We start from the raw sequence: 144179 nt of genomic DNA on the forward strand, positions 1-144179 counted from the left end.
TATCTATAAGTTCATCTGCTCTAAGTTTGTCTTGATATGTTTGATCAGTGTTGAGTACTTTTCTGTCACTTATGTGCCCTGATAATGTGTTCTCTAGCATGTCTTTAATCCATACTCTTTCAAGTAATTGCTTAACTCTAGGCTACTTATTAGATTATGTTTTCCTTCCATGTTTAAATACTATTTGTGAGTAGGCACAACTTGTCCTTAATACTAGCATGTACATTTAGCCTAATTAGACCTTTCAGGCTTTAACTCATTAAGTACTATGCATGAAGAACTTTGCAAATCTTGCTAACTTGTTTTCTTAGATATTTCAATGTAATTCTGCCTATGTGTTCAAGTCTTGTTACCATATGTTCTGAACTTTGTTATGTTGTCTTCCTAAATTCGAGTAGGACCTTTTAATCTGCCCCTTAGCCATTGCCTCCTTTTATGTGCTGCTTATGCTATCCTGAATCCCCATTCTTAGGTCCTTTAGGCTCTGTCCCTGACCTCCCTAGTGTGAGTACTGCTCAGGGTCCATGTGATACCCTTGTGAACTCTAACACACTAGGGCTTGGTCCCTAATCACCTTTGAACTGTTTTTGAGCATTTGTTCTCTAGTGTGAGTACTGCCATGGGTTCTCGAAGCCCTTGGGAACTCTGACACACTAGAGATTTGGGGTTTTGTGTTCTATGGGTAAATCATTCACCACTGGTTATCGTGTATCTATGAAAATGAGCCTTGGAGCTGTTATGGGTTGAAAGCCTAGATTGTCCAAGTGTATTTGGGCCTATTGTAGGCTCTCTATAGTTTTATTTATTCTGAAATTCATTCATTAACCTGGTCTGTAATAATATTGTAATAGCAATTTTGGGGTATTTAGTAAAACTGGGAAGGGTTTCTTATTTTCATTTGCAAAGTCGGGTAGAAATCCTGCCTATAGGGTCTCTATTTGTGCTATGGATTCTGCCTATAAGTTCCATATTATATTGTTGTATGTTAGAAATCCTGCCTATTGGTTTTATATTGTTTTTACATGCTAGGAATCCTACTTATAGGCCTAACTATGTGATCTATTAGAAATCCTGCCTTTAGGTGTATTAATTTGTCCAGTAATTGTGTGTTAGCAACCATGCCTATAGGATGAATATTTGGCTTAATTGTTTACTGGCCCAATATGTATAAATTCCTGCTTATAGTGCTTAATGCTAGAAATCATGCCAATAGGATTAAAATCTATTCAACTTTAGAAATCATGCCTATAGGATTAAAATCAGCTCAATGTTAAAAATCGTGCCTATATGATTCAAATAAGTTTAATTCTAGAAATCGTGCCTATAGGATTAGAATTAGTTTGGTTCTAGAAATCATGCCTATAGGATTGAAATTAGTTTAATTCTAGAAATCATGCCTATAGGGTTAAAATCAATTCACTTGTAGAAATCCTGCTTCTAGGGCTAAAATCAGTTCAATTATAGAAATCATGCCCATAGGATTCAATTAAATGATTCTGAATGTACTTCTATGATTATCACTATCAATCACTTAGACAACATGCCTATAGGACTGAACAATAATTTTGGACGTATGATTGTGATTTATTGTTATTCGTTAACGCATGAAATGCCCAGATACTGTACTAAGCTAAAATTAGTAGGCAAATATATAGGTAGGTCCTAATACCTACATTCTGAAACTGATTATATGTGATTGCCTGCTCGCCTCTTCATCATATAGATATCATGCCCATAGGACTCCAAGATTAATAAAGCATGCTAAATCAGTTGCGTGCATTTACAGTTTACAAACGGAGGTTAGCGTGAGCACGTATCTATCTTTATTTGAAAAATCCTAATTATTTTGTATGTCGCCTAGTATTTTACCATTTTAAGAAACTTAGGTCAAAGTCCTGAACCATCCTAAATAGAGGTCCTAATGCCTCCAAGACCATAGGTAAGGGACGGGTAGTGCACACATAAGACATAAGTTAGAATCAACTAGAGAGCTTTAGGTAAAAACTCAAAGATAGTAATCGGGTAGTAGGAGATGATAGTCTGTGCCCACTAGATAATATGAGTAACACCCCCATCTTGGGTGAGTTACGAAATATTATTTATGTTGCACAGGATGATCCTATAGGACAAAACAAATTAGGACCCCCAATTCCTATTAAATATTTCTCTCGATTTCTTTAGGCTAATTCAGATAATTTAGGTTCGGCCGGGACCCACCATTGTAGACCTCTAGGGGTGCCTAGCACGTTCTCCTCAAGGTAATTTGAGCCCTTACCCAATCTTTGGTGATGCAAACTGGTATAATATGAGTTATTCGCTATAAGTGCCCTAACGCACCTTAATCCGTTAGGTGGTGACTCTTACAACCAATTCCTTTTCCCTACTCTCTCAAAAGGAGTTGTCAAAATGTCGAAACCCGATTTCACGAGAAAAAGGGGGCACGACAAATTCTGTCGCACTATAAAATATTAAATTATTAGGAAATTTTAGCGGAGCCTTACATTCTCCCCCGCTTAGGATCATTCATCCTCGAATGAGGGTCAAGATCTGCCATTAGCATCGAATATGACCTAACTGCTACTTCACACACTAGCAGTTCCAAATTTTTACTAATTTCTTAAATTTCCAAAACATTTGCCAGAATATCCCTTGTAATTAGGCCTATCCTCTTGCCAGAGAATCCCAAAACCAGTCCTAACAATACGTCCGCAATTCAACAAGCATCACAATATACATCAATAAACCAATCTTAACATTATGGGCATTACATTACCAACAATGGTATCTGGACATGAACTGTACATTTTTAAATCATAACATATAGAAAATATCATTTGAACCAAAACCATTTGGCTGTATAAACAAGTGAGAATATTTTCTTTCAACAACACTTTCGGCCTTCGAGGCGACCTCCTCGGCCAACAGACTTGGCCATAGTACTTGACGGAGGAAATCTTGACTTCCGGACTTATTTAAAAAAGATGACAATTCGGTACCTTTCATAAGATAATTACCCATTAACTTTACCTTCGATTACTTCCACCAGAACGATAGACAAAGGACTTCCAACTACCTTCTCGGACATAGACGCATGAAACATTGAGTGCATAGAAGACAACAACAGGAAGACATGATACTCATGGTTTGGCCCATTTCCTTCAAGATTCCATAAGGCCTAATGTGACTACACATACTTTACCTTTATTAGCAATCCCCAAAATATCTTCATGGAGAAATTATTGAGAATGACTCGTTCACTCTCTTCAACTCTAAATCTCTACGCCGAAAACCCAAACTAAACCTTTGGTGGACCTTAACTTCCTTCTCCACCTTATTCTATGACGTGCTTGAATTAATATGACCGTAAAATCTCCTACCCATTATATTTGATCATGGGATGATGCTTCTTCTTTGACATGTTTGAACCTTCAACTCCCATAGGTTTAATACAAGGAGGAACAACAGGGCTCGAGACGGTGCTGGAATTATTCAAGAATCCATCAATGTGCTGAGCAGAGTATTTCAGGAAATTATATCCTAAGAGACATGAAGGTTATTACTGATAGCACTCACATGGTTAATTATTGTGATAACATCATCGATTTGACAAATAAAGCATAAAGTTAACTGGTATATTGGCAATAGAAGTCCTTAAGGAGGAATAGCCAAGTACGTGACACTAGTTGCCTACTTGAGTGTATGGAAAAAAAGAATTCGTTTAATTTAAATGAGAAGATTCTTACACCCTGAATGTGATATGGGTTTCAAATACATGAAATTGCATTATGCTCTTACCATTAACGGACACAAGGAACCTATGCCACAAGCCCATGGGGTTGAAAAAGAAGTTGAACACTTGTGAGATTATTATCATTCTGACAACTTTATCCTTTTTGATAGTTGATCCTATATGAGAGGACTAGAGGTACGAAAAACTTTGTATTTCAAATCAATATACTAATGGTATCTTCTAGGCATGTTTCTGCAATATAGCTTTCAAGCTGGAATTCTCGGCCGCTTCATGGGCAACTACAATAATAGGAACAAATTGATCTACTTACTGTGGAATGATCTAAGTGGACATGAAAGTCATACTTAGATGGGCAACAAAAAGATCTTCCCATGACGAATTTGTGATAATCTCAAATTTCCCAGAAACTTTATGCGAAAAGTGATCCCTTTCAATTGACAAGCACACATATAATAGGTGATGAGATATGATCTCATGTTACTAAATAGTGAAAATGCTTCATGATAATATTCATAAAGAAGTAAAGTGACTATTCAAACCATAGGAGCCACATACATAGGAGAGAGAGAGAGAGAGAGAGAGAGAGAGAGAGAGTGGATCAGGAAGAATCTCAACACTAGGATGCTTTACCTTAGATATGATACCACGTAGGAAAACTTTACAAAGGTGCATGCATAAGCACCAGTGAGCAGATATTATCCATTCGATCAAACGGTTCTATAAAATATTCATCAGGTATAGTCCCTTGTTAGAAATTTAGGGAAATAAGTGGGAAATATTAGCCTAGGGTCATAAGTCAATTCAAGGAAATAGTTATAGAGCTAAATACCATAAGAAGTTGTACATAAGAGAATTTGTGATAAAGAGGCTTCATGAATGATATGTCTCGTTCAAAGAGTAGATACAAAAAATGACTCATAAGCTATTCCAGTTCTATCCCAAATTCCATAGAAACATAAGGAGTGACACATGACAAAGTGGAACCGAGATCAATAAGAGCATACACATCATGATATTGTATAGTCAATATACCTGTAACCACACATAGAGAAGCCTCCGTATTTCGGTGCATCCTCATAGCATAAAACCTATTGGGCCCTCCCGAGCTCTGAATACCACCCCTATCTGCTCCACGCCCTCTGGCTCTCTAGTACCTCGAGCTAGGGGAGGCGCTATGGATGTAGTAGCTGCAGAACTAGGTAGTTGTGCAGCACCCCTGCCCATGCTCTAGCAAGACAAACGACAATCTCTCTGAATGTGACCCCCCATATCACATGTGTAGCATACATTGGTACCTTAGTGACATACTCCTGGATGATATCTCCCATACTTCACATGACGGGGATGATGTCCTCTAAACTGACTCGCCCCATTAACATGATATTTACCCTTTTTGCATACATCATAAGCATCCCCCTTACCCTTCCTACGGTCTTTTAATGCGGGAGTAAAAATTCCAGTACTGGTTTGTTATGTGGTCCTTTGGAATAGAGCTACCACCCCTAACATGCTCCTGGGCATACTCACAACACGAAGCCAAATATTCCTTCCGGCATATTGGGTAGACCGGGATTGGTGTACCCAACCTAGGGCATTTGTTCTTCTTGTTCCCCCTATTTCCACAATCGTAACATATTTCAAGAGTCATGCAACATCTCCCCAAGTGATGCTTCTTGCAAACCAAACAATCCAGCTCATTAGCACTAACTACCCTTTTTCATTTCTCAGATACTCTCACCACACGATCCGCTGGTGCGGTGATACTGGTAGGATCAATGACACTTCCCCTAGACACATGTTCTTCCAACTCCTCAATGGCTCGACACATTCTTCCAACGAACTCTTGTGCAATCTCCCCCAGATACAATGGTAGGGTCATTCCCTCCTCGCGGCTTCGAAATTGTTGATTACTCATCTGGAAAATGAGACATGACAAGGAAGTTATCTCCCTATCTTGAGCTTTATCACACAATCTGGAGTGTCAAACAAGGGTGTTATTCCTAAATGTGCAAGTAGCTTCCTCATTATAGATGTGGTCGAAAATACACCGATAAGAAGGACTCTACTAGACACGGCTCCAAGACATCCTAGGACACTTTAAAACCTTAAGATCTGGTACCAAGTTTGTCCCGCCCAAAACTCGGGGAGCGCGACCGACGCTCAACCGAGTGAACCTGGCCGAGCAAACCTGTTATATTTCCTTCTACCCAAACTCATCCATGAATAAAGAGGAGGTGTACTTCCTTAATCGAACATTGAAAAGATTTCATTAACAACTCCAATTTCATTTCCATTAGTAGCTTCATTCTTAATCTCCAAAATATTACAAGTTCTTAGATATAATGATAAACATGTTTGCCAAATACCAACATTTCTAGTTTTGACTCCCAACATCAAACAACACCCACAACCTGTCTACGGTACTTCTAAGTACAACTGAAGAGTAATATGAAAATGCTGGCAACAAGCCCTAACTATACCTCAAACCTAATACATAAGGAACAAAAGATACATGACGCTGAAATGAAATGGGGCTCACCAAGTCAGATGGGAAGTAAGTGTACCGAAATCACTGCTCAATGCCGCCTACTGTGAAACTGCCTGCATCCATTAAAGATGCAGCGCCCCTGACAAAAAGGGACGGTAGTATCGTCGAATACCACTAGTTTGTATGGCTAAATATCCTCTTTCAAAATAGAATAGCAATGTAAGAAAAGGAGAGACACAGAAACAGCAAGTCACAATCAATAATATCCAGATGCCTAGTCAAAACATAACAATTTTTAAAATACAAAAATAATATATATTTTTGGTTGGGAGATCATTAGCAATGATATACCACCATGTTTTTATAAGAGAGTACGGTCAATCCCGATCGGCTAGGCCATCTCTCCACGAACGATGTGGTTTGACATGTAATGCGAAAGAAAGGTGTTACCAAGATCAGTACCACCATATGTGCAACATGGCGTTCGAACTCACCCGATTAGCTAGGCCGTATTCCCACATATGCTGCGTGGGTTAACTTTTCCAATTCACAGCTATTATCAGTTTCATCCCAATTAAGGGGAATAATCACAATCACACCAATATTTCAATCCCATTCCAATTAAGGAGAATAATCACAAATCTACCACTATACCGGCACGTGTAGTTTCAGGTGTGGGTTGTTACAACCCACCCTTCCTCGGTGATTAAAGATACTCCCAAAAAATATTTTATTTGGTTTGCACACAAAGATAATATAACTACAAATGTATTCACCTCAACATCTTTCACATTTTATAAATATTCATTAGTATTTTCAACCACTCACAATAACAATATTTCCTTGGCTCTTTTGGCTATTCACAAGATTCTTTATTCATTGCACGGTGGCCGTATTTCATGTTCCACACTTTCACCTCTTTTATTTTCAAGGATTACCATCAAAAATCAACATATAGAATAGTTTGAAAATCATAAACCCCAATTCATTAGTAATGGAAACGTTAAACACAAATAGATTTGTTCCTAAAGAATGGGGCACACCAATCAATAGTAGAACACACATCAAAATCATAAACAAACAATACACCATTTCTCCTTGAAATACTCTTTCCCAATTCGGCAATGTACAATTTCAACACCTACGTATTTAATAACTCGAATCACGTTGAATATATTTATAAAGCAAAGCATTAGTTAAAATAGCTACTTATGGGCATGAATTGAGTACAAAAGCTTTTAGGCAATTCTATTTCCAAAGTCATTTGAAAACAGTTGAGTCGAGGCTCATTTCATAATCTTCCTCACATCCTCTCTTTTCATTGGCACCACTAGCCCCAATTATAACGTACTTATTGGCAGGCTGGCTATAATCTATAACCCCGATTCACTTATTTTATTTTCGAACATCTTTATAGATTATCAACAATAAGACATTTATAATCATGACTTTAGGTACACATATGAGCAATTAAGAGTCTTAAGCATATTGAGTTATTCTCACACAATTTGGCATACTAGCTTTCATTTGAAACACGACTCAAAGCCATAACATTCTAATGCACAATCTATACTTTGAACATATATCTTTCGACATAAGGCTCATTCAGAATAGTCAAGCTTATAAGGGATAACCCGGAATACAGGAATTAGAAATCTTGAGCTAACCACACTTGAACTTATGGGAACATTTTAGACTTCTATTATAAGATAGAAAATTTAGCCAACATACCTGAAATTCACCCCTTAACGATACTACAACAATCCGCTAGACTAAGAAACCTGAATCTATAATACCAATATCCAATGGGACCATCATTAGTAACATATTCCATAGTTTAGAACATTTAAACACTTTATCAAACACATAGTCGGCATAAATCTCTACATCTCATAGCCACAAAATTAGTTCATCCAACTACCACTATTTACCAACAATTTATCCCACCATCATTTTTAAACGTTTTATAACTTACAACATCACATGAATGACCATCCATCCACACCCAACCAACAAAATTTCATCAAATAATTACCTTTCAATCTCTATAATGGTTATGTATTTAAATTGGGAATTATGGCTTCCAATCACTATCCCATGAGTACCAATAATTAATTCATACTCATATTCCCATAATAAATCCATGCAAGTAAGTCTAAGGGTGTAGGATTAACTTTTGGAAGGTTTCTTGCAAAACCCTCCCTTTGAGTTCTTGAAGAAATTTCTTGAAAATCTAAGTATTCCATGTGTAGATTTCATCAACACTAGTGTAAAAATGATGCAATTTCACACCAATATAATGGGGATTGGTTACCTTGAAGGAGAGAGGAGTTGGTGGCCTTGAGAGAGTGAAGAAGAACTCCAAAATCCATCCAAATAAAGTGGGAAAAAATGAACCCCTTATATAACATAATGTTTGAGCACCACAGGTAGCATGGGGAACTTAATGTTTGAAGGAGAGAGGACGTTCACAATGGGAAACCTTTCCTGACACGGAAATGGGCACAATTATGTCATACGATGTCCGAATTCAACCTTTCTTTTTGCTATGGCTCCGAAATTTCAATACAAATCTAATGCTTCAATAAGAATTGAATTTGGAAATCATTTGCTTAATGTGATATCACTTATTCTTGAAGGAATGATGTGTTAACCCCGAATACTGCTGTTGCACTTTAAAATCTTAAAACTGTAGAAAATTTTAACGGGGCCTTATAGTATAGGTATTATGAGTCCATAGTGATGTCATTTGGGTTAACAAATGTCCAAGCAACATTCATAGATTTGATGGACCAGGAGTTCAAGCCCTACTTGGATTCTTTTGTGATTTTACTCATTCATGATATCTTGATCTACTGCAGTAATCGAGAGGAGCATGAGCTACATCTTCAGATTGTACTTACTCTTAAGAGATATCCAATTATATGTCTAGTTTTCAAAGGCCTGATTTTTGGTTGGACTTACTCATCTTTTTGGGACATGTTGTATCAACAGATGATATAAGGTGTATGCTAAGAAGATTGTGGTAGTTCAGAACTCCTATACCTACTTCAGCTATAGAGATCTAGAGCTTCCTAGGTTTGGCAGGTTGTTACCGCCGATTTGTGGAGGGGTTTTCATCTATGGTAGCCTATTGACTAGATTGACCCAAAAGGGTAGCCCGTTTAGATGGTCGGATGAAGGTGGTTACATATGTGTCACGACAGTTGAAGGTTAATGAGAATAATTACCATTTTTATGACTTAGAGTTGGCAGTCGTTGTTCATGCACTATAGATTTGGAGGCACTATCTTTATGGCGTGTCATGCGAGGTATTCACGGATCATCGTAGTCTACATTATTTGTTCAAGCAAAAGGATCCCAATTTGAGGCAGATGAGGTGGTTGGAGCTGTTGAAAGAATATGATATCACCATTTTGTATCACCCCGAGAAGGCCAATATGATGGCCGATGCCTTGAGTAGAAAGGCAGTGAGTATGGGTAGCCTTGCGTATATCCTAGTTAGTGAGATACCGCTTACAGCAGATGTCCAAGCATTGGCCAATTAGTTCGTGAGGTTAGATATTGTAGAGCCCAGTCATATTGTAGCTTGCACAGTCACTCAGTATTCCTTGTATGAGCGCATCAGAGAGCGTCAGTGTGATGATCCTCATTCGCTTGTCCTTAAGGACATGGTGCGACACGGTAGTGCCAATCAGGTTACAGTTGGAGATGATGGGATTTTGAGGATGCAGGGCCGTAATTGTGTGCCCAATATGGATGGCCTTCGTGAGTTGATCCTTGAGGAGGCCCACAGTTCTCGGTATTCTATTCATCCGGGTGCTGCCAAGATGTATCATGACTTGCGGCAGCATTATTGGTGGAGGAGAATGAAGAAGTATATAGTTGCATATGTAGCTCAGTGTCTAAATTGTCAGCAAGTTAAGTACGAGCATCAAAGTCCTGGTGGTTTGCTTCAGAAGTTAGAGATTCCTGACTGGAAGTGGGAGCGTAACACTATGGATTTTTTTGTTGGACTCGCACGGACTAAAAGAAAGTTCGATGCGGTATGGGTCACTATGGACAGGCTAACCAAGTCGGCACATTTCATTCCAGTGGCAGTTACCTATTCTTCAAAGTTGTTAGCTGAGATGTACATCCACGAGATCGTCCATCTTCACGGTGCCCCCGTGTCTATCATTTTTGATTGAGGTCCGCAATTCACCTACCATTTCTGGAGGGACGTACAATGTGAGTTGGGCACGCAGGTTGAGTTGAGCATAACATTTCATCCCTAGACAGACGGACAGTTCGATCGCACTATTCAGATATTGGAGGACATGCTTCGCGCTTGTGTTATGGATTTTGGAGGTTCTTGGGACCAGTTCTTGCCACTTGTAGAGTTTGCCTATAACAAAGCTACCAATCGAGCATTCAGATGGCTCCCTATGAGGCATTATATGGGAGGTAATGTCGTTCACCAATTGGATGGTTTGAGCCAGGGGAGGCTTGGTTGTTAGGTACAGATTTGGTACAAGATGTCTTGGATAAGGTCATGATTATTTAGGATCGACTTTGCACCGCTCAGTCTAGGCAGAAGATTTATGCTGACTATATAATTAATGATGTTTAATTCATGGTCAGAGAGAGGGTGTTGTATTAGGTTTCACCAAAGAAGGGTGTGATGAGGTTCGGAAATAAGAGCAAGTTGAGCCTTAGGTATATCGGACCCTTTAATATTCTTCAGAGAGTGGCAGAGGTGGCCTACAAGCTCACATTTCCACCCAGTTTACTACTAGTCCATCCGGTGTTCCATGTGTCCATGCTCCGAAAGTATCATGGTGATCTGTCCCATGTGTTGGATTTCAGCTCAGTCCGATCGGACAAGAATTTGACTTATGAGGACGAGTCGGTGGCTATTCTAGCCCGACAGGTCCGACAATCGAGGTCTAAGTGTTATCCTTCAGTTCAAGTGCAGTGGAGAGGACAGCCGATCGAGGTAGCCACCTAGGATTCCAAGTCAAATATGCGGAGCAGATATCAACACCTTTTCACCAGTCCAGATACTTTTCTATGTCTGGTCGGGGACACAAGTTTGTTTTAGAGGTGGAGAATGTGATAACCCAATAGGTCATTTACAATTTTAACCTTTAATTCTGTGTTTTGAAACCTCGATTAGCTCTGTTTAGCCTTCCTCAATTTGCATGTGCAGCCTGTTTCTTTTTCCGAAAGGTTTTTATGTGAAAATTGATAAAAATGTGAAATCGTGCCTTAAAAGGGCATTTGAGTTGAATTCGGTCAATGTTTTGAGCAAACAGACCCGGATTAGTATTTTGACGGTACCAGTGGGTCCGTATCGTGATTTGAAACTTGGGCATATGCCCGAAATCCAATTCGGAAGTCCTTAGCTCGAATTGTTGCAATTTATTGAAAACTAGAAGCTTAAAGGTTTAAAGAATTAATAAGTTTGACTGTAGATTGACTTTATTGCTAGGGGTTCCGAATTTTGGTTCCGGAACTTGTTATAGGTTCATTACTGTATTTATGACTTGTCTGCAAAGCTTGGTGCAAAACAGTATTGATTTGACATGATTCGGGCGTCCGGTTGAAAAGTTTCATGTTCTTAAGTTTCATTGAGAATTTCATATATTTTGGTGTCTGATTCATAGTTCTAGGTGTTATTTTGGTGGTTTGATCGCGCGAGCGAGTTCGTATAATATTTTTGGACTCGAGTGCATGTTTGGTTTGTAGCCCCGAGGGCTCCGGTGAGTTTCAGATAGGCTACGGGTGTTTTGAACTTAGAAATTTCTGGTTTTTGAACTTCTGCTGCCATCTGGTGTTTTCGTCTTCGCGATCGCGAAGGTACTCCCCCGATCACGAAGAGTAGTCTGGCAAGGGGAGTTTTTCTTCATCGCAAACACGATGGTGTACACGCGAATACAAAACCTTGCGGGGGTTGCCCTTTGCAAACGCGACAGCCTTTCGCGATGCATAAGGTTGAGGACCTGGGAGGAGGACCAATGTTTTACTCTATGCGAACGTGAGCATTTGCTCGCGAACACGAAGGTTTCGGGGGAGCAGTCTTCCCGAACATGCAGGCCATTTGGGCCGCTATGTATCACGGTCGCGGTAGTCCCTTCGCGAACGAGAAGAAGGCATGACGCCCAGACCTTAGAATATTTCAAATATGGGATTTCACCCATTTCACCATCTTTCCATTAGAGCTCGGCCTAGAGGTGATTTGGAGGAGAAATCTCATCATCCTTTCATAGATTCAATTGGTTTGGAGGTAGATTCTAGAGGAAACGCACCGGTAGAGCTTTGAGTTGATTGTGGAGTGAGGTAAATGTTGGGTTTAACCTTGATTGAGGGAATTAGGAACCCTTGAGCTATGTGCTATGTGAAATTCATATGTAGCGGCGTATATGCGAGGTGACGAGTGTATATATGCCGCCAAGATACTTGTTTCCCTTCTTTTTCGTATTTCATTAATTATTTGCTACTTTTCATTTATTATTGTCGTGTTAAAAATGTTAGATTCTCCCATACTTCCATGATTTACTGCTACTTGTCTTAATTGACTTACATGTACCTTTTAGTTGTCATTTATTTGACTTGTCTTACTGCTTAGTATTAATCATAGAGAATTCTTAATTTGGGACGAGATTTCCTTTCTGGTTTTGCTTTATATCCGTTAGTCATATAGAATTCTTGTGATTCGAGTTGCTAAATTGATTGCATTTATTGAATTATTTATATTGACACAGTGGGATCGGGTTACGAGTCGCAACAAGTGAAATAAAGGTGGATTGATAAGGTGGAATAAGGGTGAATTTATATTGATACGGTGGGACTGGATTTCAAGCCACAACAGGTGAAATAAGGGTGGATTGATATGGTGAAATAAGGGTGAAATATGTCATTGATTCTGATTATATGGTGGGATCGGGTTGTGCGCCGCAACATATATATACTTATTATTATTGATATTTATATGGTAGAGTAAGGGAGGATCGTATTGTACTGTGGGATCGGGTTACGCACCGCAACTATCTATGTGTTTCTATTCCTTATTGTGTTGTGTTGGCTTTAATACTTTCATACGAGGCTATGAGGATTTTTATTTCTGGCATTTACTGGTTTTTCTTTGAGAATTGAGTTATTTTCATGTGTTAGCTGCTTTAATTCTTTCCGTATTTTCCTTTCCTGACATTATTTTATACCGCATACAGGTTATATTGTAAGTGACCCACCTTAACCTCGTCACTACTTCATCGAGGTTAGGCTCGACACTTATAGAATACATGGGGTTGGTTGTACTCATACTACACTCTGCACTTCTTGTGCAAATTTTGGAGTCGGTTCTAGCATCGTTCCGTAGATTGCTCGGGTTGGCTATCAGCACGGAGACTTGAGGTATAGCTGCTTGGCGTCCTGAAATCCCCTTCTGCTTTATTTTTGCTGTGTATTTTCATTCAGACAACTTTATTTTTATTCAGACATTTATCTATACTATTCTAGTAGCGCGCGCACTTGTGACACTAGATTCGGGGATGTATTTACATACTTCAGTTGTTATGATTTTTCGCACTTTATTTCGGTTCCATCTCAGTTATTTTAGTAATTGGCATCATTTAAATTTGACATGGCTAAAATTTAATCTAACGTTGGATTGCTGGCAAGTGAAATGTTACGCGCCATCACGATCTCGAAGGTGAGAATTCCGAGTCGTGAGATCTCATTTGCATGTTTTAGGGCACATGTGTTTATAATTGAGCCAATTATGCATCGTGTTATAATTGCTTTGGACACTTGGATAATTGTGCTTGATATGGAGTTGATTCCATAGTAGCCAGCCACTACGAAAAACACACATTTTTGAAACCTTGTGTATTAATTTCCATAGTAGCCAACTACTATTAACCCTTTACAACAAAGATAGAGCTTACATTTGGTTTTTCTCTTATGTACACAGTAAATATTTCAATTTTTATCGATCTGTATTTAGAATAATTCTGGCTGAAATTACAAAAAAGATACAGTAACACAAAAAATGTATTCTTCTATATTTGATATTAGCATGTAAATCTAATCTTGCTACGTGTTTACCCATAAAATGGTACAGTTCAATTTATACGTGGTTTATAGACAAATGATTTGATTTTATCCCAAAATGATATGTAAATTAGATAAAAATGTAAGGATTAGCCTTGAAGTTGAGATAAAATAGTAGAAATCTTGATTCCAGGAGCAAAGCTTCAGGGGACAATAGTAACAATATGAATAAGCAAGACAGTAAAATTATATTGAGCATTGAGCAGAGTATAGTATAAGTTTGTCAGAAAATTTGTGTCCTTTACAATAATTATAGATCTCACTATTTATAATTGCACCTAGGGAACAAGGTCCTAGGTCAAGACCCTATTTAATGAAAATGTCACGACCCTATTTTCTCTCCTTAGGATGTCGTGATGGCACCTAGTCTTAGGGACTAGTAAGCCTAACATTTATTGAAATAACAACAATATTTAACTAATTTCTAACAATTTCTAAAATAGAAATCTCTATACATAATTACAATCCAAAAACCGGTAGTACAAGTTATAAGCTCTTCAGAGTTTTCGCTAGAAAACCTCTAAATACAATTGTTCCGAAATAAGGATAAACACTACAAATATAAAACTAAAAGGTGACTCCGAAGCCTGCGAACTCAACAACAGGTTTACCTTGAGTCTCCATTACAACAATCCACACAACTAGCTAGCAATCAACTGACTTCGAAATACCTTGATCTATACAAAAATTGTGCAGAAGTATAGTATGAGTACACCACAGCGGTAACCAATAAGTATCAAGACTAACCTCAGTGGAGTAGTGACAAGGGACAACCAAAACGCCTACTGGACTAGATAACCTGAACAAGTATAAGTTCAAAAACAACATAGTACGATATCTATATAAAGACTACATATAATGACAAAATAACATGGTATTGTAGTAAGAAAAGGAAAGCAACAACTAACAGCAGAACACCGTAATAATGACATAGTAGAATGAGCGGAACACAGTTTAAATCCGGTTATCATAAATAAAGGATAGGCAAGTAGAAACTCAACAAAAACGACCGTTTTCACACCAGGTTAGCCAATAACCTCCATGAGGTACCGAACCTCAGAATATTCACAATTCACGGGTCCCGATTCCGGAACCCTAAACATGTGGCATCCTATGTCCTCATTACGAATTTATAATTGCACTGATGACTCACGTTCCAATAGAGCCATTCTCACATAGAAATCAAGTAAACAAGGGTATGCATAAATACTCAACAATATCAATACCCATCCTCTTAACCAATAGGAGTGATCAACTACGTGTATGCTTGTGCAAGTATTCTAACAGTTCATGCGAGCTAGTAAGTATAGGGAAAATGGACAGCACGTAAATTGTTTCTCCACAATTTTCCACAAGATAAGACTCACACAGGTAAGTGCACTACTACACAAAAATCAATAACAAGAATGACCTCAGTCCATCACAAGTCATCACAAATCAATCCTTGGCATAGACTACCTTGTCTTACAACGTGTGCAATAATAAAGTAAATGCCTGCCTTGTCTCGCCACACAAGCATAATAATACATAATAATACTCTCACCTTGTCTCACCACATGCACAAAACACACAGATATAGCCCGCCTTGTCAAGCCGCATGTGCATAGTCAATAGTAACAATAGCACAACAGAAACCTCGTACAACACAACTCAAACGCACGGCAGAATCCTCGTGCATCATAATAACAACCACACGGCAGAAACCACGTGCACCACAACACTGAGTACCATAGCCACAATGACAATAACAGAAGAGGGCGGAAAGTAAATTAATTCAAGAGCTTTCGATCACAAAGAAACAGTAGAACTAGTTCACAAGGGATAACCACAATAGAGAATACTAGTCATAATAAGAATAGTTCAACAAGTGAGAAAATAATATGTAATAACGATCCCACAAAGTATAGTTCAACAACAAGGGAGATAACACGAGACAATAATTCCAAATAAGGAGAAGTCAACTAAGATATAGGATATCTAAACTTCTTTTAAGGTTGAGCAATTATGAAAAAGATACAACAATTCAATAAAGGATAAGCAGCGAAAAGATAATCATAACCTCAATTAAGGATGAACAATTACAGAAGAGATGATTATACTTTCAATTAAGGAGAAACAGTTAGGGAGGGATAACATGGAAATAGAAGAGGTAACAACTTCAGTAAAGTCATATAAGAGTCAAATAGGTAGTAAGAGTGGATCATGAAGCAATTAATTCAAATTAAAGTAGGTAGAAGTGAAACTAGTAAATAGAAAACTTAATCATAACAAAAACAACTTCATACTCAGTGAATATAAGGACCTAAGAACCCTAAAAATGTCGACTTTCCACAATTAAGCCCGAGCACGTACTCGTCACATCGCATACACGGACTTTACATGATAAAATTAGCATATAAGACTCAAATCCTAAGGAGTAGTTCCTCCACACGAAGTTAGGCAAGATACATGCTTCAAAGAAGATAGACTGATACTCTAAAATGAACTTCTCGGGTGAAATAACCTCCAGACGGCTCAAATCTAGCCAAGATAACTTCAAAGCATAAATAAAACTCGTCAGAAATTCCGGATCATAAAGCCTCAATTTTTATCAAAAACTAAAAATCAACCCAAAAGTCGACCCCCCAGGCCCATACCTCGAAACCAGGCAAATTTTACAAAAACCGAACACTCAATCCTATACGAGTTCAACCATACCAAATTACCAAATTTCAATACCATTTCGTCCCTCAAATCATAATTTATATTTTGAAAGTTTTCTTCAAAATCCCCATTTTCCCAAAAGACTAATTAAATGATAAAAATAAAGATAAAATCATGGAATATAATAAATTCTAGGTGAAGAACACTTACCTATCAATTTGCTTGAAAACCCCACGAAATATCTCCATAAACCGAGGTCTAAAACTCACAAATATGGAGAAAAATGGCAAAACCCTCGAATATAAACTCTTTGCCCAGGCATTACCGCACCTGCGACATAATTAGCCGCTATTGCGCAACCGTAGGTGCGCATGCCCAAACCACACCTGCGCTCCCTCTCGCTTTTGCGCCCAAGAATCCGCTTTGCGCAGCCGCAAATGTGTACCAATTCTCCGTATAAACTGCCAAATCTAGCTCTTCTCTCACCTGCATCTCCATCTTCGCACCTGCGACCACCGCACCTGTGCCCAAGGTGCAATTACACCAGAACTCAGACCTATTCACAACTATGAAAACCATCCAAAGACTCATCCGAAACACACTCGGGGCCCCTGGGACCCCGTCCAAGCATACCAACAAGTTTCATAATCTAACACGGACTCGCTCAAGGTCTCAAATAACATCAAACAACGTTGAAACTAAGATCGCACCATGAATCAAACTTATGAACTTCCAAATCTTTCAACTTCCAAAATTCGAGCCGAAACATATCAAATCAACCCGAAATGACATCAAATCTTGCAGGCAAGTCCCAAATAACATAGCGGAGCTATTCCAACTCTCGAAATTGCATTTCAACCCCAATAATACCAAAGTCAACTATTTGTCAAACCTCTCAACCTTCCAAACTTCAACCTTTTCCAACTTTCGCCGAAATGCTTAAAATTACCCTACGGACATCCAAATCTAAATTCGGAAGCATGACTAAGTCCAAAATCACCATATAAAGCTGTTAAAATCATCCAAAACCCATTGTAGAGCCGTTTACACAAAGGTCAAATTCCGGTCAACTCTTACCGGTTAAGCTTCCAAAATTCGAATCCTTCTTCCAATTTGACTCCAAATCATCCAGTAACTAAACTCGACCATGCACGCAAGTTATAAAACATAATATGAAGCTGATCAAGACCTTATGCCACCGAACGAGACTTAAATTCTCAAAACGATCGGCCGGTTGTTATATCATCCCTCTCTTAAAAAAAAGTTCGTCCTCGAACGTGCCAAGAATCGCCTCAAAGCCATCAAATCACTGCACAAATCCAACATACACCGGCGAATGACCCCACATCACCCCAATCCATATAATCCGGATGAGACCATCTTAGCATTAATTTTCCCTTCCAATCAGTACCAATAAGCCTTAGAGTCAAAATTCTCACCTTCCGTTCATCTCCAAAAGACACGATTCTTAATCCACCCATGGTATCAGTCTTTACCAGCTACAACAACTTATGCCTACATCCACAAGGTACAACCACACAATGTGACACACTATACATAGGCCCATAATAACATTTCTAATCATAATAGCTGCTCGTAATCAAACCCAACACCGACCATTAGCCTCATATCCGTTAGGATCCTGTCTCAACCCTCCACAGCACTAACAATGATGCACAAAACATGAAGACCTCATAACTATACACCCGAATCAACAAGTCACAACTAACACTAGAGGGCACACACCGCGAAATCTAAACTTAGGAAGCACAAAACAAAAATGACAGAATATGTAAGGAGAAACACATAACAGAATTATCAAACAAGCCCGACAGGCACAACTCCCTATCAGTACTATTCTACGAATCAATTTACAAGGAAAATCAAAGTATATGAACAAATCACAAGGATCACTTCCTGATGAACTCCTACCGTGGCATGCAGCTCGGTTCAAACACATCAAATCACATGAAATCGTGAGGGTCCCACCCTCAACTCTGAATCACAATAGAATACACATCAAACCAACTAAAGCCTTCCACTAGTGCAATTCTGTCAACAAAATTATAACAAGTCTGGCTCCTACACCGGTGGAGCATCTAAATGACATATCATAACCAAAATACCCAGGAGTCACATCAAAACCTAATGTAATTGACAACAAGAATTCACTTCTAGTCTCACAACTCTCAATAATGAATAAAACAAGTGATACACACATGCTACCACTTATAGAATCTCCCAATAGGGGCAAACATATAAGCAGAATGCTAACTCATGAACTCACCCATAGGTGGAGCAAAAATAAGAGGACTCATCCCGATAAGCAAAACCGAAAGAAATACTCGTGACGCTCCTCTATAACAAATTGAAATCATACCTATATGACATCATCTGGAGCTGTCGCGCCCCCTTTTTTCCTCGTGAAGTATGGGTTTCGACATTTCTTTGGGACAACTCATTTCCTTTTGAGAATTGGGTATGGAATTTGAAAGTCACCACCTAACAAATTTAAGGTGCGTTAGGGCACCTAAAGCGAATAACTCATAAACCGGTTAGCATTACCAGAGATTATGTAAGGGCTCAAAATAACCTTAAGGGGAAGGTGTTAGTCACCCCTCGATGTCCACAAAGGTGGGTCACAGCCAAACTCGAATTAGGTGAATTAATCTTATAAACAAACAAAGAAATCTAGGGAAATAGATATTATGTTTATAATAAGGGGTAAAAGGGGTCCTAGGTTTTTTTAGCCCATAGGATAACTTCTGTGCAATACTTGGTAATCATCCCCAAGTTGGGGTGCTACATATAGCATTAGTGCATAGGTCATCATATCCTTTACTACCCGATTACCCTCCCCTTAATGGATATATAAGCGATTCTAACTAAACGTACTCTATGCGTGCATTACCCGTCCCTTACTTATGGTCCTAGAGGTGTTTAGGACTTCTAGTTTAGGTGATCTAGACTCTCCTATAGTTCTTAAAGGATAAAATCTATGCGTCAAGAAATACAAATAGGACTGTCTGACAAAGGAACAGTTAAAGGCTCACATTTACCTCCACAAATAAGCAGGCAATTACACGTCTCAAACAACAGTATTTCAGACGCTTTAAAAGTCCTATAGCAGGATATCTAGGTGAGCACAAAGCATAACATATGCAGCAATTCTATTAAAGCGGGGCAGCAAATACCTAATCAGTTTGCCTACTAATTTTATTACTTCCTAAATCTGGGCAGTTTCAAGCAGCAGGAAAATAACAGTTTAAAGATCCCAGAACTCAAGCAGCCTACAAGATTGCCTAAATGATGAACGAACAAGATTTTATAAACCAGGTGTCTAAGCTATAAACTGATTATTGATTTTAGCGGTTGATTTTATCTTAAACCCTGTAGGCATGATTTCTAAGTGCTGGAACATGCTGAAATTCTATAGACATGAGTTCTAAATGCAAAAACTGATTTTAAATATTATAGGCATGATATGTAAATGCAGAAACTGATTTAAACCTTATAGGCATGATATTTAGATGCAGGAACTGATTTAAACCTTATTGACATGGTATCTAAATGAAGAAACTAATTTAAACTTATAGGCATGGTATCTAAATGCAGGAATTGATTTAAACTTACAAGCATGGTTTCTAGGCGAGTAAAGCATCAATTAATTTCTAAGCGAACATCAACAAAGGAATTCTTAGAAACATCATTGCTAATGCACACATGAAGGTTTGAAGACATGATTATCAATGCAAAATAGAGTAACGACTTTAGAGCAGGTTTTCTAACTTTAGAAATTCAGGATGTAAGGAATTAGATAAGTCATATAGGCATAGTTTTTAATGCACATAAGTAAATAAACATTGCATCAACCTATAGGCATGATTTCTACCCGTTTCAAATAAAGATATATAATAATCCCTTCCCGTTTTACTAATAACCTCATTACCTGTTTTACAAGAAATTATTATTAAAAACCAAATATAAATGAATTATAGAAATGAACTACTATACTATAGGGAGACTCGATAGGCCCAAAAGTAATCCTGGAAACCAGGCCTTCAACCAATTCTGAAATATGCCACTATTCTCATAGTACACCCAATGGTTTTCTGGTGCGTCAAAGTTCCCAAGGGCCTCAAGGACCCCGGGCAATGCTCACACCAGAAAACCTTTTCAAGAGACATTTTGGGAGTAGGTTTTGGAGATCCAGCCCCAGTGTGTCAAAGTTCAGATGAGTCTCATGGACTCCTATGTAGTGCTCACACTGGAGGAGCAGGACCCTAGATGTTCTAAGAGTAGGAGATGAAAATAGGAGATAGTTTTAAGAAAATAGCTTGGATTTTCTGGGGTAAATAGGAATAAATAAAGTCATTTCAACACTTGGGATTCAAACAGAGATTCCAGCAATCAAACAGTAGACAGCAGCAGGATCACAATCACTCCAAGCAAGGTTTCACATTGCCTAGATTCAACTTAGTTTACTAGTTGTTACTAGTTGGGCATATGGACAGTTATTAAACAAATAAATGGTATGCTGGGATCAGATTACCAATCAGATAGTCATATATGAAAGGCAGTAGGGGTTGGGGCCATAGAAATCATTAATCAAAAGTCTGTTAGGGGTGAATACTTAAAACAGTACAGAAAGAACATGCTAGTTGAGAAATAAGTAGACATAGGTCTAATTTACACATAAGCAAACATGTAGACATACTGAAACAGGAAGCACCTAGGTCTAGTTAAAACAGAAGTACGGTTACCTCCTGGATGAGCAGAAACTGGAATGAATGTTGCTTATGTTTGAAGAACGGTTACCTCCTGGATTACCTACAAAACTCAAAATACGATGCATGCAAGTATATAGATTACTGCAAGATTTTAAACGTGATGAAAATTCCCTTTGGACCAGGGAAGATTGTCTTTAGACGGTGCAAATGACGTCATTTGAATATGATGTCATAGGCCATCAATTATGAGATAGGAGATTCGCAGGTCATGAAATGGTGTCCTCAGGCCATGAAAGTGGTTCCTTTGAACCATGATACCTTTGAATAATGATATGCAAGTTTGAGGGATCCTCACGTCATGGAATGGTGCCTTCAGGCTATGAGGATGATGCCTTCGGATATGTTGGCTATATGTCAACCCATGATGTGCAGAGATATGATACCGAAAGTGATAGCAAGACAAATCTTAGTCTTGTGCGGAGTTTGGGGGCAGAACTTAGCCCGATAGTACCATGTTTAGAATAGAGCAACATTTATGAAAGGAGGAAAAATGTTTAGTCTCATGAGAAGGCAGTGCTTAGCCTTATGCAAATACGGAGGCATAGCTTAGTCTCATGCAATACTTGAGACAAGTCTTAATCTCATGCAAAGAGAAGGCAGTGATTAGCCATATGCAAAAGAGACTCAGTGCTTAGCCTCATGCAAGATTAGAGACAGGGCTAAGTCTCATGCAAATAGAAGGCATTGCTTAGCCTTCTGCAAAAGGGAGGCAGGGCTTAGCCTCATATAAGATCTGAGATAGGGCTTAGCCTCATGTAAGATCTGAGATAGGGCTTAGTCTCATGTAAAGAGAAGGCAGTGCTTAGCCTTATGCAAAAGGGGGGCAGGGCTTAGCCTCATGCAAGATTTGAGACAACGCTTAGTCTCATGCAAAGAGAAGGCAGTGCTTAGCCTTATGCAAAAGGGAGGTAGAGCATAGCCTCATGCAAGACCTAAGACAGGGCTTAGTCTCATCCAAAGATAAGGCAGTGCTTAGCCTTATGCAAAAAGGAGGCAAGGCTTAGCCTCATGCAAGATTTGAGACAAGGCTTAGTCTCATGCAAAGAAAAGGCATTGCTTAGCCTTATGTCAAAGAGAGGTAGGGCTTAGCCTCATGAAAGATTTGAGATAGAGCTTAGTCTCACGCAAAAAGAAGGATGTGCTTAGACTTATGCAAAAGGGAGGCAGGGCTTAGCCTCATACAAGATCTGAGACTGGGCTTAGTCTAATGCAAAGAGAAGGCAGTGCTTAGCCTTATGTAAAAGGGAGGTAGGGCTTAGCCTCGTGCAAGATTTTAGACAGGGCTTAGTTTCATGCAAAGAGAAGGCAATGCTTAGCCTTATGCAAAAGGGAGGCAAGGCTTAACCTTATACAAGGAGAAGACAATGCTTAGCCTTATACAAATAAGGAGGTAGGGATTAGCCTCATGAAATATTTGAGATAGGGCTTAATCTCATGCAAATATGAACAGATAGTGAGTAGGAGCAAAATATTTCTTAGCTGGAGATATATTTGTGTCTTGTGGCCCGATCGATAGTGATTTTGCTGCGTGTATATTTGCGAATGCTCTTGTTATGTCCATTGTGCCTACATCCAAATAAAAGTAATGAGTTTTGTAAGGGTAGATTAGTTCGTGCCATTGTCTGTTGGCTGTGCTTTGATCCATTCTGGAAGCCCTGTTTGAGTTTCCTCGAGTAATACCTAGCTGTCACGGAAATAGAGTTTTTGAAAATATGCACTTATTGATGAAAATAGAGTTATTTTAGAAAACATAGTGAAATATCAAGTAATTTTAGATGAACTAATGACTAAAACATTTCAGAGACATTGCAGCTCTCTTGCATTAGAATTTTGAGGTTCCTCTTCAAAATTCTGCCCTAGTTTGGTAAATGATCCTTCGTCCTTTTGCGTACAACGAAACCTGCTGAACCTTCTCCGGAATTTTGAGATCCTTCTCAAAATTCTACCCCAGTTTCTCAACCAATCTCTGACTGTCTGGCATATGATGGCGTTGGCTGGACTTGCTCCAGAATTTTGAGGAATCTCCTCAAAATTCTGCCCCAGTTTCTGGTTTTAGGGGAAATGAAAATTTTATTAAGATATGACCAAACCCACAGGGCTGCCTACGCATCCCCTCTTAAATGAGAATCAGGTCAAGCGTAGTTCAGTTACATCATATGAAGGAATGTAAAATAATCTAAACATAATATATCTTGACTGCGTCTGGATTGATTAGTTTTGGCCTGACTTCTCTGCCCATTTATGCAAGTATGAGTGCTCCTCCTGTTAGCACCCGGTGAACTATGTAAGGACATTGCCAGTTGGGAAAGAATTTCTCTTTGTCTTCATCTTGATGTGGGAAGATCTTCTTCAGCACCAATTGTCCTGGTGCGAATTGTCTCGGTTTGACCATTTTGTTGAAAGCTCTGAACATTCTGTTCTGATAAAGCTGACTGTGATATTTTGCGTTCATTCTTTTCCCGTCTATAAGGGCCAGTTGCTCACCTTCTTATCTATTTTTCATCACTGAGTTTGGCTTCATGTATGATCCTTAAAGAGGGAATTTCTACCTCGGCTAGAATGACAGCTTCGGTACCATAAACCAGTAAATAGGGGGTTGCCCCAGTTGATGTGCGGACTGTAGTGCAGTACCCCAATAGGGAAAAGGGTAACTTCTCGTGCCACTGCTTATGATTTTCTACTATCTTCCTTAGTATTTTCTAGATGTTTTTATTGGCAGCTTCCACAGCTCCATTCATTTGAGGCATGTATGTTGTAGAGTTTTTGTGCTTGATTTGAAGGTTTCACACATGGCTTCCATCAGGTCGTTGTTGAGATTGGCAACATTGTCAGTGATGATGGATTCTAGAACCCCAAATCGATAAATAATCTGGTCGCGAACAAAATCCGCAACGACCTTCTTAGTCACAGCTTTGTAAGATGCAACTTCAACCCATTTGGTGAAGTAGTTGATAGCCACAAGAATAAATCAATGCCCATTTGAGGCAATGGGTTCGATCGGACCAACGACATCCATTCCCCAAGAGACAAAAGGCAAGGTGAGCTTGTTGTATTAAGTTCGTTTGGTGGTACCTTTATCATGTCTGCGTGTATCTGGCATTGGTGACATTTCTGGACGTGCCAGATGCAATCGGTTTCCATGGTCATCCAGAAATATCCAGCTCTAAGTATCTTCTTGGATAGAACAAAACCATTCATATATGGTCTGTAGGTTCCGGCATGTATCTCTTCGAGCAATCTAGAAGCCTCTTTGCGTCAACACACATCAACAATCCTAGATCAGGAATTCTTCTATACAGGTTTCCTTCGCTTTGGAAGAAATGATTAGACAGTCTCTGTAGTGTGTGTGTTTTTAGTATTGTTCACCTGTCTTGGGTATTCTCCCTTTTCCAAATATTCTCTGATGTCGTGGAACCAAGGTTTTCCAAATATTTCTTCTTCAACATGAGCACAGTAATCCAGTTGATTATGGATCCTCACCGGGATAGGATCGATGAAATTCGTGTCTGGATGTTGTATCATTGATGGTAAGGTGGCCAAGGCGTCTGCAAATTCATTTTGAACTCTAAGCATATGTTTGAATTTTATCTTTGTGAATCTCTTCATCAATTCTTGCACATTCTACAAGTACGTTAGTATCTTGGTGTTCTTCATAGCCCACTCTCCTTGAACCTGATGTACCAGAAGATTTGAATGACAAATTACCAGCAACTCTTGTATATTTGTATCGATGGACAAAGTGATCCCCATAATGCAAGCTTTGTATTCTACCATGTTTTTGGTGCATGGAAACCTCAGCTTGTGAATACCGGGTAGTGTTGACCTATTTCTGATACCAAAACTGCTCCAATACCCACTCCCTTGAAATTGGCAGCTCCATCAAAAAACATTCTCCAACCGTCGTAGGCTTCAGCAATGTCCTCTCATACGAATGATAATTCTTCATCAGGAAAATAAATTTTCAAGGGTTCGTATTCTCCTCCCACAGGATTCTCAGCAAGATGGTCTGTCAATGCTTGTCCTTTGACTGCCTTCTGAGTTACATAGACGATATCGAACTCACTTAACAATATCTACCACTTGGCTAACTTCCTGGTTGGCATGGGCTTCTGAAAAATGTACTTTAGAGGGTCCATCCTGGATATGAGGTACGTAGTATAGGCACAAAAGTAATGCCTCAATTTCTGAGCTATCCAGGTCAAAGCACAGCAAGTGCGTTCCAGCTGAGAATATCGTACTTCGTAAGGTGTGAACTTATTACTCAAGTAGTATATGGCTTGCTCCTTTTTTACTGTCTCATCATGTTGTCCCAAAATACATCCAAAAGCTCCATCTAATACAGATAGATAGAGTAGCAAAGGTCTCCCAGGTTCTGGCGGGACTAGGACTAGTGGTGTGGACATGTATTACTTGATTTTGTCAAAAGCCTTCTGACAATCTTCGGTTCAACTCGTTTCAACATCTTTCCTCAACATTTTGAAGATGGGATCACATATGACTGTAGACTGTGCTATGAAGTGGCTGATGTAGTTAAGGCATCCTAGGAAGTTCATCATGTCCATTTTGCTCTTTGGTGGTGGTTGGATAGCCTTAACTTTGGACGGGTCCAACTCGATTCCTCGGCAGCTGACAATGAATCCCAACCACTTTCCTACGGGAACCCCGAATGCACATTTAGCAAGGTTTAATTTCAGATTGTACCTCCTTAGCCTGTCAAAGAATTTTCTCAAATCTGCTATGTGATCTACGACCCTCTTGGACTTGATGATGACGTCGTCAACATATACCTCTATTTTCTTATGTATTATATCATGGAATATGGTTTTCATGGCTCTCATGTAAGTAACACCAACATTATTTAGATCGAATGGCATCATTTTGTAGCAGTATACTCCCCACGGTGTGATGAAAACTATTTTCTCTGTGCCTTGTTTGTCCATATAGATTTGGTGATAACCCGCAAAGCAATCTACAAAAGATTGGAGTTCATGCTTGGCGCAATTGTCGATTAGGATGTGTATATTTGGTAGTGGGAAATCGTCCTTGGGACTTGCTCTGTTTAAATCTCGATAGCCAACACACACCTTGACTTTCCCATATTTTTTTGGAACTGGTACAGTGTTGGCTAGCCAGGTTGGACACTCAACTACCCTCAAGACTTTGGCTTTGATCTGTTAGTGACCTCCTTCTTAATTTTTTAGGCTCATGTTTGGTTTGAATTTTCTGAGCTTCTGCTTCACTGGAGAACACATTGGATTGGTAGGCATCTTGTGATCAACTATGGATGTGCTCAGACTGGTCATGTGATCATATGACCATGCAAAGATATCCTCACATTCCTTCAGGAAACGAATGTACTCTTCCTTCTCTAACGGTGATAAGTGAATGCTTATGCGAGTCTTCTTGACGGTTTCGACGTCTCCCAAATTTATTGCTTTGGTCTCGTCCAGGTTGGACTTAGCTTTATTCTCAAAGTTCTCAACCTCCCTGACAATTTCCTCAGGTATTTCATCCTCTTCTTCTGAGTCACTATCCTTATGTTGTGTTGTCTCATTACATATCACAGCCATCGGTTTACCAGGAAAAGTAATACTAACAATGTAGAATGAAAAATGTGAAAGATAGTAATAAATAATAAATGGCAATGCATTGATTAAACATCGAAAAACATCCAAAACAAGTATGGCTATAGAAATAAATTAGGCTAAATGCCAAGCTTCCTAAGGACTTGGCGGGCCCGGGATGGTGTGGCAGTCCAATTCCTAAGAACTACTCCCTTCTCTAGAGTCTGAACGGTGAGGCCTTCTTCCTTCTTCTCCTCAATCACCGCATTGCAATCCATATCCTCATATTCTAGGAATAGGTTCCTTAGGGTAGCCAAAGCTTCTTCTTCTGCAGATCCCTATATTGTATCAGCCTGGTGAAAAGTCTAACCCAGATGTGGCACTGGTTGCTTGATAGGGTAATAAGGACCAAGCCATGGTGGCGACCAATCATCATATTCTTGCCAGGTGTATGGATATCCCAACACGAAAGTTGTGCCATGACGTTTCAATTATATCGGATTGGTAATGCCTTGGAGATTCTTCCCAAGCCCTTTGTCGGGTTCATACCCAGACCATGCCAGTATGCTCTCTATTTTGCTACTCCACCACCTATCTTTATCAATTTCATTGACATGTTCAATATGATGATAAGTTTCTCCGCCCAGCCTTCTTCTATTCTCAATAACCGTGATAGTTTGACTATTGTAAATAGGGTTGCTTCCATCTCCATGAATGATTACTTCCTGATGGTTCCATTAGAATTTCACATCCTAGTGCAGTGTGGAAGACACAGCCCCAACAGCGTGTATCCAAGGTCATCCCAATAGCAAATTGTAGGAGGCAGATAAATTTAGCACTTGAAATTCGACGTCAAACGAAGTCGAGCCCATCTGCAGGCAGAGGCTAATTTCCCCAATTGTGGCCCTTTGAGACCCATCGAATGCTTTCACATTCATGCTCCCTACTCGTATCTCGTGGAAACCTTTTCCCAACCTGTTCAGAGTGGTCAATGGACAAATGTTGAGTCTCGAACCCCCATCTATTAAGACCCTAGAAATGAATTTGTCTTCGAACTGTACTGTGATATGTAATGCCATATTGTGACTTAATCCTTCAAGTGGCAGTTTATCCTCGTAGAAGGTGATCTTGTGACTCTCCAGTATCTGCCCTACCATGTTGGTCATTTATCCACTGGTGATGTTGTTGGGTACATAAGCTACATTTAACACTTCCATTAAAGCACTCCTACACGCCTCTGAATTTTGCAATAGTGACAGGATGGATATCTGGGCGGGAGTCTTGTTCAAGTGGTCGACAACAGAGTATTCTCTCACATATACTTTCCTCCAAAGATCATCTGGACTAGTTTCAATGATAGGCTGTTTGGTAGCGGTCTCCTACCTCAAATGGAACAGGTATGGCTATTGGTGGGGTTACTTCTACCTCAAAAGGAACCTAAGCGATTACCTTAGCCTCAGCTGGCGGATGTAGTTGAACCATAATAGGATTGATTGTAACTGCAGGTTTTGGGTCGTCACCTTCTTCGATGAACCCAATTGATCCCTCGGGAATCCATTCTTTGTCAGTTTCTATCACGTGTACTCCTTCACCCCTATGATCTGGGAGGGGGTTGTTGAGGACGTTGGATACAACTTCCTTCGCCTATATGACCTTGTTATCAATCAACATCTGAATCTTATCTTTCAATGTCTGGCACTCGTCAATAGTGTGCCCCTTCATACCGAAATGATATGCACTGATTTTGTTTGGGTTGACCCATTGAGATGGATTTTTCATTACCACAAAGGGAATAGGGTTGACATAGCCAGCAGCCTTTAATCTTTCGTACAGCTGGTCAATGGGTTTAGTGATGGTGGTGTATTACGTGGGTGGTTTGCGATCAAAATTGGGACTGGGTTTCTGGTGATTTGGATGGGTTGGAGGTGAATGATAGTAAGCTGGTTGGGTGTTAAAAGTGTGATAGGCTGTGGCGGGTTGAGAATATCTGGGAGGTGAGGGTTGGTATGCTGGCTGAGGTGTTTGCTATGTGAGTAGAGATTTTGGACCTTGGGCCACCATTACTGCCCCTACGTCTTTCTTCTTTTATATACCCCCTGATTGCAATGTTTTATTCGTGGCTTGCAATGCCTTGAAATTTGTTACCATCCCGCTTTTAATGCCTTCTTCAATCCTTTCTACGAGTTTGATGATGTTGGAGAACTTATGATTCTCAATAACCATTAGCCTTTCTTAATATTGTGGGTCTTGTGCCCTGACAAAGAACTTGTTCATTTGTTCCTCGTCTAATGCTGGTCTGACCTTGGCTTCTTCCAACCTCTATCGAGTAGCATACTCGCAGAAAGTCTCAGTTGGCTTCTTCTTTAGATTCTGGATACAGAAGACATCTGGTGCATTCTCTGTATTGAACCTAAACTGATCCATAAATTATGATGCCATTCTCACCCAATTGACCCACTTCTTAGAATTTTGGCTTATGTACCAGGATAGGGCATCTTTTGTAATTCTTCTCATGAATAGCTTCATTAGAATCCTTTCATCTTTTCTGACCCCCATGAGCTTGTCGGAATAAGTTCTCAAATGAACCTTGGGATTACCCGTTCCGTCAAACATCTTGAACTTAGGAGGTTTGTAACCCTCCGGCAGTTCTACATCTAGTTGTATGCATAAGTCCTCATAGTTCAGACTTTCTATCCCTTTACCTCTTTTAACACCCTAAACTCGACTTGTCAACTTCTTCAGTTCCTCGGCCATGTTTTTGATGAGCAGGTCTTTCTCAGTAGATTCTGGTGTATAGGAGATTTGTAAAGTGGAGTAAGGTAAGGTTTCCAAGTATTTGGGGTTATTATGGTGAGTGTTAGGGATTTGGATGTAGTGGTGGTCATTGGTTGAGTTTTGAGGATCGGAAATAGGTTGTGGTGTGTTTTGAGGAGTATGATAGGTAGTGGTTTGTGGGTACTGGATTGGTTGATGATGGTGCTGTAGAGGAGTTGGTATTGGTGAAAGATTAGGATTTTGGGGAGGAGTGGCATACTGATGGGGTGCAGGAGGATTTTGTGGACGTTGGTTTGCTGTGTTTTGAGGAGGTGTCGGGTTTTGAGCATTTTGTTGGGTGACATCTGGGATGTTTAGGGTAAGGGAGAGGTTTGCCAAGTTGCGGAGCTGCTCAAGTTCTCATTGTAACTCCAGTATCTTTTGTTATAACCTTAAAACCAATTCATTTTGTGCCGGAGTTCTCCGACCATCTGAATTTTCCGCATTCTCATTTTTTTCTTGTGTCGTCCATTCTTGCCTTTCCCTTGCTTTTTGGATCGCTTGGAGGAGGAGGAGGTGGAGGGCCTCTGAATTTGGTGTGATATATTGATGATGCCAGTATGTGCGAACCAACCCTAGGGGATGGGAATAATAATAAAAATAAAGAAAAACAAAAGGTAAACAAGTCAATTAGTATTCTGAAAAGTTTGCAGTGTTTAAACACATATTGCGGGAATGTAAATTCCCGTTCTAATTACAAATTTTCTTGTTACAATTTCTAAATAACAAAAACTCAAGTTTATCATTTCAAAGAACCCCAAAAAAACACACCTTATCATCAAATATTTGGGAATAAAATTAATTTATTTTATTATTTAAATTTTGATTGATATGAAAAGAAAAATCAATACGTTAATACGATTGAAAATACTAAAAGAGTAAAAGAATATATTATTCAATTTAAACAATGAGAAAATACATCACGACTTATGTTTCAACTGACTTTTTAATCATATTTTAATAATCGATTTAAAGTTTGGTGGTGCAGAATATTTTTTAAAATAAAAAAGTATAGAATCTATGTAAAAATACTCTAAATTGTATTTGAAGTATTGTATAATCTTTGTACAATAAAGTGTCGACAAGTATTATAAAGTGATTGGCATAGCTATAATACGATTTTAGAAAAAATAAAATGTACATAAAAAAAGAAGATAAATTACATGGGAGCCTCGTTATACCCGAGGTAGGCCTAGCGACAAATAGATTTGGAGAAATTTAGTGCCAATAATTGCCTCATTTCATTAATGTAAAGATAGACGGCCCAAAATGACACTAAATAAGATAAGTCACTAATGGCACTTGGTCTTATTACATTTGAAAAGTAAGTAAACCTAATCTACTTGGTCCCGGAAGGACCTTCTCCAGGTTGGATGCTCTTATCGATCAGATCCCCAGTTCGCGCAGGTTCAGCAGTAAGAATGCCCTTGCCAAATGTCCTCCTTCGTTTCCCTCAGCGTTCTGTCAATCGGTGACTCTCTTCCTCATTTTCCCTTCCAATTCTATCAGACTGTACTCGAGATATTACAGCCTTTCGCTGGATTTAACAAACCTCTCTTTCCACTCATTTATAATTTCCATATCAGCCTTATGTTGCTCCCTATGCTCGGCTTCATACTCGTGAACTCTTTTGCGCAATTTGTTATACTTCGCCTGTGCTTCGGCAACTTCTTCTATGACCCTATTTCCTGGACCAACCCTTGGTTTGAATATTCACTCTATGTTATCATCTAACCATAAAGGGTAAAAGTACACGTGACCGGTGTGATACCAATCTGGCTCGATACGACAACTTTCAAATGCCACATATGCTGAGCTTGCATTTTTACGGGACATCGTCATCCTAAAAATCTGCCCTATAGTGACTCATCTTAGCAACCCGCGGTATGACCTGCTTCCTGCCTACTTGTCTCATAATCCTGATGGGAGCATAAGGGTATATGCCCCTCAACCCGATCAGTACCAAGTGTGGAACATCCCTAGATTTGTTGATGAACTCATCGGTAGCTAACATCTATTGAACCTGGTCCTCGATTAAATTGTTGAAAAACTGCACTCATCCTATAGCATCCTTTGGTTGAGAAAACATGTCTAGGATATAGGTCATTTTCTTGGGATGACGGAAGTCTAAATGATCATTCCACGGCCTCCGCAGAAATTCCTAACGGTATTGACCTTTTTGGAGATGTTCTAATAGCCAAACTTGCAGCATCAAAGTGCAACCCTAGAAGTATCTGTACCCCTTCTGACAACGCTCCAAGGCCCGGTACATATCTGCAATGATCATAGGGACAATGGTATATGTCTGCCCATTGATCCCATCCATTAAAGTTTCGGCCCCCATGGCCAGCTTGGTGTGGATTCTGTCTCCTTGGATTGGGAACACTAGCATACCTAGGAAACACACAATGAACACAAAGACCCTACGGTGAATCCAGCCTAAGAAGGTGATGGAGAATTCATTATCGAAAATACGGTAAGACCTGTTGTGACCGTATCATTCATAGAGGAAGTCAAAGGGTATGTAGGAGTTTTTCAGGCACTCCAAGTCATCGTTGTTCTTTAACCCCATCATCTTAAGAAATCCCCTAGTGGTGCAATTTTCAAGTACCAATAAACTAGGGCTATCCCAAGGCAACCCAACGAATCGCCCTATTTCTTCCAAGAGAGGGGTCATTTCTATGTCTCCAAAACGGAACATAGCCCTTTCTTTGTCCCAGAACATTGTAGCAACTTTGATTAACATTTTGTTCAGCTAAAGGTCCAACAAAGAAGGCAAATTTCCTAAGACCCTTTTCACATGATTTTGGTCACTTGATGGAAGATCCTTCCACCAATCTAGCAATAGTGATGGTATGTTACCGACCATGTCAAACCTGGGGACTTCGTGCCTCATTTTCTACAAAACAAAATATGGTTAGTCCCTTCCCCCCTCCAGGTTCGTCTATTTATACAACAATAATTAGCACATTGGCACTTATTTCTCCAAAATTAGTGCACACAATCGTGGTTGCGTCCATTAGGATTATGGAAAACCCTATGGACTTTTGGACGAGGCTTGTCTTAAAGGGTTATTATGTGGACAACATATTAGCCCAACTAGGTTTGACCATGATGCATGCCCAATTAATCAGAGTAAGGTTTCTATGGAGGGCTAGACTAGTACCCTCAAGCAGACAACTTGAGGGGGAAAGGCACGGAACCGTCGATTGCACCGTTGATCGACTAGTTTTACCGCAAATACGCCTTTTTGAATTTAAAGGGTGATATATAGGAAGAGCGCAAATACTCATCAAGAGTTTCTATAGGATTGATTACGCACAAGTGGAATATGATGTTGAGCATGATTTATGCAACAATAAATAGCATATTGTCACGTATTTGCACGTTAAAAATGATAAATGCGGTATTTGAATAATTGAAAGACAGTTAAGAAAGTAAACAAGGAGACAAGTCAGTTTTAGGAAATAAAGGAAATTGGAAATGCTTAAAAATAGGCAATTAAATCCAACTAAGGGATGAAGGGGAAAGGGTGCACATGAATTAACGGAAGAAAGCATGCTAAAAAAACAAGTTTATTATGGTAAGAGCCTAAAATATCCCTAGTAGAGTCGCCATGCTATTGCGCCCCCTTTTTTCTCGCAAAGTTCGAGTTTCGACATTTCTTTGGGACAACTCATTTCCTTTTGGGAATTGGATATGGAATTTGAAGAGTCGCCACCTAATGAATTTAAGGTGTGTTAGGGAACGTAAAGCAAATAATTCATAAACCGGTTTGCATTACCAGAGATTGGGTAAGGGCTCAAAATAACCTTAAGGGAAAGGTGTTAGGCACCCCTCGAGGTTTACAAAAGTGGGTCCCGGCCAAACTCGAATTAGGTGAATTAGTCTTCTAAACAAACAAAGTAATCTAGGCAAATAGATATTATATTTAATAAAAAGGGGTAAAAGGGATCCTAGGTTTTTTTAGCCTATAGGATCACTTCTGTGCAATACTTGGTAATCGCCCCCAAGTTGAGGTGCTACACATAGCATTAGCGCACATGTCATCATATCCTTTACTACCCAATTACCCTCCCCTTAATGGTTATATAAGCGATTCTAATTAAACGTACTCTATGCGTGCATTACACATCCCTTACTTATGGTCCTGGAGGTGTTTAGGACTTCTAGTTGAGGTGGATCTAGGCTCTTCTATAGTGCTTAAAAGGAGAAAATCTAAGCGACCAGCAAAACTAATAGGACTGTCAAACAAAGGAACAGTTAAAGGCTCACATTTACCTCCACAAATAAGCATGCAATTGAAGGTCTCAAACAAACAGTATTTCAGACTATTTAAAAGTCCTATAACAGGATATCTAGGTGAGCACAAAGCAGAACATACGCAACAGTTTTATTAAAGCGGGGCAGCAAATACCTAATCAGTTTGCCTACTGATTTTATTACTTCCTGAATCTTGGTAGTTTCAAGCAGTAGGAAAATAACAGTTTAATGAACCCAGGACTCAAGCAGCCTACAAAATTGCCTAAATGATGAATGGATAGGATTTTTATAAACCAGGTGTATACGCTGTAAACTGATTACTCATTTTAGCAGTTGATTTTTTCTTAAAACCTGTAGCCATGATTTCTAAGTGCTGAAACATGTTAAAATCCTATAGGCATGAGTTTTAAGTGTAGAAATTGATTTTTTAAACCTTATAGGCATGATATCTAAATGCAGAAACTGATTTAAATCTTATAGGTATGATATTTAAATGCAGGAACTAATTTAAACCTTATTGACATGGCATCTAAATACATAAATTGATTTAAACTTATAGGCATGGTATCTAAATGCAGGAACTAATTTAAACTTATAGGCATGGTTTCTAGGCGAGTAAATCATCAATCAATTGCTAAGCGGACATCAACAAAGAAATTCCTAGAAACATGATTTCTAATGCACACATGAAGGTTTGGAGACATGATTATCGATGCAAAATTGAGTAATGACTTAAGAGCAGGTTTTCTAACGATGGAAATTCAGAATTTAAGGAATTAGATGAGTCCTATAGGCATAGTTTCTAATGCATATAAGTAAACAAACATTGCAGCAACCTATATGCATGATTTCTACTCGTTCTTAACATATATATATAAGATTCCCTTCCTACTATTAACCCTAATATCTATTTTACAAGGAATTATTATTACAAACTAAATATAAATGAATTACAGAAATGAACTGCTATATTATAGGGAGCCTGGATAGGCCCAAAAGTAATATCGGAAGCCAGGCTTTCAACCAAGTCTGAAATATGACACTATTCTCATAGTACACCCAATGATTTTCTGGTGCATCAAAGTTCCCAAGGGCCTCAGTGTTACACCCCATATTTTCGTACGTGAGAGTATTCGTAAGTCAATTAATGTAATATCAAAAATGAGATCATCCTCGAAAGTAAATCATGTTACCTTGGGGGATAGAAATATTTTTGATCATGAATAACAAGTACCAAGATGGTTGGAAAGTCTTAGAAGCTAAACAAATTGAAGAAAATAAGTTTCGTCGAAAGTCGATAAGTTTGGAATGTTATAACATGCACTTTGGGTGAGACTGAGGTTCTTAAGGTGATAAGGAGTTTATGTTATATGTTATTTTAGGTTTATGATAGTCATGTGTTACGTTTTGAAGTCAAGCGAGTTGTGAAACAAAAGTTGGCAAATGTCATCACAAGTTACATTCATAAATGTGTTGAAAATTAGGTCAAATGTAGTGGAGCATTTCTCCCAAAATACTAGGAATTATGAGATGTTCCACATATCAAATTTAATATCTATGAGTCTAGTTTCTAACGCACTAAACGGATTATCGATATGATATCAGAGAGACTGCACGGACTGCATAGGTGACAAGTAGGTGTGTCACTAAAGCTTTTTGAGCAATACATTTCGTATGTTATATGAGGTATTTTTAGGACATATTATATACCAAATTGAAGTTCTTGGAATCTAGTTTCCAATGCTCTTAACCGTTCACTCATACGATACCTGAATAAAAACTTATAAGCATTGAAAAAGGAATAATGCTAGGGTGACAAGTAGAACCTTCTTGATTTTTCAACAAAATGGGATATTTACATCCCTTATCTCGTCTCTTTAATGATAGGGTGACAAGTAGCACCTTCTTGATTTTTCAACAAAATGGGATATTAACATCCCTTATCTCGTCTCTTTCCCCATTATTCTTGAGAGAACGACCAAATAACACCTCTAACCTTCCCCTCAACCTCTTCACCAGGGTTTCCAACAAGATTATCATTCGGGGCACGAAATCAAGCAGCGATAACAATAAAACAATCCCTACAACGTAAGTATCGCTATATCGGCCTCTCTTTTTTCTTTGTAGGTCGATTTTTGCAAAGTACTTCATAGTTAAGAAATGTATAATTTCTGTAATTAAGTGTTTAAATATCAAGGAAGGTTGACAAATAGGTTTCCTAATAGTTAGAACTCACGAGACATAGATTGGAAGCCGTGAGTTCGATATTTTTCACTTTTAGTGGGCTGTTTTGTAGTCCATTTATGTTGGCCTATTTTGCTGCTAATTTATGGAGTTTGGAAGGATAAAAGAGCATGGAGAAATGCCACATGTGGTAGGGTAATAGGTTGGTCACTTGTTGTTGTAATTTCAGGCTAATTGACAACTTGTTGATTGGGTGTGTTATGGTATATTTGGGGTTTTTATTGTATTGAAGGTCCCGGAGTGTAATTAGGTTGGTTTTGAGTTGCTGATTGTATTGTGTTTGTGTCTTGCCTATAGTAGGCTTGAGGGAGTAGTAAAATCAGGCGAAATACTGCCCGTTTTATTTTAGAATCGAGTTATCATTTGATATACATAATACACTAGCGCCATCTAAGTCGTACATGTATTTCTTTGTTATAGGATTGGCGCGCCAAGTTATTATAAGCTTGTTATGGAGTTGCATTGACGACTTGAGGTGTGTTGAGGCTATCTCTCCTTTATTTTTGGCATGATCCATATGATACAATGAAACGAGCAAGTAGCAACTTTCACAAATGATTCTATTCTTAGAAGTACTAGGGTTGCCTATGTTCTAGATTCCCCATATGTCCTACTATCATATCGTCTGTTCATGGGTCTCATGACGTTCCGAGAAATCTTACTAACTTACTTCATTATGTATTGCATTCGTTTATACATGTACATTGACCCATGACCAGATGGCGTTATATACGCATATATTATATGTATATGGGATATGGGAAAAGGTTATGGCGTTATATACACACCACCACCTGATCAACTGGTATACGTTGATGATTTTTCCCACAGTGGCTGAGATGATATAATGGGATGCCCTCAGAGGCTTGATAATATTATGTACGAATATACCTATGCATGATATGACATTTATATGCACATGCATGACAATATAAATGTTTCATGATTCACAGAGCTATTCATAATTACAGGTTGAGTCCTTTACTTTATGTTTCTTTCATGTCTTTTACATACTGCTTTCATGCCTTACATACCCGTTACCTTATTTGTACTGACGTCTCTTTTGCCCAGGGACGCTGAGTTTCATGCTTGCAGGTCCAGATAGATAGGTTGATAGTCCTCTTAATAGGATCAGCTCAGCGGAAGGTGTTGTTGCACTCCATTTGCTCCGAAGTTGCCTATTTGGTCAGTATGATTTGGACGCGTATTGATTGGTATGGCGTGGCCCTGTCCCGACCTTTATGACGTTTATGTACTCCTAGAGGCTTATAGACTGATGTTATGCATATGGATACTTGTTTTATCATGTCAGCTTTATAGGCCCGTATGTTGCATGCATAAGTTTCTATATCATGTCGAGTATTCTCTTACGTTTTATTCTAGTTATCTTAAGAGAGCCATTTCGTCTCATTTACCTATGATAGTATGATACGAAAGATGTGTTACGTTGGTACATGGTTGAGTAAGATACCGGGTGCCCATCGCGGCCCATCGGTTTGGATCGTGATAGAAGTGATATCAGAGCAGTTCTGTACTAGGGAGTCTATAAGCCATGTCTAGTAGAGTCTTGTTTAAGGGTGTGTTTGTGCACCACATTTATAAGCAGGAGGCTATAGGGCATTTAGGATGTCACTCTTTCTTTTTACTCTAGATTATGTGGTAGAGCTCAGTTGTAAGAATTCAAACTCCTAAATTCTATTTTGTTCCTAATACAACGATATCCACATTCAGAAAGACAGCTGGTTAGAGATTGAAGGTGGCTGCGGAAGAGTTGAGTCAGAGGAATTCAATTTTTCATCATGCTTATGATGAGTAAATTTGAGGTTTTCAGCAGATCATGTGTCTACTAAGATGTGTAAGTTTCTTGATAATGAGCCCTGAGGCAAGAATATCTATCCACTCGTATGGTAAAAGGGAATAAAAGAATTGGAAGGTAGACACAAGTTTCAGCAAGTAAAAGAAGCAAGTTGTGAAGAAGGGTACGAGGTACCTAGTTAATGAAGATTAACAATATTTACAACTAAAGTAGAGAAATATAAGCACTCTGAGTTACTTTCAACAGTAATAGAGTTATAATACAATTGACCACACCCATCTCAATTATGCCCTATGGGAGCTGACATATATAGTTTAAGAGAATGATGTAATATCAGGATCAAGCTGGGGTTAGGGTAATCAATTTTTTTGGATGGATTGTTATCATTAGCTAACCTTTCCGAAGGATAATACAAATGTGATAATAGATCTCCTTGTGAGACACCCAGATGGTGAACTCTAGAATAAAGTAATCAAATATGAATATTAGAATATTCAAAAATTTCAGAAGATAGGCAATGGAATCCTAGAAGGGATAAATATTTACCTTAGTATGACTCCAGCTCTAGAAAGAAAAAAGAGAGAATGTTAGGCATCCCAAAGAGCCAGTGAGATGAAGTAAGGGGAGCTAAAAGTGAAAAATGTTTTGTTGAAGTTTTTAGAATAATGTGATAGACAGGAAGATTAGCCGGAGAATAAGAAGAGAGTAAATGAAGCATTATGAGTAAGATGTGATAAATGAGGGATAACGACAAATCAAAATATGACAGGACGACAGAGTCTATAGTCAAGTGAAGGGAAATACAATAGGTGACAGGCCTTGATGCAATAAAAGAGTATAAACCATAAAGTCATATCCCCATTTCGAGAAATGAGTTGGTGACTCCGAAGTTATTACCAGAAGGAAAAGGTAGACCCCGGAGTAATTAGAAATAAGTATGGGTTTGTAAACAAGATAAACTGAACATGAATTGGGGATCAAATGATTTGATAATAGTCAGCATCATGAGAATTTTTAAGATTTCATTCCGGTGATAATAGAATGGACAACAGAAGAATAACCTTTAAAGGTCATTCAGGAAGATGCTTCCCTAGAGTAAGCACTGTGAGTAGAGTGAAACTTAAGAGAATAAGTATGCCAGTTATTCTAGGTATCACCCTCGTGCGTAAGGAATTTAGTTATCCCCTGTATAGAAGGGTTACCGTAAGGCGAGTAAGGGTCATTGATGATGTGAAAACACGCCAAAGACGAAGATGTAACTATGGAATGGTAAGGAAGAATGTGGTAAAAAGAAGAAAGGGATGAAGTTGTCTTTATTCAGATTCTACAGATATGTCACGACTCCAAAAAATTATGTAAGCATGACACCGGAGAAAGGCGGTAAGATCTCCCGGCCAGGATGTTATTGATAAATAAGTGCGAATGAATACTTTATACATCAGGAGCCAGTACGAGAGGTAAGTTAAGACAAAGGAACTAACCCAAGAGAGATTACAAGAAATATAGATATGAGAATGGACAAACGAGTAGTCTGTAGCTAATTCAGGAAGAGCATAGTTATGGCTAGACATGAGGATATAGACAAATCAGCAGATTGTGCAAGATAAAAATAATGAACCCCAGCATAGAGAATTCAGTATTGCAGATACGAGATCGCAATTGTTGAAAAATTTTCAGATAGGAGTTGGGGTAGTTAAATGTACAATATAAGTGTTACGAAAATAAAAGAAAGTGCCACTAGGGAGACAGTAAAAAATTTCAGTTCAGAAGCAACCTATAAGGACCAGGGCGCTGAGGTAAGTAACTAAGGATAATTATAGGCGAGTAAGAACATCAAAGATTCTTTCAGGTATACGATGTAATAAGTTCTCAATGTTACTGGAATCAAAGGGTCTCACTTAAGTACTACAAAGAAACACTAGCTGAGGAAATAAGGAAAAAAACTTCAACCTAAGCATAGTGACCTAAATAAATAATGGTCTTGTAACAACATTCTCACTACAACATTGTATGCACTCCATAGGAAAGTGGCACATATTGTCGCTAATGAATGGGAAGAAGAAAAAAAACAAAAGTTATAGTTGAGATCATATGAGTTACAAGAAATTCAAGTATTCATGGGTAATAAGATAAGCCAAGTATTCATGCAACAAGTGGCAGAACGACTAGGAAAAGACATTGCTTATAGTTAAAGATAACTGACAAGGCACGAAAGGAAATCTATAATGCTAGCAATTAAAAGGAAGATTGCGAGTAGTATAAATAGATATGTATAGAACATAAGATAAAGTATGGTAGATCAACAAGGTTTTAGGTAGATAGAAGTAAGGATAAGAAAAGGTGAGTGAGAAGGTGACAAGAATAGGTAATGCCTCCGAATAAGACCATCTAAACAAGAGAGTTGATGGTTTCCGTATGTTATAGAAACTCGGTACATCTTGAATGAACTCAGAGTAGTCTAAGACTAGGAGCAATTAAAAGAGATGAAATGTTGCCCTGGTAGTATAATAAGGGTGTAATGGTGATAGATAAGAGGATGACGTTTAGGCCTCTTATTGAGTAATGAATTTAAGAAAATGGATTTCATGAATTTCATGGGATTAGAATACCCCCATAAGATGAGTCACATTGGGATTCTATGAAATACAGTTATTGAAGTATAGTATCGTCCCTAGGTGGATCGGAAAAATAACTTCAAATGTTCCTCGATGCGATGTGAGCCTAGTGACAATGTATTACGTAAGAGGTTTCAAGTTATTAGTGGTAGATTATAGATCAGCATTAAGGTGAACCAACAATGGTTGGATAAAATTTACAAAGTATGATGTGAGATTAGGTCGTCAATATTAAGATGAATTGTAATGAGGAAGCATTAAAGGACTTGGATTTATACATATAGGATAAATAGCGAGAGAATAACCTGGAGTTGGGTAGCAAACCTCGGTAATCATAAATTGAAGTAAGAGTTATGGTACAATATGACCTACCTTGATGCACTAAAGTCATAAGGACAGATAACCAAGGCTAGTAAATAAAATATAGCAATAGTGGTACATTCAACAAAGTACCGAGCGAAGAACATCAGTATACCTATTGATTCTCGAAGGGATAACTTGTCATAGTTTTGTATATATTCGCAAAGGCCAAGAGATTGGCTAAAAGTTTGAGAAAAAAAGAGAGAAGATTCGTGCATAAAAGGACAGTCATACCGGCTGCATCACAGAAAGTAGCAACAGCTAAAATATTAGAAGGATTCAGACCACAAGTCTTGGTGTGAGAAAGAGTTCTTAAGGGGGGGAATGCCCTGTCCTTTGAATTTATTCACAGAACAGTTGCCTTGATGGAAAGTACAGTATTAAAGTACTCATAAAAGCTATAGGTTACGAAACTAATAAGCGTAACAGCTAACAATCGAGGACGAATGTTCCAAAGGGGGGTGTCACACCTCCTTTTGGCTCGTGCCCGTAGGGGCATATAGGGAGTTTTTCCAATTTAAGGACAATCGAAAACGAGATTTATTATTAAGAAATTCAGAGTCGCCACTTGGGAGATTTATGGTGTCCTAAGTCACCGGTTTAATCCCGAACCGAGGAAAAGAATGACTCTGTTTAACAGTCCGCGAACCAGAAATCCGGAAAAGGAATTCTGTTAACCCGGGAGAAGGTGTTAGGCATTCTTGAGTTCCGTGGTTCTATCACGGTCGCTTAACTGTAATGTTCGGCTTAATTTTCTGATTTTAATACATTTTTGAGCCTATGTGCAAATTTTAAATTTTTAAACCGCTTTTATAAAAATTATTAAAGAAAATTGAACGTCGTTTAAAACATGTTTTTGGATCACGTCACATGAAATGCACCCGCAATCCTGAACACATTTGGCTCGACGTTTTGGGATTTGGATTTGGGTCGCATGAAATGCACACCCGAGTTTAAGAAAGTAAATTATTAAAAGTGCGCCTAAAAGTGACTAGCGTATTATTATTTTGGGGAAGGCCGTGAAATTTGCTAGACGGCCCATCCCGAATTCTAAGTATTTTTAATATATATGCATTTATTAGAGCCCCGCGGCTTGTGCGTTTTATTTGGCGAGGCTCGTCTAGTTTATTTTAAAAGGATAATCCTAAAATGACTACATTTTTTCTATTTTTGTTCATCTCTAAAAATGAAAGAAGAAAAAGTCCTAATTAAATTACATGCTTGGCAAGTTCGGGCCTCTTATTAATTATTAGATTACAAAAGATGCTAACGGAAAATTGCACTCGAACTCGTATAAATGGAAAATTGTTTCGTGCCTTATTCTATAAGCGAATATCACTAAAGTTGAAATGATATATAAAAAAGCATACGAGATTGCAAGTTTGGTTCTAGTGACTCATAACGCCAACTACTGAAGTTACCAATGTCTGCTCTAAAATAATGAACTCAAAGGCTTATTAATTTTGACAATTGAAACCTACTCTACTGATATTTAACTATTGCATTTACTAAGGAGGCATGGACTTACTGATTTCAATCTAACATCATGCTTAAACTGTTCCTAATTTTTAACTTCAAACAGAAAAATGCTATCATACAAACAAAACTAACTACAGCTATAAATACCACCTAATAGTTCATTATAACTATAACTCCAATTAATCCAAATCAACTGAAAACTGTCCAGCTATACAAAGCAGCAGAAATCTACATAACAGTAGTATACAAAATGTTCTAACTACAATTAGTAAAAAAAAAACTGAATCAAACTTCAGACTTCCATTTTTATATATATTCATGCTTCCACATATTTCAGCTTACAATAGCAAGTGTTACAGTCGTGTACCTGGTATTGGAAACAAAAGAAGAGGAAGATGAGAAACAGCAGATCCAGTAGAAACACAGCAACATCAACAAACAGCAACAGCCCAATAACAGATTAAAACCAGCAAAATCCCAGCAATAACCAATAGAACAGTAACGAGAAACCCACAACAAACTCAGAAAAACTAGTTGACAAACCCAACAATACCAAACTGAACCAGAGAACTTCCAGAAACAAACAAAGGGAAGAAATCAACTCAGAAATGCAATGAAACAGTACTTTCCAATTCTATATTCTTTAAATCTCAAAGAAGAACACATTCAAGAAACTCTACTCTTTTAACTGATTTTCAGCAATCAAAGAAGACTAGACTTTCTTACTCTCAATATTGAATTCTTAGTATTGAAATCCAACATGTTTTCACTCTCTAACTAACTGAACTTTTGTGTTAAAATCCAGTCACTTTCACTCTCAAACTAAACTGACCTCTTCAACATTAAAAGCCAGCCTATTTTTATATATTTCTAATTCTGAATTTCTGATCTCCAAAATTCTGCCCCTTAATCAGTCCAAATGCCTTCTATTTATAGCCATTACAGGCCTACCCCCTCTTTAAAACATAACTACCCGACCACCCAGCAACCAAAATCTGCATATTTCCACTTAAAACCCACTAAGGAATGTTTTTCCTTTTTTTCAGCCACAATTCCCTCTTGTTCCCCATTAACTTATTAATTTAAAGACATTTAATACTCCACTAACAAGACACTAACATTAAAATATTATCCTAACTGTTCCATTCCCAAATCACCCCTGAAACCCCTTAATATTACTGCCCTAATACAATCTATTCATTTGCATTAAAACCTTTAACTCTAAAATATGTTCAAGCTAACAATTATCTAAAACTAATTCTGATTAACAGCTATAACCAATCCTCCTGACAACTGAATGACTAAGGTTGAATTCCAATTGAAACAAATGAACTGAATTTAAATCAAAACCAAACTAACACAACACAGAACTCAGCAGAATCATTAAAGTTGAAACTGAAACTGAATCAAAATCACATGAATGCAGGGATTAAGCTAATACAATTCTAAGTCAAACCTATACAAGAATGAAGGATCATTGACAGTATATTGACAATACCCTGAAGCTAATTGCCTAAAGATCAGTACATACAACATTCGACCTCAAACCATTTGACGAAAACTACTAATAAAACTGAATTAATCGACGATAACTAATTAACCGATTGCCTATAACAATTGACAACAATCAATCAGAAATAGATAATCAGGCAATTCAAGCGGCATTGACAAGAACAGGGATTTATAATAAGACTTAACTAATCGACGAAACTTATTCTAATCGATTATGTCACACCTCCTTTTTTTCCACGCCCGCGAGGGTGCGTAGGGAGTTTTCTCCAATTAAAGGACAGTCGAAACGGGATTTGTTTGTTTGTTTCAGAGTCGCCACCTGGGAATTTTAAGGCGTCCCAAGTCACCGGTTTTAATCCCTGAATCGAGGAGAATATGACTCTGTTTGTTATTCTGCGAACCAGAAATCCTGAGTAAGGAATTCTGTTAATTCGGGAGAAGGTGTTAGGCATTCCCAAATTCCGTGGTTCTAGCACGGTCGCTTAACCATTTTTATATTTGGCTTAATTATCTTGATTTACTAAATACCCTTTTTCTTGTTACCTGATTTTATTACTGCTTTTGTTTAGATTGTTTACAATTATATAACACGCGTACGTATATTCGTATTATATACCTTTTATAATTGTAGAGAATCGTGCCACGCATACGTGTACACAAAAAGGTTGATAATATTTTTTATATTTTTATTATAAAAAAAACCATACGTTCAAAATTAAAAATAAAATTAAGAACATCGTCGCCCTTGTATGATTAAACAATGAACTGCACATCTCGGGTTTTTAGGAAATTAATTTGCTATTCTCCGAAAAATCCCTTTTATTAAATATTCGCTCGAAGTTGCGCGAACGCATAATCCGATTACTTTTAGAAATATAATCTGGTTACGCGAACGTATCCCTAATCACAAAAATATTCTCGATGGTAGTATAAATTTGTTTACAAATTGTTTATTACATCCATATTATTTTTATGTGAAAATCATGAGAAATCCCCATTTGAGATGCCCTTAAATTCTTTGAAAAGAATTCACAATTTATTAAATGTTGACCGCTGATTATATTTTTACGTGTGAATTATATTCTTCCGAGCCATTCAAATTTTAGGAGTAAAAATAAACAAAGTGTGATTAATACTACCATTTTTCTCGTAAATCCAATATATGTATACCCAAAAAGTGAATTGCATATGAAACTAAAAAATTGATTTATGAAAGGAAGAGATGTTTTCGAAGAATTTTCATTATTTTATTTATAACGAATGCTATATTACATTCTTAAAATTGTTACAATTTATAAGCCTAATCTCCTTCCACATCACTTGTTCTTAATCCGATATGCATGATTATTTTAGTTAATTCTGCTTATGATTGAGTTTGGGATATACCTAATCGAAACGATTTTATTCTCAACCTATGCGAACTATTAGCAAACACTAACTTTACACGTAAAAAAAAATTGTTGACTTATTGTTTACATTATTTTTTAAAGAAATGAGGTGATTGCATTCAAATAACTAGGCCATTTGTTATTAAGAAAAGAACTAATCTACCTGTTGTCTTTAATAAGACGATATCATATATAACATGAATATACCCCTACACCATTCACCATATTCCAACATTGTGAACCTAACGGATTTTATCAATGCATCTTTCGACTATTGATTATAAACATAACCATTATTACGCCATATATGAACAAAATGCAACCAACATCATCTAGCCTTAAACCACAACCAAATAATTAACAAAATATACTAACAATGTATTTTCTTGACATTTCCATACTATTCTGTACCTAACTAACAATGTCACAAGACTTAATTAATGACCAACTTTATGCCATGTTCCTTATCTTGACAATTCAGATATAACTATACTAATGAGATTTCGAAATGGATAACATTATTACGAAGCTTTTATACGAATTTCAAAATAAGATAATTAACTTATAGCCATCGTGTCGAACTCACTACTAGTTAACCAACATGAAACAAAGCTGAAATTCAAACTAACGAACTTAAATGTATAGAAGACAAAATTACAATTCGAGCTTCATTTATTTGTCATGTTGAAAGCTTTGCATGACATGAGTTTACAGATATGTACCTGGAAATGAAGGTATAAGAAGTAAATTTCAGCAGTGACAACAGTAACCAAATCAGTAGAAAATGCCAGTATTTCCACAGATTTGAGCAACAATACAGAACCCGAGAATCCAGACACAACGTAGAATGACTCTTTAAGAAATTTCAGACTTTAAACTCAACAATGGGATTTGAACAAATCCAGACAGATAAAACACAGTATTTTTGATTTTTCAAGACTTAGGAGAAGGCAAACTGACAATTTCAATCTCAGAAATTCAACCTTAACACTAGCTTCTATTGTTGAAATCTGTTTTTTCCTGCTTCTGGTTTTTCTTTCTTTATTTCTGTTTTCTTTCTTTTTCTTGAATCAGATTTCTATTTCTGCTTCTGTGTGTTTTTTCCTCTCTTAATTTCTGTCCAGATTTTCTCTCTGTCTCTCTCTGTGTATATGTATTTCTGTGTGTATTAAAATCTCAGTCCTTTTTTTCAGTCCCAATCCCCTCTATCTTATACAGGTCTGCCCCTTTTCCTTTCAGTGCTGCCTGGACCCCCTTCTTCTTTTAAAAATCAGAAAATCCCATTAAAATCTGCTTTTACTACTTTAAATCCCATTAAGTAATCTTTTCCTGATTTTCAGCATTCCCATTACCCTTTGTTTCTCATTATCCTATTAGATTATAGCCATTAACAATCCACCAACATCACACTAACATTATCATATGACTTTCACTGTTTCATTCCCAAAACACCCCTGAAATCCTACTGTTATTACTGCCCTTAATACAAAAATCAGAATCTAGTACAAAAAAGATTTAAAAATCTGTTCAAACTTAATTATCAACCTGATTTAAAACAGCTATAACCAATTCTCTTAAGTTCTGGACTGAATCTTAACTGAGAATGCAATTTTCTAACACAATTGTATCTAATCAACATTTGTGAAATTGAATTTAAACCTAACATCACAACAACATCACACAGAATTCAACAGAACAATTTAAACTGAATTTGAAATATGTATGAATGCAGGGGCATTGTCAGTATATTGACACTGCCTGAAACCAACTGCTCAGAAATTAATACACAAATGTTTGATAAACTTTCTGACTTATTAAACAAGAACCAACTAATTAGCAAGAACTAATTAACTGATTACAACAACATGATAATAGTCAATCAAAACAGGTGAGCAGGTTATTACAATGTATTATCATAAACGGGAATTCATAATGTAACTAATCGACGAACTTAATCGAGTCGATTACACACATTGTAAACAAACATAACCAACAGAAACAATTCACTTATTTGATCAAATATACAGGTATGAGACAGAATCACAGAATTTAAATAAACAAAAAATGTGAAAAATAAATTACACAAGCTACTGAAACGGGCAACAATATACACATAGGATACAAAAAGAAATAAGAAAAATACTTCTGAATCTTTAAATTTACACGGACTCAAGCTGGACTTTGAATTCGGACCTTTTTGAGGCTGAACAGACTTTATTCGAAGTATTCTCAATTGAGAATACCTCGATTAAAGTCTCTTAGACCTCAATCCCTTATTTAATTCGGGCAAATTCCATGTTTTGAAATTTTTAGGGTTTCTGATTCTTGGATCTTAAATTCGAACACTTCTGGGCAGATTCGAAGGGAACCAAAGATGACATAAGGGTGAGGGAGGCCTAGGGGTCATTTGGTGTTAGTTTGGAACGAATCTGAGTGAGTTCATGTTTGGTTCGAACCTTCAAAAAGAATATTCGAAGAACTCTGAGGTGATTCGAGCCAAACAAACACCAGATCCATAGCTAGGGTAGTTAGGGGAAGCTACAGTGTTAATTTGGAAGTCATCGGAAAGGGTCGAGTTTTCAGACCAACCTTCGATTTAAGATTCGAAGAGTTGGGGCCTGATTCGAAGGAAACTAATACTAGATCTGTGAAGAGGGGGTTGTGAGGAGTCGAGGGTGTTCAGGTGGTGACCGGCGGCGTTGTTGCCGTCGGGTTTCAGACGATGGAGAGTTAAGGCGGCTAGGGTTAGGGGTGTGATTCGGAGAGGATGATGAACAGTGGAGAGGGGGGGGGTGTTTAGTTAGGGGACCGGGGTAGGGATTTGGATTTATATAGGGATGGGGTGGATTGATACTGACCGTTAGATCAGGCAGAATGGATGGCCAGGATCTATCTACTTACATGAACGGCGTCGTTTTTGTTTAGTTGGGGAATGGGTCGGCCCGGGTAATGGATCAGGTAGGGATTACGGGTAAGAGATGTAGGATCTCAGCCGTTGGATGGATATGATCCAACGGTCCTTGATGAAATGTGACCAAACGTCGTCGTTTGGATTTATTCCTGAGTTGGACCGACCTGGGTTGTTTGGATTAGGCTGTGGGGGGGGGGTAAATTTGTTTGGGCCTGGATTTCAGTCCAGGTCCGATTTTTTTAGTTTTTTTTTAAAAAAAACTTATTTTACATTTCCTAATTTTAATCCTAAGTATAAAAATCCCAAATAAAAAATTATAAAACAATTTTAACCTTAGAAAAATATTAATTACTTTTTTAACAACTATTTAACACATAGACAAAGCGTTAATCACACAGTGAAACATTAAAACTAGAACAAATGCATATTTTTGTGATTTTATTTCAATTATCTTTTAAATGCATAATTAAATCCTAGATATGCATGCAACATGTATTTTTATTTTAGTTTCGTTTAATTATAACAAAGCAAACATTTACGGACAAACACAAACAATTAATAAACGCTACATAAATTCTAAAAACTGCATACTAAGAGAAATTTGTTTTATTTTTTGATTTATTTTAGAGTATTTTTCGTGAGGCAAAAATCACGTGCTCACAGCTGCCCCTCTTTGTGCGGAAACTCGAAGAGTTTGCGTGCAAAGATAAAGTGAGCGGATACGAGCGATTTTTGCCTGTTCGAATACTCTATGAGAAGCATTTTTTGAATGATTTGACCGAACCTTTGCTTCAAAGGTTTCATACATATCCTTGGCTATAAAGGAATCAGGTCAATGTAGTTCGAGAAGTTTTGGGTAGCTGGGACTACCATGGGACTGTGATGTTACTGCTGTTTTGTGCTGCTTTTACTGCTTGCTGACCGAACCCTTGCGTTTCTTGTTGTCTTGATGTCTTGGTGACTTTTGGGCATCTTTTGCTTCTGACTTGTTCCGCATTTCCTTTCATTGTGCCTCGTATTTATATTATTTGTTTGGGACTCTTGTTGTTTCTTGCTGGGGTTTTGGTTGGACTCCTTTGCTTTATTGACTTTACGTGTGCTCCTTTCTCACATGGGCGGGCTTTTGACTTCAACCCGTAATGTCAAACTACATTGCCATTCTGTTCTTCAGGTGTGCGCCTGACTGCTGATACTTCAATTGTATTCCCTTATTCTCTAGGTGGACGCCTGATTGCCTCTTCGATTCTTCATCCTCATTTTCCAGGTGGACGCCTGATTTCTTCTTCAATTCTTCATCCTCATTCCCTAGGTGGACGCCTGTCTTCTTCATTAATTCTTCATCCTCATTCTCCGGGTGGACGCCTGATTTCTTCTTCAATTCTTCATCCTCATTCTCCAGGTGGACGCCTGACTTCTTCTTAAATTTTTCATCCTCATTCTCCAGGTGGACGCCTGATTTCTTCTTTAATTCTTGATCCTCATTCTCTAGGGGGACGCATGACTTCTTCTTAATTTTTTCATCCTCATTCTCCAGGAGGACGCCTGAATTCTTCTTAAATTCTTCATCCTTATTCTCCAGGTGGACGCCTTACTTCTTCTTAACTTCTTCATCCTCATTGTCCAGGTGGACGCCGGATTTCTTCTTCAATTCTTCATCCTCATTCTCCAGGTGGACGCCTGACTTCTTCTTCAATTCTTCATCCTCATTCTCCAGGTGGACGCCTGACTTCTTTTTAAATTTTTCATCCTCATTCTCCAGGTGGACGCCTGACTTCTTCTTAAATTTTTCATCCTCATTCTCCAGGTGGACGCCTGATTTCTTCTTTAATTCTTCATCCTCATTCTCTAGGTGGACGCCTGATTTCTTCTTCAATTTTTCATCCTCATTCTCTAGGTGGACGCCTGACTTCTTCTTAAATTCTTCATCCTCATTCTCCAGGTGGACGCCTGATTTCTTCTTCAATTCTTCATCCTCATTCCCCAGGTGGACGCCTGACTTCTTCTTAAATTTTTCATCCTCATTCTCCAGGTGGACGCCTGATTTCTTCTTTAATTCTCCATCCTCATTCTCCAGGTGGACGCTTGACTTCTTCTTAAATTCTTCATCCTCATTCTCCAGGTGGACGCCTGACTTCTTCTTAAATTTTTCATCCTCATTCTCCAGGTGGACACCTGATTTCTTCTTTAATTCTTCATCCTCATTCTCCAGGTGGACGCCTGACTTCTTCTTAAATTTTTCATCCTCATTCTCCAGGTGGACGCCTGATTTCTTCTTTAATTCTTCATCCTCATTCTCCAGGTGGACGCCTGACTTCTTCTTAAATTCTTCATCCTCATTCTCCAGGTGGACGCCTGACTTCTTCTTTAATTCTTCATCCTCATTCTCCAGGTGGACGCCTGACTTCTTATTAAATTCTTCATCCTCATTCTCCAGGTGGACGCCTGACTTCTTCTTAAATTTTTCATCCTCATTCTCCAGGTGGACACCTGATTTCTTCTTTAATTCTTCATCCTCATTCTCCAGGTGGACGCCTGACTTCTTCTTAAATTTTTCATCCTCATTCTCCAGGTGGACGCCTGATTTCTTCTTTAATTCTTCATCCTCATTCTCCAGGTGGACGCTTGACTTCTTCTTTAATTCTGCATACTCATTCTCCAGGTGGACGCCTGACTTCTTCTTTAATTCTTCATCCTCATTCTCCAGGTGGGCGCCTGATTTCTTCTTTAATTCTTCATCCTCATTCTCCAGGTGGACGCTTGACTTCTTCTTAAATTTTTCATCCTCATTCTCCAGGTGGACGCCTGACTTCTTCTTTAATTCTTCATCCTCATTCTCCAGGTGGACGCCTGACTTCTTCTTAAATTCTTCATCCTCATTCTCCAGGTGGACGCCTGATTTCTTCTTCAATTTTTCATCCTCATTCTCTAGGAGGACGCCTGACTTCTTTTTAAATTCTTCATCCTTATTCTCCAGGTGGACGCCTGATTTCTTCTTGAATTCTTCATCCTCATTCCCTAGGTGGACGCCTGATTTCTTCATTAATTCTTCATCCTCATTCTCCAGGTAGACGCCTGATTTCTTCTTCAATTCTTCATCCTCATTCTCCAGGTGGACGCCTGACTTCTTCTTAAATTTTTCATCCTCATTCTCCAGGTGGACGCCTGATTTCTTCTTTAATTCTTCATCCTCATTCTCCAGGTGGACGCCTGACTTCTTCTTAAATTTTTCATCCTCATTCTCCAGGTGGACGCCTGATTTCTTCTTTAATTCTTCATCCTCATTCTCCAGGTGGACGCCTGATTTCTTCTTTAATTCTTCATCCTCATTCTCCAGGTGGACGCCTGATTTCTTCTTTAATTCTTCATCCTCATTCTCCAGGTGGACGCCTGACTTCTTCTTAAATTCTTCATCCTCATTCTCCAGGTGGACGCCTGACTTCTTCTTAAATTTTTCATCCTCATTCTCCAGGTGGACGCCTGATTTCTTCTTTAATTCTTCATCCTCATTCTCCAGGTGGACGCCTGACTTCTTCTTAAATTTTTCATCCTCATTCTCCAGGTGGACGCCTGATTTCTTCTTTAATTCTTCATCCTCATTCTCCAGGTGGACGCTTGACTTCTTCTTTAATTCTTCATCCTCATTCTCCAGGTGGACGCCTGACTTCTTCTTAAATTCTTCATCCTCATTCTCCAGGTGGGCGCCTGATTTCTTCTTAAATTTCTTCATCCTCATTCTCTAGGTGGACGCCTGATTTCTTCTTTAATTCTTCATCCTCATTCTCCAGGTAGACGCCTGACTTCTTCTTAAATTCTTCATCCTCATTCTCCAGGTGGACGCCTGATTTCTTCTTAAAATATTCATCCTCATTCTCTAGGTGGACGTCTGACTTCTTCTTAAATTCTTCATCCTCATTCTCCAGGTGGACGCCTGACTTCTTCTTAAATTCTTCATCCTCATTCTCCAGGTGGACGCCTGATTTCTTCTTCAAATCTTCATCCTCATTCTCCAGGTGGACGCCTGATTTCTTCTTCAATTTTTCATCCTCATTCTCTAGGTGGACGCCTGACTTCTTCTTAAATTCTTCATCCTCATTCTCCAGATGGACGCCTGATTTCTTCTTCAATTCTTCATCCTCATTCCCTAGGTGGACGCCTGATTTCTTCATTAATTGTTCATCCTCATTCTCCAGGTGGACGCCTGATTTCTTCTTCAATTCTTCATCCTCATTCTCCAGGTGGACGCCTGACTTCTTTTTAAATTTTTCATCCTCATTCTCCAGGTGGACGCCCGATTTCTTCTTTAATTCTTCATACTCATTCTCCAGGTGGACGCCTGACTTCTTCTTAAATTTTTCATCCTCATTCTCCAGGTGGACGCCTGATTTCTTCATTAATTGTTCATCCTCATTCTCCAGGTGGACGCCTGATTTCTTCTTCAATTCTTCATCCTCATTCTCCAGGTGGACGCCTGACTTCTTTTTAAATTTTTCATCCTCATTATCCAGGTGGACGCCTGATTTCTTCTTTAATTCTTCATACTCATTCTCCAGGTGGACGCCTGACTTCTTCTTAAATTTTTCATCCTCATTCTCCAGGTGGACACCTGATTTCTTCATTAATTGTTCATCCTCATTCTCCAGGTGGACGCCTGATTTCTTCTTCAATTCTTCATCCTCATTCTCCAGGTGGACGCCTGACTTCTTCTTTAATTCTTCATCCTCATTCTCCAGGTGGGCGCCTGATTTCTTCTTTAATTCTTCATCCTCATTCTCCAGGTGGACGCTTGACTTCTTCTTAAATTTTTCATCCTCATTCTCCAGGTGGACGCCTGACTTCTTCTTTAATTCTTCATCCTCATTCTCCAGGTGGACGCCTGACTTCTTCTTAAATTCTTCATCCTCATTCTCCAGGTGGACGCCTGATTTCTTCTTCAATTTTTCATCCTCATTCTCTAGGTGGACGCCTGACTTCTTTTTAAATTCTTCATCCTTATTCTCCAGGTGGACGCCTGATTTCTTCTTGAATTCTTCATCCTCATTCCCTAGGTGGACGCCTGATTTCTTCATTAATTCTTCATCCTCATTCTCCAGGTAGACGCCTGATTTCTTCTTCAATTCTTCATCCTCATTCTCCAGGTGGACGCCTGACTTCTTCTTAAATTTTTCATCCTCATTCTCCAGGTGGACGCCTGATTTCTTCTTTAATTCTTCATACTCATTCTCCAGGTGGACGCCTGACTTCTTCTTAAATTTTTCATCCTCATTCTCCAGGTGGACGCCTGATTTCTACTTTAATTCTTCATCCTCATTCTCCAGGTGGACGCCTGATTTCTTCTTTAATTCTTCATCCTCATTCTCCAGGTGGACGCCTGATTTCTTCTTTAATTCTTCATCCTCATTCTCCAGGTGGACGCCTGACTTCTTCTTAAATTCTTCATCCTCATTCTCCAGGTGGACGCCTGACTTCTTCTTAAATTTTTCATCCTCATTCTCCAGGTGGACGCCTGATTTCTTCTTTAATTCTTCATCCTCATTCTCCAGGTGGACGCCTGACTTCTTCTTAAATTTTTCATCCTCATTCTCCAGGTGGACGCCTGATTTCTTCTTTAATTCTTCATCCTCATTCTCCAGGTGGACGCTTGACTTCTTCTTTAATTCTTCATCCTCATTCTCCAGGTGGACGCCTGACTTCTTCTTAAATTCTTCATCCTCATTCTCCAGGTGGGCGCCTGATTTCTTCTTAAATTTCTTCATCCTCATTCTCTAGGTGGACGCCTGATTTCTTCTTTAATTCTTCATCCTCATTCTCCAGGTAGACGCCTGACTTCTTCTTAAATTCTTCATCCTCATTCTCCAGGTGGACGCCTGATTTCTTCTTAAAATATTCATCCTCATTCTCTAGGTGGACGTCTGACTTCTTCTTAAATTCTTCATCCTCATTCTCCAGGTGGACGCCTGACTTCTTCTTAAATTCTTCATCCTCATTCTCCAGGTGGACGCCTGATTTCTTCTTCAAATCTTCATCCTCATTCTCCAGGTGGACGCCTGATTTCTTCTTCAATTTTTCATCCTCATTCTCTAGGTGGACGCCTGACTTCTTCTTAAATTCTTCATCCTCATTCTCCAGATGGACGCCTGATTTCTTCTTCAATTCTTCATCCTCATTCCCTAGGTGGACGCCTGATTTCTTCATTAATTGTTCATCCTCATTCTCCAGGTGGACGCCTGATTTCTTCTTCAATTCTTCATCCTCATTCTCCAGGTGGACGCCTGACTTCTTTTTAAATTTTTCATCCTCATTCTCCAGGTGGACGCCTGATTTCTTCTTTAATTCTTCATACTCATTCTCCAGGTGGACGCCTGACTTCTTCTTAAATTTTTCATCCTCATTCTCCAGGTGGACGCCTGATTTCTTCATTAATTGTTCATCCTCATTCTCCAGGTGGACGCCTGATTTCTTCTTCAATTCTTCATCCTCATTCTCCAGGTGGACGCCTGACTTCTTTTTAAATTTTTCATCCTCATTATCCAGGTGGACGCCTGATTTCTTCTTTAATTCTTCATACTCATTCTCCAGGTGGACGCCTGACTTCTTCTTAAATTTTTCATCCTCATTCTCCAGGTGGACACCTGATTTCTTCATTAATTGTTCATCCTCATTCTCCAGGTGGACGCCTGATTTCTTCTTCAATTCTTCATCCTCATTCTCCAGGTGGACGCCTGACTTCTTTTTAAATTTTTCATCCTCATTCTCCAGGTGGACGCCTGATTTCTTCTTTAATTCTTCATACTCATTCTCCAGGTGGACACCTGACTTCTTCTTAAATTTTTCATCCTCATTCTCCAGGTGGACGCCTGATTTCTTCTTTAATTCTTCATCCTCATTCTCTAGGTGGACGCCTGACTTCTTCTTTAATTCTTCATCCTCATTCTCCAGGTGGACGCCTGACTTCTTCTTTAATTCTTCATCCTCATTCTCCAGGTGGACGCCTGACTTCTTCTTAAATTCTTCATCCTCATTCTCCAGGTAGACGCCTGACTTCTTCTTAAATTCTTCATACTCATTCTCCAGGTAGACGCCTGACTTCTTCTTAAATTCTTTATCCTCATTCTCCAGGTGGACACCTGACTTCTTCTTAAATTCTTCATCCTCAATCTCCAGGTGGACGCCTGATTTCTTCTTAAATTATTCATCCTCATTCTCTAGGTGGACGCCTGATTTCTTCTTTAATTCTTCATCCTCATTCTCCAGGTGGACGCCTGACTTCTTCTTTAATTCTTCATCCTCATTCTCCAGGTGGACGCTTGACTTCTTCTTTAATTCTTCATCCTCATTCTCCAGGTGGACGCCTGACTTCTTCTTTAATTCTTCATCCTCAATCTCCAGGTGGACGCCTGACTACTTCTTAAATTCTTCATCCTCATTCTCCAGGTGGGCGCCTGATTTCTTCTTAAATTTCTTCATCCTCATTCTCTAGGTGGACGCCTGATTTCTTCTTTAATTCTTCATCCTCATTCTCCAGTTGGACGCCTGACTTCTTCTTTAATTCTTCATCCTCATTCTCCAGGTGGACGCCTGACTTTTTCTTAAATTTTTCATCCTCATTCTCCCGGTGGACGCCTGGTTTCTTCTTTACTTCTTCATCCTCACTCTCCAGGTGGACGCTTGACTTCTTCTTTAATTCTTCATCCTCATTCTCCAGGTGGACGCCTGACTTCTTCTTTAATTCTTCATCCTCATTCTCCAGGTGGACGCCTGACTTCTTCTTAAATTATTCATCCTCATTCTCCAGGTGGGCGTCTGATTTCTTCTTAAAATTCTTCATCCTCATTCTACAGGTGGACGCCTGACTTCTTCTTAAATTTTTCATCCTCATTCTCCAGGTGGACGCCTGACTTCTTCTTTAATTCTTCATCCTCATTCTCCAGGTGGACGCCTGACTTCTTCTTAAATTCTTCATCCTCATTCTCCAGGTGGGCGCCTGATTTCTTCATAAATTTCTTCATCCTCATTCTCTAGGTGGACGCCTGATTTCTTCTTTAATTCTTCATCCTCATTCTCCAGGTGGACGCCTGACTTCTTCTTAAATTCTTCATCCTCATTCTCCAGGTGGACGCTTGATTTCTTCTTAAATTATTCATCCTCATTCTCTAGGTGGACGCCTGACTTCTACTTAAATTCTTCATCCTCATTCTCCAGGTGGACGCCTGACTTCTTCTTAAATTCTTCATCCTCATTCTCCAGGTGGACGCCTGATTTCTTCTTCAATTCTTCATCCTCATTCTCCAGGTGGACGCCTGATTTCTTCTTCAATTCTTCATCCTCATTCTCCAGGTGGACGCCTGACTTTTTCTTAAATTCTTCATCCTCATTCTCCAGGTGGACGCCTGATTTCTTCTTCAATTCTTCATCCTCATTCCCTAGGTGGACGCCTGATTTCTTCATTAATTCTTCATCCTCATTCTCCAGGTGGACGCCTGATTTCTTCTTCAATTCTTCATCCTCATTCTCCAGGTGGACGCCTGACTTCTTTTTAAATTTTTCATCCTCATTCTCCAGGTGGACGCCTGATTTCTTCTTTAATTCTTCATACTCATTCTCCAGGTGGACGCCTGACTTCTTCTTAAATTTCTTCATCCTCATTCTCTAGGTGGACGCCTGATTTCTTCTTTAATTCTTCATCCTCATTCTCCAGGTGGACGCCTGACTTTTTCTTTAATTCTTCATCCTCATTCTCCAGGTGGACGCCTGACTTTTTCTTAAATTTTTCATCCTCATTATCCCGGTGGACGCCTGATTTCTTCTTTACTTCTTCATCCTCATTCTCCAGGTGGACGCTTGACTTCTTCTTTAATTCTTCATCCTCATTCTCCAGGTGGACGCCTGACTTCTTCTTTAATTCTTCATCCTCATTCTCCAGGTGGACGCCTGACTTCTTCTTAAATTCTTCATCCTCATTCTCCAGGTGGGCGTCTGATTTCTTCTTAAAATTCTTCATCCTCATTCTACAGGTGGACGCCTGACTTCTTCTTAAATTTTTCATCCTCATTCTCCAGGTGGACGCCTGACTTCTTCTTTAATTCTTCATCCTCATTCTCCAGGTGGACGCCTGACTTCTTCTTAAATTCTTCATCCTCATTCTCCAGGTGGGCGCCTGATTTCTTCATAAATTTCTTCATCCTCATTCTCTAGGTGGACGCCTGATTTCTTCTTTAATTCTTCATCCTCATTCTCCAGGTGGACGCCTGACTTCTTCTTAAATTCTTCATCCTCATTCTCCAGGTGGACGCCTGATTTCTTCTTAAATTCTTCATCCTCATTCTCCAGGTGGACGCCTGACTTCTTCTTAAATTCTTCATCCTCATTCTCCAGGTGGACGCCTGACTTTTTCTTAAATTTTTCATCCTCATTCTCCCGGTGGACGCCTGATTTCTTCTTTACTTCTTCATCCTCATTCTCCAGGTGGACGCTTGACTTCTTCTTTAATTCTTCATCCTCATTCTCCAGGTGGACGCCTGACTTCTTCTTTAATTCTTCATCCTCATTCTCCAGGTGGACGCCTGACTTCTTCTTAAATTCTTCATCCTCATTCTCCAGGTGGGCGTCTGATTTCTTCTTAAAATTCTTCATCCTCATTCTACAGGTGGACGCCTGACTTCTTCTTAAATTTTTCATCCTCATTCTCCAGGTGGACGCCTGACTTCTTCTTTAATTCTTCATCCTCATTCTCCAGGTGGACGCCTGACTTCTTCTTAAATACTTCATCCTCATTCTCCAGGTGGGCACCTGATTTCTTCATAAATTTCTTCATCCTCATTCTCTAGGTGGACGCCTGATTTCTTCTTTAATTCTTCATCCTCATTCTCCAGGTGGACGCCTGACTTCTTCTTAAATTCTTCATCCTCATTCTCCAGGTGGACGCCTGATTTCTTCTTAAATTATTCATCCTCATTCTCTAGGTGGACGCCTGACTTCTTCTTAAATTCTTCATCCTCATTCTCCAGGTGGACGCCTGACTTCTTCTTAAATTCTTCATCCTCATTCTCCAGGTGGACGCCTGATTTCTTCTTCAATTCTTCATCCTCATTCTCCAGGTGGACGCCTGATTTCTTCTTCAATTCTTCATCCTCATTCTCCAGGTGGACGCCTGACTTCTTCTTAAATTCTTCATCCTCATTCTCCAGGTGGACGCCTGATTTCTTCTTCAATTCTTCATCCTCATTCCCTAAATGGACGCCTGATTTCTTCATTAATTCTTCATCCTCATTCTCCAGGTGGACGCCTGATTTCTTCTTCAATTCTTCATCCTCATTCTCCAGGTGGACGCCTGACTTCTTTTTAAATTTTTCATCCTCATTCTCCAGGTGGACGCCTGATTTCTTCTTTAATTCTTCATACTCATTCTCCAGGTGGACGCATGACTTCTTCTTAAATTTTTCATCCTCATTCTCCAGGTGGACGCCTGATTTCTTCTTTAATTCTTCATCCTCATTCTCTAGGTGGACGCCTGACTTCTTCTTTAATTCTTCATCCTCATTCTCCAGGTGGACGCCTGATTTCTTCTTAAATTCTTCATCCTCATTCTCCAGGTGGACGCCTTACTTCTTCTTAACTTCTTCATCCTCATTCTCCAGGTGGACGCTTGACTTCTTCTTTAATTCTTCATCCTCATTCTCCAGGTGGACGCCTGACTTCTTCTTAAATTCTTCATCCTCATTCTCCAGGTGGACGCCTGATTTCTTCTTAAATTTCTTCATCCTCATTCTCCAGGTGGACGCCTGATTTCTTCTTTAATTCTTCATCCTCATTCTCCAGGTGGACGCCTGATTTCTTCTTCAATTCTTCATCCTCATTCTCCAGGTGGACGCCTGATTTCTTCTTCAATTCTTCATCCTCATTCTCCAGGTGGACGCCTGACTTCTTCTTAAATTCTTCATCCTCATTCTCCAGGTGGACGCCTGATTTCTTCTTCAATTCTTCATCCTCATTCTCCAGGTGGACACCTGACTTCTTCTTCAATTCTTCATCCTCATTATCCAGGTGGACACCTGACTTCTTCTTAAATTCTTCATCCTCATTCTCCAGGTGGACGCCTGACTTCTTCTTAAATTCTTCATCCTCATTCTCCAGGTGGACGCCTGATTTCTTCTTCAATTCTTCTTCCTCATTCTCCAGGTGGACGCCTGATTTCTTCTTTAATTCTTCATCCTCATTGTCCACGTGGACGCCTGATTTCTTCTTCAATTTTTCTTCCTCATTCTCCAAGTAGACGCCTGACTTCTTCTTAAATTCTTCATACTCATTTTCCAGGTAGACACCTGACTTCTTCTTAAATTCTTTATCCTCATTCTCCAGGTGGACACCTGACTTCTTCTTAAATTCTTCATCCTCAATCTCCAGGTGGACGCCTGATTTCTTCTTAAATTATTCATCCTCATTCTCTAGGTGGACGCCTGATTTCTTCTTTAATTCTTCATACTCATTCTCCAGGTGGACACCTGATTTCTTCTTCAATTCTTCATCCTCATTCTCCAAGTGGACACCTGACTTCTTCTTCAATTCTTCATCCTCATTATCCAGGTGGACGCCTGCCTTCTTCTTAAATTCTTCATCCTCATTCTCTAGGTGGACGCCTGACTTCTTCTTAAATTCTTCATCCTCATTCTCCAGGTGGACACCTGACTTCTTCTTAAATTCTTCATCCTCATTCTCCAGGTGGACGCCTGATTTCTTCTTCAATTCTTCATCCTCATTCTCCAGGTGGACGCCTGATTTCTTCTTCAATTTTTCATCCTCATTCTCTAGGTGGACGCCTGACTTCTTCTTAAATTCTTCATCCTCATTCTCCAGGTGGACGCCTGATTTCTTCTTCAATTCTTCATCCTCATTCCCTAGGTGGACGCCTGATTTCTTCATTAATTCTTCATCCTCATTCTCCAGGTGGACGCCTGATTTCTTCTTCAATTCTTCATCCTCATTCTCCAGGTGGACGCCTGACTTCTTTTTAAATTTTTCATCCTCATTCTCCAGGTGGACGCCTGATTTCTTCTTTAATTCTTCATACTCATTCTCCAGGTGGACGCCTGACTTCTTCTTAAATTTTTCATCCTCATTCTCCAGGTGGACGCCTGATTTCTTCTTTAATTCTTCATCCTCATTCTCTAGGTGGACGCCTGACTTCTTCTTTAATTCTTCATCCTCATTCTCCAGGTGGACGCCTAACTTCTTCTTTAATTCTTCATCCTCATTCTCGAGGTGGACGCCTGACTTCTTCTTAAATTTTTCATCCTCATTCTCCAGGTGGACGCCTGACTTCTTCTTAAATTTTTCATCCTCATTCTCCAGGTGGACGCCTGATTTCTTCTTTAATTCTTCATCCTCATTCTCCAGGTGGACGCCTGACTTCTTCTTAAATTCTTCATCCTCATTCTCCAGGTGGACGCCTGACTTCTTCTTAACTTCTTCATCCTCATTCTCCAGGTGGACGCTTGACTTCTTCTTTAATTCTTCATCCTCATTCTCCAGGTGGACGCCTGACTTCTTCTTAAATTCTTCATCCTCATTCTCCAGGTGGACGCCTGATTTCTTCTTAAATTTCTTCATCCTCATTCTCCAGGTGGACGCCTGATTTCTTCTTTAATTCTTCATCCTCATTCTCCAGGTGGACGCCTGATTTCTTCTTCAATTCTTCATCCTCATTCTCCAGGTGGACGCCTGATTTCTTCTTCAATTCTTCATCCTCATTCTCCAGGTGGACGCCTGACTTCTTCTTAAATTCTTCATCCTCATTCTCCAGGTGGACGCCTGATTTCTTCTTCAATTCTTCATCCTCATTCTCCAGGTGGACACCTGACTTCTTCTTCAATTCTTCATCCTCATTATCCAGGTGGACACCTGACTTCTTCTTAAATTCTTCATCCTCATTCTCCAGGTGGACGCCTGACTTCTTCTTAAATTCTTCATCCTCATTCTCCAGGTGGACGCCTGATTTCTTCTTCAATTCTTCTTCCTCATTCTCCAGGTGGACGCCTGATTTCTTCTTTAATTCTTCATCCTCATTGTCCAGGTGGACGCCTGATTTCTTCTTCAATTTTTCTTCCTCATTCTCCAGGTAGACGCCTGACTTCTTCTTAAATTCTTCATACTCATTTTCCAGGTAGACACCTGACTTCTTCTTAAATTCTTTATCCTCATTCTCCAGGTGGACACCTGACTTCTTCTTAAATTCTTCATCCTCAATCTCCAGGTGGACGCCTGATTTCTTCTTAAATTATTCATCCTCATTCTCTAGGTGGACGCCTGATTTCTTCTTTAATTCTTCATACTCATTCTCCAGGTGGACACCTGATTTCTTCTTCAATTCTTCATCCTCATTCTCCAAGTGGACACCTGACTTCTTCTTCAATTCTTCATCCTCATTATCCAGGTGGACGTCTGCCTTCTTCTTAAATTCTTCATCCTCATTCTCTAGGTGGACGCCTGACTTCTTCTTAAATTCTTCATCCTTATTCTCCAGGTGGACGCCTGACTTCTTCTTAAATTCTTCATCCTCATTCTCCAGGTGGACGCCTGATTTCTTCTTCAATTCTTCATCCTCATTCTCCAGGTGGACGCCTGATTTCTTCTTCAATTCTTCATCCTCATTCTCTAGGTGGACGCCTGACTTCTTCTTAAATTCTTCATCCTCATTCTCCAGGTGGACGCCTGATTTCTTCTTCAATTCTTCATCCTCATTCCCTAGGTGGACGCCTGATTTCTTCATTAATTCTTCATCCTCATTCTCCAGGTGGACGCCTGATTTCTTCTTCAATTCTTCATCCTCATTCTCCAGGTGGACGCCTGACTTCTTTTTAAATTTTTCATCCTCATTCTCCAGGTGGACGCCTGATTTCTTCTTTAATTCTTCATACTCATTCTCCAGGTGGACGCCTGACTTCTTCTTAAATTTTTCATCCTCATTCTCCAGGTGGACGCCTGATTTCTTCTTTAATTCTTCATCCTCATTCTCTAGGTGGACGCCTGACTTCTTCTTTAATTCTTCATCCTCATTCTCCAGGTGGACGCCTAACTTCTTCTTTAATTCTTCATCCTCATTCTCCAGGTGGACGCCTGACTTCTTCTTAAATTCTTCATCCTCATTCTCCAGGTGGACGCCTGACTTCTTCTTAAATTTTTCATCCTCATTCTCCAGGTGGACGCCTGATTTCTTCTTTAATTCTTCATCCTCATTCTCCAGGTGGACGCCTGACTTCTTCTTAAATTTTTCATCCTCATTCTCCAGGTGGACGCCTGATTTCTTCTTAAATTTCTTCATCCTCATTCTCTAGGTGGACGCCTGATTTCTTCTTTAATTCTTCATCCTCATTCTCCAGGTGGACGCCTGACTTCTTCTTAAATTCTTCATCCTCATTCTCCAGGTGGACGCCTGACTTCTTCTTAAATTTTTCATCCTCATTCTCCAGGTGGACGCCTGATTTCTTCTTAAATTTCTTCATCCTCATTATCCAGGTGGACGCCTGCCTTCTTCTTAAATTCTTCATCCTCATTCTCTAGGTGGACGCCTGACTTCTTCTTAAATTCTTCATCCTCATTCTCCAGGTGGACGCCTGACTTCTTCTTAAATTCTTCATCCTCATTCTCCAGGTGGACGCCTGATTTCTTCTTCAATTCTTCTTCCTCATTCTCCAGGTGGACGCCTGATTTCTTCTTTAATTCTTCATCCTCATTGTCCAGGTGGACGCCTGATTTCTTCTTCAATTTTTCTTCCTCATTCTCCAGGTAGACGCCTGACTTCTTCTTAAATTCTTCATACTCATTTTCCAGGTAGACACCTGACTTCTTCTTAAATTCTTTATCCTCATTCTCCAGGTGGACACCTGACTTCTTCTTAAATTCTTCATCCTCAATCTTCAGGTGGACGCCTGATTTCTTCTTAAATTATTCATCCTCATTCTCTAGGTGGACGCCTGATTTCTTCTTTAATTCTTCATACTCATTCTCCAGGTGGACACCTGATTTCTTCTTCAATTCTTCATCCTCATTCTCCAAGTGGACACCTGACTTCTTCTTCAATTCTTCATCCTCATTATCCAGGTGGACGCCTGCCTTCTTCTTAAATTCTTCATCCTCATTCTCTAGGTGGACGCCTGACTTCTTCTTAAATTCTTCATCCTCATTCTCCAGGTGGACGCCTGACTTCTTCTTAAATTCTTCATCCTCATTCTCCAGGTGGACGCCTGATTTCTTCTTCAATTCTTCATCCTCATTCTCCAGGTGGACGCCTGATTTCTTCTTCAATTTTTCATCCTCATTCTCTAGGTGGACGCCTGACTTCTTCTTAAATTCTTCATCCTCATTCTCCAGGTGGACGCCTGATTTCTTCTTCAATTCTTCATCCTCATTCCCTAGGTGGACGCCTGATTTCTTCATTAATTCTTCATCCTCATTCTCCAGGTGGACGCCTGATTTCTTCTTCAATTCTTCATCCTCATTCTCCAGGTGGACGCCTGACTTCTTTTTAAATTTTTCATCCTCATTCTCCAGGTGGACGCCTGATTTCTTCTTTAATTCTTCATACTCATTCTCCAGGTGGACGCCTGACTTCTTCTTAAATTTTTCATCCTCATTCTCCATGTGGACGCCTGATTTCTTCTTTAATTCTTCATCCTCATTCTCTAGGTGGACGCCTGACTTCTTCTTTAATTCTTCATCCTCATTCTCCAGGTGGACGCCTGACTTCTTCTTTAATTCTTCATCCTCATTCTCGAGGTGGACGCCTGACTTCTTCTTAAATTCTTCATCCTCATTCTCCAGGTGGACGCCTGACTTCTTCTTAAATTTTTCATCCTCATTCTCCAGGTGGACGCCTGATTTCTTCTTTAATTCTTCATCCTCATTCTCCAGGTGGACGCCTGACTTCTTCTTAAATTTTTCATCCTCATTCTCCAGGTGGACGCCTGATTTCTTCTTAAATTTCTTCATCCTCATTCTCTAGGTGGACGCCTGACTTCTTCTTAAATTCTTCATCCTCATTCTCCAGGTGGACGCCTGATTTCTTCTTAAATTCTTCATCCTCAATCTCCAGGTGGACGCCTGATTTCTTCTTAAATTATTCATCCTCATTCTCTAGGTGGACGCCTGACTTCTTCTTAAATTCTTTATCCTCATTCTCCAGGTGGACGCCTGACTTCTTCTTAAATTCTTCATCCTCATTCTCCAGGTGGACGCCTGATTTCTTCTTCAATTCTTCATCCTCATTCTCCAGGTGGACGCCTGATTTCTTCTTCAATTTTTCATCCTCATTCTCTAGGTGGACGCCTGACTTCTTCTTAAATTCTTCATCCTCATTCTCCAGGTGGACGCCTGATTTCTTCTTCAATTCTTCATCCTCATTCCCTAGGTGGACGCCTGATTTCTTCATTAATTCTTCATCCTCATTCTCCAGGTGGACGCCTGATTTCTTCTTCAATTCTTCATCCTCATTCTCCAGGTGGACGCCTGACTTCTTTTTAAATTTTTCATCCTCATTCTCCAGGTGGACGCCTGATTTCTTCTGTAATTCTTCATACTCATTCTCCAGGTGGACGCCTGACTTCTTCTTAAATTTTTCATCCTCATTCTCCAGGTGGACGCTTGATTTCTTCTTTAATTCTTCATCCTCATTCTCTAGGTGGACGCCTGACTTCTTCTTTAATTCTTCATCCTCATTCTCCAGGTGGACGCCTGACTTCTTCTTTAATTCTTCATCCTCATTCTCCAGGTGGACGCCTGACTTCTTCTTAAATTCTTCATCCTCATTCTCCAGGTGGACGCCTTGACTTCTTCTTAAATTTTTCATCCTCATTCTCCAGGTGGACGCCTGATTTCTTCTTTAATTCTTCATCCTCATTCTCCAGGTGGACGCCTGACTTCTTCTTAAATTTTTCATCCTCATTCTCCAGGTGGACGCCTGATTTCTTCTTTAATTCTTCATCCTCATTCTCCAGGTGGACGCCTGATTTCTTCTTTAATTCTTCATCCTCATTCTCCAGGTGGACGCCTGATTTCTTCTTTAATTCTTCATCCTCATTCTCCAGGTGGACGCCTGACATCTTCTTAAATTCTTCATCCTCATTCTCCAGGTGGACGCCTGATTTCTTCTTAAATTTCTTCATCCTCATTCTCTAGGTGGACGCCTGATTTCTTCTTTAATTCTTCATCCTCATTCTCCAGGTGGACGCCTGACTTCTTCTTAAATTCTTCATCCTCATTCTGCAGGTGGACGCCTGATTTCTTCTTAAATTCTTCATCCTCATTCTCCAGGTGGACGCCTGACTTCTTCTTTAATTCTTCATCCTCATTCTCCAGGTGGACGCCTGATTTCTTCTTAAATTCTTCATCCTCATTCTCTAGGTGGACGCCTGATTTCTTCTTTAATTCTTCATCCTCATTCTCCAGGTGGACGCCTGACTTCTTCTTAAATTCTTCATCCTCATTCTCCAGGTGGATGCCTGATTTCTTCTTAACTTCTTCATCCTCATTCTCCAGGTGGACGCCTGACTTCTTCTTTAATTCTTCATCCTCATTCTCCAGGTGGACGCCTGACTTCTTCTTAAAATCTTCATCCTCATTCTCCAGGTGGACGCCTGATTTCGTCTTAAATTTCTTCATCCTCATTCTCCAGGTGGACGCCTGATTTCTTTTTTAATTCTTCATCCTCATTCTCCAGGTGGACGCCTGACTTCTTCTTAAATTCTTCATCCTCATTCTCCAGGTGGACGCCTGATTACTTCTTTAATTCTTCATCCTCATTCTCCAGGTGGACGCCTGACTTCTTCTTAACTTCTTCATCCTCATTCTCCAGGTGGACACCTGACTTCTTCTTAAATTCTTCATCCTCATTCTCCAGGTGGACGCCTGACTTCTTCTTAAATTCTTCATCCTCATTCTCCAGGTGGACGCCTGACTTCTTCTTAAATTCTTCATCCTCATTCTCCAGGTGGACGCCTGACTTCTTCTTAAATTCTTCATCCTCATTCTCCAGGTGGACGCCTGATTTCTTCTTCAATTCTTCATCCTCATTCTCCAGGTGGACGCCTGATTTCTTCTTCAATTCTTCATCCTCATTCTCCAGGTGGACGCCTGACTTCTTCTTAAATTCTTCATCCTCATTCTCCAGGTGGACGCATGATTTCTTCTTCAATTCTTCATCCTTATTCCCTAGGTGGACGCCTGATTTCTTCATTAATTCTTCATCCTCATTCTCCAGGTGGACGCCTGATTTCTTCTTCAATTCTTCATCCTCATTCTCCAGGTGGACGCCTGACTTCTTTTTAAATTTTTCATCCTCATTCTCCAGGTGGACGCCTGATTTCTTCTTTAATTCTTCATACTCATTCTCCAGGTGGACGCCTGACTTCTTCTTAAATTTTTCATCCTCATTCTCCAGGTGGACGCCTGATTTCGTCTTAAATTCTTCATCCTCATTCTCCAGGTGGACGCCTGATTTCTTCTTTAATTCTTCATCCTCATTCTCCAGGTGGACGCCTGACTTCTTCTTAAATTCTTCATCCTCATTCTCCAGGTGGACGCCTGATTTCTTCTTTAATTCTTCATCCTCATTCTCCAGGTGGACGCCTGATTTCTTCTTTAATTCTTCATCCTCATTCTCCAGGTGGACGCCTGATTTCTTCTTCAATTTTTCTTCCTCATTCTCCAGGTAGACGCCTGAGTTCTTCTTAAATTCTTCATCCTCATTCTCCAGGTAGACACCTGACTTCTTCTTAAATTCTTCATCCTCATTCTCTAGGTGGACGCCTGACTTCTTCTTAAATTCTTCATCCTCAATCTCCAGGTGGACGCCTGATTTCTTCTTAAATTATTCATCCTCATTCTCTAGGTGGACGCCTGACTTCTTCTTAAATTCTTCATCCTCAATCTCCAGGTGGACGCCTGATTTCTTCTTAAATTATTCATCCTCATTCTCTAGGTGGACGCCTGACTTCTTCTTAAATTTTTCATCCTCATTCTCCAGGTGGACGCCTGACTTCTTCTTAAATTTTTCATCCTCATTCTCCAGGTGGACGCCTGACTTCTTCTTAAATTCTTCATCCTCATTCTCCAGGTGGACGTCTGACTTCTTCTTAAATTCTTCATCCTTATTCTCCAGGTGGACGCCTGACTTCTTCTTAAATTCTTCATCCTCATTCTCCAGGTGGACGCCTGATTTCTTCTTAAATTCTTCATCCTCATTCTCCAGGTGGACGCCTGACTTCTTCTTAAATTCCTCATCCTCATTCTCCAGGTGGACGCCTGATTTCTTCTTTAATTCTTCATCCTCATTCTTCAGGTGGATGCCTGACTTCTTCTTAAATTATCATCGTCATTCTCCAGGTAGACACCTGACTTCTTCTTAAATTCTTCATCCTCATTCTCTAGGTGGACGCCTGACTTCTTCTTAAATTCTTCATCCTCAATCTCCAGGTGGACGCCTGATTTCTTCTTAAATTATTCATCCTCATTCTCTAGGTGGACGCCTGACTTCTTCTTAAATTTTTCATCCTCATTCTCCAGGTGGACGCCTGACTTCTTCTTAAATTTTTCATCCTCATTCTCCAGGTGGACGCCTGACTTCTTCTTAAATTCTTCATCCTCAATCTCCAGGTGGACGCCTGATTTCTTCTTAAATTATTCATCCTCATTCTCTAGGTGGACGCCTGACTTCTTCTTATATTTTTCATCCTCATTCTCCAGGTGGACGCCTGACTTCTTCTTAAATTTTTCATCCTCATTCTCCAGGTGGACGCCTGACTTCTTCTTAAATTCTTCATCCTCATTCTCCAGGTGGACGCCTGACTTCTTCTTAAATTTTTCATCCTCATTCTCCAGGTGGACGCCTGATTTCGTCTTAAATTTCTTCATCCTCATTCTCCAGGTGGACGCCTGATTTCTTCTTTAATTCTTCATCCTCATTCTCCAGGTGGACGCCTGGCTTCTTCTTAAATTCTTCATCCTCATTCTCCAGGTGGACGCCTGATTTCTTCTTTAATTCTTCATCCTCATTCTCCAGGTGGACGCCTGATTTCTTCTTTTATTCTTTATCCTCATTCTCCAGGTGGACGCCTAATTTCTTCTTCAATTTTTCTTCCTCATTCTCCAGGTAGACGCCTGACTTCTTCTTAAATTCTTCATCCTCATTCTCCAGGTAGACACCTGACTTCTTCTTAAATTCTTCATCCTCATTCTCTAGGTGGACGCCTGACTTCTTCTTAAATTCTTCATCCTCAATCTCCAGGTGGACGCCTGATTTCTTCTTAAATTATTCATCCTCATTCTCTAGGTGGACGCCTGACTTCTTCTTAAATTTTTCATCCTCATTCTCCAGGTGGACGCCTGACTTCTTCTTAAATTTTTCATCCTCATTCTCCAGGTGGACGCCTGACTTCTTCTTAAATTCTTCATCCTCATTCTCCAGGTGGACGTCTGACTTCTTCTTAAATTCTTCATCCTTATTCTCCAGGTGGACGCCTGACTTCTTCTTAAATTCTTCATCCTCATTCTCCAGGTGGACGCCTGATTTCTTCTTAAATTCTTCATCCTCATTCTCCAGGTGGACGCCTGACTTCTTCTTAAATTCCTCATCCTCATTCTCCAGGTGGACGCCTGATTTCTTCTTTAATTCTTCATCCTCATTCTTCAGGTGGATGCCTGACTTCTTCTTAAATTATCATCGTCATTCTCCAGGTAGACACCTGACTTCTTCTTAAATTCTTCATCCTCATTCTCTAGGTGGACGCCTGACTTCTTCTTAAATTATTCATCCTCATTCTCTAGGTGGACGCCTGACTTCTTCTTAAATTTTTCATCCTCATTCTCCAGGTGGACGCCTGACTTCTTCTTAAATTTTTCATCCTCATTCTCCAGGTGGACGCCTGACTTCTTCTTAAATTCTTCATCCTCAATCTCCAGGTGGACGCCTGATTTCTTCTTAAATTATTCATCCTCATTCTCTAGGTGGACGCCTGACTTCTTCTTAAATTTTTCATCCTCATTCTCCAGGTGGACGCCTGACTTCTTCTTAAATTTTTCATCCTCATTCTCCAGGTGGACGCCTGACTTCTTCTTAAATTCTTCATCCTCATTCTCCAGGTGGACGTCTGACTTCTTCTTAAATTCTTCATCCTTATTCTCCAGGTGGACGCCTGACTTCTTCTTAAATTCTTCATCCTCATTCTCCAGGTGGACGCCTGATTTCTTCTTAAATTCTTCATCCTCATTCTCCAGGTGGACGCCTGACTTCTTCTTAAATTCCTCATCCTCATTCTCCAGGTGGACGCCTGATTTCTTCTTTAATTCTTCATCCTCATTCTTCAGGTGGATGCCTGACTTCTTCTTAAATTATCATCTTCATTCTCCAGGTGGACGCCTGACTTCTTCTTAAATTTTCATCCTCATTCTCCGGGTGGACGCCTGATTTCTTCTTCTATTCTTCATCCTCATTCTCCAGGTGGACGCCTGATTTCTTCTTCTATTCTTCATCCTTATTCTCCAGGTAGACGCCTGATTTCTTTTTTAATTCTTCACCGGGTGTTTCCTGACACAAATGTTGTTTTTGCCCCTGTTTCAAATTAAAGAAAACTTCATTAGTTTAAAGCAGGGTGGTTAACTGGGGCATTCTTGCCGATGGTGGGGCTTCTCTTCGTCTTGTTTTATTGCCTTGCAATGGTTGAAAAGACTGTTTTGTCCTTGTAATTGATCCTTGACTATAGGATCCTCAACTGTATGTTTTCCTTCAAACCCTTTTAACCGTAATCATATGTCTCTCCTGACATTGTTGATCCACTTTTGATTCCACTTTTCTTCCACCCATATCTTATTTTTTATCCTATTACCTCCTGCCCATCATGGTCGTATTTCTGTGCAACCCTGAATTTTGGTAGTATACCTTGACATTCCTTCTTATTTGTTTGGAATAAAACTCATCTCAAAAGCTTTAGAAGTAAGATTATTAGTGACGAAAAGATGACGATTTCGAAAATCTAGAATGAAAAGAAAAATCCAAATTTGGATGACTGTTGGAGAAAAAAAATAAAGGACTTATCTGGCACCAATGATCATGGTATGCATTTTGGATTAATCAACCCAGTCTTTTTAACCAACCTCTTTTCAATTGTTTCATTTTGTTTTCCCAAATTTTCCATAACCCAATTTTCTTTTGCCAATTTACAAACCTTATTTTGGGTCGGTGTATCTAAAAGAGTTTTCACCGGCAAACCTTCCTCATTTGTTCTTTTTTTTTAATTCCTTTTCGCCTTATGGTGCCTGCGAAGGTTTTCACCAATAAGACTCTCTCATTTTACTTTCTCTCAACTTTCGTCGTCTCATGGTGCCCGCGTGGGTTTTCACCTATAAGACTCTCTCATTTTTACTTTCTTTTCTTGTTTGGACCAGAGTGTTATGAACCATCTTCATTTGCTCGACTCGGCATTTTTCTAAGATTGGTCGAAAGGTCTTTTTGGTATAGGGTTGGAATGGAAAGGTATCAAAAGTTAAACAGTTTTGATATGGGTTTAAAATTACAACTCTTGGAATCTTTTTCTTATTTCCAATACAATTCCTACCCCAGTTTCTTGATTAGGGTCTCTTGATGTTTTTTTTTTGTGTACATTATGCATATCGTATACCCTATGACCGAGCCGTGAGGCGCCTACGTATCCTTCTTTGAGGAATCAGGTCAAACGTAGTTCATTACAATAATAGTGATTTTTTTTTATTGTTCATATTTGATTTTCATGATTCCAAGAGAGGGTAGGAAAGAAACAAATGTGGCTCAAAGGGGAAGCAATGGGTATAGTGTTTGGATAGCAGAATAAATTGCCTTTGTCATTCCAATCTTCGCAATAATGCCGAATACAAACATTTAATAATTATACCAAAAAAATCATGAATAATATCTCTTTACCGCATCAGAATTGATAGCCATGTCTATGCATTTTCCTTCGATATCTGTTAAACATAGTGCACCATTCGATAATACTCTGGTCACAATGAATGGTCCTTGCCAATTCGGGGCAAATTTGCCTTTTGCCTCAACCTGATGTGGAAGAATACGTTTCAGCACATGCTGACCCACTTCAAACTTCCGTGGACGCACCTTTTTGTTGTATGCTCTTTCTATTCTTCTTTGATATAATTGACCATGACATACTGCGGCCAATCGTTTTTCATCAATCAAGTTTAACTGTTCCAGACGGGTTTTGACCCATTCATCATCATCAATCTTTGCTTCGGCGATGATCCGAAGGGAAGGAATTTCAACTTCTGCAGGAATTACTGCTTCAGTGCCATATACCAACAAATAAGGAGTTGCTCCTACTAAAGTGCGAACAGTAGTACAATATCCCAATAATGCAAATGGTAATTTTTCGTGCCATTGCCTTGAACCTTCTACCATTTTCCGAAGTATTTTCTTTATGTTTTTGTTGGCTGCCTCGACTGCCCCATTCGCCTTGGGCCGATATGGGGTAGAGTTGCGATGTATAATCTTAAACTATTGACATACTTCCTTCATTAAGTTACTGTTAAGATTAGCACCGTTATCTATGATGATCACCTTTGGGATTCCGAATCGACATATGATATTTGAGTGGACAAATCGACCACAACTTTCTTGGTCACTGATTTGAATGTTTTGGCCTCAACCCATTTGGTAAAATAATCAATGGCTACCAGAATGAACCTGTGCCCATTGGATGCTGCCGGCTCAATTGGTCCAATCACATCCATGCCCCAGGCGACGAAGGGCCATGGTGCCGACATTGTGTGTAACTCGGATGGTGGAGAATGAATCAAATCTCCGTGTATCTGGCATTGATGACACTTGCGCACAAAACTGATACAATCTCGCTCCATGGTAAGCCAATAGTAACCAGCTCGGAGGATTTTCTTTGCCAACACATATCCGCTCATGTGGGGTCCGCAAACTCCCGCATGTACTTCAGACATGACAGCCGTAGCTTGTCGGGCATCGATGCATCTTAATAATCCAATGTCTGGTGTTCCTTTATACAAAACTCCTCCGCTTAAGAAGAATCCATTTGCCAATTGTCTAATGGTTCTCTTTTGATCCCCTGTGGCTTGTGCTGGATACATCCCTATCCTGATATACTCCTTGATGTCGTGGAACCACGGTTCACCGTCAAATTCCTCTTCAACCATATTGCAGTAAGCGTGTTGATCGTGGACTTGAATATGTAGTGGATCCACATAAGCTTTGTCCAGATGGTGCAACATTGATGCCAGGGTAGCCAATGCATCGGCAACCTCATTATGGATCCTTGGAATATGTCGGAACTCCACTGATTGAAACCGATGACAAAGATCATGTAGACATTGTCGGTATGGTATGAGCTTCAAGTCTCGGGTTTCCCATTCTCCTTGAATTTGATGTACCAGAAGATCCGAATCTCCCATGACTAAGATTTTCTGGATACCCATGTCTGCGGCTAGCCTTAACCCCAAAATACAAGCTTCATATTCAGCCATATTATTGGTGCAATAAAATCGTAGTTGAGCCGTAACAGGATAGTGATGTCCTGTTTCAGAAATGATTACAGCTCCTATCCCGACTCCTTTCATGTTAGCGGCCCCATCAAAGAAAAGTTTCCAGCCAGGTTTTTCAATTTGTTCCATCTCATTGATATTCATTGTTTCTTCATCGGGAAAATAGGTTTTCAATGGCTCGTACTCCTCATCGACCGGGTTTTCGGCTAAATGATCGGCCAGTGCTTGGGCTTTCATTGCAGTTCGAGTCACATAGATGATGTCAAATTCTGTAAGCAATTTTTGCCACTTTGCAAGTCTTCCCGTTGGCATAGGCTTTTGAAAAATATATTACAACGGATCCAGACGCGAAATGAGGTAAGTAGTGTAGGATGACAAATAGTGTTTCAATTTCTGAGCTACCTACGTTAGGGTGCAACATGTCTTCTCCAGATGAGTATACTTAACCTCATAAGCTGTGAATTTCTTGCTAAGGTAGTAGATGGCCTGTTCTTTTCTACCGGTGAGGTCATGTTGCCCCAATACACAACCAAATGAATTTTCCAAGACCGTCAAGTAAAGAATCAGAGGTCTTCCTGACTCTGGCGGGACCAACACGGGTGGGTTCGACAGGTATCCTTTTATCTTATCAAACGCTTCTTGACACTCATCGGTCCATTTGACCGCAGCATCCTTTTTCAACAATTTGAAAATAGGCTCACAGGTTGTCGTGAGCTGAGCAATAAACCTGCTGATGTAATTCAACCTCCCTAACAAACTCATTACTTCAGTTTTGTTCCTTGGAGGTGGCAATTCTTGGATGGCTTTGATTTTTGATGGGTCTAGCTCGATGCCTCGCCGACAGACTATGAATCCCAGCAACTTTCCAGATGGAACTCCAAATGCGCATTTGGCAGGGTTAAGCCTTAGGTTGTACCTGCGAAGTCTTAAGAAGAATTTCCTCAAATCCCCAACGTGGTCGGCCTGATGCTTTGATTTTATGATCACATCATCCACGTATACCGAACTTGACAAAAGACTTTGATAGATGTGGGACTGGTTTTGGAAGAACCCATGCCTTTTGTTTCAGCTTTCTGGCCTTTCTCACGTCGGTGACAGTGGGTATGAATCCCAAACCAAATGTTCCCCAGTTCTCGGGGAGAGATACTGGTTGTATAATTCCTTGCAAAGATGAGCCCAGACCTTTGCCGGGTATAAAACCATTTTTTAACATTTCATAGGCTACCATGACTGATGCAGAGGTTATCTTTGGATTCGGAAGGTACTTCCCCTCTGGAATTTTCTCTACCGACACTGTATCGGACACTTGGTATACCCATGGTCCCTGGTCATTTTCTATTCCCTCGACCGGTACAATGGCACTGCTGTGAGCATTTAAACTTTCTTCCCCATGCACAACTATTTCTTGATGATCCCATTCAAACTTGACCGCCTGGTGTAGTGTTGACGGGACTGCTTTAGCAGCATGGATCCATGGTCGACCCAACAACAAATTATAAGAAACAGTTATGTCCAGTACTTGAAACTCCATCGTGAATTCAACTGGCCCTATTGTCAGTTCCAACACTATGTCGCCAGATGAATTTCTGCTTCCACTGTCAAACCCCCGTACGCAAATGCTATTCTTCTGGATCCTCTCCTCTTTGATTTTCAATTTGCTTAAAGTGGAGAGAGGGCAGATGTTTGCACTTGACCCGTTGTCAACCAATACCCGGGTTACTACGGAGTTTTCACATTTCACGGTGAGGTAAAGAGCTCTGTTGTGCTCAGTCCCTTCCACAGGCAATTCATCATCAGAAAATGTAATTCTGTTCGCCTCAAAGATTCTGTTGGCTATTCTTCCCAAATGATTTACAGAGATTTTATCGCGAACGTGAGCCTCATTCAGGATTTTCATCAAAGCCAGACAGTGCTCCTCTGAATGGATCAGTAATGACAATAATGAAATTTGAGCGGGCGTCTTCTTCAGTTGATCCACAACAGAATAGTCATGGAGCTTCATTTTTCTTAAAAACTCTTCCGCTTCTTCCGTCACATCTCTCTTTATTGGTGTTGGATTATTTTTAGTCTTTCTTAACTCTTCGGGAGTAAAACATATTCCCGAATGAGTCAAGCCTTGCACCTCACAGACTTCTTCCTTGACTTCTTTTCCCTTGTACATTACAGTCACCCGTTCATAGTTCCATGGAATGGCCTTGTTGTTGTTCACTGGTAGCTGGGTTACAGGTTTGATAATAACCCGATCTATACGGGCTCCTTCCACGACTACAATGGATTTGCTGGCAACCCCTGGTACTATCACTTTTGACCTTTCTTGCTTTGTGACAACTTTGCTCGAAGATCCCTTCTCGACTACCACAGATGGTTCATCACCATTTCTGTTCTGCTTAGGTACCGACTTCTCCTCTGTTAACTGCTTATCCGGCTTGGCTTCATGAGACCTGATCATCATGATGGTTTGTGACGGCTTCTTTGTCTCGCCATCAACCTGTACTATTTCTATCATATTAGCCTCCTGATGGACTGGCATTGGATTTCTATTGATATTGGGAGCTTCGGGGGTTTGAACCTCGATTTTATTAGTATCAATCAACTCTTGTATTGCATTTTTTTAATACCAGCATTTTTCTGTATCATGGCCTGGTGTACCGGAACAATACTCACAGCTAATGGTGTAGTCCAGATTCTTTGGAGGAGGATTGGGTAGCTTGGATTGTATTGGTCTTAGCATGTCCAACTGTCTCAGCCTGTGGAACAGACTAGTGTAGGACTCTCCCACTGGAGTATAGGTTTTCTTTTTCTGTTCCCTTTCTCCCCTGAATGCTGGCCTAGGCCTGAAACCTGGTCCGGGATAGGCTCGTGGGTAAGTACCTGGTATGACAGGAGCACGCCAGTTAGCGTGTGCCGGTGGATGATTGTATGCTTGTGTATGGTTGATGGAAAAATGAGGTTCCGAAGGGTGATAGTAGTGTTGAGGTGAATTGTGGTGGTGAGTTGATTGGTGAGGTCGATGTTGATTATAGTAAGGAGGTGATCCTCTGGATCCCGACCAAGTTCCTGAATCAACTACCGCTGCTTTCTCCCTCTTCTTTCTTCTGATTCCTCCTACCCCGCCTTGAATAGCTTGAGTAGTCGCCTTAATAGCCGAATAGCTCATGATTTTATTTGTCTTGAGGCCTTCTTCCACCATACCTCCCATCTTCACTACTTCGTTGAATGATTTTCCTACCGCTGAAACCAAATGGGCATAGTAAGTTGGTTCCAAGGCTTGAAGGAAGTAGTCTACCATTTCACTCTCCTTCATAGGAGGATCCACTCTTGCTGCCTGTTCTCTCCACCGGAAGCCATACTCTCTGAAACTTTCATTGTGTTTTTTCTCAAATTTTGTCAAAGATAGTCGATCTGGGATGATTTCCAGATTGTATTGGAAATGGTATGCAAATGCCTGTGCCAGGTCATCCCAGGTGTACCATCTCCCATGGTCCTGGCGTGTATACCACTCCAAAGCTGATCCGCTTAAACTTTGACTGAAGTAAGCCATCAATAATTCGTCCTTTCCCCCAGCTCCTCGCATCTTGCTGCAGAAACCCCTTAAGTGGGCTACTGGGTCGCCGTGCCCATTGTATAGGTCAAATTTAGGCATCTTGAAGCCAACTGGTAATTGTACATTTGGGAACAAGCACAAATCCTTGTATGCTACACTGACTTGCCCACCTAACCCTCGCATGTCTCGGAACGATTGTTCTAGGCTTTTAACTATCCTGAACATCTCTTCTTGTTCAGCATTTTTGGCTGGCTTGTCAATTTCGGTTGGGAGGTCAAAACGAGGAATAGTTGAATGGATTTCGGAAGCTTTGAGGGTGGGTTCCGGGGGGTAATATTGGTTGTCCTGGGCCTGGAATGTAGGCTCACTAGGAGATTTATGGAGTGTAGCTGTGGGAGGTGTCACAAAGACAGGAGTTACAGGTGGAGGAAAGTATGGAACTGGTTTAGGAGGGGGAGACTGCGGTGTCTGAGAGGTGGTGCCTCGGTAGTGTTGGTAGATGGGGAAATTTGGGGATAATTCAGTGGTAAGATTATCCTGAGTTTGGGCCATTGATGGACAGGGTTAGTTGGGTAAGATGGGGGTGACTGCCCTGTAGACCAGGCCTGGTACATCTCAGCCATTTGCTACTTGAGTTTAAACATCTCTTCTTTCATTTTCCCGACATCCATCTCCTCTATCTCAATACCTGTGTCAACATCTGGGATAGACATACATTCGGGTATTGGTCCTTTTGATCTCGTATGATAATGATAATATGCCAGTATACTCTTTAGAGAAACTAACTGCTTGAATTCTTGAAATGAGCAAATTTGTTAGTTTTGAGAGTTTAACACATATATAATTACACGTTGAGATGCAATGCTCCTAGACAAATAACCCATTTCTATTATGCATTTGCTTGGCTTCTTGTGTCATCCCAGCTTTTATTGGTCTTTTATTGTTGTTCACTCTTATTTTATTTTATTTTCTTATATATATTTTTTTTATTGTGGTCGAATCTTATAGAGATTGCCTACGTATCATGCCCCCGCACGAATCAGACCTTGCGTAGTTCGGACATAAGGCAATTGTCAATACTTTTATTTATTTTACAAAGATGGAACAGTCATTACATTTGAAAAACATTATAAAAATGGTTTAAAACTCGACACAAACCCAAATCAAACAAAAGACACAATCAGGACTCATTTTGAAAAATGACACTCATAAATAAAAAGATCATTTTTTTTATTTATTTAACACTTCTTTTTTTTCAAGATTTAAAAATATTTTTTGGGAATTTTCTAAAACAACCCATTTTATTCCTCGGCTCTCACAATGATTCAATTAAGCTGGTCAACAAGCAAATCTGAGGCAAATGAATGCATAGGTAGCAAGTAGGATGCATCAGGATAGTCTTTTTATCTTGGGTTCACCTGTCCTAGACAGACCCAACCCCTGTGTTGAGTCTCCAAGGCCAAATGTACATGATGCAAATAGACGTTCCTACTAGGGATCCGGTACATGGCTGAGTTATTCTAGGTGAAAAACCTGAGGTTGATTGTTCTAAACCTGGCTTACCCAAACGGACAGTTTGAGCCGAAGCGGGGGCAACGTACCGGGAGCACGAAAGTCTACCCGGCCTAGTTACTTGTCCCAACTTCGTCTTATTTGGTATGACTTTAACAGAAAGGTGGGCCACGCGCACGTGTGCACCATAAATTTAGAAGACTCAGAAAGAAGGGGGTTTCGTAGCAGTTGTATATATTCATAATTCAAATAATATTAAAGCGGTAAAAGTGTCATTTAGCACATTGGGCATATATCATGTAAAAAAAATCAGATAATAAATAAAGCCAACTATAACAATTATTTTAAGCTCGAATTCTTAAACCCTGAACCAGTGGTTCTGGGTTACAGCTTTTACATTTGTCCCCAGCAGAGTCGCCAGAGCTGTCACACCTCCTTTTTTACGCGCCCGCGGGGGCGCGTAGGGAGTTTTCTCCAATTAAAGGACAGTCGAAAGGGGATTTGTTTATTTGTTTCAGAGTCGCCACCTGGGAATTTTAAGGCGTCCCAAGTCACCGGTTTTAATCCCTGAATCGAGGAGAATATGACTCTGTTTGTTATTCTGCGAACCAGAAATCCTGAGTAAGGAATTCTGTTAATTCGGGAGAAGGTGTTAGGCATTCCCAAATTCCGTGGTTCTAGCACGGTCGCTTAACCATTTTTATATTTGGCTTAATTATCTTGATTTACTAAATACCCTTTTTCTTGTTACCTGATTTTATTACTGCTTTTGTTTAGATTGTTTACAATTATATAAACGAATCACGCGTACGTATATTCGTATTATATACCTTTTATAATTGTAGAGAATCGTGCCACGCATACGTGTACACAAAAAGGTTGATAATATTTTTTATATTTTTATTATTAAAAAAAACCATACGTTCAACAATGAACTGCACATCTCGGGTTTTTAGGAAATTAATTTGCTATTCTCCGAAAAATCCCTTTTATTAAATATTCACTCGAAGTTGCGCGAACACATAATCCGAATTGCTTTTAGAAATATAATCAGGTTACGCGAACGTATCCCTAATCACAAAAATATTCTCGATGGTAGTATAAATTTGTTTACAAATTGTTTATTACATCCATATTATTTTTATGTGAAAATCATGAGAAATCCCCATTTGAGATGCCCTTAAATTCTTTGAAAAGAATTCACAATTTATTAAATGTTGACCGCTGATTATATTTTTACGTGTGAATTATATTCTTCCGAGCCATTCAAATTTTAGGAGTAAAAATAAACAAAGTGTGATTAATACTACCATTTTTCTCGTAAATCCAATATATGTATACCCAAAAAGTGAATTGCATATGAAACTAAAAAATTGATTTATGAAAGGAAGAGATGTTTTCGAAGAATTTTCATTATTTTATTTATAACGAATGCTATATTACATTCTTAAAATTGTTACAATTTATAAGCCTAATCTCCTTCCACATCACTTGTTCTTAATCCGATATGCATGATTATTTTAGTTAATTCTGCTTATGATTGAGTTTGGGATATACCTAATCGAAACGATTTTATTCTCAACCTATGCGAACTATTAGCAAACACAAACTTTACACGTAAAAAAAATTGTTGGCTTATTGTTTACATTATTTTTTAAAGAAATGAGGTGATTGCATTCAAATAACTAGGCCATTTGTTATTAAGAAAAGAACTAATCTACCTGTTGTCTTTAATAAGACGATATCATATATAACATGAATATACCCCTACACCATTCACCATATTCCAACATTGTGAACCTAACGGATTTTATCAATGCATCTTTCGACTATTGATTATAAACATAACCATTATTACGCCATATATGAACAAAATGCAACCAACATCATCTAGCCTTAAACCACAACCAAATAATTAACAAAATATGCTAACAATGTATTTTCTTGACATTTCCATACTATTCTGTACCTAACTAACAATGTCACAAGACTTAATTAATGGCCAACTTTATGCCATGTTCCCTATCTTGACAATTCAGATATAACTATACTAATGAGATTTCGAAATGGATAACATTATTACAAAGCTTTTATACGAATTTCAAAATAAGATAATTAACTTATAGCCATCGTGTCGAACTCACTACTAGTTAACCAACATGAAACAAAGCTGAAATTTAAACTAACGAACTTAAATGTATAGAAGACAGAATTACAATTCGAGCTTCATTTATTTGTCATGTTGAAAGCTTTGCATGACATGAGTTTACAGATATGTACCTGGAAATGAAGGTAGAAGAAGTAAATTTCAGCAGTGACAGCAGTAACAAAATCAGCAGAAAATGCCAGTATTTCCACAGATTTGAGCAACAATACAGAACCCGAGAACCCAGACACAACGTAGAATGACTCTTTAAGAAATTTCAAACTTTAAACTCAACAATGGGATTTGAACAAATCCAGACAGATAAAACACAGTATTTCTGATTTTTCAAGACTTAGGAGAAGGCAAACTGACAATTTCAATCTCAGAAATTCAACCTTAACACTAGCTTCTATTGTAGAAATCTGTTTTTTCCTGCTTCTGATTTTTCTTTCTTTATTTCTGTTTTCTTTCTTTTTCTTGAATCAGATTTCTATTTATGCTTCTGTGTGTTTTTTCCTCTCTTAATTTCTGTCCAGATTTTCTCTCTGTCTCTCTCTGTGTATATGTATTTCTGTGTGTATTAAAATCTCAGTCCTTTTTTTCAGTCCCAATCCCCTCTATCTTATACAGGTCTGCCCCTTTTCCTTTCAGTGCTGCCTGGACCCCCTTCTTCTTTTAAAAATCAGAAAATCCCATTAAAATCTGCTTTTACTACTTTAAATCCCATTAAGTGATCTTTTCCTGATTTTCAGCATTCCCATTACCCTTTGTTTCTCATTATCCTATTAGATTATAGCCATTAACAATCCACCAACATCACACTAACATTATCATATGACTTTCACTGTTTCATTCCCAAAACACCCCTGAAATCCTACTGTTATTACTGCCCTTAATACAAAAATCAGAATCTAGTACAAAAAAGATTTAAAAATCTGTTCAAACTTAATTATCAACCTGATTTAAAACAGCTATAACCAATTCTCTTAAGTTCTGGACTGAATCTTAACTGAGAATGCAATTTTCTAACACAATTGTATCTAATCAACATTTGTGAAATTGAATTTAAACCTAACATCACAACAACATCACACAGAATTCAACAGAACAATTTAAACTGAATTTGAAATATGTATGAATGCAGGGGCATTGTCAGTATATTGACACTGCCTGAAACCAACTGCTCAGAAATTAATACACAAATGTTTGATAAACTTTCTGACTTATTAAACAAGAATCAACTAATTAGCAAGAACTAATTAACTGATTACAACAACATGATACTAGTCAATCAAAACAGGTGAGCAGGTTATTACAATGTATTATCATAAACGGGAATTCATAATGTAACTAATCGACGAACTTAATCGAGTCGATTACACACATTGTAAACAAACATAACCAACAGAAACAATTCACTTATTTGATCAAATATACGGGTATGAGACAGAAACACAGAATTTAAATAAACAAAAAATGTGAAAATAAATTACACAAGCTACTGAAACAGGCAACAATATACACATAGGATACAAAAAGAAATAAGAATAATACCTCTGAATCTTTAAATTTACACGGACTCAAGCTTGACTTTGAATTCGGACCTTTTTGAGGCTGAACAGACTTTATTCGAAGTATTCTCAATTGAGAATACCTCGATTAAAGTCTCTTAGACCTCAATCCCTTATTTAATTCGGGCAAATTCCATGTTTTGAAATTTTTAGGGTTTCTGATTCTTGGATCTTAAATTCGAACACTTCTGGGCAGATTCGAAGGGAACCAAAGATGACACAAGGGTGAGGGAGGCCTAGGGGTCATTTGGTGTTAGTTTGGAACGAATCTGAGTGAGTTCATGTTTGGTTCGAACCTTCAAAAAGAAGATTCGAAGAACTCTGAGGTGATTCGAGCCAAACAAGCACCAGATCCATAGCTAGGGTTGTTAGGGGAAGCTACGGTGTTAATTTGGAAGTCATCGGAAAGGGTCGAGTTTTCAGACCAACCTTCGATTTAAGATTCAAAGAGTTGGGGCCTGATTCGAAGGAAATTAATACTAGATCTGTGAAGAGGGGGTTGTGAGGAGTCGAGGGTGTTCAGGTGGTGACCGGCGGCGTTGTTGCCGCTAGGTTTCAGGCGATGGAGAGTTAAGGCGGCTAGGGTTAGGGGTGTGATTCGGAGAGGATGATGAATAGTGGAGAAGGGGGGTGTTTAGTTAGGGGGCCGGGGTAGGGATTTGGATTTATAAAGGGATGGGGTGGATTGATACTGACCGTTATATCAGGCAGAATGGATGGCCAGGATCTATCTACTTACATGAACGGCGTCGTTTTGGTTTAGTTGGGGAATGGGTCGGCCCGGGTAATGGATCGGGTAGGGATTACAGGTAAGGGATGTGGGATCTCAGCCGTTGGATGGATATGATCCAACGGTCCTTGGTGAAATGTGACCAAACGTCGTCGTTTGGATTTATTCCTGAGTTGGACCGACCTGGGTTGTTTGGATTGGGCTGTGGGGGGGGGGGTAAATTTGTTTAGGCCTGGATTTCAGTCCAGGTCCGATTTTTTTAGTTTTTTTTTTTAAACTTATTTTACATTTCCTAATTTTAATCCTAAGTATAAAAATCCTAATAAAAATTATAAAACAATTTTAACCTTACAAAAATATTAATTACTTTTTTAACAACTATTTAACACATAGACAAAGCGTTAATCACATAGTGAAACATTAAAACTAGAACAAATGCATATTTTTGTGATTTTATTTCAATTATCTTTTAAATGCATAATTAAATCCTAGATATGCATGCAACATGTATTTTTATTTTAGTTTCGTTTAATTATAACAAAGCAAACATTTACAGACAAACACAAATAATTAATAAATGCCGCATAAATTCTAAAAATTGCATACTAAGAGAATTTTGTTTTATGTTTTGATTTATTTTAGAGTATTTTTCGTGAGGCAAAAATCACGTGCTCACAGATTACACAGCATATAATTATACACAACAGCGAGCAGAAACAAATTCAACCAAATAAAAGGTCTGAGGGAGAAGAACAAAACAATCGACAAAAAATTGAAATATTAATATAACAATACTAAACAAAATAAATAGACATTAATATCAAAAATAGAATAGAAGTGAAAAAAGAAAAAATACCTTAAAAAAAGAACAGAAAACAGACGGGCTTGACCAACTCGGACTCGAACTTTTTTTGAGGTCAACCGGACCTTAATCGAGTGTTCTCGATTGAGAACACTGGACTAAGGTTAGTTAGAAACCCCAAATTCCTGTTAATTTCGGAGAAATCCCAATTTGGTCTTCGTTTAGGATTCCTGGTTCGATTTGGGATTCAAACCGTTCTAGCACAATTCGAACCAAACCAATGGTGGTTTATAGGTAAGGGAGGTCAGGTGGATATCTGGTGTGAGTTTGGGGTGGATTGGGTTTGGTTCATGGTTTGCTCGAATCTTCAATTGAAGATTCGAGAAGTTGGGGGATGATTCTAAGCAAATGGTTAACGGATTCGGGTTGGGGGTGTTTAGGTGCTCTAGGGGTGTTAGTTTGGTGACCGGCGGCGTTGTTGCCGCCGGGTTTCAGGCGAAGGTGTGCGAGGGCGGCTAGGGTTTGGGCTATGGTGAGGCTCTGTCTCTGAGAGAGACGATGAACAGGGGGGTCTGGTTTGGGGGGGCTGGGTAGAGATTAAGGTTATATAGGGAGGGGGTGGTTTAATCTTGGTCGTTGGATCAAGCACGATCAACGGCCCGGATCAATTAACTTAAAGGAAATGGTGACGTTTGGTCATGCATCGAGACTGGGTCAACCCGGGTTGAAATGGACCGAGTTATGGGGGAAGGCTGGCACCGTTAGATCACTGGGAACGGACGGCTCGTATCAACTTGCCTAAAACGGCGTCGTTTAAAATAATGCTGGGTTGAACTAAGTCGTCTAATGGAAACAAATCAACGGCTTAGATCTGAGGCGCCGAAACGGCATCGTTTGGACAATCTGGGAGACCAGGCTTATTGGATTGGATCGTTTGATATGATTTGGGCCTGATTTTGCATTGAAATTGACCCAGTTCCGATTTGGTCCATTTTTCACTCCTTTCTTTTTTCCTTTCATTCTTTTTTAATTCCTAAAAACAAAAATTCCTAAATTAAATTGTAAAACCAAGATTATTTTAAAAAAGATATTAATTAACCCTTAACAATAATTAACACGCAAGATCAAATATTGATTAAAATAAAATCACACAATTAAACAATAAAAATGACAAAGCTACCAAAATTCATATTTTTGTGATTTTCATTCTTTTAAAATAGGACATGATTTAATTAATTCAAAAATGCACAATTAAATCCTAAATATGCATGCAACATGTATTTTGGTATTTTTCAATTAATTAAAACAAGATAAACATTCACAGACAAAAATAATTATCCAAAATGTCACGCAAAATTCTCAAAATTGTACCCAAAGGCAATTTGTTTTATTTTTCGATTTCTTTTGGAGTAGTGTTCGGGAAGCAAAAATCACGTGCTCACAGTTGCTCCTCTTTGTCCGAAAACACAAAGAGTTTTTGTGCAAAGATAAAGTGAGCGGATAGGAGCGATTTTTGCCCGTTGGAATACTCCGTGTGAAGAATTTTTGAAAAGATTTAACCGAAGCTTTGCTTCAAAGGTTTCCTACATATCCCTGTCTAAAAGGGAATCAGGTTAATGTAGTTCGGGAAGTTTTGGTAGTTGGGACTACCATGGGACTACATTTTTGTTGTTACTGCCGCTGCATGTTGTTGCTACTGCTTTTCGATCTCCTTATTACACCGTGCCAAAACAAAACAAGAAGCTAGACTTAAACTAGGAATTACAAAATATTATCTATCTCCGACTTGTTCTTGTAGTTTTCTTTTTGATTTCTACGATGGGATTCATGCAGGGGATATTTTTTTGTAACCCTCCTCATTACTGACCTCTGATTTGATCTTGAAATGTATTCCTCTGTTCTGCAGGCGGGCTCCTGAATTTAACAACTTAAAAAGTTATGCCTCCGTTCTACGGGTGGGCTCCCGAATGCAACAACCTAAAAGTAACACCTCCGTTCTACAGACAGGCTCCCGACTGGAACAACTTTAAAAAAAGTAACGCCTCCGTTCTACAGGCGGGCTCCCGACTTCATCAACTTAAAATTTAACAACCTCCATTCTACAGGCGGGCTCCTGACTTCTTCGACTTAAAATTTAACAACCTCCATTCTACAGGCGGGCTCCTGACTTCTTCGACTTAAAATTATAACAACCTCCATTCTACAGGCGAGCTCCTGACTTTATCAACTTAAAATTTAACAACCTCCATTCTACAGGCGGGCTCCTGACTTCATCAACTTAAAATTTAACAACCCCCAATCTACATGCGGGCTCTTGACTTCTTCGACTTAAAATTATAACAAACTCCGTTCTACAGGCGGGCTCAGGACATTATCAACTTAAAATTTAACAAGCTCCATTCTACAGGTGGGCTCCTGACTTCATCAACTTTAAATTTAACAACCTCCATTCTACAGGCGGGCTCCTGACTTCATCAACTTAAAATTTAACAACCTCCATTCTACAGGCGGGCTCCTGACTTCTTCGACTTAAAATTATAACAACCTCCGTTCTACAGGCGGGCTCCTGACTTCTCCAACTTAAAATATAACAACCTCCGTTCTACAGGAGGGCTCCTGACTTCTTCAACTTAAATCATAAAAACCTTTGTTCTACAGGCGGGCTCCTGACTTCTTCAGCTTTTAAAATAAACAACCTCCGTTCTACAGGCGGGCTCCTGACTCCATCAACTTAAAATTTAACAACTTCCATTCTACAGGCGGGCTCCTGAATTCTTCGACTTAAAATTATAACAACATCCGTTCTACAGGCGGGCTCCTGACTTCTCCAACTTAAAATATAACAACCCCCATGCTACAGGCGGGCTCCTAACTTCTTCAACTTAAAACATAACAACCTCCGTTCTATAGGCGGGCTCCTGACTTCTTCAACTTTTAAAATAAACAACCTCCATTCTACAGGCGGGCTCCTGACTCCAACTTAAAATTTAACAACCTCCATTCTCCAGGCGGGCTCCTGACTCTAACTTAAAATTTAACAACCTCCATTCTACAGGCGGGCTCCTGACTTCTTCAACTTTTTTTTTAAAATAAACAACCTCTATTCTACAGGTGGGCTGCTGACTTCTTCAACTTCAAATATAACAACCTCTGTTCTACAGGCGGGCTCCTGACTTCATCAACTTTTAAAATAAACAACCTCTGTTCTACAGGCGGGCTCCTGACTCCAACTTAAAATTTAACAACCTCCATTCTCCAGGAGGGCTCCTGACTCCAACTTAAAATTTAACAACCTCCATTCTCCAGGCGGGCTCCTGACTTCATCAACTTAAAATTTAACAACCTCCATTCTACAGGCGGGCTCCTGACTTCTTCAACTTAAAATTTAACAAACTCCATTCTACAGGCGGGCTCCTGACTTCATCAACTTAAAATTTAGCAACCTTCATTCTACAGGCGGGCTCCTGACTTCATCAACTTAAAATTTAACAACCTCCATTCTACAGGCGGGCTCTTGACTTCTTCGACTTAAAATTATAACAACCTCCGTTCTACAGGCGGGCTCCTGACTTCTCCAACTTAAAATATAACAACCTCAGTTCTACAGGCGGGCTCTTGACTTCTTCAACTTAAAACATAACAACCTCCATTCTACAGGCGGGCTCCTGACTTCTTCAGCAATTACTTCCCTCAAACTGGTGTTTTCACTTCTCTGAAACCTGCCGGGGATAACACTGCTGGGGAATTCTTCCTTCTTTATGACTAGTTACTTTCCTCCTTTTAACAATGGTGGGGATGATACTGATTCAAAGACCACTACCCTTAAAACTTGGGTTATCTTGCTTCTTCCAAGATTGGTTTCTTTAAAACTTGTATTGCCTTCTCCCGTAAACTTCTAGGGATTCCACTTCCTTCAAAACTTGTGTTATCTTCCATCTTCCCCAAGTGGGTATCTGATTTCAAGAAAATGTTCGTAATGAGAGAAAATTTTCTGCCCCATTTTGATAATCTTCTTTGTGGCCATGTCTTCCCGCTGTCAATAACATTTCCTTTCCCTGCTTCAAATCAAAGAAAAATTTGTTAGTTTAAAATGTGGTGAGTGGTCATGCCACTCTTGCTGGGGATGGTTTTTCCCTTTTTCCTTTCCTTGCTTTGCGTTTTATTACAAAACTTGTTGGGGATGATATTCCTGCTGGGGATGGTTTTTCTTTTCTGTTCCTTCCCCGCTCTGTGTTGTCCGACAATCGCGAAACTTGGTCAATAATCTGTCGGAGTTGTTCCTGCATATCGCAAATCTGCTGGGGATCCTCTTGGAATTTGATCCATAACTTTTCAACTGTTGTTTTTTCTGTTTTTCTCCAACTTCCCCTGGAAATTTGGTCCTCTTGGAATCTTGACCCATTCATCATTTGGTCTTGCGACAAACTTCTTTTCGCTTTATCGCCTTATCTTTGGCCTGTCCTATTCACATTTTGCTTTGCACCGTTTTGGCAACTGGTAGAAAGCTCTGAAAAATCTTTCTCAAAACAAACTACTGGAGGAAAAATTCTTAAAACAAAAGAAATGAAAAGTGATGATTTCAAAATATGGAAAAAGAAGAAGTCTTTCCGAACGCATGCTGTGGAGAAGAAAAGGAAAAGGACTTATCTGAATGATATAATCGATCCCAACGATCATGTCGTGCATTCCGAATTAATCAACTCAGTCTATTTGTATCAACCAATCTTTCTGGTGGCCTTATTTCGCTGGGGGATATGCAGGCGCCCAACTATTTTTGCCAAATCAACACTTTTGCATTGCTTGACGCCTCGACGGATCCTTTCCGCCAATCTTATCTTGTCGCCTCATAGTGCCCTTCGAGGGGTTTTCACTAATAAGACTCTCTCATTTCTCTCAACTCCCGTCGCCTTCTAGTGCCTATTAAGGTTTTCACCATAAGACTCTCTCATTTTGTTTCTCTCAGCTTTCGTCGCCTTACGGTGCCTATGAAGGTTTTCACCATAAGACTCTCTCATTTTAGTTTCCCTTTCTCAGCTGGGGATTGGAGTGTTGCCGATAAAATTCTCTCTACTAGGGATTCCTTTGGCTATCAATTCTTTCGGCTCATAATCCTCTTTCAGTCGGGGATCAGTGTGTTATTCTCGGCTTTCATTTGCCTGCTCGGCATCTCTCGGATACTGATCGGGAGGTCTTTTTGGACATCAAATATGGGTTTTTTTGTGGGGCTAAAAGTAAAAGGATATCAAAAGATTCAAAATAACTTTAATGGGTAAAACATTACAACTCTCGGAATCAAACCTTTTTCCACAATTTAAAACGTAACTTCTGCCCTAGTTTTCTTGTTTGGGGGATCTTTTGATTTTTGTTATACTATGACCGAGCCGTGAGGCGCCTACGTATCCTCTTTGAGGAATCAGGTCGAACGTAGTTCATTCGATTCCTTTGTATTTCTTTTTCTTGTGGCTTTTCTTTTTGTTTTGTTATTATTTTTTCTTCCTTTTCTTTTTTTTTTTTTGTTTTTCATTTTCATTAGTGATTCCAAGAGAGGGGTATGAAAGAATAAATAAGGCTCAAAGGGGGAAGCAAAGGTTAAAATGTTTGGATAGAAGAAAGAATTGCCTCCGTCATTTCATTCTCCGATAAATGCCAAGTACAAACAGACAAACATCAATTGCAATCAAAGGAATTACACATAATATCTCTTGAATGCGTCAGAATTGATAGCCATGTCGATGCATCTTCCCTCGACATCTGTCAGACATATGGCATCGTTGGATAACACTCTAGTCACAATAAACGGCCCTTGCCAATTCGGGGCGAACTTGCCCTTTGCTTCAGCCTGGTGTGGCAAGATTCGTTTTAACACCTGCTGTCCTACTTCAAATTTCCTGGGACGCACCTTCTTATTATATGCTCTTGCCATCCTCTTTTGATACAATTGGCCATGACATGCTGCTGCAAATCTCATTTCATCAATCAAGCTCAACTGCTCCAATCGGGCTTTGACCCATTCATCATCATCAATCCCAGCCTCAGCGATAATCCGGAGGAACGGAATTTCTACTTCTGTCGGTATCACTGCTTCAGTTTCGTATACCAACAAATAAGGAGTTGCACCTTGTGAAGTGCGGACAGTAGTGCAATATCCCAACAATGCAATTGGCAACTTTTCATGCCATTTCCTGGACCCTTCTACCATCTTCCTCAATATCTTCTTTATGTTCTTGTTGGCTGCCTCAACCGCGCCATTCGCCTTGGGACGATACGGGGTGTAATTACGGTGTGTAATCTTGAACTGTTGACATACTTCTTTCATTAAATTGCTGTTAAGATTAGTGCCATTGTCCGTGATGATCACTTTGGGGATCCCAAATCTACAGATGATATGGGAATGAACGAAATCCACCACTGCCTTCTTGGTTACCGACTTGAAAGTTTTAGCCTCAACCCACTTGGTAAAATAATCGATGGTGACCAGAATGAACCTATGACTATTGGAAGCTGCCGGCTCAATCGGTCCAATGACATCCATGCCCCATGCAACAAATGGCCATGGTGCTGACATTGTATGCAATTCTGTTGGCGGAGAATGAATCAAATCTCCGTGTATCTGACACTGATCGCATTTTCGCACAAAATTGATACAATCACGCTCCATAGTGAGCCAATAATACCCTTCTCGAAGAATCTTCTTCGCCAATACATATCCGCTCATATGTGGCCCACAAACTCCCGCATGTACCTCTATCATCACTATCATGCCTTGACCAACATCTATGCATCTCAGCACTCCTCCACTAAGGAAAAATCCATTTGCCAATCGCCGAATGGCTCTGTTTTGATCTCTGGTGGCCTACTCTTGGTATATCCCCATCTTGAGGTATTCCTTGACATCATAAAACCATGGCTCGCCATTCATTTCTTCCTCTATCATGTTGCAATAAGCATGCTGGTCATGAACCTGGATATGCAACGGGTCAACATGAATTTTGTCTGGGTGGTGCAACATCGATGCTAAAGTGGCCAAAGCATCGGCAACCTCATTGTGAACTATTGGTATGTGTCTGAACTCCACTGATCGAAATCGCTTGCTCAGATCGTGCAAACATTGTCGATATGGTATAAACTTCAAATCCCGTATTTCCCATTCACCCTGGATTTGATGCACCAGGAGGTTCAAGTCTCCCAAGACTAAGACGTCCTGGACATCCATGTCTGCAGCTAACCGTAAGCCCAAAATTCATGCCTCATATTCAGCCATATTATTAGTACAATAGAAACGTAGTTGTGCCGTAACAGGATAATAATGTCCTGTTTCAGAAATAAGTACCGCTCTTATTCCAACTCCTTTCGCATTTGTGGCTCCAACAAAGAAGAGCTTCCAACCTGGTTCCTCAGATAATTCCAACTCATCTACATACATCACTTCTTCTTCAGGAAAATACGTCCTCAATGGCTCGTATTCTTCATCAACAGGAATCTCAGCCAAGTGATCGGCCAATGCTTCGGCTTTCATGGCCGTCCTTGTCACATAGACGATGTCGAACTCCGTAAGTAATATTTGCCATTTCGCTAACCTCCCTGTAGGCATAGGCTTCTGGAAAATATACTTCAGTGGATCCAAGCGTGAAATGAGATAAGTAGTATATGATGACAGATAATGTTTAAACTTCTGTGCCACCCAAGTTAGGGTGCAACACGTCTTCTCATGTTGAGTGTACTTAACCTCATAGACCGTAAACTTCTTACTGAGATAATAGATGGCTTGCTCCTTCCTTCCTGTGATATTATTTTGTTGCCCCAGTACGCAACCAAATGAATTCTCCAGTACCGTTAGATAGAGAATCAACGGTCTTCCCGGTTCAGGTGGGACCAATACAGGTGGGTTTGATAGATACCCCTTGATTTGGTCGAAGGCTTCCTGACATTCTGCCATCCATTCTACTGCAGCATCTTTCTTCAGTAGCCGAAAAATAGGTTCACAAGTCGTCGTGAGTTGAGCGATGAACCTGCTGATATAATTCAACCTTCCCAACAGACTCATTACTTTTATTTTGTTCTTCGGCGGTGGCAATTCTTGGATGGATTTGATTTTTGATGGGTCCAACTCAATGCCTCACTGACTAACGATGAATCCCAACAACTTTCCAGATGGAACACCAAATTCACATTTGGCCGGGTTGAGCTTAATGTCGTACCTTCGAAGTCTTTGGAAAAACTTCCTTAGGTCTGCTATGTGGTCTTCCTGACGCTTAGATTTTATGATCACATCATCTACGTACACCTCAATCTCTTTGTGTATTATGTCATGAAACACCGTAGTCATTGCTCTCATGTACGTTTCCCCAGCGTTCTTCAAGCCAAAAGGCATTACCCGGTAGCAATAAGTCCCCCACGGCGTAATGAATGCCGTATTTTCCGCATCTTCTTCATCCATCAGAATCTGATGATACCCAGCATAGCAATCTACAAAAGACCCGATCTCACGTCCGACACAATTATCGATCAAGATATGGATATTGGGTAATGGAAAGTTGTCCTTGGGGCTTGCCCTATTCAAATTGCGGTAATCGACACACACTCTGATCTTCCCATCATTCTTCGGTACTGGCACCACATTAGCCAACCAATTAGGATATCGAGTGACCCGAATAACTTTTGCCTGCAGCTGTTTGGTTACTTCTTCTTTAATCTTCACACTCATATTTGTCTTGAAATTCCTCAATTTCTGCTTGGCGGGAGGGCACGCCGGGTCAGTGGGCAATTTGTGAACCACTAGATCGGTGCTTAAGCTCGTCATGTCATCGTACGACCATGCAAAAACATCTTTGAATTCAATGAGTGGTTTGATTAGTTCCTCCCTGATGTTTGGCTTAATGTGGATGCTTATTTTGGTTTCCTTGACATCGTCTGCATCCCCTAAATTGACAGCTTCAGTGTCGTTCGAATTGGTCTTGGGTTTCTCTTCGAACTGGCTTAATTCTCTGTTTATCACTTCAAAGGCTTCATCCTCATCGTATCCCGATTCATCATCATAATCGACCTCTTGTACAATTAGTTCAGAATCAGATTAATTTTTTAGACTAAGTTGAAGATCTGTTATGCATGCCATGTCATTAGAACCAATATAAAGAGAACTGTTCAGAAAGAGAAAAGAAGAATACAAAATTAAAACAAAATAAAGAGAGAGAAATTTCACTTTATTAAAATGCGGGATAACAGAGTTTCACGCTTTTGTCGAATACAAAAATAAAACAAAACTTGATTACAACTCTGGAATAATCTAGAAAACAAGAAAGAAAATCCAGAGCCTACTACCAAGACTTCCTCCGGGTAGGAAAATGAGTAGCTGTCCAATTGTTGATATTGGCCCTAGGTCCCACAAACTGTATATCTGCCCTACTGGAACCTTCTCCAGCTTCTATCACGTTGACGTCGGCGAGCAACCTTTCAAAACCCGGATTCAAATCTCCATCTGACCCAATCAGAGGTCCGAGAATTTTGGGGACTGACAATCTTCTGATACCTGCTCTGATAAAGGATCTGGAAAGACGTGGAACTACCTTGGGAAGAACCCAAACTTTCTTCTTCAACTTTCGGGCCCGCCTTAAATCTGTTGCCGTAGGCTTGAATCCTAGCCCAAAAGTGTCTGAGTTCTCGGGAAAAGAAATTGGCTGGACCATACCTTGCAGTTCAACCCCCAAACCTTTTCCAGGTACAAACCCGCTATTTAGCATTTCCGAGGCTACCATGAAGGTCGCAGCTGCGATCCTGGGAAGTGGAAGGTCATCGCCTTCAGAAATTTTATCCACTGAAACTGCGTCGAAAACCTGGTACACCCATGGACCTTTGTCGTCATCAGTTTTTATGAATGGCACAATGGCATCACTCACAATGCCTGTACCGTCATCCCCGTGCACCACTATCTCCTGCCTATCCCATTCAAATTTCACCATCTGGTGCAATGTAGAAGGCACTGCTTTGGCGGCATGGATCCAGGGTCGCCCCAATAGAAGATTGTATGATACTTCCACGTCTACCACTTGGAATTCCATGGTGAATTCCACTGGACCAATGATCAATCCCAGTATGATATCACCCACCGTGTCGGTACCACCTCCATCGAAACCTCGGACGCAGACGTTGTTCCTGTGAATTCGATCATGATCAACTTTCAGCTTGTTTAGATTAGTCAAAGTACAGATATTGGCGCTTGATCCATTATCAATCAATACTCGGGTGACCACCGAGTCTTCGCATTTCATGGTCAAGTATAGGGCTTTGTTGTGTTCTGTACCCTCTGTTGGCAATTCATCATCAGAAAATGTCACTCGGTTTACCTCGAAGATTTTGTGCACTATCATTTCCAAGTGATTTACAGAGATTTTATCCGGAACATGGGCCTCGTTCAGGATTTTCATCAGTGCCTGGCAATTATCGTTGGAATGGATCAGCAGTGATAGTAACAAAATCTGTGCTGGGGTCTTTCTTAACTGCTCCACAATGGAGTAGTCTTGTGCCTTCATTTTCTTCAAAAACTCCTCAGCCTCTTCCTCCGTCACTATCTTGTTTACCACCGCTGGGTTGGACCTTCTTAACTCTATGGGAGCAAAACACCTTCCCGAACGAGCTAAGCCCTAGGCCTCACATACTTCTTCCACAACCTACTTCCCTTCGTACATTACCATCGCTTTACTGTAGCTCCATGGCACGGCTTTCTCGCTGGTTATCGGCATCTACATTACTAGCCTGATGACAACTGGCCCTTTGTATGTTGGCTTTCTTGGTACCCCTCACACCGTGACTTTAACCGGCTCTGGATTCTTTGCAACAACAGGCAAACTCTTCCCCATCACCACTACTGGCTTGACGTCTACCTTTTTCCACTGTACCACCTCTTCTCCACCTGCCGACTTTTCTTTTAGACTGGCACTGATCCTCATCACCGTCTGTGAGGGTTTCTTTAGCTCCCCTCTTTCGTGCACAAGCTCGATCATGTGGGTTTTGTGGTGTGTTGGCAACGGGTTCTGATTGATGTTGGGTGCCTCCGGTGTCTGAACCTCGATCTTGTTGGTGTCAATAAGATCTTGCACTGCACGTTTCAACTTCCAGCACTTCTCGGTATTATGTTCGGGAGCCCCTGAACAATACTCATAGCTTACCGAGTGGTCCATATTTTGGGGAAGGGGATTCGGCAATCTGGGCTTAACAGGACTCAACAAACCTAACGGCATTAATTTGTGGAACAAAGCAGTATAGGTTTCTCCCAACTCAGTGAATGTTCTTTGTCTCTGTACCCTTTCATTTCTGAAAGCCTGATTCTCCCGGAAACCTGGCCTTGCGGGATTCCTGTAGGCCCTTGGTGGTGGATATGTGTTTTGTGGAGGTGGATATGTATTCTGTGGAGGTGGATAGGTATTTTGGGGAGCCGGCGCGCGCCACTTTAGGCGAGCCGGAGGCTGTGTATATGTCTGGGCTTGATGGATGGAGAAATGTGGTTCTTGTTGTGGGTAGTAGGGCTGTGGAGGGTAATTTGGAGTGTGTGGGTAATTTGGGTGATGGGGTCTGGCTTGGTAGCGGGGGAAAGGACCTCTCGATCTGGACCAATTACCTGCCTCTATTGTTGCGACCTCTTCTCTTTTCTTCTTCCTGAGCGCACCTCCCGTGCCGCTCTGAATGACCTGAGTTGTTGCTTTGATTGCTGAATAGCTCAGGATTTTGTTGGACTTAAGTCCCTCTTCAATCATACCACCCATTTTCACCACCTCGTTGAAAGATTTGCCAACTGACGTCACCAAGTGACCAAAGTAAGTTGGCTCTAGAGTCTGCAGAAAGTAGTCCACCATTTCCCCCTCTCTCATTGGAGGATCAACTCTTGCTTCCTGTTCTCTCCACCGGAACCCAAATTTTCTAAAGCTCTCTCCCAGCTTCTTCTCAAGTTTCAGCAATGTGAGACTGTCAGGGACGATCTCAAGGTTGTACTAGAAGTGACCTGCAAATGCTTGTGCTAGATCGTCCCAGGTGTACCACCTGCTCGGATCCTGTCTTGTGTACCATTCCAGTGCAGACCCACTTAGACTTTGACCAAAGTAAGCTATTAACAGCTCATCTTTACCACCTGCTCCTCTCATCTTGCTGTAAAACCCTCGCAGATGTGCCATTGGATCACCGTGCCCCTCGTATAGATCAAACTTTGGAATCTTGAACCCTGCTGGTAATTGAACATCAGGGAAAGGACATAGATCTTTGTAAGCTACACTAACCTAATTGCCTAACCCATGTATATTCCTGAAGGACTGCTCCAGGCTTTTAAATTTTCGAAGCACTTCGTCCTGCTCCGGGCCCTTAGCCGTCTTTTCAGTCTCCACCGGGATTTCAAAGTGAGAATTATAAGTATATGGCTCGGGTGCTTTTAGGGTAGGTTCAGGGGGGTAATATTGGTTATCGTGAGCCTGAAACAACGGCCCACTGCATGATATTTGTAACATACCTGGTGGGGGTGACACGAAAATAGGAACATTTGGTGGGGGAAGGTTCTGATTGGGTGGTGGATCTTGGGGATCATAGGGATTTCTTCCCTGATAGTAGTGGTGACTTGGGAAGCTTGTCGAAGGGCCGGGTGAAGGGTATTCCGGTGTGTGTCCTGGTGGGAGAGTAGGAGTAACGGGTGGTTCGGGCCCCTTTTGTACCCTAGCTAAGGCTAGCTGCATTTCATTCATCTTCAGTCTCATTTTTTCCATTTTTTCCATTGCCTCTTTCAGCATCTGACTTTCCGTCCTTTCCTCTTCAACACTATTTTCTGAGTTAGTCATGCTTTTCGGTATGAGCCCTTTGGATCTTGTTTGGTAATGGTAATCTGCCAGAACGTTCTAACAAACTAACTGGTTTGATATCTCTGAAAAACAACAAACTTGTTAGTGTTAGAGTTTAACACATATTTCAATTGCACGCTGGGGGATGCAATGTTCCTAGGCAGTTTACCCATTTCTAATATGTCTTTGCTCCATATGCATCATCCCGGCTTATTTTACTTGTGCCTTTTAGGTGTTTCTGAAACATTCCTTTATTTGCTTTCTCTTTCTCTCCTTTTCTTTCTTTCTTTTCCTTTCTTTTATTCACTTTTTCTTTTAGCGGTGGTCGAATCTTATGTGGATTGCCTATGTATCATGTCCCCGCATGAATCAGACCATGCGTAGTTCTACCAAAAATAAAGACACCAATTTTTGGAAAATTTATTTCATTACTAAAACTTCTATTACAAGCTACCCATTTGGAAAAGGAAAACAAAATACAGACTCCGAAGTACTAACATAATTTGATGCCAAAGGAAACACACGGACAGACAACAGACTTTTGAAAATAAAAAAATACAGATTTGAACTAGGAGTACATTAACGCTTTGAATTTTGGTGCCCGCGGGGCATCGTTTGGCCTTTCCGCGGGCTTTGGTGCAAGGCCCATTTGCAAGTTTTTCAATTCTTCAATGATTCGGTGGACGTAACCCATGACTGAAGCAAAAAGGGTATCACAGGGTATTTCCTCACATGCTAGGTACCTTATGGTGATGTAATGCCCAATCTCCTCAATTCTACCCCTGATTCTATCCCTTTCCATGAACAGTTGCTCTATTCGTTGATTCTTTGCTCCCAGTACTTGAGCGTTGTCAGCGAATTGATCTTGGTACCTATCCATGTGTTCTTCCATTCGGGCCATTAAATCATAGCAGCGCTTCCTATCCGTTTTGGCATCTCGGGCTTGTTTAAAGACCCGATATTTGAGAGTGGAATTTGTTTCTCTTAATATTTCAATGCTCGCTTAATAATCCCTTCTCACTTGCCGTAAGTGCTTTTCTCGTGCTTTTGTACCTTTGGCCCATCTGGCCTGAATTCTTGTTATGCAGGCCTCTGATCTTCCCAAACCCTCTCAGCTTTCAATGACTTGGTTTCTCAACCCAATTATCAGACCTTCGTCGGACCGACTCCTTTGTTGGTTGTCGGCATCCATTATGACTCGTTGGATTTGGGCTTTCAAGGCCTTATTTGCTTGAGTCAATCTGTTCTTTTTTCCTTTGTTAACATCGACTTGCACGCTATTTTCATATTTCAGATCCTCAATTTGTTGTTCCAGCTTGCCAATTTCAACCCGATAGCCTTCTTCTCTTGCCAGCCAGCCCCATTGTTCTTGCGAGTCATTCGTGAATTGCTGGACATAGGTTCTTTTAGCAGGCCTTTGACGAATCCGGAACCTTTTCCCAAACCATGCATCATACTTAGGGTCCACCTCGCCTTTGGCTAAATCTCGCACCATAGTTTTGGGCTCAAGGAATCTGCATTCATGCCACAATTTGCGAATTGTATCTTCCGGGACTGTGGCATTCGGTCTTAGCTCGATGGTATGCTTGCTCAAATCTTCATCATGAGGGATAATCTGGAACCTTCCCAATTGACGCAATACCCGATGGGGAGTGTATGGTTGGATACTACGGACACCGATAAGAAGAACATAACATTCTTTGGCCGATATGTATATTGCTTCAGTAGCGGGCAACCACCCAAATGCCCATTCAATTTGGTCCGCCGTTAGTGATCTCAGTCGTATAAACCAATCTCCAGTACCCTCGGGGAACGCAACACCCGTTACCTGCTTCTCAAACTTTTCAATGCAGTTTAAACCAGTCAGCCCGAAGTTCATATACCCCACTCGATGGCAGAGATGTTCCTGTATCCACAACTGAATTAATAGATTGCAACCTTGGAAAAAACTTCCTCCCTCCTTACACACGGTCAATGCTCGGTATATTTCTGATAAGATCAGGGGAACTATAGTGCTGTCAGCCCTTTTCATTGCGACATCAACCATCCCCATGAGACATATCTATATTTTTTTGTCGTCTCGTGGGCAAACCATGATTCCCAAGAATGCCGTTATGAATGCCAAGGTTTGTCTTGCTTCCCATTTACCTCTATTTCCGGTGTGAGTCAGTCCCAAAATTGGCTCATCAAAACCCCACGGATTACCATAACGCTGATATAAGAACTGAAGAGCGCATCATCCTTTTGATAAATCATTATTTTGCATAGTCCGATTGATATTTAACAAGTCCAGAAATCGGCGTGGCGAAACCGGCCTTGTTGACAACAGATACTGACTTCTCAGATTCCCATTCATACCCGCATAACCTGCTACTTCCTCCAGTGTGGGTGTAAGCTCAAAATCCGCAAAGCGAAATATATTTCGTGTCGGGTCCCAAAATAGTATCAAAGCCTCGATGACATCCGTCCTTGACATGACATTTAGTAGACTGATGACACCCCCCAAGACTCTGACCACTATTTCTTTGCTGATTTTTCCCAAATCGTCCCACCACATATGGAGCTGGAGAGGGACCTCGCTTGACATTTAGTAGACTGAAGGGTTTGTTTTCACTTGTGCTCATCCTGCACATTTATTAAGGTGATTTAAACAAAAGCAAAAAATTATTTGACTCAAAAAATGATTTGACTATATTTCAGAAAGAAAGATCTGATTTTCTGAACACGGCCTTTCAGCACTTCGGGGATGAAGATTTTAAGGCTGTGAGGGTCAACCGATCAAAACTCTAAAGGATGATCAAAAGTGGTCGTTTATGCAAAGTCAGCCTTCCGGCGTCCCTTTCGGGAACATTTGGCTATTTTTGACAAAAACAGCATCACTTGATTTATTTAAAACTCTTTTCTTGTTTTTCCAAAATAGTAACCCGACATTGAGAACACGGCCTTACAGAGCCTCGGGGACGAGGATTCTAAGGTTGGGTGGGCTAATTGGTCAAAATTCAAAAACAAAATGACCAAAAGTGGCCGTTTATGCAAAGTCAGCCCTCCGGCGTCCCTTTCAGGAACATTTGGCTATTTTTGACAACAACGGCACCGCCCGACTTATAATAAATTTTTTGACATTTTCTGGGTATTTTTGCAAAAAGGGGAAGTTGGACCCGATGAGGGTTGCCTACGTATCTCACATCCGGTGAGAATCAAACCGACGTAGTTCGGGCAAGGAAATAAAACTAGAAAAAACAAGACTCCTTTCTTTTCAAAAATACACTCTCTTTTTTTTCAAAATTTCGGCAGAGTTTCGACACTACTTGGACATTGGTTTTTTCTGAAAATACGTAGTTATCTCTCTACACTGTTATTTTCTCTTTTTCACGATTTTCTAGTATTCCCTAATTTTCGTAAGCTGGTCGTATGTAAATCTTGAACAAACAAATGCATAAATCAAACAAGATGTAGTAGGATGGTATTTTCACTTCAGGTTGCTTGTCCTAGACGGACTCAACCCCTGTGTTGAGTCCCCTAAGTCAAAATGTACATGATGCAAATAAACGTTCCTACTAGGAATCTGGCACGAGGTTGAGTTATTCTAGGTTCAAAACCTAGGTGTTTATTCTAGACCTGGCTTACCCGAGCAGACAGCTAGAGCCGAGGGGGAGGCAGCATACCGGGAATACAGAAGCTTCGCCAGCTTTGCAACTTATCCAAACCTCGTTCTAAATTAGGAATTAGATACTATACAGAAAAGAAGTCACACGAAGTGAACCCTTCTTCATGATTTAGAAGACTCATAGAGGAGATGGGTTTCGACACAGTTTATATATAGTTCACATAATATCAAAGCGGTAAAAGCAATCAATTAGCACATTAGGCACAGATCATGTAACAAAATCAGATAAAGCCAAACACAACAATTATCTAAGCTCGAATTCTGAACCCTGAACAAAACGTTCTGGGTTCTTTTCCCCAGTAGAGTCGCCAGAGCTGTCACACCTCCTTTTGGCCCGCACCCGCAGGGGCATATAGGGAGTTTTTCCAATTTAAGGACAATCAAAAACGGGATTTATTAATAAGAAATTTAGAGTCGCCACTTTGGAGATTTATGATGTCTCAAGTCACCGGTTTAATCCCGAACTGAGGAAAAGAATGACTCTGTTTAACAGTCCGCGGACCAGAAAACTGGATAAGAAATTCTGTTAACCCGGGAGAAGGTGTTAGGCATTCCAGAGTTCCGTGGTTCTATCACGGTCGCTCAACTGTTATGTTCGGCTTAATTATCTGATTTTAATACATTTTTGAACCTATGTGCAAATTTTAAATTTTTAAACCGCTTTTATAAAAATTATTAAAGAAAATTGAACGTCGTTTAAAATATGTTTTTGGATCACATCACATGAAATGCACCCGCAATCCTGAACACATTTGACTCGACGTTTTGGGATTTGGATTTGGGTCTCATGAAATGCACACCCGAGTTTAAGAAAGAAAATTATTAAAAGCGCACCTAAAAGTGACTAGTGTATTATTATTTTGGGGAAGGTCATGAAATTTGCTAGACGGCCCATCCCGAATTCTAAGTATTTTTAATATATATGCATTTATGAGGTCCCCGCGACTTGTGCGTTTTATTTGGCGAGGCTCGTCTCGTTTATTTTAAAAGGATAATCCTAAAATGACTACATTTTTTTTTATTTTTGTTCGTCTCTAAAAATAAAAGAAGAAAAAGTCCTAATTAAATTACATGCTTGGCAAGTTCGGGCCACTTATTTATTATTAGATTACAAAAGATGCTAACGGAAAATTGCACTCGAACTCGTAAAAATGGAAAATTATTTCGTGCCTTATTCTATAAGCAAATATTACTAAAGTTGAAATTATATATAAAAAAGCATACGAGATTGCAAGTTTGGTTCTAGTGGCTCGTAACGCCAACTACTGAAGTTACCAATGTCTGCTCTAAAATAATGAACTCAAAGGCATATTAATTTTGACAATTCAAACCTACTCTACTGATATTTAACTATTGCATTTACTAAGGAGGCATGGACTTACTGATTTCAATCTAACAGCATGCTTAAACTGTTCTTAATTTTTAACTTCAAATAGAAAAATGCTATCATACAAACAAAACTAACTACAGCTATAAATACCACCTAATAGTTCATTATAACTATAACTTCAATTAATCCAAATCAACTGAAAACAGTCCAGCTATACAAAGCAGCAGAAATCTACATAACAGTAGTATACACAATGTTCTAACTACAATCAGTAAAAAAAAGCTGAATCAAACTTCAGACTTCCATTTTTATATATATTCATGCTTCCACATATTTCAGCTTACAATAGCCAGTGTTACAGTCGTGTACCTGGTATTGGAAACAAAAGAAGAGGAAGATGAGAAACAGCAGATGCAGTAGCAACACAGCAACATCAACAAACAACAACAGCCCAATAACTGATTAAAACCATAAAATCTCAGCAATAACCAATGGAACAGTAACGAGAAACCCACAACAAACTCAGAAAAACCAGTTGACAACCCCAACAATACCAAACTGAACCAGAGAACTCCCAGAAACAAACAGAGGGAAGAAATCAACTCAGAAATGCAATGAAATAGTACTTTCTGATTCTCTATTCTTTAACTCTCAAAGAAGAACACTTTCAAGAAACTCTACTCTTTTAACTGATTTTCAGCAATCAAAGAAGACTAGACTTTCTTACTCTCAATATTGAATTCTTAGTATTGAAATCCAGCATGTTTTCACTCTCTAACTAACTGAACTTTTGTGTTAAAATCCAGTCACTTTCACTCTCAAACTAAACTGACCTCTTCAACATTAAAAGCCAGCCTACTTTTATATATTTCTAATTCTGAATTTCTGATCTCCAAAATTCCGCCCCTTAATCAGTCCAAATGCCTTCTATTTATAGCCATTACAGGCCTACCCCCTCTTTAAAACATAACTACCCGACCACCCAGCAACCAAAATCTGCATATTTCCACTTAAAACCCACTAAGGAATGCTTTTCCTTATTTTTAGCCCCAATTCCCTCTTGTTCCACATTAACTTATTAATTAAAGATATTTAATACCCCACTAACAAGACACTAACATTAAAATATTATCCTAACTGTTCCATTCCCAAATCACCCCTGAAACCCCTTAATATTACTGCGCTAATACAATCTATTCATCTGCATTAAAACATTTAACTCTAAAATCTATTCAGGTTAACAATTATCTAAAACTAATTCTGATTAACAGCTATAACCAATCCTCCTAACAACTGAATGACTAAGGTTGAATTCCAATTTAAACAAATGAACTGAATTTAAATCAAAACCAAACTAACACAACATAGAACTCAACAGAATCATTAAAGTTGAAGCTGAAACTGAATCAAAATCACATGAATGCAGGGATTAAGCTAACACAATTCTAGGTCAAACTTATACAAGAATGCAGGATCATTGTCAGTATATTGACAATGCCCTGAAGCTAATTGCCTAAAGATCAGTACATACAACATTCGACCTCAAACCATTTGACGAAAACTACTAATAAAACTGAATTAATCGACGATAACTAATTAACCGATTGCCTATAACAATTGACAACAATCAATCAGAAATAGATAATCAGGCAATTCAAGCGGCATTGACAAGAATAGGGATTTATAATAAGGCTTAACTAATCGACTAAACTTATTCGAATCGATTACACATCCTATAATTATACACAACAACGAGCATAAACAAATTCGACCAAATAAAAGGTCTGAGGGAGAAGAACAGAACAATCGACAAAAAATTGAAAAATTAATATAACAATACTAAACAAAATAAACAGACATTAATATCAAAAATAGAATAGAAGGGAAAAAAGAAAAAATACCTTAAAAAAATAGAAAACAGACGGGCTTGACCAACTCGGACTCGAACTTTTTTGAGGTCAAACGGACCTTAATCGAGTGTTCTCGATTGAGAACACTGGACTAAGGTTAGTTAGAAACCCCAAATTCCCGTTAATTTCGGAGAAATCCCAATTTGGTCTTCGTTTAGGGTTCCTGGTTCGATTTAAGATTCGAACCATTCTATCACGATTCGAACCAAACTAATGGTGGTTTATAGGTAAGGGAGGTCAGGTGGATATCTGGTGGGAGTATGGGGTGGATTGGTTTTGGTTATGGTTTGCTCGAATCTTTAATTGAAGATTCGAGAAGCTGGGGGATGATTCAAAGAAAATGGTTAAAGGATTCGGGTTGGGGGTGTTTAGGTGCTCCAGGGGTGTTAGTTTGGTGACCGGCGGCATTGTTGCCATCGGGTTTCAGGCGAAGGTGTGAGAGGGCGGCTAGGGTTTGGGCTATGGTGAGGCTCTGTATCTGAGAGAGATGATGAACAGGGGGGTTTGGTTTGGGAGGGGGCTGGGTAGAGATTAAGGTTATATAGGGAGGGGGTGGTTTAATCTTGTCCGTTGGATCGAGCACGATCAACGGCCAGGATCAATTCACTTAAAGGAAATGGTGACGTTTGGTCATGCATCGAGACTGGGTCGACCCGGGTTGAAATGGACCGGGTTATGGGGGAAGGCTGTGACCGTTAGATCACTGGGAACGGACGGCTCGGATCAACTCGCCTAAAACGACGTCGTTTCAAATAATGCTGGGTTGAACTGAGCCGTCTAGTGGAAACAAATCAACGGCTTAGATCTGAGGCGCCGAAACGGCGTTGTTTGGACTGTTTGAGAGACCAGGCTTATTGGATTGGATCGTTTGATATGATTTGGGCCTGATTTTGCATTGAAATTGGCCCGGTTCCGATTTGGTCCAATTTTTCACTCCTTTCTTTTTTCCTTTCATTTTCTTTTAATTCCTAAAAACCAAAATTCCTAAATTAAATTGTAAAACCAAGATTATTTTAAAAAGATATTAATTAACCCTTAACCATAATTAACACACAAGATCAAATATTGATTAAAATAAAATCACACAATTAAAAAATAAAAATGACAAAACTACCAAAATTCATATTTTTTTGATTTTCATTCTTTTAAAATAGGAAATGGTTTAATTAATTCAAAAATGCACAATTAAATCCTAAATATGCATGCAACATGTATTTTGGTATTTTTCAATTAATTAAAACAATATAAACATTCACAGACAAAAATAATTATCCAAAATGTCACGCAAAATTCTCAAAATTGTACACAAAGGCAATTTGTTTTATTTTTCGATTTATTTTGGAGTAGTTTTCGTGAAGCAAAAATCACGTGCTCACAGGGGAAATGATGTTACACCCCATTTTTTCGTACGTGAGAGTATTCGTAAGTCATTGATGTAAGCTCAAAAATGTGATCATCCTCAAAAATACATAATATAAGTTAATCATGTTACCTTGGCGGTTACGAATATTTATGATCATGAATAACAAGTACCAAGATTGTTGGAAAGGCTTAGAAGCTAAAGAAATTGAAGAAAATAAGCTTCGTCGAAAGTCAATAAGTTTGGATTGTTATAACATGCACATTGGGGTGAGACTAGGGTTCTTAAGGTGATAAGGAGGTTATGCTATAAGTTATTTTAGGTTTTATGATAGTCGTGTGTTACGTTTTGAAGTCAAGCGAGTTGTGGAACAAAAGTTGGCAAAGGTCATCACAAGTTACATTCATAAATGTGCTAAAAATTAGGTCAAATGTAGTGGAGCTTTTCTCCAAATATACTTGGAATTACAAGATGTTCCACATATAAAATTCAATATCTATGAGTCTAGTTTATAACTCATTAAATATTTTATGAATATGACATCGGGGTAGATAGATATTTGTATTTTCGTGAGACTGCACGGACTACATAGGTGACAAGTAGGTGTGTCACTAAAGCTTTTAGAGAAACATATTTCGTGTGCTATATGAAGTTTTTTTAGGACATATTATATACCAAATTGAAGGTCTTGGAATCTAGTTCCAACTCTCTTAATCGTTCTCTCACACAATACCTGGATAAAAAGTTATAAGCATTAAAAGAAGGACCAATGCTAGGGTGACAAGTAGCACCTTTTTGACATTTCAATAAAATGGTATATTTACATTCCTTATCTGGTCTTTTTCCCCATTTTTCCAGAGAGCATGACCAAATAACACCTCTAACCTTTCTCTCAAGCTCTCCACAAGGGTTTCCAACAATATTATCATCCGGGGCACGAAATCAAGTAGCGATAACATTAAAACGATTCCTACGATGTAAGTATCGCTATACCGCCTCTCTTTTTTCTTTGTAGTTCGATTTTGCAAGGTACTTCATAGTTAATAAATGTATAATTTCTGTAATTAAGTGTGTAAAAATCAAGGAATGTTGATAAGTAGGTTTCCTAATAGTTAGAACTCACGAGACATAGATTGGAAGTCGTGAGTTCGATTGTTTTTCACTTTCAGTGGGCTATTTTGTAGTCCATTTATGTTGGCCTATTTTGCTGCTAATTTATAGAGTTTAGAAGGATAAAAGGGCATGGAGAAATGCCACATGTGGTAGGGTAGTAGGTTGGTCGCTCGTTGTTGTAATTTCAGGCTAATTGACAACTTGTTGATTGGGTGTGTTATGGTATATTTGGGGTTTTTGTTGTATTGAAGGACCTGAAGTGTAATTATGTTGGTTTTGAGTTGCTGATTGTATTGTGTTTGTTTCTCGCCTATAGTAGGCTTAAGGGAGAAATAAAATCAGGGGAAATGCTGCCCGTTTTATTTTAAAATCGAGTTATCGTTTGAGATATGTAATACACTAGCGCCATCTAAGTCGTACATGTATTTCTTTGTTATAGGGTTGGCGGGCTAAGTTGTCATAAGCTTGTTGTTGAGTGGCATTGACTACTTGAGGTATGTTGAGGCCATCCATCCTTTTCTTTTGGCATGATCCATATAATACAACGAAACGAGCTAGCATGCAACTTTCTCAAATGATTCTATTCTTAGAAGTACTGGGATTGCCTATGTTCTAGATTCCCCATATGTCCTACTTTCATATCATCTGTTCATGGGTCTCATGACTTTCCAAGAAATCTTATTGACTTACTTCATTATGCATTGCATTCATTTATGCATGTACATTGACCCATGACCAGATGGTGTTATATACGTGTATATTATATGTATATGGGAAATGTGAAAAGATTATGGCGTTATATACGCACTACCACCTGATCAGCTGGTATACGTTGATAATTTTGCCCACAGTGACTGAGATGATATTATGGGATGCTCTCAGAGGGTTGATAATGTTATGTATGCATATACCTATGCATGATATGACATTTATATGCACATGCATGATATTATAAATGTTTCATGATTCACAAAGCTATTCATACTTACAGGTTGAGTCCTTTACTTCATATTTCTTTCATGTCTTTTACATACTGCTTTCATGCCATACATACTTGGTACCTTATTTTTACTAACGTCCCTTTTGCCTAGGATGCTATGTTTCATGCCCGTAGGTTCTAATAGATAGGTTGACAATCCTCCTAGTAGGCTATCAGCTCAGCGGAAGATGTTGTTGCACTCCATTTGCTCCAGAGTTGCCGATTTGGCCAGTATGATTTGGACATATATTGATTGGTATGGAGGGGCCATGTCCCAACCTTTATGACATTTATGTACTCCTAGATGCTTGTAGATAGATAACATGTATATGGATACTTATATTATCATGTCAGCTATATAGACCCGTATGTCGCATGCATAAGTTTCTATATCATGTTGGGTAGTCCCATGTCGAGTATTCTCTTACGTTTTATTCTAGTTATCTCAAAAGAGCCTTTCTGGCTCATTTACCTATGATAGTATGATACGAAATATATGTTGCGTTGGTACTCGGTTGAGTAAGGTGCCGAGTGCCCGCCGCAGAACATCGGTTTAGGTCGTGACACTCAGGGACCCCAGGCAATGCTCACACCAGAAAACCTTTTAAAGAGACATTTTGGGATCAAGTTTTAGAGAGCCAGCCCCAGTGTGTCAAAGTTCAGAGGAGTCTCATGGACTACTAGACAGTGCTCATACTGGAGCGGTAGGACCCTAGATGTTTTAAGAGTAGGAGATGAACACGGGAGATAGTTTTAAGAAAATAGCTTGGATTTTCTATGGTAAATAGGATTAAATAGAGTCATTTCAACACTTGGGATTCAAATAGAGATTTCAACAATCAAACAGTAGATAGCAAAAGGATCACATTCACTTCAAGCAAGGTTTCACATTGCCTAGATTCCACTTAGTTTACTAGTTGTTACTAGGTGGGTATGTGGACAGGTATTAAACAAAGAAATGGCATGCTGGGATAAGATTACCAATCAGATAGTCATATATGAAAGGTTGCAGGGGCTGGGGGCATGGAAATCATTAATTAGAAGTTTGTTAGAGGTGAATACTTAAAACATGACAGAAAGAACATGCTAGTTGAGAAATAAGTAGATATGAGTCTAATTTACATACAAAGCAAACATGCAGACATATCGAAACAGGAAGCACCCAGGTCTAGTAAAAACAGAAGTAAGCATGCTGAAAGAAGGAAACGCATAGGTTTAATTAAACAGAAGTAGACATGTTGATTACAGGAAACACATAGGTTTAATTAAACAGAAGTAGACATTTTGATTACAGGAACACGAGTTTAATTAAAATAGAAGTAAACATGTTGAAACATGAAAAACATAGGTTTAATTAGACAGAAGCAGACAAGCTGATTACAAAGAAACTCATAGGTTAAGAAGTGGACATGCTGATTAGGAACAATAAACATAAAGCACATGGATCTATTGAGATAAAAGTAAACATGTTGATAACAGGAAACACATATGTTTAATTAAACAGAAAAAGACATGCTGATTACAAGAAACACACAAATTTGATCATATAGAAGTTTGAATTGATAGCAGAAGTGGAGGCATACCAGTTAAGAGATAGAAATAGAAGAGTGAAGCAAACAGAGTCCAAAAGTCTAGCCTTGGCTTCCAGCCGGCCACACAGTGCAACAAACAAAGAGTAGGAAGATTGTGATAGGGGATAAGAACAAGAACTTTTGTGTGTCTTTCTATGTCTGTGTGCGTGTGTGTTAATGAAAAGGAGTGAGTCTTATATAGGATTGAGTAGAGTAAAGTCAATAAGATAAAGCATTTTAAAGGTTAGAAAATAAGGCAGAGAAAACAATCAGTCAATCAGTTAGGCATGACAGGGCCAATCAATAGTCAAAAATCATGGGATTATATCCAAAAATAACTCGGAAATGAAGTCTAAATAAGGTAAGTGGTAAGTTTGATAGCTAATTAGAGTCAGAACACTAAAAATCTAGCAAGTAACCGGGCAATTAGTCACACAAATAAGGTAAGACAAGTAAATAGAGACCAATTTAGGGTTGATAAGGTAGTCAGCCCATACATTAATCTTAATAGGAACAATTAAGGCAAGTAGTACCAATTAGGAGTTCCAAAATAAGGAAAGTAGATAAAATTATAGGGAGTAATCACCTCAGTAAACAAAACAAATTTCAAACCCTAGACATTTTAAATAATCAATCAATTACTCAAGAATAACGGGCAAATAATGAAGCGAGCAATGAAATAACAAAACAAACTAAAACTTGGAACACCGTCATGAAAGAACCGGTGGAAAAAAGATAATCAAACACATAGGAATTTTTAGAAAAGTTTCGCAGAAACAGACGAAGTAAAACCCTAGTTCTTAAAGAATATTATGATTGATTAACGGCAAGGAAAACAGAAGATCCTTAAAGAAAAAAATGCTATAGGAACTCGAAATCTTTTCTGATCCAAAGAGATCTGAACAACAAATATCAAGGAAGCAAGACCCTAATCTAGGGGGATACTAAAATCGATTAACAATAAAGAGAACAAGAGATTTTAAAAGAAAACTACTAGATAAAATCAAAATCACTCCAGATATACAAAGATCAGATTAGATTCACGTTGAAAAGACAAGGGTTTTGAGAAAAAGGGGTGGGGTAAAGGAAAAAAATCTTACCACAACCACAAAATCAACGATACTCACAAACGTTGATGAACACAAGGCGGTACTCATAAGGAAACGAAAAGCCTAGGTTGACTCTGAGTCGAACATCTTCGAGGTTCCCCCAGAAAACAACGAGAATCGAACAACTAGCAGAAGTAATATGTTAGATAGTGTAGCAAAACCCCAAATAATCCCATATTTGGTCAAGGATCAAAGGGGTTTGGGAGGTTTAGGGTGACGGTGCATCTAGGGTTTGGGTGGTCTCAGAGAGAAGAGAGAAGATAAGGATTCAAGGGCGGCAATTTGTGACAAATGATTAGGGTTAGGGGGTCGTTTGGATTAAAAATGGAAAGGGGGAATGTGGACCGTTGATCTTAAAGATCAACGGCCATGATTAGAGAAGATTTGGGTCGGATAGAGATTATTTCAATTTGGCTGGGGTGGATTGGGCTTAGGTTAATTTGAATTGGGCTGGGGGTCCAAATTTGGACTTAATAAAAAGGGCTATTTGTTAAATACATAATTAATTAATAATATAATTTGCAAAAATAGCTAATTAAATGATATAAATAATTTTTATGCGTGAAGATGATTTAAAAAGTCATTTTCTGTAAAGATAATGTAGTTATACATAAGTATGGGCTATTATTGCAAAATATGCAATTATAGTCTTAACAATGCAATTATAATTGTAAAAAATGCAATTAAAATATTTGAACACTCATATGAGCATAAATGATGAATTTATATAATTAAATCATTGTAAAGTAATATGAGGGATAACTATTGAATATTTATATAATTAAAAATATAGAAATAAATTGATTTAAGACCTTTAAAAATTATAGAAAAATTGTAAAAACACTAGTGCATGTTTGTAAATGCATGTACAATATTTTGAAAGTATATATGCACATTTTTAAATATATGAGGGAAAAATTGGGTATCAACAGGCGCAACGGCCTCAGACCTACTGTTTGAGACATATCAACGGGTTGGGCCCCCCCTCTTCGGCGCCCTCTACTTGCCTGAATACCTCGCTGTGACATATCTGCCTGTAGTCAAGGACAATCTCTCACCATGTGGCTGGTATCTCCACACTCAAAGCAACCCCTCTGCTGAAATGGCTATAGGAACTGTGCGGTACGGGTACTTTGAGACCCATGAATACCTGATACACCATGCGAGGCCTGAAGTACAAACTGAACAGGATTACCCACAAAACCTCTACCATGCCGCACCCTGTCTCTAAAATAAGGATCAGTGCATCTCTCCGGTCTACGAGACCTCGTCGCCTCCTTGTCCTCTCTCTCTCTTGACCTTGCATGCCCTCTCTCTCTTGCCCCCACCTGTCCTTTCTCTTCTGGTCCCATATGCCTTCCGGTGAGCGATCCCTACAACTTGCTAAAATGAAACATCTGACTCCAACTCCCGAGCCATGCTGAACCGAATATCATGCTTAAGCCCCTCAATGAACCTACAGACTCGCTCCATAATTGTAGAGACCAAGGAAAGTGCATCCCTGTCCAAATCACTGAATCTAACGGCATACTCTAACACTAACATAGTGCCCTAGCGCAGCTGCTCAAACTGCGCGTACCATGCATCCCGAAGTGACTGAGGTACGAACTCTCTCAGGAACAACTCTGAAAACTACACCCATGTAACTAAAGCTGCATCATCCGGGCTACCCAACTCATACACCCGCCACTACTGAGAAGCCAATCCCTTAAGCTGGAACATAGTAAAAGCAACCCCACTCATATCCACAATACCCATAGTGCGGAGAATGCGATGGCACTCCTTTAGAAAACCCTGAGCACCCTCTGAAGCCAAACCACTGAATGTAGGAGGGTCATATTTATTGAACCTTGCAAGTCTAAGCTTCTCTTCCTCAAATGCAGCTGCCTTAACCACAGGCTGAACTAGGACCATGGTTTGTGTCGCCATGACACTTAGAACCTAACCATCATGAACTCGCTGCTCTAGAGTACGGGCAGCGGGAGTCTGAGTTCCTCCCTCGGTCTATGAAGTAGTTGGTGCAATCGGAATCAACCTCGCCTGAGCCAATGTACCAAATGTGCTAAGATCTCATGAAGTCTGTGGTTAACAACGGGCTCCTCTGATACATGTCCCCAACCAGAGCTACTGGCGGCTCCTCAACTGCTGCTCTAGTAGGTGTTCTAGCTGCGGCAAGTGCTCCTCGTTGGCCTATGCCTCTGCCTCTAACGACACTTGCTTCGGGAGTAGTGTCATCGATAACTGCAGCTCGTGTCCTCACGATCTGTGAGATAATAGAATGACAAAAGTTCAAACTCCGAGATCAATAAGCTCACATGATAGGAATGAAAGAAGTGAGACTATCCTGATAGTTCCATAGCCTCTCAAAGATAAGTACAACGTCTCTGTACCGATCCACAAGACTCTACAAAACTCGCTTATAACTCGTAGCACCTATGAACCTGGGGCTGTGATACCAACTTGTGACGATCATATTTTCCCTCCGTAGGATGTCGTGATTGCACCTAGTCTTAGGGACTAAGTAAGCCTAACATTTACTAAATTAAGAATAATATTTAACTAACATCTAACAATTTCAAAAATAGAAATCTTTATACATAATTACAAAATCAAAACCGGTAGTATAACTAATAAGCTCTACAAAGTTTTTGCTAGAAAACCTCTAAACACAACTGTTTCGAAATAAGGATAAACAGTACAAATAAAAAACTAGAAGGTGACTCCAAAGCTCGAAAATGCAGTAGCTGTTTTACCTTGAGTCTCCACAGCAACAATCTGCATAACTAGCTAACAATCAATTGACTTTGAAATACCTGGATCTGCACAAAAATTGTAGAGAAGCATAGTATGAGTACACCACAGTGGTACCCAATAATTATAAAGACTAACCTCAATGGGGTAGTGATGAAGGAGAGTCAAGGCACCTACTGGACCAGATAACCTGGACAAGTATAAGTGTAGAAACAAAAGAGAATGATATCTATATAAAGACTACGCATAATGACAAAATAATACAGTAATTGCAGTAAGAAAAGGAAAGAAACAACTAATAGCAGAACACCGTAATAATGACATAGTAAAATGAGCGGAATGCAGTATAAATCCGATAATCACAGATAAAGGATACGCACGTATAAACTCAACAAAAATGACTGCTTTCACACTAGGTTAGCCAATAACCTCCACGAGGTACCGAATCTCAAAATATTCACAATTCATGGGTCCCAATTCAGGAACCCTAAACACTTGGAATCCTACGCCCACATTACAAATTTATAACTGCACTGATGACTCACGTGCCAATAGAGTCATTCTCACATAGAATGTAAGTAAACAAGGGTGTGCATCAATACTCAACAATATCAAAACCCATCCTCTAGTGATCAACTACGTGTATGCTTGTGCAAGTGTTCTAACATAGTTTATACCAGCTAGTAAGTATAGGGAAAATGGACAACATGTAAAATATTTCTCCACAATTTTCCACAAGATAAAACTCACACAGGTAAGTGCATCACTACACAAACATCAACAACAAGAATGCCCATAGGCCATCAGAAGTCATCACAAATCAATCCCTGACATAGCCCACATTGTCTCGCCATGTGTGCAATAATAAATTAAATGCCCGCCTTGTCTCAACACATGTGCATATTAATACTCCCACCTTGTCTTGACACATGCGTAAACACAAAAATATAGCCCGCCTTGTCACGCCACATGTGCATAATCAATAGTAACAATAGCAGGGCAGAAACCTCATGCAACACAACCCCAATCGCACGGCAGAAACCTCATGAATCACAATAACAACTGCATGGTAGAAACCTCGTGCACTACAACACTGAGTACCACAGCCACAATGACATAACACAAGAGTGTGGCAAGTAAATCAATTCAAGAGCTTTCTGTGACGCCCCGAGCCTGGGGGGGAGACCGACACCCAGTACCTCACTTATCCTTGCATACCACTTTCGACTAAGAGACTCTGAATATGTAATATCATACTTTGGCCATGGTCCACATTGAAAGATAATGTGCGATGCAAAATATAAAAATGAATAGGAGACTAACGCTAACTAAACATCAACATAAAGTTGGGCCGACAAGGCCATCATAATTACTACAACTGACAAACCAACCAAATATATGTACAAGACCTACAAGCCCAACATACTAAACTAACTGATCGGGTATATCTACAAGTCTCTACTGATAGATGTACTGTGATTGTAACAGGGCCCCGACCTACCTATAACCTATCTACATATATACACAAGATACACACCGCACTACTAGACCCAACAACTTTGAAAGAAGGGGAGCTTACCGATAAAGCTGAACTCCGGAACAACCTACTGAGGAGGTCTACCCTTCTGTATGTCTGAACCTGCATGCATGAAATGTAGAGCCCCCAGAAAGGGGCGTCAGTACGAAATAAAGTACCGAGTATGTAAGGCAATATACTGAAGCTAAAACTAAACTGATAATATAATAACTGAAAACAACTGAGAGTCAAGAAAATCTAAAGATATGCTCATCTGCTGATACTGACTCAGCTCTCTCAATATAGTGAGTAAAATAGTTGTCCGGCCCTATAAGGCTCGGTATACATATATATATCTGCTATGTCATAGTAGGCTTGCTCATAAGCGATCGGCCATACTAGGCTCTGTATCTTGACCAACTAGGCTCGCTTATAGGTACTCGGCCACAGCAGGCTCAGTATATAACTTACCATCTGATCAAGGGTTGCCCAATAGAGGCCTGCCCATCGATTATAGCTCTATGGTAATGAAAATACTTTTACTACTGTATATATAAACTCTCTGCTCTCTTGACTGGAAGAATGAAATACTCAAATAAATATGAAACCCCGATAAGGAAAATATTGTAACTTATCCAGTGTCAAGACAGTAACATACTCCAATGTGACACCCAAATGGGAGAGCATCATTGCAACAAAATGATTAAATAGACACCATCTGGGTAGCATCTGGAAAATTGGTTAAGCTGAAATATAAGCCATATGATGACAACTTCAAATCAGTTGGATAAAAGAAAATCAGTTGGACAATTGGTGAAAGCATACTATAAAAATAATACTGCTACAGTGTCCGATTTGTATTGAAAAATTGGGTCACTACAATTAGAACTAAACAAACTTGTTAAATTTTGTTACTGAAACTCATAAAGTGAATTAGTTCTTCTTTCTCATTCAACCTGTCTTTTACCATTATATTTTAGTGTAATTTCAATCTGAATTTAATGTGTACTACGATATAACCTATTAAGAAATATTTCAATCGTTGCTATTAAAAAGTGTGTGCTATAATATAGCATATGAAAAAATATTTAACATCGTACACATAATTTAACAAAATCAAAATACACGTAAATTTCGGTATATGAATTTTTCTTTATGCCTCGTTATCAAACTTTTATAATGAAGAGATTATGCCAAAATAAAGAAAGAGCTTAGCCTTAACATAACTGTAGTAGGAACAACTCCGTATTATTATCCTGTTGGAATCCTTCGTGGATTGAACTAAGACCCAAAAATTGAATTTAAGATTCTGTGTTATTTTGAACTTGAGGAACGAAGTTTGGCTTAAATGCCAAAGTAACGAATTGAGGAGTGAGGCTTGGACGTTGAAAAATGCATCTGCTTTTCACTTTGGACAGAATGTAACAATTGTGCTTTAGTCTTGAAATGAAAGTGTTTATCTCTTTTGATTGATAAAGCTTACAACAAAGTCTTGATAAGACTTTGAAAGTTAACTTTTGACATATGAAAAGCATAAATCAATGACTCACCTTATACAAAAGGGGGGGGGCTGCCACGTTCCTCCTTGGGGGTGATTTAGTTTATCCACTTACTAGTTAATCGGGTAATGTTTCGTTACCTGGTAATTAATCTATTACCAGCATAATTTAAAAATTATCATAAATTACTTAAAATTCTATTTATTTTCAAAATACTTCATATATACTTTATATATTACACTACCATGGTCATATGGTACCTTGCATGGTACTAGTTTATAATTATCGGGTATTATTACTTGATCTGTATTTTATCCAAACTCGGCCATTTTCAACAAAACTCGTTTTCTCTAATTCGTGCATCCTTTATCTTTCATGACACCTATTTATCGCTTGTTATAAATAGCATAAATACATTAACGTCAAGATAATATCATCCTCGCGTTTACGTCGGTTAACTGAAAACGAAATTATAACGTACGAAAACGAGAGATGTAACATCCTTCCCCCTTAGAAACATTCATCCTCGAATGTTCAACTCCCCGTGATCTATATAATTTTGGCAGGGTCGCCTCTATAACAACACCACCACCAACTCTCCCCGTAGAAGCTTAATAATCCAACGACACATAGGACCATAATTATGAATAACGACAATGGCCTCTCATGACCAACGACAATAACCAACACGAGAATTTATATACGTACATTATGATTATGATGTCTCAGTCAGATCCTTTTCTGGAGGAGGAAATAAGTAGGGATATCTAGAGTTCATGCTTTCCTCGGATCCTTTACATTGTTGTTTCTCTAAAGTACTTTCACAGAGGCTACCTGCTTATTCCGCAGCTTGCGAATTTGTCTGTCTAGGATGGCAATCGAAACTTCCTCATATGATAAGTTCTCTGTAATTTGTACGTCATTCGTGGGCACCATTCGAGTAGGATCGCCAACGCAGTTTTGTAACATAGATACGTGAAATACCGGATGGACAGACTCCAATTCCAAGGGCAATTCAAACTCATAAGCTACTTGTCACACTCTCCTAATGATCCTATAAGGTCCAATATACCGTGGGCTAAGTTTGCCTTTCTTGCCAAACCTCATCACACCTTTCACAGGTGACACCTTTAAGAATAACCAGTCATCAACCCTGAACTCTAAATCTCATCACCGCACATCAGAATATGACTTCTGACGACTCTGAGCTGTCAACAGTCGCTTCCGGTTAAGCTTTACTTTTTCTATGGCCTGCTGAACTAGGTCTGGTCCATATATCCTAGATTCTCCAACATCAAACCACCCTATAGGAGATTTTCATCTATGCCCGTACAAAGCCTTGTACGTAGCCAACTGGATACTGGAGTGGTAACTGTTATTATATGCAAACTGGATAAGAGGTAAATGTTCATCCCAACTTCTTTTGAAATCCAGCACACATGCTCGCAACATATACTCGAGCGTTTGAATCGTGCGCTCGGCTTGTCCATCCGTTTGTGGATGAAAAATCGTGCTGAGATTCACTTGAGTTCCTTAGACCTTTCTAAAATGACCTCCAAAAATGTGTTGTAAACTGGGCCCCATGGTCAGATATAATAGATTTTGGCACTATGTGTAGTCGCACTATTTCTTTAATATATAACTTTGCATAATCTTCTGCTGTATATGTAGATTTGACTGGTAGAAAATGAGCTGATTTTGTGAGCCTATCGACTATCACCCATATGGAATCAAACTTACGTTAAGAATGAGGTAAACCCATGATAAAGTCCATGTTTATCTCCTCCCATTTCCATGTCGGGATATCTATAGTTTGCATTAGCCCTCCAGGCTTCTGGTGCTCTATCTTCACCTGCTGGCAACTAGGGCATTGAGCAACATACTCAGCAATGTTCTTCTTCATATCATTCCACCAATAAACATCCTTAATGTCATAATACATTTTTGTCGACCTAGGGTGAATGGAATACCATGAATAATGTGCCTCTATCATAATCATGTCTCATAGCCCTGCTATATCTGGAACACATAAATGACCCCTATATCTGATAACTCCATATCCTATGAGTTCTAACAACAGCTTCTTTTGTTATGGAACCATCTCTCTCAATTTGACTAATTTTGGATCCTTGTACTGCCTCTCCTTTACTTCAGCTATGAGGGATGATTTCGTAGTATTTTGGAGTACAATTCCTCCATTTCCAAAGTCTACTAATAGAACCCCCAAATAAGCCAATTGATGAATCTCTCTTGGTCTTTTCTCGGCCTCTACATGTGCTAAGCTACCCATAAATCGACGACTTAAGGCATCTGCTACAACATTAGCTTTCCCTGGATGGTAAAAAATGCTAATATAATAATCTTTCAATAACTCAAGCCATCGCCTTTGTCGCAAATTCAACTCTTTTTGCTTGAAGATATACTATAAGCTTTTATGATCCGTGAACACATCAACATGAACACCATATAAATAATGCTGCCATATCTTAAGTGCATGGACAACTGCAGCCAATTCGATGTCGTGGGTCGGATAATTCCACTCGTGCTTCTTTAACTGCCGTGAAGCATACGCAATTTCTTTCCTATGTTGCATTATGACACATCCTAACCCCGACACCTGAGGCATCACAACACATGGCATAACCATCTGGACCTTCTAGAAGTGCTAGAACTGGCGCTGAGGTCAACATGTTTTTAAGCTCCTGGGAACTCTGTTCACATGACTCTGTCCACTGAAACTTAGTCGCTTTCTGTGTCATCTTTGTTAATGGTGCTAAAAGACAAGAAAAACCCTCTACGAACCTCCGGTAATATCTTGCTAAGCCTAGAAAGCTACGAATCTCTATCGGAGTGGTAGGTCTAAGCCAGGATTTCACAGCCTCAATCTTCTGAGTGTCTACCTTTATACCTCCATTGGATACAATGTGCCTCAAGAATGCTACGGACTTCAACCAGAACTCATATTCAGAAAACTTAGCGTATAATTTATTATCACGGAGGGTTTGGAGTACCGCTCATAGGTGATCCACATGCTCATCCTCTGAACATGAATAAACCAGAATATCATCAATAAAGACTATCACGAATAGATCCAAATATGGCCGGAATAAGCTATTCATCAAGTCCATAAATAAGGTAGGTGCATTCGTCAACCCGAAGGACATAACAAGGAACTTAAAGTGACCATATTGGGTCCTAAAGGCTGTCTTTGGAATATCTTTCTCCGAACTCTGACCTGGTGGTACCCCGACCTCAAATCTATTTTTGAAAAGAATCTAGCTCCCTAAAACTGACCAAACAAGTCGTCTATCCTTGGAAGAGGATACCTATTCTTAATAGTTACCTTGTTCAGTTGTCTATAATCGATACACATCCTTAGCAAGTTGTCTTTCTTCCGCACAAACAGTACCAGTGCACCCCAAGGTGAAGTACTAGGTCTGATGAAACTGTTCTCCAGCAAATCTTTTAACTATACCTTCAACTTCTTCAATTTGGCAGGTGCCATTCTATATGGAGGGATAGATATTGGTTGCATTTCCGGAAGCAAATCGATGCCAAAATTAATCTCTCGCTCTGGAGGAATACTTGGAAGTTCATTTGGAAATACATCCGCGTACTCCTTTACTACTTGAATAGACTGAAATGTATGTATCTCAGCATCTGCATCTTTAACTCGCATAATATGATAAATGCACCCTCTTGCGATCGTTTTCCTCGCCTTCAGATAGGAAATAAACCTGCCTCTGGGTGTCAATGTATTACCTACACATTCAAGGATTGGCTCACTTGGAAAATAAAATCTAGTTGTATATGCTCGACAATCAATCGTGACATAACAAGCTGCCAACTAGTCCATGCCCATGATAGCATCGAAATCTAACATATCTAGTTCAACTAGGTTGGCTAAGGTCTGACGACCACAAACTGATACGGTACAACCTCGGTAAATGCATCTAACGATAATCGATTCTCCGACCGATGTAGATACCGCAAAAGGATCCTTAGTATTTCAGGCACTATAAAAAATTTCCTCACGACCAATGGGGTTATACATGATAAACTAGATCATGGGCCTATCAAGGGATAACCATCGTGAGAACAAATGGTTAACATAACTGTCACAATGTCTAGTGAGGACTCTTGGTCTTGTCGACCTGCTAGCGTATAGAGACGATTCTGGTTACCACCTGAACTGGACCTTCTACCTTTGCTTCGACCTCTACCGGCCGAAAACTGAGACTCACACCCTGAAGGATGCACAAACATAGTTGATCTTGTTGCTGAATTCATTGGTTGTGACATACCCCTAGAATTTCTATTTGGGAAATCTCGTATCATATGCCCTGGACGTTCACATGTATAACAAGCATTGGAACTAGCTCAGCATTGGCCCAAGTGTCCTCGACCGCAGATGGCACATCCTGACAGAAACATCCCTATCTGTCTCGAACCTCATTGTTGCCACAAACGTGACTCTTGGGAGCTCTTACCTGGTCTCGACTGAGTATATCGGTCATACCTGTAACCTTGTAGCTGAGGTGGCGGAGGTCTAGGTGGTCGTTCGAAATACTAGGGCTTGTAGCTACCTTGAGACTGCTCCTGAGACCTGGCAAATCTTATCCTCTTATGCTGCCCTGACTCAGTCCTCTCCGTACTATGGTACCGATGCCTACCCCTCTCTATATTCTAGGCAAATTCCTGAATCCGCGAGATGTCCATACTATCCTGTAATGCAGCGGTGGCACATGCCTCGTTCAACTCTGGGGCCAACCCTGCTATAAACCTGTGGATTCTATCTCGCATAGTAGCAACTATGGATGGTGCATATCTGGCCAATGGGTCAAAACGAAGACTATATTCTCGAACACTCATATTGCCATGTTTGAGGGCTAGAAACTGATTGAGTCGGACCTATCGTATCTCTCATGGTAAGTACTGGTCAAGGAAGGCATTTGAAAAATTCTCCCAAATAACATGAGGTGTATCACGTCCTCTGGACCTTTCTCATCCCTCATACCAAAGGATGGCAATATCTCGGAGTCAAAAAGCTGGTAACTCAACTGCCTCTTTCTCCATGGCATGCATTACCCTAAAGATCTTATGAAGCTAATCTATGAAATCCTGCGGGTCCTCCCTCTAATTTGTCCCCCTAAACTCTGGGGGATACAAAGCAATAAACTCTCGTACCCTTGAACTCCCAGATCCCTCAGAAGGTCCTACACTAGAGGCTGCCCTAGCTTGTTGCTGGGTGACTACCAACTGTGCCAACAAATGCACCTCACTCCTCAAGTACTGATCTGATAGAAGCGGAGGGGGAACTGGATGTGCAGTCTCCCTAGGAATCTCCTCAGGTGGCGGAGGAGCCAGTAATCGCTGGGTAGGGGTTTCTCCCTGCTACTCCGATTGGGTCCATCTGCTGGGAGTACCCTGCTAGTCCCCTCACCTACTGTTGTTTCTATCCTCTAGCTAGTTGTTGTCTTCCTAACTATTGTCATCATTGCATGCAAAACACATAAGTTTAATCAAATTTCCTATAAGTCAGTGCTACAGCACGATTCAGATTTGAAAGAAGGGTAGCCAACTTCTAAATGCTCTGTAGTCCCCTACTTATATAATGTGGTGCACCACATCTATAAACAAGATCCTACAAGGCACGGCTTGTAGACTCCCTATAATATAACTATTTTGATACCACTTTTGTCACACCCCGAGCCTGAGGGCGAGACCGGCACCCAGTACCTCACTTATCCTTGCATACCACTTTAGACTAAGAGACTCTAAACATGTAATATCATACTTTGTCCATGGGTCACATTGCAAGATAATGTGCGATGCAAAACATAAAGATGAATATGAGATTAACGCTGACTAAACGTCAACATAAATTTGGCCGGCAAGGCCATCATAATTACTACAACTAACAAACCAAAAAATATATGTTCAGGGCCTACAAGCCTAACATACTGTACTAACTGATAGGGTATATCTACAAGCCTGTACTGATAAATGTACTATGATAGGAACAAGGCCCCGACCTACCATAACATATCTACATATATACACAAGATACACACCACACTACTAGACACGACAACTCCGAAAGAAGGGGAGCTTACTAATAAAGCTGAACTTGGGAACAACCTAATGAGGAGATTTACCCGTCTGTCTGTCTGAACCTACATGCATGAAATGCAGTGCCCCAAGAAAGAGACGTCAGTACAAAATAATGTATCAAGTATGTAAGGCAATATATTGAAGCTAAAACTAAATTGATAATATAATAACTGAAAACAACTAGGAGTCAAGAAAATCTTAAGGTATGCTCATCTACTGATACTGACTCAACTCTCTCAATATAGTGAGTAAAATAGTTGTCCGGCCCTATAAGCTCGGTATACACATATATCTGCTCTGTCGTAGTAGGCTCGCTTGTAAGCGCTCGGCCATACTAGGCTCTATATCTCGACCAACTGGGCTCTCTCATAGGTGATCTATCACAACAGGCTCGGTATATAACTTACCATCTGATCAGATGTTTCCCAATAGAGGCCTGCCCATCGATTATAGCTTAATGGTAATGAAAATACTTTTAATACTGTATATATAAACTCTCTGCTCTCTTGACTAGAAGAATGAAATACTCAAATGAATATGTAGTCCCGATAAGCAGAATATTGTAACTTATCTAGTATCAAGACAGTAACCTACCCCAATGTGACACCCAAATGGGAGAGCTTCATTGCAACAAAATGATTAAATAGACACCTTATGGTTAGCATCTGGAAAATTGGTTAAGCTGAAATCTAAGCCATATGATGACAGCTTCAAATCAGTTGGACAAAAGAAAATCAGTTAAACAATTGGTGAAAGCATACTAAAAAAATAACACTGCTACAGTGTCCGATTTTTATTGACAAATTGGGTCACTGCAATTAGAACTAAACAAACCTGTTGAATTTAGTTACAGAAACTCATAAAGTGAATTAGTTGTTCTTTCTCATTCAACCTGTCTTTTACCATTATATTTCAGTGTAATTCCAATCTGAATTTAATGTGTACTACGATATAACCTATTAAGAAATATTTCAATCGTTGCTATTAAAAAGTGTGTGCTATAATATAGCATATGAAAAAATATTTAACATCGTACACATAATTTAACAAAATCAAAATACACGTAAATTTCGGTATATGAATTTTTCTTTATGCCTCGTTATCAAACTTTTATAATGAAGAGATTATGCCAAAATAAAGAAAGAGCTTAGCCTTAACATAACTGTAGTAGGAACAACTCCGTATTATTATCCTGTTGGAATCCTTCGTGGATTGAACTAAGACCCAAAAATTGAATTTAAGATTCTGTGTTATTTTGAACTTGAGGAACGAAGTTTGGCTTAAATGCCAAAGTAACGAATTGAGGAGTGAGGCTTGGACGTTGAAAAATGCATCTGCTTTTCACTTTGGACAGAATGTAACAATTGTGCTTTAGTCTTGAAATGAAAGTGTTTATCTCTTTTGATTGATAAAGCTTACAACAAAGTCTTGATAAGACTTTGAAAGTTAACTTTTGACATATGAAAAGCATAAATCAATGACTCACCTTATACAAAAGGGGGGGGGCTGCCACGTTCCTCCTTGGGGGTGATTTAATTTATCCACTTACTAGTTAACCGGGTAATGTTTCGTTACCCGGTAATTAATCTATTACCCGCATAATTTAAAAATTATCACAAATTACTTAAAATTCTATGTATTTTCAAAATACTTCATATATACTTTATATAATACATTACCGTAGTCATATGGTACCTTGTATGGTACTAGATTATAATTATCGGGTATTATTACTTGATCCGTATTTTATCCAAACTCGGCCATTTTCAACGAAACTCGTTTTCTCTAATTCGTGCATCCTTTATCCTTCATGACACTTATTTATTGCTTGTTATAAATAGCGAAAATACATTAATGTCAAGATGATCTCATCCCCACGTCTACGTTGCTTAACTAAAAACGAAATTATAACGTACGAAAACGCGATATGTAACACTTTCGATCACAAAGAAAAGGTAGAACTAGTTCACAAGGGATAATCACAATATAGAATACTGGTCATAATAAGAATAGTTCAACAAGGGAGAAAATAATCTGTAACAACGATCCCACAAAGTACAATTTAACAACAAGGGAGATAACACGAGTCAATAATTCCAAATAAGGAGAAGTCAACTAAGTGTAGGATATCTAAACTTCTTTTAAGGTTGAGCAAATATGAAAGAGATACAACAATTCAATAAGGGATAAGCAGCGGAAAGATAATCATAACCTCAATTAAGGATGAACAGTTATAGAAGAGATAATTATACTTTCAATTAAAGAGAAACGATTAGGGAGGGATAACATAGAAATAGAAGAGGTAACAACTTCAGTCAAGTCATATAAGAGTCAAATACGCTATAAGAGTGGATCATGAGGCAATTAATTCTAATTAAAGCAGGTAGAAGTGAAACTAGTAAATAGGAAACTTAATCATAACAAAAACAACTTCATACTCGGTGAATATAAGAACCTAAGAACCCTAAAAAGGCCAACTTTCCACAATTAAACCCGCGCACGTACTCGTGTCCTTGCATCCACAAACTTTACATGATACAATTAGAATAGAAGACTCAAATCCTAAGGGGTAGTTCCCCCCACGAAGTTAGGCAAGATACTCACCTCAATGAAGATAGACTGATACTCTAAGATGAACTTCTCGGGTGAAATAACCTCCGGAAGGCTCAAATCTAGCCAAGATAGCTTCAAAGCATAAATAAAACTCATAAGAAACTATTATAGATCATAAAGCCTCAATTTTTATCAAAAACTAAAAATCAACCATAATGTCGACCCCTGGGCCTGTACCTCGAAATCTGAAAAATTTCACAAAAGCTGAACACCCATTTCGATACGAGTTCAATCATATCAAAATTACCAAATTCCGATACCATTTCGTCCCTCAAATCATAATTTACATTTTGAAAGTTTTCTTCGAAATCCCCATTTTTCCTCAACCCAAAACACTAATTATATGATTAAAAAAAGATAAAATCATGGAAAATAATAAATTCTAGGTGAAGACCACTTACTCAATCGATTTGCTTGAAAACCCCACGAAAAATCTCCAAAAACCGGGGGTCTAAAACTCAAAAATATGGAGAAAAATTCAAAACCCTCGAATATAAACTCTCTACCCAAGTGTCACCGCACTTGTGACATAATTAGCCGCTTTTGCGCAACCGCACATGTGCATGCCAAAACCGCACCTGCACTCCCTCTCGCTTCTGCAACCAAGAATCTACTTCTGCGGAGCCGCAGATGTGTACCAATTCGACGCATCTACGCAGATTGCCAAGTCCAGCTCTTTTTGCACATGCGTCTCTATATTCACACCTGCGACCATTGCACATGCGCCCAAGGTCCGCAGGTGCGATTACACCAAACTCAGACCTGTTCACAACCATGAAAACCATCTGAAGACTCGTCCGAAACATACCCGGGGCCCTGTCCAAGCATACCAAAAAGTTCCATAACCTAACACGGACTCGCTCGAGGTCTCAAATCACATCAAACAACGTCGAAACTACGAATCGCACCATGAATCAAACTTATGAACATCCAAATCTTCCAGCTTCCAAAAATCGAGCCGAAACCTATGACGTCAAATCTTGCAGGAAAGTTCCATATAACATAGCAGAGTTGTTCCAACTCTCGGAATCACATTCTGACCCTAATAATACCAAAGTCAACTATTGGTCAAATCTCTCAACCTTCCAAACTTCAACTTTTTCCAACTTTCTCCGAAATTCTTCAAATTACCCTATGCACCTCCAAATCCAAATGTGAACGCATACCTAAGTCCAATGAAGAATGTGTAATGGTAGGCAGTGAATGTCATATTTTATGTAACGGACCATATACTTAATACTGTATAATATTCCTCCTTAACTGCTATCGGGTGGCAGACATTTATTTCGCCTTTATGAATATCATTATCTCTGATAACAGACGGGATCATTGCCTCCGGACCCAACTGTCTTCTATCTTCAACTCCACGTATCATTTCTTATGTAATCATTAAATATGAAAATATTGTATCCTATACAAATAGACACCTTGCTTTCCGGTGGCATAACTTTGTGTCACTGGGAAGTTGGTAGAGACACCTTTTTTGGCAGAAAATTCTCTGACCCCATTTGAAAAGTTTCTAACGGTTGATTAGACGCACGTCTCTCCATTTTTAATGCCTCGAACACAGGTCATCCCACGATTAAGCACCATTTTTGCCAATTATCGACGTAATTATGGCCACAATTTTAGCTGCATATTCCTTTACTTATATGCATCAAACTTCTCCATTTACACTTTATAACTTTCCAAACTTTCTCAAACTCTCTTTACTCAACTAGAACTTGTCTTCAACCTTCTCTAATCTTCTTTTTCAGAAAAAAACATTTTCTCTATTCTGATAACAATGGCCTCTTCTTCCAGAAACCCAGTTCCTCAATGAACTACGATAAAGCTTATGCAACTGCTCCTCTTATGGTGAGCACCATCATTCTAAGGAGTCTTGTCACAACTAAGGACTTCGAAGAGAAGTACTCAACTGCTAATCCTTGCACATGGGTTGTTGGCATGTATCATTCTTCTATCCACCCTTCCAGCATTCCTGTTGTGAAGGAAGACTGCCATTGCCATGACTTAAACATCATTGCTCCTTACCTGGTGGAGCAGATAACCTTACCCAAGAAGGGTTTCACATATTTTTATACGTATCCCTTCACTTTGGGGCCATTCTCTTTGAGTAGGGAACTTGTCTCTGTTATCATGGAGTTCTGCATCTGTTTCCAGGTATGCCTGGCACAAGTAAGTCCTTTTGTGTGGAGGACAACTGCTTGTCTTCGGCGTCTATGCTAGTAGATGGGAGAGGAGCTAACCCTGGATCGATTAATGAACCTTTATTCCCCCAAGATTTTTTGCAGTAGAATGATAAATTTCAGCAAACGTGGCCACCATGCTTTGCTATCCAGGATGGATGACGAAAATTACCATGGGTAGATGGAACGGTTCATTTCAGTTGCCACTAGAGACATCATCCCGGCCATGACTCCATCCTTACTGGAATTATGGAACCGCACCCGTAAGTTTACCGTTTGTCTTTTCTTCTATTAAAGATCTCCACATGTTGTTATTGACCCTTCTTCTTTCATTTATTTCAGCAACTCGGTGGACACCACCTAGGGTTGAAGGCTTGGACTAATTGGTCCAAAAAACAAATAGGATATCACTATGCCCGAGACCCGTACGTGGAAAGAATTGGCCCTTAAATATGGGTGAAAAATCAAAAATCATTGTAAGTCAATCTCATCTTGTTTGTACCTTTCGTATAAGGAAGTTGATTAACCTTTCTCTCCTGTTGAATTCATGTCTACCCTAGGGCTCAGTTGTCATCCCCGAGGAGGACATTTTAGCTAATCCTACCGATGTGGTGAGGCTGTTGGAGGAGGATTTCGCCCAAACAGGTGTCTCCGGGCCTGCTTATGGTGCAAGTGCTTCTTCTCGGAGTTCACCAATCGGAGAACAAGCAACCAAAAAGGAGGCGTTTCTCCGCGGCCGAGGAAAAAACTAAAAATGCAAAGAATTTTGCGCCCGAGTCAATCTTTGATGTTGTGGTGATGAGCGCCACGCTTCAGCTGGCCATAAACACTGTGGTGATTGACGATGATAGAGAAGCCAGCTATAAGGGGGCTTCTCTATATATAAGACGACGATCTTCATCAGCTCAACATAATGCTCAATTTGTTGAGCTAGTTACACCAACCGAAGATGATGCCTCGACAATCTGGGGAGTATAATACGGTGGAAAATGCTAACTCCCGCTTTTGAGTCCCAGTCATCGTGTCCGGTCCATAATGTCATTCTTGCTGCATCCGATCGTGAGGCTGCCTCAGCAGAAAGATTGAATAATTTGGAGGTAGCCTTAAACTCCAAAACTGAAGAAGTTACTATTGTCGAGGCAAAGTATGCCCGATTGGAGAAGAAGCATAAGAGGACTATCGAGCACAATAGAGTTTTTAGCTCCACTTTCCACGACCTTGATATCAGCCTCTGAGCCACCATGTCCGCGCGAGATAACCTTTTTGTCGAGGTTACCTGACTTAAAGAAGAACTCCAGCGTCGAGCAGCTTCCCTCGTTGGCTAAATAACATATGTCATATATAGAATGAGGAGAAAATCCTTGGAAGAGGCCAAAGCGGGTGTCATTATTTTTGACACCGAAATCACTAAGGCCTGTTAGCTGGAGTCAACTACAAAAAGGGGTCTTCCGGCCTGGCCAGATGCTAGCGACTCTTCTGATTCCGATTCTAAGTTCTCGAGAACTGAAGAAGAATTAGAAGGTAATGATGTTGAAGGCCAAAATGGTGAAGGCCAAGACATTGAGCTGGCGGCAGATCTACCCACTTCTCTTGGGGGTGCAAATGTTTTTCTTCCTTCGGGTTCCGGAGATGCAGTAGCTTAGTTTTTGCTTTCTTTTCTTTTCTATAATGTTGTATTTATGCTACTTGGCATGTTTGCTGTGAATACCAGTACTTTTTTGTTTAAGTATTGTGCAAAATTTTCTCTTTGCGCACTTTTCATTTAAGTATTTGTGCAAGTTTTACTCTTTGCGTCGAATTGTGCAAGGCTTCATTTCCATTTTTCCTGGAGAGCATTTGGATTCCGGGCATATTTATTCTGAAATCAATTCGTAAGAGAGGGACCTCTTATGTTTATGGTGCTCTTGAAGAAGACCTTTCATGTTCATTACAACACTAACTTTTGAAGTACTTGTTTAACTTTCAAATGATAAAATTAAGTCATCATTCAGACAAGAAACAAGATAGAAATAAAAGGACATTACTTTATTCCTTTCATTTTCAAAAGTACATAAGCATTTGTTATGCTAAAATGAAATTGCCATTACTTGTGGCTAACTTGTACAACTTGTTTCTACGAGGCTGGCTGCGCAGTCCCCGGTCCCGATGATACAAATTTATTTTCGGGTTTCTTATTCCGGTCGATGTTGTAGTCATTGTTGTTGTATCCTCATATAACTCCCCTCGGGTGTTCGAATGCGTAGAATGTGAATTTGAACACTATAAGTCTTGATCCTTTTGAGATTCCCATAGTAGATGGTTAGATAATCTTTAGTTGAGTAACAAGCTTCACTTCCCCTTAGGAACTTTTTTATCGAGCCAAAGACTATCTAATAACCCCTTGTGAGCACGTGATTTTTGCCCTACAAGAACTACTCCCACAAAAATTCAAATAAAATGGTTTTGTGCTGTTTGTCATTTATTTGTATTTTGTCTGTGCATGTTTATTTCTACTTTAATTAAGAAAAAAACATAAATATGTGTTGCATGTGCATTTAGGATTTAATTTTACAATTTAGGAATTAATTAAACAATCAAGTTTGTTTTACAAAATGCAAAAAATCACAAAAAATATGTACTTTTCATTTTAGCATTTAATGTCCAAATTGTGTGATTGTCTTTGTATTTAAATAAGGGTGATAATTATTATCAAGGGTTAATTAGTATTCTGTAAAGTAAATTTTGAGTTTTGGTAATTAAAAATCAAAAAAAGAAAATAAAAGAAAAAGATGGAACAAGAGAAGAAGGGTTAAAATCGGATTGGGCTGGTTTTTAAAAGGAAGTTTCAGGACCAATATCACCCCAAATCAGCCCAATACCCGCCCCAATCCAGTCCGGCTCTAGCCTCAGCGAAAACGACGTCGTTTCAGGCGTTTCAATCTGGACCATTGAAATTAACTTTATCTAACGGTCCCAGGTTTCCCTCACAATGCGACCCACTTGCCCCCAGATCGACCCCGCCCTAGTACTACTCCAAACGACACCGTTTCCTTTAAGTGAACTGATCCAGGCCATTGATCGTGCTTGATCCAATGGCCAAGATTAAACCACCCCCTCCGTATATAAATCCAACCCCTCACCTCGCACCCCCCAAACCATACCCCTGTTCATCGTCGCTTTTAGAGACAAACCAAAAACCCTCCAAACCCTAGCCGCCCTGAAACCCCTTTACCTGAAAGCCGGCGGCAACAATGCCGATGACCATGAAACTAACACCCCTAGAGCACCTAACCACCCTCTCCACGAATCCCTTACCCGTTTTTCTCGAATCAGCCTGTAGTTTCTCGAATATTCAATCGAAGATTCGAGCAAAACCTAAACCTACCCCAACCGGTCCCAAACTCATACCAGACATCTCCCTGACCTCCCTCGTCACCAAACCACCGTTTGTTTGGTTCGAATCTGACCAGAACCGTTCGAACCCCAAATCGAACCCCCAAGAACCCTAGAAAACCAAAGGTTGAAGTTTGTCCGAAGAAAAGGAATTTGGGTGTCCAGTGGACCTTAGTCAAAGTGTTCTCAGTTGAGAACACTCGATTAAGGTCCGTTCGACCTCAAAAAGGTCCTAGTCAGAGTCCAAGTCAGGATCGTCTAGTCTCCGAGTTCCTGAGGTATTTTTCTGTTTCTGTTGGTCCCATTTTGTATGTGTTTATATCTGTTTATTTGTTTAGTTTAGTTTTATTGATTTTTCAAATCTTTTGTCGATTGGTTATGTCCTTCTTCAATGGCCTTTTATTTGGTCGAACTTTTTCTGGTCATGGTCAATGAATGTGATAAAATTATATAATCGATTTGAATGAGTGTCATCGATTAGTTAAGTTTTATTATGAATTCCTGTTTCTATCAATACGATTCGAATCACCTGTGTGTCTGTTCGATTCTTATTTGCTATTGATTGTACGTGTTGTAATTCGTGTAGTCGATTAGATAAGTATCGTCGATTAGTTTTACATGCTAGAATGTTAGAATAACATGATTTGACTCATGCTGCTTCAATTCTGATTGAATCACTGTTGGAATTTGATAGGCTGGATTGGTTATAGCTGTTGTAGTTTGGTAATTAACTAGGAATCAGCTTAGGTATCTGTTTAAGAAGATTGGTTATAACTGATGAAGTACTGGGGATTGGTTAGGAAAGTAGTTTCAGGGACCCTAGGAGGGTGTTTTGGGTTTTTAAAAGGCTTGAAATGTTTAGTGCTAGTGGTTTGACCGTAAGGGTACTTAATTGACCATTAAACTAATACTTTGTCTAGTAGTAGTGGCTTGGGAAACATAATAGCATGGGGGGATTAATTGAATATTATAAGCTGCTCATACCTTTCGACACAAGACACATGATAATGACCTCTAAGAGAATATCATGGGAAAAAGATGGTGGTGGTATTAGTTTAAGTGCTTTTGAGAGGGGGAAGGGTCTGTTTTGGGCAGATAAATAGAGGAAGGTTTGGACATAATGAGGAGGTTTTTTTTATAGAGGATAGGGGGCTGGTTTTAAGAGCAGAAGATCAGTTCTCTTTAGGCTTTGAGTCTGGTCTGGCTGTTTCTTTTGGGCAGACTTTAAGAGGAGAACATTCTGAAATCTTGAGGGTATTTTGAACATTCTGAAAAACTAGAAGAGTCTTAAGAGTATGCCTAGTTTAACTAGTACTATACCATTGAGAACGAAATGAGTTTCAGCTTGATTGTGGAGTTGTATTATCGAGTTTTCTCATGATTACTGAATTCTAGGGGTATTTTTGCTTGTGTTTTGACTGATATTTGGTTGCTGTCAAGTTGTTTGGGGTCAGTTACCAGTTGTTTGTGTCGCTGTTGGTACTGCTGGGAGTTTTAATTTGGTTTTTCCTGAGTCGCTGCTGGTTATCTTTTGGTGCATTGCTGTTGCGAACTATTGTTGTATCGCTGCTCGCATTCTGCTGCTGCTGATTTCTTCTTCTTCTTCTTCTTCTTATTCTTCTTCTTCTTATATTTCCAACATCCAGGTACACAGCTGTAACCCTGGACATTTGTAAGCCGAAAACATAAGCATGAATAAACATGAAGATTTGAAGCTTTAAGTTTAATCTAGCTTTTCTACTGACTTGTATATTAGGATATCTCACTCACTAATATCATGTAAATGCCTACAGGATGTATAACTGGACAGTTCTTTTAATGATTTAATTTGTGAACTTTCGAATGGACTCTATATCATGTATCTGCACTTGTCTATTCCGAATGTATAGCTGTAGTCAATAATATTTGGTTTGTTTTAGCTTGACTATTAGGTAGTGTATTTCGAATGCATGTCCGTTAGAATCTGGCCTAATGGACTAGTCAATTAATACCACATTCTAATTGTAACATCAATGGTTTGAGTTTAGGATTAGGAATAGACATCAAAATTACCTCTTTCTAACTATCGCTCTTCTAAAACCTATAGTAATATACTTAATTAGATATAATCACTTCACATTTCTGCGTGGCAAATTGTTGAATATGCGTAGAATAACTTAAGTAAGTTTCATTAAGTGTTTAGTTCGCTTAAAATCGGAAGAGTGATGTGTTTTGTCGAAAAGTGATCGTTAGCTCGTATTTAGGCGGATTGGGCCTTAGCACTTGAATAAGATGGCCCAGGTCCTGTTTTTAACACTATACTCATTTGGACCTGGGCCCAGGTTGGTAAATAACCATGCCCGTCTGCGTACTTAGGTTCTGATTTTAAATGGGTGGTGTTCATGACCCAATTATAAAAGCTCTTAAACTATATAATTAGCCTGGACTCCTCCTTCTATTTTAGAAACGAACTAAGTAGAACACTATAGATTACTTTAAGTTTGCCCTTTAAATTAACGAACGAGATGAGCCTCGCCAAATAAAGCACCTAGATTGCGGTGCCCTCGACCATTGTATATATTAAAATGCTTAGACTTCGGGACAGGCCGTTTAGCGAATTTCACTGCCATTTCCCAAAATAAAAACGCGTTAGTCTCTTTAGACGGGTACTTTAAATAATATTACCTTCTTAAACATGGGTGAACATTTATGTGACCCAAATCCAAATCCCAACGAAGTCGAAATATGTCGATAATCACGGGTACATTGATTATGATATGGTTCGAGATGCATTTCCATGACGTTGCAATTCCTTTTAATAATGAATGAGACGAGCCTCGACAAACAAAATACATAAGCTGCGGGGCCCTTTATAAGAGTTTGCAAAATTCCTTAGACTTCGGGTGGATCCGTTTAGCAAAAGTTCACAGCCTTTCCCAAAATGATAATACTATAGTCGCTTTAGGCGTGCCTTTAATAATTTACTCTCTTAAACTTGGGTGCCCATTTATGTGACCCAAATCCAAATCTCAACGGAGTCGAAATGTGTCGATAACCACGGGTACATTGATGTGACGTGGTTCGAGATACATTTTCATAACGTTGCAATTCTCTGTTAAAGTAATGATGATAATAATAAAAGCGGTTAAAAGTTAAATTTGCACATAGGTTCATAATTGTATAAAAATCAAATAATTAAGCTGAATATGACAGTTATGCGACCGTGCTAGAACCACAGAACTCGGGAATGCCTAACACCTTCTCCCCGGTTAACAAAATTCCTTATCCGGATTTCTGGTTCGCGGACTGTAATACAGAGTCAATCTTTTCCTCGATTCGGGATTCAACCGGTGACTTGGGACACCATAAATCTCCTAAGTGGCGACTCTGAATTAAATATTAAATCTCGTTTCGATTGTCCCTTAATTAGAAAAACTCCCTTTTACGCCCCCTGCGGGCGCAGGTGAAAAAGGGAGGTGTGACAGCTCTAGCGACTCTGCTGGGGAGATAACCCAGAATCTCTGGTTCAGGGTTCAGAATTCGAGCTTAGATAATTTGTTATATTTGGCTTTGTTTATTATCTGATTTTTACATGATTGGGCCTAATGTACTAAATGCTGCTTTTACCACTTTTATATTATCTGAACTGTATATATATTGTGCTGAAACCCTTCTCTTCTTACCTCCGGGGATGTGCTTGCTGGTTGAGACTCCCTATTCTGTTAGTGTCATACCTTGAAATAAGAAAGAGGCCGGACAAGTTACAAAGCCGGACGATCTCGCGGGTCCCCGGTACGTAGCCCCCTCCTCGACTCGAGTTGTCTGCTCGGGTACACAGTCTAGGACAAATACCTAGGTTACGAACCTAGAATAACTCGGCTTCATGTCAAATCCCTTGTAGGAACGTTTGTTTGCATCATGTGCATTTGACTTTGGTGGCTCAACACAGGGGTTGGGTCTGTCTAGGACAGGTGTACCAAAACTACAAAAGACCATCCTGATGCATCCAACTTGCTACCTGTCCATTTGTTTGTTTCGGACTCGCATGCTGACCGGCCTTTGGATACCTTGAGAAAGAAAAAGGATAGAGGTAGTTAATCGCCTGTTTTGGAAAAATCAATGTCCAAATAGCATCGAAACTCTGTCGAATTTTAGCGAAAATAAAAAAAAGTGTTTTGTTTATGAAAAATGGTTTTTCATTGAAAAGAGTCTTGTTTTCAAAAGAAGTTTGTTTTATCTACCGGAACTACGCTGGTTTGATTCTCACAGGGTGCGGGATACGTAGGCAACCCTCATCGGGTCCAACCTTCCCTTTTACAAAAAATAGCCAAAAATGTCAAATTTTAATTGTCAACATAAATAAGTCGGGTGATGCCGTTTTTGGCAAGAATAGCCGAATGTTCTGGAAAGGGATGCCGGAAGGCTGACTTTGCATAAACGGCCACTTTTAGTCATTTTTGGATTTTTTACGGCGTTCACGCACCCAGCTTTAAAATCTTCGTTCCCGAAGTGCTGAAAAGCCGTGTGCGGAGCCGGATCTTCCCTTTAATCTGTGAAAAATTAAAAATAGTCAATTTGTTGAGTCAAATAAATTTTATTTCTTAATCACCTTAATAAATGTGCAGGACGAGCACGATGCAAAATGAACCTTTTTCAATAATGACTAAATTCCCTTTCAAGTTGCGGCTATGGTGGGATAATTTAGGTGGTGAAAGGCAAGATGAGGTAAAGAAATATCTAAAAGGTCTTACGGGTTTACTGGAAATCCAGCCTCGGGGAAATATCATAAGAGCTTTGGTCACCTGCTGGGACCCGACACACAATGTCTTCCACTTCTCCGATTTCGAACTCACTCCGACTTTGGAGGAAATAGCCGGGTACATCGAAAATGCTGAAGCTCCGTTGAGGCAAAAAATACCTGGTTGCTCCAAGAGCTGTCACTATGCATCGATTTTTAGATTCGTTAAAGATACCGAGGATGGTCCATAATCTAGATTTGGTCGTAGGTTTTTGTAATCCGTGCTTCATATACGACAGATACGGTCATGTCGGAGGATTCAACAACCCGGGTAACAAGTTATGCAGCAAAAGTAACCGTCAGAAATGGGACGAGCATAGACGAGTGGCTTTTATGATAAACTTTTTGGGCCTTTTGGTATTTCCAAGGAAAGACGGAAACATTGATCTGAAAATAGCCGGGGTCGTCAGTACCTTGCTCATTCAAGACGAAAGCACTCTTTCGCCTATGATAGTATATGATATCTTCCGAGCTCTCACAGCCTGCAAAGCCAGAGGGAACTTTTCCGAGGGGAGTAACTTGTTGCTAAGAATATGGATGACTGAGCATCTCTGCCACCGTTCCCAGCTCTTGAGTTATGGTTCCTCGAAGAAAACTTGCATAGAAGAGTTCTACACAAGAACCAAGGGAAGAATCGACGATATCAGGCACTACACCACCATAAAGGGCCTAACTTGTGAGGATATGTCCCGTACCACCTTATTTGCTTCAATAATGATTTATGTCCACCAGATCATGGAAGATTTGAAAGATCTGCAAAGGGGTCTTGCACCAAAGCTCGCGGCAAGTCGAACGACGCCCCGCGGGCGCCAAAATTCAAAACTCTAAAACATTCATAGTTTGAGTCTGTATTTTCCTTGTCTTCAGAGTCTGTTGTCCGTCAGAGTTTGTATTTCCCTTTTGGCATAAAGTCTGTAGTCTGTATCAAGTCTGTCAATTTTCTTTCAAAAATGTTTTGCCTTGTAATAAAACATTTTGCTAGTAAAGGTTGAAAAATCCAAAAATGGTGTCTTTATTTTTCTCACTTATAGGGCAGAACTACACCCGGTCTGATTCATGCAGGGACATGATGCATAGGCAATCCACATAAGATTCGACCACCACTAAAAAGAAAGAAAAGGCAAAGTGAATAAAAGAAAGGAAAAGAAAGAAATAAAAAGAGAGATAAAGAAAGTTTCAGAAACACTTAAACGAGGCACAAACAAAGTAAGCCGGAATGACGCATGCGGTCGAAGCAAAGACATGTTAGAAATGGTTAAACTGCCTAGGAACATTGCATCCCCCAACGTGAAATTGCAATATGTGTTAAACTCTAGCGCTAACAAGTTTGTTGTTTATCCAGAGATTTCGAACCAGTTAGTTTGTTAGAATGTTCTGGCAGATTACCATTACTAAACAAGATCCAAAGGGCCCGTACTAAAAAGCATGACTAGTTCAGACCAAAGTATCGAGGATGAAAGGACGGAGAATCAAATGTTGAAGGAGGAAATGGATAAAATGAGATAGGAGATGAAAGAAATGCATCTGGCCTTAGCTAGGGTACAAAAAGTGCCTAACCCTCACGTTATTCCCACTCTCCCACCAGGACACACGCCGGAATACCCTACCCCCAGCCCTTCGACAAGCTTCCCTAGTCACCAATACTATCAGGGAAGAAATGCCTATGATCCCCAAGCTTCACAACCCAATCACAACCCTCCTCTACCAAATGTTCCAGTTTTCGTGTCACCCCCACCAGCTACGCTACAAAGATCATCCAGCGAACCATTGTTTCAGGCTCATGATAACCAATATTACCCCCCTGAACCAACCTTCAAACCACCCGAGCCTCATACTTATAATACTCACTTCGAGATCCCGGTAGAGACTGAAAAGCCTGCTAAGAGCCCAGAGCAAGACGAAGTTCTTCGAAAGTTTTAAAGCCTGGAGCAGTTCTTCAGGAATATCCATGGGTTAGGCAACCAAGTCAGTGTGGCCTACAAAGATCTTTGCCCATTCCCCGACATTCAATTGCCGGCAGGGTTCAAGATGTCAAAGTTTAATCTATACGAGGGGAACGTTGATCCAATGGCACATCTGCGAGGGTTTTGCAGTAAGATGAGAGGGGCTGGGGGAAAAGAAGAGTTGTTGATAGCTTACTTTGGTCAGAGTTTGAGCAGTTCTGCACGGGAATGGTACACAAGACAGGATCCGAGCAGGTTGTACACCTGGGACGATTTAGCACAAATATTTTCAGGTCAATTTCAGTACAACCTTGAGATCGTCCCTAACCATCTCACATTGCTGAAACTTGAGAAGAAGCCCGGGGAAAGCTTTAGAGAATTTGGTTTCCGATGGAGAGAACAGGCAGCAAGAGTTGATCCTCCGATGAGAGAGGGGGAAATGGTGGACTACTTTCTGCAGACTCTAGAGCCAACTTACTTTGGTCACTTGGTGATGTCAGTTGGCAAATCTTTCAATGAGGTGGTGAAAATGGTCGGTATGATTGAAGAGGGACTTAAGTCCAATAAAATCCTAAGCTATTCGACAATCAAAGCAACAACTCAGGCTATTCATAGCAGCACGGGAGGTGCGCTCGGAAAGAAGAAAAGGGAAGATGTCGCAACAATCGAGGCAGGTACTTGGTCCAGATCCAGAACCCCCCCCCCTCCCGTCACTACCAACCTAGACCTCATCACTCAAATTACCTACACATTCCATACGACCCTTCACAACCCTACTACCCTCCATAAGAGCCACACTTCTCTGTCCATCACGCCCAAACTTACACCCAGCCTCCAGCTCACCCCTAATGGCATGCACTGGCTCCCCAGAATACATATCCACCTCCACAAAATACATATCCACCTCCACAAAACACAAATCCACCACCAAGGGCCTACAGGAATCCTTTAGGACCAGGTTTCTGTGGGAATCAGACTTTCAGGAATGAAAGGGTGCAGAGGCAGAGAGTATTCACTCCGCTGGGAGAAACCTATACTACTATGTTCCATAGATTGAGGCAGTTAGGCTTATTGAGTCCTGTGGAGCCCAAATTGCCAAATCTGCTTCCCAAAAATCTGGACCACTCAGTAAGTTGTGAATATTGTTTAGGGGCTCCCGGGCATGATACTGAGAAATGTTGGAAGTTGAAGACTGCCGTACAAGATCTTATTGACACAAATATGATCGAGGTGCAGGAGCCAGAGGCACATAGCATCAATCATAACCCGTTGCTGGCACACCATGAAACCCACATGATCGAACTAGTGCACGAAGGAGGGAAGCTCAAGAAGTCCTCACAAACGGTAATGATATCCGTGCCAGTCCGAAAGAAAAGTTGATCAGAGGAAAAGCGATAGTACAGTCGGAAAGGGTAGAAGGCAAACCAGTGTTGGTGATGGGGAAGAGTTCTTCTGATGTTGCCAAGAATCCAGAGCCGGTCAAAGTAACGGTGCAATGGATATCAAGCAAGCCAGTAGCCGTGAAGGGGGCATGCACAGGACTAGTTGTTATCAGCCCAGTAATGTAATTGCCGATGATCAGCGAGAAAGTTGTGCCGTGGAGCTACAATCAAGTAATTGTAATGCATGGTGGGAAGGAAGTTGTGGAAAAAATATGTGAGGCACAGGGGTTAACTCATTCGGGAATGTGTTTTTCTCCCACAAAGTTAAGAAGGGCCAATCCAGTGGCGACAAAGAATCCAGGTACCGAGGAAGAGGCGGAGGAATTTTTAAAGAAAATGAAGGTGCAAGATTACTCCATCGTGGAGCAGTTGAGGAAGACCCCGGCACAAATCTCATTGTTATCGTTGTTGATCCATTCAGATGAGAATCACCAGGTATTGATGAAAATTCTGGATGAAGCCCATGTTCCGGATAAGATCTCTGAGAGTCATCTGGAGAAAATAGCAAACAAAATTTTCGAGGCCAACAGGGTCACTTTTTCAGACGATGAGTTGCCCGTGGAGGGTACAGAACATAATAGAGACCTTTATTTGACTGTGAAGTGTGAAGACTCGGTGGTCACTCGAGTACTGATTGATAATGGGTCTAGTGCCAATATCTGTCCTTTGGCCACATTGAACAAACTGAGGGTTGATGGTGACAGGATTCACAAGAACAGCATCTATGTTTGAGGGTTTGTGGTGGTGGTACAGACATAGTGGGTGACATCATACTTGAATTAACAATTGGTCCAGTCGAGTTCACCATGGAGTTTCAAGTGTTAGACGTGGCAGTGTCATATAATCTTCTGTTGGGGCGACCCTGGATCCACGCCGCCAAAGCAGTGCCTTCTACATTACATCAGATGGTCAAATTCGAGTGGGATAGGCAAGAGGTCATAGTACATAGGGAAGACAATGCAAGCGCCGTAAGTGATACCATCGTGCCCTTCATAGAGACTGATGATGATAAGGGACCGTGGGTTTACCAGGACTTCGATACGGTTTCAGTGGATAAAATTTCTGAAGGTGAGGACCTTCCACTTCCCAGGATCACAGCTACGACCTTCATGGTAGCCTCAGACATGCTAAACAGCGGGTTTGTACCAGGAAAATGTTTGGGGGTTGATCTGCAAGGTATGGTCCAGCCAGTTTCTTTGCCCAAGAACCTAGACACTTTTGGGCTAGGATTCAAACCTACGGCAGCAGATGTAAGGCGGGCCCGAAAGTTGAAGAAGAAAGTTTGGGTTCTTCCCAAGCCAGTTCCACGTCTTTCCAGGTCCTTTGTCAGAGCAGGTATCAGAAGGTTGTCAGTCCCCAAAATTCTCGGACCTCTAATTGGGTCAGATGGAGATTTGAATTAGGGTTTTGAAAGGTTGTTTGCCGACGTCAACGTGATAGAAGCTAGAGAAGGTTCCAGTAGGGCAGATATACAGTTTGTGGGGCCTAGGGCAAATATCAACAATTGGACTGCTACTCCTCTTCCTACCCAGAGGGAGTCTTGGTACTAGGCTCTTGATTTTCTTTCTTGTTTTCTTGATTATTCCAGAGTTGTAATCCAGTTTTATTTTATTTTTGTATTCAACAAAAGTGTGAAACTCTGTTATCCCACATTTTAATAAAGTGAAAGTTTTCTCTCTTTATTTTGTTTTAATTCTGTTTTCTTCTTTTCTCTTTCTGAACAGTTCTCTTTATACTAGTTCTAATGACATAGCATGCACAACGGATCTTCAACCTAGTCTAAAAAATCAAACTGATTCCGAACTAATCATACAAGAGGTCGATTATGATGATGAATCGGAATATGATGAGGATGAAGACTTTGAAGAGATAAACAAAGAATTAAGCCAGTTCGAAGAGAAACCCAAGCCCAATTTGAACGACACTGAAGCTGTCAATTTACGGGATGCAGACGATGTCAGGGAAACCAAAATAAGCATCCACATTGAGCCGAACATCAGGAAGGAACTAATCAAAGTACTCATTGAATTCAAAGATGCTTTTGCATGGTCGTACGATGACATGCCGGGCTTAAGCATCGATCTAGTGGTTCACAAATTGCCCAATGACCCGTCGTGCCCTCCCGTCAAGCAGAAATTGAGGAAGTTCAAGACAGATATGAGTGTGAAGATTAAAGAAGTAGTAACCAAGAAGTTGTTGGCAAAGGTTATTCGGGTCACTCGATATCCTGATTGGTTGGCTAATGTGGTGCTAGTGCCGAAGAAATCTAGGAAGATCAGAGTGTGTGTCGATTACCGCAATTTGAACAGAGCAAGCCCCAAGGGCAACTTTACCTTACCCAACATCCATATCTTGATCGATAATTGTGCCGGACGTGAGATCGGGTCTTTTGTAGATTGTTATGCTGGGTATAATCAGATTCTGATGGATGAAGAAGATGCGGAAAAGACGGCATTCATTACGCCATGGGGGACTTATTGTTACCGGGTAATGCCTTTTGGCTTGAAGAACGCTGGGGCAACGTACATGAGAGCAATGACTATGGTGTTTCATGACATGATACACAAAGAGTTTAAGGTGTACGTAGATGATGTGATCATAAAATCTAAGCGTCAAGAAGACCACGTGGAAGACCTAAGGAAGTTTTTCCAAAGACTTCGAAGGTACGGCATTAAGCTCAACTCGGCCAAATGTTCATTTGGTGTTCCATCTGGAAAGATGTTAGGATTCATCGTCAGTCGGCGAGGCATTGAGTTGGACCCGTCAAAAATCAAATCCATCCAGGAATTGCCACCGCCGAAGAACAAAACAGAAGTAATGAGTCTGTTAGGAAGGTTGAATTATATCAGCAGGTTCATCGCTCAACTCATGGCGACTTGTGAACCCATTTTTCGGCTACTAAAGAAAGATGCTGCGGTAGAATGGGAAACAAGGTCTTTGAAGCTTGATGAAGCTTTTTTGGCTGATCACTTGGCTGAGAATCCTGTTGATGAAGAATACGAGCCCTTGAGGACGTATTTTCCTGATGAAGAAGTGATGCATATAGATGAGTTGGAAATAACCAAGGAACCAGGATGGAATCTTTTTTTCGATGGAGCCGCAAATGCAAAGGGAGTTGGAATAGGAAAGGTACTTATTTCTGAAACAGGACATCATTATCCTATTATGACTCAGCTACGTTTCTATTGTACCAACAACATGGCTGAGTATGAGGCATGCATTTTGGGTCTACGGCTAGCTGCAGACATGGATGTCCAGGACGTCTTGGTCTTGGGAGACTCGGACCTCCTGGTGCATCAGATTCAGGGTGAATGGGAAACAAGGGATTTGAAGCTCATACCATATCGACAATGTTTGCACGATCTGAGCAAGCGATTTCGATCAGTGGAGTTCAGACACATCCCAAGAGTTCATAATGAGATTGCCGATGCTTTGGCCACCTTAGCATCAATGTTGCACCACCCAGACAAAATTCATGTTGACCCGTTGCATATTCAGGTTCGTGATCAGCATGCTTATTACAACATGATAGAGGAAGAAAGGGATGGCGATCTGTGGTTTTATGATGTCAAGGAATATCTCAAGATGGGGATATACCCAGAGCAAGCCACCGGAGATCAAAAGATAGCCATTCGGCGACTGGCAAATGGATTTTTTCTCAGTGGAGGAGTGTTGTACAAAAGAACATCAGATTTGGGATTGTTGAGATGTATAGATGCTAGTCAAGCCACGACAGTTATGACAGATGTACATGCTGGAGTTTGTGGGCCACACATGAGCGGATATGTATTGACGAAGAAGATTCTTCGAGAAGGATATTATTGGCTCACTATGGAGCGTGATTGTATCAGTTTCGTGCGAAAATACCATCAGTGTCAGATACACAGAGATTTGATTCATTCTCCGCCAACAGAATTGCATACAATGTCAGCATCATGGCCATTTGTTGCATGGGGCATGGATGTCATTGGACCGATTGAGCCGGCAGTTTCCAACGGTCATAGGTTCATTCTAGTCACCATCGATTATTTCACCAAGTGGGTTGAGGCTAAAACTTTCAAGTCAGTAACCAAGAAGGCATTGGTGGATTTCATTCATTCCCATATCATCTACAGATTTGGGATCCCAAAGGTGATCATCACAGATAATGGTGCTAATCTTAACAGCAATTTGATGAAAGAGGTATGTCAGAAGTTTAAGATTACATACCGCAATTCGACCCCATATCATCCCAAGGCAAATAGAGCAGTTGAGGTAAGCAACAAAAACATAAAGAAGATACTTCGGAAGATGGTAAAAGGTTCAAGACAATGGCATGAAAAGCTACCATTTGCATTGTTCGGATATCACACTACTGTTCGCACTTCAGTAGGTAAAATCCTTATTTGTTAGTATATGGAACTGAAGCAGTGATATCGGCAGAAGTAGAAATTCCGTCCCTCCGGATTATCGCTAAAGCTGGGATTGATGATGATGAATGGGTCAAAGCCCGATTGGAGCAGTTGAGCTTGATTGATAAAAAGAGATTGGCAACAGTATGTCATGGCCAGTTGTATCAAAAGAGGATGGCAAGAGCATATAATAAGAAGGTGCGTCCCAGGAAATTTGAAGTAGGACAGCAGGTGCTAAAACGCATCCTCCCACATCAGGCTGAGGCAAAGGGCAAGTTCGCCCCAAATTGGCAAGGGCCATTCATTGTAACTAGAGTGTTGTCCAATGGCGCTTTATGTTTAACAGATATTGAAGGGAAATGCGTCGACATGGCTATCAATTCGGACGCAGTTAAGAGATATTATGTATGATTTCTTTTGATTGTAATTGTTATTTGTTTGTACTTGGCATTTATCGGAGAATGAAATGACGGAGGCAATTCTTTCTTCTATCCAAACACTTTAACATTTGCTTCCCCCTTTGATCCTTATTTATTCTTTCGTACCCCTATTTTGGAATCAGTAATGAAAATGAAAGAAAAAAAGAAGAGAAAAATAATGATAATAAAGACAAAAGAAAAGTCACAAGAAGCCAGTTATGAGGGGGCTTCTCTATATAGAAGACGACGATCTTCATCAACTCAACATAATGCTCAATTTGTTGAGTTAGTTACACCAACTGAAGATGATGCCTCGACAATCTGGGGAGTATAATACGATGGAAAATGCTAACTCCCGCTTTTGAGTCCCAGTCATCGTGTCCGGTACTATGAGGCTAAGTATAGGATTCCTTCCATCTTTAGTTGATGAGTAACCAACAACCAGCATTGTGTTGTCCACAGCCACTTCTCATCCTACAATGCCATCAACTTCATCTCCTTTTTCACCAACTCTACCTTCGCCACTGGTAACTGCTACATCATCTCTGTCGGCTGCAGTTCCTCGAGAGGAGGATATCCCTCATCCCTAGTTCATAGGAATTTAGGGCATAATTATTCTACCCCCTTTGAAGATCCCCAAAAGAGGAGGAGTGTCGCCCACTCGATTTCCAATAGATGCCATCTGTTATCCCGGCAGGTGGAGCTTGCTAATTATCTGAAGACTTTGGCTTCGAAAAAAGATAGGAATAACCTTCAAATGTTGATCCTTGATAAGGAGGAACTTACCTCCGAGAGGGATCAACTTTAGGCCGAGAGATACCAGATTATTGCTTGCCTCTCAGAACTAGAATCATGAGTTGCTGAGGCCGTTGATTTGGAGGCTCAGTTGCAGCAAAGAAATCAAGAACTAGTGACCCTTAGCCACAAGGTCACCCTCTTAAGGGCACAATTTGAAGAAGCTAGGGCCAAATGGGTTGAAGTCCATAATGTCATTCTTGCTGCATCCGATCGTGAGGCTGCCTCAGCAGAAAGATTGAATAATTTGGAGGTAGCCTTAAACTCCAAAACTGAAGAAGTTACTATTGTCGAGGCAAAGTATGCCCGATTGGAGAAGAAGCATAAGAGGACTATCGAGCACAATAGAGTTTTTAGCTCCACTGTCCACGACCTTGATATCAGCCTCTGAGCCACCATGTCTGCGCGAGATAACCTTTCTGCCGAGGTTGCTTGACTTAAAGAAGAACTCCAGCGCCGAGCAGCTTCCCTCGTTGGCTAAATAACATATGTCATATATAGAATGAGGAGAAAATCCTTGGAAGAGGCCAAAGCGGGTGTCATTATTTTTTACGCCGAAATCACTAAGGCCCGTGAGCTGGAGTCAACTACAAAAAGGGGACTTCCGGCCTGGCCAGATGCTAGCGACTCTTCTGATTTTGATTCTGAGTTCTCGAGTACTGAAGAAGAAGCAGAAGGTGATGATGTTGAAGGCCAAGACATTGAGCCGGCGGCAGATCTACCCACTTTTCTTAGGGGTGCAAATGTTTTTCTTCCTCCGGGTTCCGGAGATGCAGTAGCTTAGTTTTTGCTTTCTTTTCTTTTCTATAATGTTGTATTTATGCTACTTGGCATGTTTGTTGTGAATAGAAGTACTTTTTTGTTTAAGTATTGTGCAAATTTTTCTCTTTGCGCACTTTTCATTTAAGTATTTGTGCAAGTTTTACTCTT

At 39.8% G+C, this 144179-nt stretch overlaps 1 protein-coding gene across 1 annotated transcript; it reads right to left on the reverse strand.

Annotated features, from left to right (window-relative positions):
• Positions 1-26955: 26955 nt before the first annotated feature.
• On the reverse strand, positions 26956-94103 carry LOC138868508 (uncharacterized). Its single transcript, XM_070146062.1, has 5 exons — positions 93531-94103; positions 92965-93251; positions 32320-32538; positions 31697-31843; positions 26956-27358 (listed from the first exon to the last, which is right to left on the reverse strand). The coding sequence occupies exons 1-5, from the start codon at positions 94101-94103 to the stop codon at positions 26956-26958; spliced, it is 1629 nt and encodes a 542-aa protein (XP_070002163.1).
• Positions 94104-144179: the final 50076 nt, after the last annotated feature.

The sequence above is a fragment of the Nicotiana sylvestris genome, chromosome 5, assembly GCF_000393655.2.
Source record: "Nicotiana sylvestris chromosome 5, ASM39365v2, whole genome shotgun sequence".
Lineage (NCBI taxonomy): Eukaryota > Viridiplantae > Streptophyta > Magnoliopsida > Solanales > Solanaceae > Nicotiana > Nicotiana sylvestris.

Coding starts and splice junctions, on each gene's coding strand:
- LOC138868508 (XM_070146062.1), bottom strand. CDS start 94,103: ATGAAGGCACAAGACTACTCCATTGTGGAGCAGTTAAGAAAGACCCCA. Junction 32,539..92,964: donor TCCAGTAGGGCAGATATACA/GTTTGTGGGACC, acceptor TGTGTTTCCTAG/GTATGCTAGTGTTCCCAATC. Junction 27,359..31,696: donor ATAAATGAGTGGAAAGAGAG/GTTTGTTAAATC, acceptor CTACATTGTTAG/TATTACTTTTCCTGGTAAAC.